The following is a 129,198-nucleotide window of genomic DNA, read 5'->3' as shown; positions in this document are numbered from 1 at the left end:
GCATGCGACTCTTGATCTTGGGGTCGTGACTTCAAGCCCCACGTTGTGCATAGTGCTTACTTAAAAGAAAAAGAAAATAGGAGGCGCTCCTGCCTGGCTTGGGAGACTGCAGGGGGCGGGGAACTTGAAGAGAAGGGTAGTAAGTTAACATTTTGCATTTTTTTGCACACTGGGCAGCAAAGACCTGCTCCTTCTAGTCTTGGTGCTAAAAATACCAAGCTTTCTTTGGACCGCTTGCTGAGATTTGTTACTAAGTTCTGTCCCGGGGAGATGGCTGAGAGCAGCCTTGAGGAAGGAGGCCGACTCCAGGGATGAATTACAGGGGGGTAGTACTAGAAAGGCTGCCCTCCATGGTCTCCTCCCACCTCTCTGAAATGAGGCACAGGCACGCTAGTGATTCTTAAAGTCATCCAAATGGAAGAGGGCTAGGTGGGCAACAGGAAAGTCACATCTCTCAAAACTGGGCCAGGGAACTAGGTAAACCACATTTTAGTACAAGCAAATCAACAGGTTGAGTCCTATTTAAGGAGGAGATCTTGCAAGGAGATGGTTCAGTCCATTCCAGGTTTTTTTTATCAAGGGGGAGACAAGCCTGCTTGTGACATCCCAGGCAGCTCAGGGACATCTTTGGGGAATCTGTCCATTCAGTCACCTTTAAGCAGATAGTGAGTGCCTAATCGAGTACCTGTGCAGGCCCTATTTTGATGCTGAGGATACAGCAGTAAAGAGACAGCTGAGGCCTCCTGCTCCATAAAGTTTACTTTTAGTGGGAAGGACAATTGCAAGTTGAGATAAATGCTGAAACAAAAGCAAGGAGCTGGGATAGAGAATAAGAGTAACTTTGTGTCCTTGAGGAAGAGTTGTTGAAGTCAAATGAGTGAGGGGACAGCCTGGGGAAAAGCCAGGCTGACACATTTCAGGTTGAGAGCAGTATGTACTGAGGCCCTGAAAAAGGTAAACTGTGGACAAAAGTAAGCTCTGGACATGTGAAGGAACTGAAAGAAAACCATGTGGCCAGAATAGCAAGCCTGGGAAGGAGGATTTCCTATTTGCTATTCTGGCCATATGGTTTTCTTTCTCCCCCAAGTCGGGAGGTGGGCAGGGCATGTGAGGCTGTGTCTAGGGATGGAGGCCTTTTATTAAACCATTGAAGGGTTTTATGCGGAAGACTAACACGGTCTGATTTACAGCTGCATGAAGAATACATTGGGTGGGTGGCAGGCAGAAATAAAAGTGCAGAGACAATGAGACTGTTGTGGCAGCCCAGGCCAAAGATAATGGTGGTTTGGACCGAATTGTGGCCACCCTAAGATGAGTAGTTGAGAGAAGCTATTTTGGACGTGGACTCAACAGGATACGTTGGTAGGACTGATGGGGGCCGGGGGCAGGGGAGGAAAGGGAGAAACCAAAGATGACTTTTAAGTTTATGGCTGGAGTAAGCCAGTGGACAGTGGACAGTGTCTCATTGATTGGAGGTAGCCTGAAGGAAAGGACTATGGCCCAGGGAGAAGCATCAAGAATTCTGTTTTAGCCGTGCTGGGTTTGAGATGCTGGTCAGAGATCAATTCACTGGTCAAGTCATTCGGAGGGAGGCCTGGGCCGGAGGTGGGGTTTGGGAGGCATCATCTTAAAGTCAATAAAGGCTGTGAGATCTGAGGAAGTCACCTAAAGTGAACAGGTAGTTGCAGAAGAGAGGGTTCAAGAGGCAGCCAGAAGAGTCGAAAGAGCCAGAGCAGGAAAGAAGACAAAGAGAGGCTGAGGAGGCCAGAGGAGAACCAGGAGACTGCTACAGCCCAGAGACGAAGAAAGGAAAGAGTTTCTAGAACAGACTGGTCAGCTATGTTAGACGCTACTTGGAACTCAGATAAGATGAGGACAGGGAAGGATCCGTTGACTCTGGCAACACAAAGGTTATTGGTAAATGTGATAAGGAGAGTGTTCATGGAAAGGTGGGATGGGAGCCAAACCACTGTCATGTTTGGGCAGCTTGTCTAACAGGGAACAAGAGACTTGGGAGGGGTCTTGAAACGGGTGTGGAATCACAGGAGGCTTTGGCAGAGATTGCTAGGTGACCCTAAGAGCCATTCTCCCCCTGGCTACCTGGCTCCCCAGAATAAAAGCAAGTTTCTCAGACTCCTTTGCAGCTAGGTATGGTCCCATGACTTAGTTCCGGCCCACGGTCAGTGAGTGGAGGCATCCCTATGCAACACCTGAGAACCGGCTTTAAAAGGAAGTCGTGCTCCCTCCTCAGCCCTTGTTCTTTCCTGCTCAGTGGAATATCTAAATATCCCACTGGAGCTCAAGGAACCATGCCAGACTTTGGAGTGGAAGGCACGTGTCAAGGATGTTAGTGCAACAAGATAGAATAAATCTGGGTTCCTCATGTTTATGGAGCCACCCTACTTTCTCTGGAATACCTGCCTCTTGACTTTGTCTATCAAAGAAAGAAATTTCTGTCCTGCTTAATCCTGTGTTTCCGGATGCTTGTAGCCATGTCTGGTTTTAACTTTCATTAGAATACAGAGGGTTTTGTTGAAATGTAGAAGTTACCAGAGCACATTTACAGAGGGATAGGAGTGATCCAGGACAGAAGGCAGGAGCAAGGATTCTGAAGGAAGGGAGATGGGATGTGGGCACTGATGGAGAGGACACCCCTGATGGAGGGATACCTCCCCCATTATTGAGTGGGGGCTGGAGGCAGAGATGTTTCCAGTAAAGTTGGCATTGGAAAGATAGTCATTCACACTGATGATACCTGCCGAGTTCTGGACGTGAAGGAGGCGTGAGCTTAGAACGAGGAGGAAGGGAAGGGCAAAGCTACCATTATGTACCACGGACTAAATGGTGGGGGTCCTGCCAGCCCAAGTAGCCTCCGGGAGACTGCTCTCTTGTGGACCAGTTGGCCACGCTGCAGCAGGGTATGAAGAGGGTGAAGGACATGTGCACAGAGCCACCGTGGCCTCCACCACCCCCCACTGGGCCTTGCTTGACAGTTATGTATGCCATTCCCAGCTGCCACGTGAGACCCACCAAGCTTTACCTGACCCATTTTTTTAGCAATATGGGTAGCTTCAGCGCATCAGGGATACTCAAAGCAGAGCAGGCCCATTTTATCGTCCTTTTTTAAAAAATAAAAAGAAGGGACACTTGGGTGGTTCAGTCGATTGAACATCTGACTTCAGCTCAGGTCTTGATCTCACGGTTCATGAGTTCAAGCCCCTCATCGGACTTTCTGCTGTCAGCACAGAGCCCGCTTCGGATCCTATGCCCCCTCTCTCTCTGCCCCTCCCCCACTTGCATTCTGCCGCTCAAAAATAAACATTTTTAAAAAGTCTTTTAAAAAACAAAACAAAATAAAAAATAAAGAGATGGACAGCCCCAACTCGTAAAAGGACTGGCTGTATTGTAGCCAGTGACTTCGTTTCCAGGCCAATCCCTGCAGCTGTAATTACCAAGTATACAGCTGAATTATAGTGCAGACTGCAAGCCTGGGGTATGGATTATGGGAACAAAAACCAGTATGGGGCGAAGGGGATGGTTAGAAAAAGAAGCTGAGAGTTTCTTCCCCTTTTCCTGGAGCTGTAGTTGGCTGTAAGTAAAATTTTCAATGGCAGAGCGTGGTCTCTATTGTCCTCTGATGTCTTCCTTACCCTTCTGTTTGGTCCAGTTCCGATTTCGATCCCAGTGCTGCGTTTGCTCATCCTGGGCTCCACGCTGCCATACCTCTGTGTACGGGCCAAAGGGTGGGTAATAGGGAGGAAGGAGCTCGAATAGAAGAGGGACTTGGTGGGGCATCTGGATGGCTCAGTTGGTTAAAGGTCTGGCTTTGGCTCAGGTGATGAGCCACGGTTTGTTGGTTTGAGCCCCATGTCAGGCTCTGAGCTGACAGCCTGGAGCCTGCTTCAGATTCTGTGTCTTCCTCTCTCTCTCTGCCCCTCCCCTACGTAAGCTCACTTTCACGCTCTCTCTCTCTCTCTCTCTCAAAAATAAATAAACATTTAAACATTTTTTTAAACCTTAAAAAAAGAAGGGCTTGGTGTTTGAGCTCTCCCTATTCTCAGCCTCTTGATGTTGAGCAAAATGCATCTCCAAACCTTAGATTTCTTTTTTGTAAAGTCAAGAGAATTGTAAAACCCACCTCATGAGCTTATAGTAAGAATCAAGTGAAATAATGTTTATAAAACATCTGTAGGCTGTAAGGAACTCTGTTAGCTGAAAATGATGTGTTATTAAGGCCAGACTACTGAGAATCTTCACGTTAGCATGTTTTTGATGGAAAGAAGAAAATCCCACTCGAACTAGCTTAGGCCTAAAGAGGAGAGATTACTGGAAGGATACTCAGGTCGCTCACAGAATCAAAAACAGAACTTGAAACCAGAGTGACTCTGGAAACTGGAGGCTGATCCTGTGGGTTGTGCAGACTGGGAGCCCCTCCAACCCAGTCTGTTTCTCCTAGTGCTCAGTTTACATATCTCCAACACGACTCTATACACCTAGAGGTTGGTATGAACTAATCCCAAGAAACTTTAACTAGTCCAGTTCTGGTCATATGCCCACTCCTGGACCCATCAGTGTAGTGAAGGAGGGAAGATTCCATACTTGGACCAGGTCTGGGTCAAATGCACACCCCTGTGGTCGGTGAAGCAACATCTACAGGCCAAAGAAAAGATGGTGTGTGTGAGACGTACCTCACACAATGCCTGATGGAGTTTTGTATGGCTGGTATTTCTTAGGCCATAAGCAGTCCCCCCAGGTTTTACGCAGAATAGTAACATTGTTATATCTGAGTTTTAGGAGGGTCCCTCCGAAGGTAGGTGTTGGAAGAATGCATTGGAGAGAGCAAGATTGGAGCAAAGAACAGACAGGAAGGACGCTGTTACAGTGGTTCAGGAAGTTGACGATGTGGTAATGGGAAGAGGTGACCAGGTTGAAAGTACATGCAGGAAGTAGAACTGAGGGGTGACTGGATGGGAAGATGAGAAACAGACATCGTCTTCTGGCTTCATAGATAGGCATGCTGTTCACGGAGAAGGAATCTGGGTGACCCTGCGTGTGTGTGGTGACAGGTGACGACCTGGACGTCTTCCCTTGAAGTGTCCCAGGACAGAGGCAAGAGGTCCAATTTGCTGTTTAGGGTTTAGGAGAGACATCTAAGCAGAAGCTATAAATGTGGGCACTGTTTTGGGGTGTTTTTTAACACTTTTTTAATCGTTTATTTATTTTGAGAGAGAGAGAGAGAGCACACAAGCAGGAGAGGGGCAGAGAGAGAGAATCCTAAGCAGGCTTTGTGCCGTTAGTACAGAGCCCGATGCAGGGCTTGAACTCACGAACCACGGCTGATCTTATGACATGGGTCATGAGATCACGACCTGAGCTAAAAACCAAGAGCAAGACGCTCAACTGACTGAGCCACCCAGGCACCCCTTGGGCACTGTTTTAATTAGAGCCTGTGTTCAGCTCCTATAGCAGCAACCCAATTACATTGCTTTAACTGAGTGGGTTTTGTCGATGTTTGGTGCTGTACTTGTTGAAAAACGTAATGAAAAGTCTAAAGGTAAGCAGGGCGAGGCCGTTCAGAGTTCCACAGTGCCTTCAGGTCCCAGGTCCTCTCTGTAGGTCTGCTCTAGCTCGCCTTCCTGAGGAAGCCATCATCCGCAGCTTGTGGTCACACATTGGCTGTTCCAGCTCTACTCCCCACATGCATTCCAGACAGGCAGAAGTTACAGCACCTTGTTAGAAAAGCAAAACTTTCCCAGAAATCCCCACAGACCCCTGCTGATGTGATGGCTCCTTGACCAAGTCTGGTCACGTGGCAAGCCTTAGCTCCAAGGGAGGCGGAGAAATGTAATTTTTAAAAACTAAGTTCCCAAGCCTGTTTGAAAGAAAGGAGAGGAGAATGGGTAGTGACAAAGCAGCACATGGATGGTGGCTAAAACCATGGCAGTAGAGGAAATTGTCCTGGGACTGGGAGATGAGAAGGGAAAAGACCAAGGCAGAATCCCCACGAACACAAACTTGGAAGAGATTAAGAGGAAGAGGACAGGGATCAAGGAGACTGAAAGAGCGGCCGGTGGGGTAAGAGCAGTGTCAGAAGGGTGGTGTGTGTATAGGGCGCCTGGGTGGCTCAGTCGGTTAAGTGCCAGACTTCAGCTCAGGTCATGATCTCACCATCCCAGAGTTTGAGCCCCGCATCCAGCTCTGTGCCGACAGCTCAGAGCCTGGAGCCTGCTTCGGGTTCTGTGTCTCCCTCTCTCTCTGCCCCTCCCCTGCTTGCACTCTGTCTGTCTGTTTCTCTCAAAAATAAATAAACATTAAAAAATTAAAAAAAAAAACAAGAAGGGGTGGTGTGTGGAAGTCAAGGGAAACGAATGTTTCAGGAAGGAAGAAGGGATCCCCAGTTTCGAGTGGTTGGCCTGTCACCCAATGCCTGCTGTGTTGGTTCCAGAACAATCTATTTTAAAGAATCTGCAAACTTCCAAGGGCCTCTTGCTTCTATTTGCATCTGCAGCCTCAGCCATGGGCCCCCTACCCTCTGATTGTGTCTCCTACAAGATTGTAGAGATTTGTGGTAGGAACTCACATGTGAACATGAGGGTCTGACTTGTGTGGTGGAGCACACTTTAATGATTGAGGCTGAGGCCATGTTATCTGTGCTGGTGATTGGCTTTCTCACCTCATTCATCCCATCCATAAACTGAGGGTAGGAGAGAGGGGAAGGTTGTTCAGTAGATGACCTCCCAGTGCCCTTACAGCCCTGCCTGTGTGCCACCCATACTGTAATTACTTCAGATGGGAGAAGATAATTTTGCCAAAGAGGAAGTCCCCAGATGTGGCCAGATGAGACATCGGTGGGGGGTGGGGGGTGGGGGAGGTGGGAACAGATCCGAGAGGTTAAGACAAGGACCCGTAAGTCTGCCTTGGCTCAACCCGCAGCTCTGTCCCTGAAAGCATGGAAATAAGGGATAGACACAAGTGAAAGTCACCTGACGGTGTAGAAGCGTTCCTTCTGGAATAATCTCACGTGAACTGGTCTTCATGAAGGTGCGCATTTATAAAACGAATGTGCAAAGTAGTCTCAGGGAGTCACTTCAGCCCGTGAGTGGTCGAACCAGAACCATTGGCTTTATGTCCAATCTTCCACCCAGGACTGTGCCCCTGGAGAGTCATAAACATGGGGATTTGGGGGGGGGGGGGCCTGTGCTCAGGCCCTGTCCACCCCGCTCCCCACAGAGGACAGGGAGAGAGAGGCACCCACACACACACACCTTCAGCAAAGCAGAGCATAGGTGGATGCAGCAGGCATCATGGGTGCCTCTCCTGGTCCGTCTCACAGCCCTGGTGGGTTTCTGCTGGTCCCATGGGATACCCTTGCTGTCCCTGGGGAGTTTTGCTGGGCAGCTCCTGCTATGTGCGTACACTGCCATCTAGGGGCAGCCAGCTGAACTCAGTTTACCAAGCCACCGCTGAGTGTGCATGTGTTGGGGGAGGAAAGGAGGGCTTTTCGGTCTGTGATGTCACCTTCCTCCCTGGAGCTTTCGTTCTCTTAGCTCTCCAATTTACCCACCCAGGAAAGACCATGAATTGCACTATTGCACACCCAACTCCTTGGAGTATCCTGATCTCCCCGCCCTGTAAGTGTTGCCGCTCTCCCCAGACTCTGCGCTAAGCTCCGCCCCCCCCCCCTTACCTCCCCAGGCTCTGTGAGGTCCTAGCCACTCCTGTGTCTTTAGACACCTTCTGTGCACTGGCCACACTTCATGTTTCTCATCAGTCTTGCTCTCTCTCCTGAGCTCCCACAGCAATCTAGAATGAAAATCTGATCCTGTCAGCTCTCTCCCCTAAACCATGAGCAAGGTTCTTTTCACTGAATGTTCTACAGAGGCTGGCCAGGTCTGGTCACTGACCAGACCACATCTCAGACCACAGGCCAACCTCACGCTCATTGACCAGCCTGCCACCTCTAGTATAATGGTGGCCACACAGGCCACCCTTCAGGATCAGGTGTTGAAATCTGAGAGCTCAGGAAGGAATTGCCCCTGGCACAAGGAAGCTGCCTCACGCAGGGATCTAGGACCCAAGGCTCTCCAAAGTCCCCTTGCCTCATTTCCGGACAACTGATGAGTGACTCCAGCCCCTGCCTCCCCATGGGGTCCGTTGAGGCCTCCCTTGTAATGGCCTCACAGTTCGTTTTCTCCCGGCACCCCATCCTGCTTCCCCTCACTTTCTGCACACAAATCTCTGAATCCACTTCTGTGTCCTGTGTGCTTGGCCTCCACACATGCCATCCCGTCAGCTCAGGAGATCTTCCGCCCATTCCCTTCACCCGTGTGAAGAACATGTGGGGGGGCGGGGGTGGGGGTGGGAGGAGGAGAAAACCACTCGGGCCAGTCCCCTAGCCAGGTTCTTCAGGACAGGCCTGCGGGTGTATCCACATCACCGACTCCCAGAGCATCATTCCCACTCTGACACTGCTGTCCCACCTTGTTTCTACTGCTGCAGCTGCTTCTGGCCAGCTGGTCCCCAACTTGCTCAGGGCTCCTGCCCGGCTTCTGCCCTCTGCCTCCTCTGTGAGTCTTTGGTGTTTGCCCCCACATTCGGGTGCCCCGGCGCGTTGCTGATCGCTTGGCTCAGATGCCACCACCCACAACCTTCCTTGGGCAGAACTTTTGTGCCAGTCTTGTAGATATGCCTGGCCGGCCCGTGAGGTCCTGACTTAGAGTCTGGGACCCACCCCAGGTCCAGTCAGTGTGCCCAGGATGGACGGTTTGTGGCACAGAGATGTGGCGAGGCGCCTCCCACGGGGGGGTAGCATGCCAGCTCTCTGAGATGCCCAGGAGAGGGCAGTGATGGGTGGCACACAGGATGTCTACTCCGTCTACTGCTGGGAGTGCTGACTACAGATAATAAAGTAAAACAAATTTAGATCTGTGCATTAGCATTTTGTAACCAGTCTTAGTATGAGTATGCAGATCCGGTTTTTGTGACTACTGACTGTATCCTTACTCGATATTTAAAGGCAGTTGAAACATTTATGAGACTCTGAATGGTTAGAATTAGGAAGGGTATATAATTGATTACATGCAATGTTTAAGTGTTCGGGGAAATCTATCTTGTTGAAGTGATAAAAATTCAGCTTATTAATTGTAGGGAGAATACAGGCATACCTCGGCTCGGGCTTTGCTCTGTGATGTTTTGTAGATGTCGCACTTTTTACAGACTGAAGGTCTGCATCAGCCCTGCACCGAGCAAGTCTGTCACTGCCATTTTCCGACAGCCTTTGTGCCCTCGGGTCTCTGTGTTACATTTGGTAATTCTCACAGTATTTCAGACTTTTCCATTATTATCCTATTTGTTATGCGGATCTGTGATCAGCGACCTTCAACATCCCAATGTAATTTGTGTGGGGCGCCACGAAGCAAGCCCATACACGACCACGAAATCAGTTGATACATGTTGTGTGGCTTCTAACTGCTCCACTGACTGGACGTCCCCCCACCTCTCTCCCTCTCCCCAGGTCTCCCTGTTCCCTGAGACACAACAATACTGAAATTAGGCCAATTAATTACCCTACAGTGGCCCCTACCTGTCCAAATGAAAGGAAGGGTTTGTCGATGCAACAAATTGCATTGTTGTCTTATTTTAAAAAATCGCCACAGGGGCACCTGGGTGGCTCAGTCAGTTAAGGGACTGACTTCGGCTCAGGTCATGATCTCACAGTTGGTGAGTTTGAGCCCTGCCTCGGGCTCTGTCCTGAGAGTTCAGAGTCTGGAGCCTGCTTCGGATTCTGTCTCTGGCTCTCTCCGCTCCTCCCCTACTCTCTCTCTCTCTTTCTCTCTCTCTCTCTCTCAAATATAAATAAACATTAAAAAAAAAAAAAGATTGGGGAAAAAAAAAAAAAAAAGAAATCGCCATCGCCCCAGGCTTCAGCAACCACCACCCTAATCAGCTGAGCCATTAACACAGAGGCGGCCCTCAACCAGCAAGAAGATTACAACTAGCTGAAAGCTCAAATGATAATGAAGTATTTTTTTAAACAATTGTTTTAATTCTCAATAAAATGAGGATCTTTTCAATTCCATGCATTTTTTGTTTTTATGTTTATTTATTTATTTTGAGAGAGAGAGAGAGAGAGAGAGAGACAGTGCAAGTCGAAGAGGGACAGAGAGAGAGGAGAGAGAGAGAATCCCAAGCAGACTCCACCCTGCCAGTGCAGAGCCCAACGTGGGGCTCAAACGCACAAAGCCGTGAGATCATGACCCGAACTGAAACGAAGAGTCAGAAGCTTAACTGACTGAGCCACCCAGGCATGCCATAAAGTATTTTTTGATTAAAGTACATACATTGTTTTTTTTAGACGTAATGTTATTACACCCTTAATAGACTTAAGTAATAGACTATAGTGTAAACGTAACTTTTATCTGGGAAACCAAAAAATTCTTTTCACTTGCTTTGTTGTGATGTTAGCTTTACTGCAGTAGTATGGAACCAAACCCACAGCATCTCCGAGCTGAGCCTACATGTGAGCATTTAGAGAAACGCTGTTGCAATTTTCCTACATTGCACATTAGACAGGTGTAGAGTTAGACATGTTTCTCTTTGTGCACAGAGCCCCTTGGGCATTAAAGAACGCCCCAGGGGGTGCTGGGACCCAGTCAAGGGAGCCAGACATGCACTGTCTGTGCACCAAGGGATGGGAGGGTGTCTGTCCTGTGCTGTGCCACCTGGTCCAGCTGGGGCCAGTGGGAGGGGGTGGCCCCACGCACTTGGTGGAGGGGTTGACCGCCCCTGCAGCCCTCACCCCATGCAAGCCTGAAGTTTGCTCCAATGTTCTCTTGAGTCATGAAGGCTGAGGGGGAGATGAGAGCCAGATAAAGGCAGCTGAGACCTGTGCCTGGCAGAAGGTTCAAAAGCTCCTTGCTTCAAAGGGCAAGTGGCCCCGCCTACCCTAGAAGCTGGCTGTGTCTCTGGGCCCAGCTCCCCAACCCCTCCAGTTCAAAGGGTGCTGGTCTCCTTCTCCTTCTGTGTAAGAGCAGCTCTCGGGAAGAGCTTGGCAGCAGAATTGGCCTTCTCTCCCCCAAGCAAGCCTAGCACCGTCATAAGGAAGGCTTGGTACCAACTGGGTCTACTGGTTCCAAAAGAGCAGCTCTCACACGTGTTTATCTGAATTTGCATTCCTCCCCAGGCCTCTGCCCATGCAAACCAATGGGCTTCCCCTGCTCCTCAAACCATACGAATTCTGTACAGTTTGATGTGGCCCGAGTTTCACACCACATCTAGAACCCTCTCTGAGTGGGTGAGGGTGAAAAAACTTCTGGTCACTGAACCAGCTGTTGAGATTTACTAAGTACATAGGGTAGTGCTGTTTTCAGTACTTTGTTTAAAATGTTTACGTGCATTTACATGGAACAAATCAGCGTTTAAAGGGGATATTTTCCTGCCATCTGTACCCCCAGCCACCAGTACCCTGTTCCTAGAGAAATACTCTTACCAGTTTTTCAAGTCTTTTCCTGTCAATATGTTATGGCAGACACTGCTAGTTGAACCCTCAAATCCATTACATTTTCTTTTTTTAGGGATAGAATCACCAATGTTTAACAGGGTATAAAGCCATCCATGAGAAAGGCTACATTTCCCAGCCACCCTTGTAGTTATGTGTGGCCCTAAGACCTGGCCAATGGGATGTAAGCAAAAGCGATGTGCACCTCTCTCAGGTTATATCTTTTTTTTTTAAGTTTTGTGTATTTAAGTAATCTCTGTACCCAACATGGGGCTCGAACTTATGACCCCAAGATCGAGATTTGCATGTTCCTCTGAATGAGCCAGCCAGGCGCCCCCTTCCAGATTATATCTTATTGGAAAGAAGTATGTTTAGCATTTGACAAAATTCAACATTCCTTCATGATAAAAACTCTCAACAAATTAGGTTTAGAAGGACTGTTCCTCAACGTAATAAAGGCCATATATGACAAGCTTACAGCTAACGTCATACTCAATGGTGTAAAGTTAAAGGCCTTTCCTCTAAGATCAGGAACAAGACAATGATGTCACTCCCACCATTTCTATTCAGCATAGTACTGGAAGCCCTAGCCATAGCAATTAGGTAAGAAAAAGAAATAAAACACATCCAAATCAGAAAGGAAGAAGTAAAATTATCTTTGCAGATGATGTGATATAAAAAAACATAAAGACTCCACCAAAAACTACAAGGACTAATAAATGAATTTAGTAACACCGCAGATACAATATCATACAGAAAAGGGAAAAAAACCACTCAGATTATTAGAATCATGAATAAAATAAGAGCCATTATTATAAACTTTTCAGACATAAAGGGATGATAATAGAAAAAAGAAAGCAATCCCATTTATAGTGGCATCAAAAAACAATAAAATATTTAAGAATAAATTTAACCAAGGAGGCAAAAGACCTGTACACTGAAAACTATAAGACACTGATGAAAGATTGAAGACACAAATAAATGGAAAGGTATCCCATGTTCTTATATTGGGAGAATAAATATTGTGAAAATGTCCGTGCTACCCAAAGCCATCTACAGGTTCATTGAAATCCCTACCAAAACTCCAATGATATTTTTCACAGATATAGATAAAACTATCTTAAAACATGTATGAAACCACAAAAGACCCTGAATAGCCAAAGCAATCCTCAGGAAAAAGAACAAAGCTGGAGGCATCACACTTCTTGATTTCAAGCTATATTACAAAGATATAGTGATCAAAATAGGACAGTACTGGCATGAAAAACAGGCATATAGACAAGTATAACAGAATGGAGAGCATGTGACATGCTGATCTATTTGGGAGTTTTTTTAATAGATTTTTTTTTTCTGTCAAATTGAGGAAGTTCCCTTCTATGACTATTTACTGAGGGTTTTTATCATGAGTGGGTTTTGGATTTTGTCGAGTGCCTTTTCTCTATCTATTGATATGATTATGTAACTTTTTTTCTTTAACCTGTTGTGATGGATTACATGAACTGATTTTTGAATGTTGAACCCCCTTATATACCCAGGATAAATCCCACTTGTCTGTGGTGTATACTTCTTTGTATACATTGTTGGATTGAATTTGCTCATTTTTAAGCATTTTTGCATTTATATTCATGAGGGATATTCATTTATCCTTTTCATTTATTTATTTATTTATTTATTTATTTAACGTTTATTTATTTTTGAGACAGAGAGAGACAGAGCATGAACAGGGGAGGGTCAGACAGAGAGGGAGACACAGAAACTGAAACAGGGTCCAGGCTCTGAGCAGTCAGCACAGAGCCCGACACGGGGCTCGAACTCACGGACCGACCGCGAGACCATGACCTGAGCCAAAGTCGGATGCTTAACCGACTGAGCCATCCAGGTGCCCCCATTTATCCTTTTCTTGTACTGTATTTATCTGGTTTTGGTATTAGGATAATGCTGGCCTCATAGAATGAGTTAGGAAGTATTCACTCTGTTTCTATCTTGTGAAAGAGATTTTAGAGTTAGTATATTTCTTCTTTAAATGTTTGGTAAAAATCACCAGTGGACCCATCTGAACCTTGTGTGTTTTAGAAGACTATTAATTATCAAATCAGTTTCTGTAATAGACATAGGCCTATTCAAATGGTCTATTTTTTTTTCTTGTGTGTCTCTTATGGAAATTGTTCATTTTGTGTAGGTTATCACATTTGCAGGTACAGAGTTGTTCACAGTATTCCCTTATTATCCTCTTCACGTCTAAGGGGCCAGTATTGATGTCCAGTCTTTCATTTCTGATGTTACTAATTTGTGTCCTCTCTCTTTTCTTCTTAGTTAGCCTGACTAGAAGCTTACCAGCTTTAGTGATCTTTTCAAAGAATCACCTTGTTGGTTTAGTTGATTTTCTCTATTCATTTTCTGTTTTCAATTTCCTGATTTACACTCTAATTTTCATTTCTTTTCTTCTGCTTACTTTGGATTTAATTTGTTCTTCTTTTTCTAGTTTCCTAAAATAGAAGCTTAGATTATTGATTTTAGATCTTTCTTCTTTTCTAATATATGCATTCAATGCTAGAAATTTCCTCTAATCACTGCTTTCACTGCATCCCGCTAATTTTGCTCAGTTTTGTTTTCACTTTCACTTAACTAAAAATATTTTCATATTTCTCTTGAGATTTCTTCGTTGACCCATATGTTAATTAGAAAAGCACTGTTTAATCTCCAAGCATTGTGGGATTTCCAGCTTTGTGTTGTTGATTTCTAGTTTAATTCCACTATGGTCTGAGGGCAGACATTGTATAATTTCTATTCTCTTAAATTTGTGAAGTTGTGTTTTATGCCCTTGGCTGTTTGTCTCTGTGGCTGCTCTGTGTGAGCTGGGGGGGAATGTGTATTTGCTGCTGTTGGATGAAGCAGTCTATAGATGTCCATTGTATCCAGTTCATTGATCTCTGATAACTTTCCTTGCTCTGAGGTTGGCTCTGTCTGAAAGTAACACAGCTACTTTTGTTTTCTTTGCATTCATGTTAGCCTGGTATAGCTTTCTCCACCTATTTACTTTTAATGTATACATGTCTTTATATTTAAAGTGGGTATCTTGTAGGTAACATATGGTTGGGTCTTGCCTTTTAATCCACTGTGACAATATCTGTTTAATTGTTTAATGTTTATTTATTTTTGAGAGAGACAGAGACAGAGAGCGAGCTGGGGAGGGGCAGAGAGAGAGGGAGACACAGAATCAGAAGCAGGTTCCAGGCTCTGAGCTGTCAGCACAGAACCCAACGTGGAGCTCAAACCCACAAACTGTGAGATCATGACCTGAGCCAAAGTTGGACGCCCAACCAACCGAGCCACCCAGGCGCCCCTGTGACAATATCTTTTCTTGGCGTATTTTGACCATTGTATTTAAAGTGGCTATTGATATGGTTGGATTAATATCTATTATATTTGTTGCCTTTTTTGTTATTGTTCCTATTTTTGTCTTCCACTTGTTTTTGTCTTTTGTGGTTTTAACTGAGCATTTTATGATTCCATTTTCTCTTTCTTAGTAGATGAGTTATCCTTCCTTTTTTACTTTTTTTAATGATTGTCTTAGAGTTTGAAGTATACATTTGCAACTAATACAAGTCCAGTTTCAAATAATTCTTTACTACTTCATGAGCAGCGTGAGTTACTTATAATAACAAAATAATCCTAATTCTTCCCTCCCATCTACTACATCATTGGGGTCATACATTTTACTTATACATAAGCATATACAACTGAATGTAATGTTACCATTTTTTTTGAACAAACCTATCTATTAGACCAATTAAGAATAATAAAAATGTTTTTATTTTAACTTCACTTATTCCTTTGATGTTCTTCCTTTCTTCATATAAATCTGGGTTTCTGATCTATATCATTTTCCTTCTCTCTAGAGCAGATATACTTGCGAAAAGTCCCTCAGTTTATGTTTGTCTTAGAAAATCTTAATTTCGCCTTCATTTTTGAAGGATAATTCACAGGATCCAGAATTTTATGCTGGTGGTGGTTTTCTCCCCCCCAACACTTGAAAAACTATACTCCACTCTCTTGTTGCATGGTTTCTGAGGAGAAGTCAGGTGTAATTCTTATCTTTGGTCTTTGATAGGTAAGGTATTTTTCCTGTGATGTACCAAGATTTTTTTCTTTACTTTTCCCTTTCTGCAATTTTAATATGATATACCTAGGTGTAGGGTTTTATTGTTGTTGTTTTGTTGTGTGTGGTTTTTGTTTGTTTTTGTTTTCCATTTATCCTGCACGTTGTTCCCTGGGTTTCCTAGTTCTGTGGTTTGGTGCCTGACATTAATCTGGGGGAAATTCTCAGTCATTAGAGTTTCAAATATTTAGCTTGTTTCTTTCTTCTCCTTGTATTCGCATTATGCCTATTTTATACCTCATTTTTTGCGGTCACGCAGTTCGTGGATCTTCTGTTCCATTATTTTCAGTCTCTTTTCTTTGCTTTTCAGTTTGGAAAGTTTTTCCTGAGGAATCTTCACGCTCAGAGGTTCTTTCCCCGGCTGTGTCCAGTCTCCCAGTGAGCTCATCAGAAGCAGTCTCCATTTCTATTACAATGTTTTTTCTCTCCAGTTTTCCTTTTTTATACTTTCCTAGACTTTCTATTTGTCTGCTTCCATTGTCTGTCTGTTCTTGCATGCAGTCTACTTTATCCATTAGGGTCCTTAGCATATTAATCGTCGTCGTTTTAAATTCCCAATCTGATAATCCTAACATCCCTAGCATATCTGAGTCTGATCCTGATGCTCATTTTGTCTCTTCAAACTTGGACTTTTCCCATTTAGCAGACCTTGTCATTTTTTCCTGATGGCTGGACATGATGTACTGGGTAAAAGGAATTGCTGTAACAGTCCTTTAGTAATATGGTGGTAGTAAAATTCAGTAATGTGTGTGTGTTGGCAGGGGACAGTGTTCTATAGTCCTATGATTAAGTATGATTCTTTTATTGAGCCTGTGCCTCTGGACTGTGGACTTCACAAGTGCTTCTTAGCACATCCCAACCCTCCCCGACCCCCGTAGGTGGCACAGGATGGCGACAGTGGGTCGCAGTGAGGCACTTCCCTTCTCCCACATGGAAACTTAGAGCCTGCTGGAGTTAGGTAAGGTAGTCCCTCCTTTTTGGCAGGAGATATGTTCCAAGGCCCCCGGTGGATACCTGAAACCATGGATGATACTGAACTCTATATATACTGTGTTTTTTCCAACACATACATACTTATGATAAAGTCTAATTTATAAATTAGGCACTGTAAGAGATGAACAATAATGACTAATAACAAAATAGGATGATTATAACACCATACTGTAATAAAAATGCTATGAATGTGGTCTCTTTCTTTCAAAATATCTTACTGCACTGTAGTCCCCCTTCTGCTTGTGATGACGTAGGATGATAAAATACCTATGATGGGATGAAGTGAGGTCAGTGACGTAGCGTGAGGTTTTCTCTTGACTATCTGATGACATTTCAGGAGGATCATCCGCTCCTGGATTGTGGTTGACCATTGGTAAATGAAACTGCAGAAAGCAAAACCACAGATAAGGGGGACTACTGTATTTCTCTTCTCCTGTGTAAGTTAGGCTCTGATAAAACTGCATCGGGTTAGGCTCTGGCTAAATGGTTTTTTCCCCAGTAGTTTGTTGGTCTTTTATTTTATTAAAAAAAAATTTTTTTTTAACGTTTATTTATTTTCGAGACAGAGAGAGACAGAGCATGAACGGGGGAGGGTCAGAGAGAGAGGGAGACACAGAATCTGAAACAGGCTCCAGGGTCTGAGCCATCAGCACAGAGCCCGACGCGGGGCTTGAACTCACGAACCACGAGATCATGACCTGAGCCGAAGTCGGACGCTTAACTGACTGAGCCACCCAGGCACCCCAGTTTGTTGGTCTTTTAGCGTTGCTTACAGTTGTCATGCCACCCAAGGTCTATTATTTTTTTTAAATTTTTTAAAAAATATTTATTTTTGAGAGAGAGAGACAGAGTGTGAAATGGGGAAGAACAGAGAGAGAGAGGGAGACACAGAAGCCGAAGCAGGCTCTGAGATGTCAGCACAGAGCCTGACATGGGGCTCGAACTCATGAACCATGAGTTCGTGACCTGAGCCGAAGTCAGAAGTTCAACCGACTGAGCCACCCAGGTGCCCCAAGGTCTATTATTTTTGAGTGCCAGGCATTGTCCTAGCTGCTGAGGAAACCAGAGTGAATGAGACCAACATTTCTCTGCTTTCCTGGAATGTGCAATTCATTGATCCGATGGAGGATGGAATAACAATACAGAGATCTGGGCAGTGGGTTTGGTCCTGATGATGGAGCTATAGGGCCTGTGGCTACCGAGTCTAGAATAGTCCCTACATGGTACAGTTGGAGAAACAGGCCCACAGAAGGAAGAGACCCGCCCAAGGTTTCGTGGCAAAGTAGTGGTCCAGCTCTGGAGGCTTACTTAGAGCTCTTTTCTGTAAGAAAGCTGCCCCTGACCAGTGTTGAGTCTTGTGTTACAATCTCCCCAGAACTCTGGTTTCCTCCTATAAAGTGAGGGGTAGGATCAAGAATTTAACTGATTTGATCTGTGCTAAGGAGCATTTGGAGTAGGAAGCAGAACCAGGACACCTTGCTGGATGAAGAGTGTGGGTAGAAGCATCGTGTGCTGGGGGCAAAGCTCTGCAGACAGCTGTCCTACAGACACATCCAGAGAGGCCTTTCCGGGGACTTGGTCTCTCCCACTCCCATTCTAATTAGGGCTGGACCAGCCCTGAGCAAGTACTTCCATAACGAGAAACGCTTCTCATCAAAACTTTGGTTACTTTTTTTTTTTTTTTTCTTAATGTTTATTTTGGAGAGAGAGAGAGAGAGAGAGAGAGAGAGTGTGTGTGTGTGTGTGTGTGAGTGGTGAAGAGGCAGAAAGAGAGGGAGACACGACACAGAATCCAAAGCAGGCCCCAGGCTCCCAGCTGTCAGGACACAGCCCAACGCAGGGCTCGAACTCACAAACTGTGAGGTCATGACCTGAGGTGACGTCAGATGCTCAACCGACTGAGCCACCCAGGCACTCCTAAACTTTTATAAATAAAATAAAATAAAATAAAATAAAATAAAATAAAATAAATAAAATAAATAAAACAGATACTCTGTCCAAGGCTTAGGCATAAAAAAAGAAATTCCTTGTGCTTCTCAGATTTCACAATTGTTGCTCAGTTTAAGGCAGTGGTTTTCCACCTTACCACCACAGCGGAATCCCCAGGGAGCTTAAAAAAAAAAAAAAAAAAAAAAAAAAAAGATGCCCTGGGTCCATCCCCAGAGATTCTGGTTTAACTGGCCGAGGATTGGTCCCGAGCAATAGGATTTTTTAAAGGGTAAAGCAACCAGATGGTGCTCAACCCTGACTGCACACTCTTTAATCATTCCAGGTGTGTTTTCACACTTTACTACATATGTATGGAGCTCTAAACAATACTGTCGTGGGGCGCCTGGGTGGCGCAGTCGGTTAAGCGTCCGACTTCAGCCAGGTCACGATCTCGCGGTCCGTGAGTTCGAGCCCCGCGTCAGGCTCTGGGCTGATGGCTCGGAGCCTGGAGCCTGTTTCCGATTCTGTGTGTCCCTCTCTCTGCCCCTCCCCCGTTCATGCTCTGTCTCTCTCTGTCCCAAAAATAAATAAAAAACGTTGAAAAAAAAATTAAAAAAAAAAACAACAATAGTGTTGAACATGTCTTAAAAATTTATGAAAACTGCATCCTTTTGAGTGTACCATTCGGAAGCCTGGTTTTCACCCTAGTGTTGTTTTGATGCATCCCGAGTTGATACTTATACCTCTGGTTCATGCACTGTAACTGTTGTAGCACATGAAAGCCTTTCCTCTACCCCATCATTTTCTGTCCCCTCTACTGCAAAATTCACATGCAGTTAGTTGTTCAGGCCCCACATCGTGGAGTCATCTTTGACTGTCTCTTTCATCCCACATCCAGTTGTTCCCGAAATCCTCTTAGCTCTGCCTTCAAATATATCTGATGTGTGGCAATTTCTCACCCCTCTACGGCTACCACCTGGCTCTACCCACCATTACCTCGCCTGGATTTTTGTGAATAGCATCCCAGTCTCCCCGGTGGAAACTTGGGTCTTCTGCAACCTATTGTCTCAAAGCAGTCAGGACAATATAAATCAGATCGTGTTACTCCACTTCTCAAAACCCTCCAATGGATTCCCATCTCTCTTGGTAGAATTCACGAATTCTCATCGTGACCTGCCAGAACGACGTGGCGTGCATTTCTATTATCTCTCCGCCTACCTCTCCGCACTTCCTCGTGTTGCTCTAGCCACACCTGCTTTCTTATTGTCCCTTGGACATAACAATCCCATCCCCACTGCTGGGCCTTTGTATGTAGTTGCTGTTTCCTCTGCCTGGAATGTCCTTCCTCCAATATTCATAAGACTGTGAAAATTAATAAAAGGAAACCTCACTAAGTAGAGTTAGCAGGCTAGAAGGAGGGGCGGACTGCTCAACATCAATTACAGGAAAAATGGTCAATTACAGACTCGCAACAGAATCCACAGGAGGAAAGAATCATCAATTTCAGTCCCCAACAGGAAAAGATGTATACTGCATCTCCTACAAGAAATTGACTACTTCTTGCAACTCAGCCAATGAGAAACATGGTCACTCTGAGCCCTTGCTTTTCTCCAAGGGACTTTACTTCAGAACAACCCCTCCTAACTTCCTCCTTCTTCTCCATAAAATAACATTCCTTTCTCTTGTTTGTTGGGCTTGCCTATGGCTTTGCCACAGCTTGTGTGTCATGAGTTGCAAGTCTCTACTATTCCCGAAAAAATCCATTTTTGCTGATAAAAACTTATTTTAAAGGTTAACAAGGCCTACTTTCTTACTTCTCCCAGGTGTCTGCCCAGATGTCACTTTATGAAAGAGGCCCTTCTGGCCAGCTGTCTCCAGTACTGCACCCACCCCACCACTCCTTGCGCTCATACTGAATTATGAGAAGAACTGAGTCATACTTCCAAGGAGTTTGTTGGGTTGCCCTGAACCATCATTACATAACCCAGGTATACCAGGGACAAAGCATGACCTTGAAAGGATTCCACCCCCGCCCCCCAACAAATCCAAGGATCCCTCCCACGATCATCCTTTATGGTCATTGCTTTAAATACAGACTAACCTCAAAAGAGACCCTTCTCATTTAAACCTAGAAAAGGATTTGAGGGATCAAACCAGAACAAGACAGGCGTGCCTGGGTGGCTCAGTCAGTTAAACATCCAACTTCAGCTCATGTCATGATCTCACAGTTCATAAATTTGAACCCTGCATCGGGCTCTGTGCTGATGGCTTAGACCCTGGAGCCTGCTTCGGATTCTGTGTCTCCTTCTCTCTCTCTACCTCTCCCCTGCTTCCACTCTGTCTCAAAAATAAACATTAAAAAAAAAAAAAAATCACACAGAACAAGACAACTTATCCTTCCCCTCCCCTCCCAAACATAAACTCACAAATATATACCTGCCTGCTTGCCCCATGGGACATAAGCAAATGAAAATGGAAGGAAGGTAGCCTGGGCTGAGGAGTGGTGTTCAGTCTAGACTTTCTGATTCAATCTACGCACTACACACGCAACCCCCTACAGCCTTTTCCTTGCAGCTCACCTTCCCTACCAGCCCCCCCGAGCCATCCATCACCCCAGTTATGCCTGGTTCTGGGAAAACAGGCACTGCTTTCCACGTGCCCCTCAACCCCCAGTGAAATAGTTTAATTTTAAAATAGTCATCCATGTAAAAAGAGCATCCATGTAAAAAGAGCAGTGAGAAATCAGTGTGTTGGGCAAGAAGACATTGAATCAGGTGAGCAAAACAGATCAGACACCTCCCTGTCCTCCCACACCTACTATGTTCACCTTTCCTCTGGTTACATCTTGGTTCAGGGACTTGATCCTCCCTGAAATGACGTCTTTATCCAAATTTCCACCTTGTGTGTGGGGGGCGCCAGAACCTCCCACATCCACGGCCAAAGAGTCCCTGATCCTTGCCACCTGAAGTCTACTTTCCGAACTCATCAGAGATTATCAAGAGCAGCCTAGTTCTGGGAAGTTCTCCTAAAGGTGTGAGTGCTGGTCTTTCAAACTTGACACTGAGCTCTTTGGGGATGGTTCTCAACCTTGACTACCGTTTGGAATTGTAGCCGGATTCTCACACAGAGAGTCGTGACACTGAGGCTTTTCTTTCCAGGAAGCAACTTTATTCCTGCTGGCACCACTCAGTTGGGTTCGTACCCAAAGAACTGAGCCCCAAAGAACTGAGCCCTGAACACCACGTGGCGTATAGTTTTTTTATATATATATTTTCGACTTTGTCTCCCATATATGGTAACACACAAACATGTAGTCTGATTAAGTGGTCTCACATTACAAGATCGTGAGGGATGTTGTCACTTATAGCCAGGTTGCCGTGAGTTTTTGTTTTCCTTTCCTTAGGGAGGGGACCCTACCACAGAATCATCCTGTACCTTTAAGAAATATTGTTGCCTGGGGGCGCCTGGGTGGCTCAGTCGGTTGGGCATCAGACTTCGGCTCAGGTCATGATCTCACAGCTTGTGAGGACGAGCCCCGCATCGGGCTCTATGCTGACAGCCTGGAGCCCGGAGCCTGGTGCCCGGAGCCTGCTTTGGATTCTGTCTCCCATTCTCTCTCTGCCCCTCCCTTGCTCACACTCTGTCCCCCTCCTTCAAAAATAAATAAACATTAAAAAAACAAAACAAAAAAGAAATATTGTTGCCTGGGTCCTAGCACAGAGATTCTGATGTAATGGACCTGGGGGGTGTGAACAGGCATCAGACTTTTTTTAAACCTCCCCAAGTGGCTTTACTGTGTATCCATATTGAGAACTATCAGCTTTCTAGCAAAGACTGTTTCTTGGATTCTCTTGGTAGTTTGATTATGGACTGTCAATTCCTTTTCAAATAATGGAAAGGGAACTTGCTAATTAACGCTTGCCAAAAGGCTGCTGAAGTTTCAAAGCCCAAAGCCCTGAGATATTAATAACCTTTGATTTGTAGGGATTTTTAGATTCTTGCTTCTCAGAGTGTGAGCCATGGACTCAGAGAACACCAAAACCATCAGGAGCTTGTTAGAAATGCAGAAACTCCAGGGGCACCTGGGTGGCGCACTCGGTTAAGCGTCCAATTCTTGATCTCAGCTCAGGCCATGATCTCATGGTTAGCAAGTTCAAGCCCCACATCAGGCTCTGCACCGATGTTGCTGTGCCTGCTCTGGATTCTGTCTCTCCTTCTCTCTGACCCTCCCCCACTTGTACGCTCATGCGCTCGCTCTGTCCCTCTCTCTCAAAATAAACTTTAAAAGAAAAAGAAAGAAATACAGGAACTCCAGCCTCAGCCCAGTCTTGAGAACTGTAAAACTTAGAGCACAAACGATTTTGTCCACCCGCCTCCCCCACTAGGAGACTTGAACAAACACTAGCGTAGTTTCTAGCAGCAGAAGACTGTTTCCCTGGGACAACCCAGCCCTCCCTTGAGTCCCTGCCTAGAAATGTTGAAGGCTGACAAAAGAAGATACCATTTGTTTCAGCCAAACACCTGACCATAGCCCTCTGCCCTCCCTTTTCTTAAAACCTTCACTTAAAAAAATTTACAACTGTAAATCCTTTCTCTGTCGCTTTGAGATGTCTGTGCATCTCCTGAAACCCAGGAGTGTCTGTTTCAAGGACCCGAGCGTCATCTCTTTGAAACATAACCATCAACACAGATAAGGCTCCGTCTCCCAGTCTCTGTGGGAGAGCAGAAGTCTAACTTGACGATAAGCTAGCCAGTCAGCAGACACAGATAGCCTAATCACATTGACCAATCCCCACCACCCACCTTCAGTAGCTTTCCACTTCTCTGACTCTGCTCAAGCCATTGTTTGTCTCCTGCCTCGCCCCCCCCCCACTACATCCCCCTTTAAAATTCCAGTCTCGGGGCGCCTGGGTGGCGCAGTCGGTTAAGCGTCCGACTTCAGCCAGGTCACGATCTCGCGGTCCGTGAGTTCGAGCCCCGCGTCAGGCTCTGGGCTGATGGCTCGGAGCCTGGAGCCTGTTTCCGATTCTGTGTCTCCCTCTCTCTCTGCCCCTCCCCCGTTCATGCTCTGTCTCTCTCTGTCCCAAAAAAAAAAAAAAAAAAAAAAAAAAATTCCAGTCTCGGGGTGCCTGGGTGGCTCAGTTGGTTAAGCATCTGACTGAGGCTCAGGTCACGATCTCGTGGATTGTGAGTTCGAGCCCCACGTCAGGCTCTGCACTGACAGCTCAGAGCCCAGAGCCTCCTTCAGATTCCGTGTCTCCCTCTCTCTTTGCCCCTCCCCTGCTTGTGCTCTCTCTCAAAAATAAACATTAAAAAAAATTTTTTTAATAATAAAATAAAATAAAATTCCAGTCTCTGCTCCACCTCTGCACAGAGCCCAGTGGAGCTCAGTCCTACATGGAGGCCTCTCCCCTACTGCAGTGGTCACTGAATAAACCCGTCTTTCCTGCCTTTAACTAGCATCCGGCTTTTATCTGTCTTCATTCTAACAAGACTCTTAGGTGATCTCCGTGTACATTAGAGTTAGAGAAGCATCGTTTTGCACACATCATCCCCTCAATGACTTCTAGAAACAGCCCTGAATGGCAAGCAGGAGACATGATGCCCACTGCACTAGTGAGGGGGCCAAAGGTCAGAGCTCTGCTCAGTCACCAGGGTCAAGCAGAACGGGAGCCGACTTCGTGACTCAGTCACAAAGCCGCGCCGGTTCGAGAGAAGAGCACACTGTACAGGAACACCCGGCAGCGAACAGTTGGGTGAAGGAGTAAGGTTTGTCCTCGTGCGCCCATCCCCGCCGTGTCCTTGCGGGTTCTACTCTTCTTTAGTTGCAAGAGAACTGTGTCAGAATCCTGTGTTTTCTAGACACCGGGGAATTCTCGTCTGAGTGACAGTCTGTGGCTGGGGTCCCAGGGAGCACAGCTTCCGGGGGCTGAGTCACTATGCGGACCCTGGTCAAATACTGAAGGTGTTATCTCGAAGTCTGCAGGAGCCCAGCCCTTCGCAGGCCGTGTGCACACCGTGCTGCCACTGCTGCGTAAAGTCGGACCCAGGCACGGCCTCGGTCTCGAACCCACTACCTACTCTGCACTCACTGCTGATGCCCTCCTACTTCCCAGCCGCATCTCTGACCCTGTCTCCGTTCTTGCTCTCCTGGGTAAACACTGACTCCCCTCCTCCTGGCCGGTCTGCTCCCTGGTCCCTTCTTCTCTGGATTCCCATCCCCACCTTCCTACTCCAGGGCAGACTTGGCGCCTTGAGCAGCCACCCAGGGCAGAGCCCCCCTCCAGGCTTTTGCTGACCTCATACTTACGTAACAAAGTAATGAATTAAATTATATTTCGGGGTGCCTGGGTGGCTCAGTCGGTTGAGTGTCCAACTTCAGCTCAGGTCATGATCTCACACTCCATGAGTTTGAGCCCCGCACCGGGCTCTGTGCTGACGGCTCGGAGCCTGGAGTCTGTTTCGGATTCTGTGTCTCCCTCTCTCTCTGCCCCTCCCCCGCTCATGCTCTGTCTCTCTCCGTCTCAAAAATAAATACAAACAGGGGCGCCTGGGTGGCGCAGTCGGTTAAGCGTCCGACTTCGGCCAGGTCACGATCTCGCGGTCCGTGAGTTCGAGCCCCGCGTCAGGCTCTGGGCTGATGGCTCAGAGCCTGGAGCCTGTTTCCGATTCTGTGTCTCCCTCTCTCTCTGCCCCTCCCCCGTTCATGCTATGTCTCTCTCTGTCCCAAAAATAAATAAAAAACGTTGAAAAAAAAAAAAAATTAATAAAAAAATAAATACAAACAGGGGCGCCTGGGTGGCGCAGTCGGTTAAGCGTCCGACTTCAGCCAGGTCACGATCTCGCGGTCCGTGAGTTCGAGCCCCGCGTCAGGCTCTGGGCTGATGGCTCGGAGCCTGGAGCCTGTTTCCGATTCTGTGTCTCCCTCTCTCTCTGCCCCTCCCCCGTTCATGCTCTGTCTCTCTCTGTCCCAAAAATAAATAAAAAAACGTTGAAAAAAAAAATTTAAAAAAAAAAAAAAAAATAAAATAAAAAAATAAATACAAACATTAAAAATAAAATAAAATAAATTAGATTTCATCCTCTCTGGCCCTTCTCTTCATTCACCAAATTAGGCTGAAAGACTATCAGTAGGAAAGCAGCTACCAATGTTAAATACCAAAGTCATTCCCTGAAGGACAGCAAAATCACTAACACAAAGGACAGAATGAATTTCTCTGGTGGTCTGCAAACCTCTTAAGAGCACCAGAACTAGAGGAGCTCCCCGCCGACCACCTTTACCCCCATATACATGGAGAATGCTGATTTTTCATGTTCCATGTTCCATTTGGCACCAATAATTTAAATTCAACCATCATGACAGTGAATAATTTTATTGTTAGGTTTATCAGAAAGACTTGTATTACAGGCAATTTCTGATAGGTAATTTTATTAGAGCCAGAGATGATCATTTCTTCTAGAAAAACAAACCTCTGAGGTTAGAACGGAAGACAATGAAAAACATAGATTTCACTTTATAATTTACTTTTATCAAGCCACCCAGAGCACTTCAATTCCTTTATATGAGTATTACTTTAATGGCGTATAACAGGTCATTAATGGAGAACACACAAGCCCGAAGCCTTTATATCCTGAATCTTTCAGTCAATCAACTTTTCTTAGAATTTTGAAGATGTGAAAATAAAAACCACTGTAAATAACAGCACTCACATGCCAGGTACATTTGTAAGGAGGGGCAGCAGTCAACAGTAAGCCTCATATTTTCCAGGTTTCAGCTGAAGTAACTCTCACTGGTTTCTTGGATTTTTATCAATCCTGTTTGGGGGCTGTTTTGCCTTATTGGGCCTAAACGGAGCACAATAGTAAAATACATTAATGATCTCTACTGAGAACATGGCATGAGTGGGTTTCTAACTCTCTAGGGACATGAGTAGAGCCATAACACATCCCATGACACAGGTGAGTGCCCCTAGTTATCCCTGAGCTGGGCAATTTCATACAATCACTTTGTCTCTGAGGCCGAAGTCTGTGGTTGGATCTTCCTAGCAGCTTCCAGAACAGAAACCAGGTTTACTTTGTCTCCAAATTCTTTTTCTCGGTGCTCAAGAAGAAGGCCCTGAAAAGAAACAAGAGGAAACATCAGTTCTCACTGTGAGTCACTCGTTCATGACACAGACAATGAGCGGCAGCTTGGGCGGCAGGGACTAGAGATCCAAATCAGGCCTGGCTCTGTTCTTGAAGGGTTCCATTTTGGGGGCGAGGACAGACCAGGGAAGGCTACCTCACAACGGCTGGACTGTACAAGCAGCACAGTCAGGAATGAAGGAGGGAGTCAGGAGTGATTAAACAGAATGGGGTTACCAGGGAAGGCTCTACAGATAGAAGTGAAGTAAACAAACATGCTGGGAAAAGAGAGTTTCCACAGGATGAGCTTCCAGAGAAACAAAAAGCCTCAAGGTGTGGAGGTGGAGCTCTGAGGTCAGGCTTTGGCAGGGGTTGAATGAGCATCTGAAAAGGGAGACAGACCCTCTTTTCAGTTTTCCTAAGAAACCAGAGGCCGCTCCTGATACTGTGAAGCAAAATGCTCTGAGACAGAGGATATACCAAGGTACCCTAAAGTGGTAAAAAACATAAAACAGTGTGTTTGAGATCAGTATCGAGGAATCCTTCTTAACAAGTTCTTTGACCCATGACATCAGGGAACTCAACCCAAACAATAAATAAATAAACAAACAAATATGTTTGCTGTACCATTATTCATACAGACTTTTTTATTTTATTAAAGTATTTTTTTTAACGTTTATTTATTTTTGAGAGAAAGAGACAGAGCATGAGGGGGAGAGGGACAGAGAGAGAGGGAGACACAGAGTTGGAAGCAGGCTCCGGGCTCCGAGCTGTCAGCACAGAGCCCAACGTGAGGCTCAAACTCACAAACCGTGAGATCGTGACCTGGGCTGAAGTCGGACGCTCAACCGACTGAGCCACTCAGGCGCCCTGGTACAGACTTTTTAATTTTTTTTTTTTTCAACATTTTTTATTTATTTTTGGGACAGAGAGAGACAGAGCATGAACGGGGGAGGGGCAGAGAGAGAGGGAGACACAGAATCGGAAACAGGCTCCAGGCTCCGAGCCATCAGCCCAGAGCCTGACGCGGGGCTCGAACTCACGGACCGTGAGATCGTGACCTGGCTGAAGTCGGACGCTTAACCGACTGCGCCACCCAGGCGCCCCTGGTACAGACTTTTTAAAAAAACAGAAAGTCCCACCACACTGTGGTGACCACAGGGAAACAGATCGGGAAGCTCTATTTACATGTTTAATAAAGCGGTATATGCAGACACTACAAATACTAAGAATATGTGATGACGTGGAAAATGTTCATGATACACCATTAAATGAAAAAAAGAGTACCTCGTTTAGTAAGACACCATTTTCTAAGCTAAACAGAATAAAAGGCTTCTCAGCTCAGCTCTGTGCTGTTCTAATGGGTTGTGCATGGTGGCTGGGCTGACAGAATGGCTCTCCTCACCTTCTGTGGGGTTTTCAAATTTGCTATGGTGAAAACACATTACTTCTTTAAAGTAAGTGTGCTTTAAAGATTATTATTCCAAAGGAAATCCCCACTGAGTGGCTGCTGGCTCAGTGGGACCGCAAAAACTCTGCCCTCAAGAAACACAGAGGTAGGGACGCCCGGGTGGCTTAGTCAGTTAAGTGTCTGACTCTTGATCTCAGCTCAGGTCTTGATCTCAGGGTCATGAGTTCAAGCCCCGCACTGGGCTCCACGCTGGGCGTGAAGCCTACTTGAACAAAAAAGAAAAAGAAGGAAGAAGAAAGAAACACGGAGGCAAGTCCTGAAGCTCCGCCCGCCCAGGCCACCTTCCACCAGGAAGGAAGAAGGCAGGGCCTCGGGAAGCACCAACAAAGTCAAACAACACACCTAGCAACACAGGGAATGTGCCGGCCAGGCTTGGGGAGCCTGTGAGCACCAGATGAGTCACTGACAGGCAAGAGAAGGCTTCCAGGTGACCTAAGCCCTGCCCTGGAGGCTGAGGGAAGGTAGCGCCAGAGCTGCAAGAAGCTGAGCGACTGAGCCTCTCAGCAAGTGGCCTGAGTGCAAGGGCATCTGGAAGGGGTCTTTGGAGCCACCTCTGAAGAGAGGCTATGGGCAGGGGACCAGTGGGGTCTCTGGAGCAGGACGTATCTGAGTTCCCGAGTTCCATTTCCATTGTACCACTAAGCAGCTGTGTAGCTCTCGGCTGAGTTATTTCAGATCATTCATATTTCACTTCCTTACGTGTAGATGGGAATAAAAATACCTAACATCCCAGATTGCTTGTGAGGAAGATATGAGATCATGTACACGAGGACCCAGAACTAGGAGGCACTTGCTGGCAGCCATGATCACTAAGACACTTTAATATATTTACCAGAAAGGAAGCAAATAGGTTCATGTTAAATCAGACATCAACCCATGCTAGATTCTAATACAGACAAGCAATAGCAGTTACCAAGGTTTAAAAGAAAGAGATTAGAAGTAAAGCTTAAAAATTAAGGATTTCTATTCCCACTAGCTTTCATTCCTCCCATATTGAGAAAAATAAGAAATTATTAAAAAAACATTTTTTTAATGTTTATTTGGGGGGGGGGAGCACGTGCAACTGGGAGAGGGACAGAGAGAGGGAGACACAGAATCTGAAGCAGGCTCCAGGCTCAGAGCCCGATGCAGGGCTCGAACTCACCAACTGTGAGGTCATGACCTGAGTCAAAGTCGGAAGTTCGACTGACTGAGCCACCCAGGTGCCCAGAAATTATTTCTTATTTTTCTTTAAGTTTATTTATTTATTTGAGAGGCACAGAGAGACAAAGAGGGAGAGAGAGACTCTCAAGCAGGCTCCACACCATCAGGGGAGACCCTGGCACGGGGCTCAAACTCTCAAACTGTGAGATCATGACCTGAGCTGAAACCAAGAGTTGGAGGCTAAACCAAATGAGCCACCCGGGTGCCCTGAAGGGTACGCAATTATTAATGTTAGGAGGGAGATTCACCAATGCAAACAATGCCATCTTTTTACAGATGAGGCCAAGTGTTAATGCCATGCCCAAAGTTGGCAGAGACAGGACTTGAGGTCGGGCCACCAGTCAGGGCCCTGAAGCTGCACGCACCTCACCCCACCCCTGCTCTGCATCTGGCAGGCACCTGCTGGCACTGCCTTCCAGCACAGGGGGTCACCAGAGCTCGAGGCTGCCCGTAGTCTCTGCGGAGCACCCAACCACCTGCCTCCTGGGCGCACAGGGTCCCCGTGCTGCCTCTGGATCCCCGGAGCCAGGGCCCAGAGCAGCCTGTCTGCAGAGAAGCCTGTTACGTCTCCGGGGCGGCGCCCCACAGGGAAAAGTGCTGTCGCCTCCCACATTTTGCTACTCCCCCTAATTAGGCCGGTTTCTATTCCTTCTCTTCTCTTACTTTTCTCTACTGTCCATCCCCGATGGCCTGGGAAAACTGCAAGCGAATACATTCTTGACAGAATAAAAACTCTGCTTCTGTTCAAGTGCAGACGATAGAACTTGACATCAGAAAAGCCGGGTGCAGGCCCTGGCAGTGCTGATGAGCTGTGCTCCTGCGGGTGCTCACCCGTCCCTCTCAGGCCAAGTTACTTGCCTGCGAAAGTTCCGGACCATCTCAAGAAATCACTGTGATGAGTGAGGAGATTCGAGGGTGAGGTGACTCAAGAACAGATGGGTGACAAATGCTAATTCCCCTCCCTTTCCCCTCCCATGCTCCCTGGTTTTCTGGACGGAAAACCACAAGATTCCAAGGACAGGAAGTCACCACCCCCATCAGGGTCTGGTTCCCACAGACACCCACAGATCCACACGTGAACACGAGGAATTTACCTGCTTTCCTGGCCCCACCACAAAAACTCCCCCAAGGATGAAGCCTTCGCCTTCCAGGTTTCCAGAGAAGCCTCCGTTCCAGGCCCGGAAGAAGTTGTACCAGACACCCAGACGGACAAATCCCATGAACACCATCTTCCGCTTTTGGGGACCGTAGAACTTTTTCTGCAAGAGCGAGAAAGACAGAGCTCCTGTGAGCAGCCCGTATGCCTGCCACCCCCCAGGAGAAAAGCTTCCCGACAGGACGTTCTCAAAGGCACAAAGTCTGCTGTTTCACGTCCCCTCCCCGACCCTAACACACACGCGGCTCCTGCCCGGCTGCCCAGGGAAAGACAACCCTGCCAGGGCCAGCTTCCAGCCTTGGGGTGGACCCACGCTCGACAAACTCGAGCCCGCTCTGACTCTGACCCCTTGCTAGACATGTGGAGGGCTCTTGTGTCCATAGGGTGGGAACAGTCCGACATCCTGCATGGGTGAGAGCAGAGGGGGGAAACGCGGCTGCAGTGAATTAAGGGGCTCGTGCCGGCCCTCACCTGCACGGTGCGAGAGCCCAGCAGGGCTGCGGCGATCTAGGCTTCCATGCCCAGGTCACAATTCAGGAAGGGTTCAAGTATCACCCGAGAGGACACCCGTCAAGTGTCCCATCATGCTCTGCCCAGAGGGCTGGGCGAGCCTCTCTGAGTTCAGGGCGGCCGGAAGAGAGGCCAGCCTCCAACTCCAGGCCAGACATACCCTGGGCCGATGAATTCCCCACACCTGAGCACAAGGCCCACCAGTCCGTGTCCACAGACCCACAGCACACAGACCTTTTCGTCCAGGAAGATTTCTCCTTTGAAGTAAGGCTGGAAGTCCTTCACTTCAGTCCTGATCTGCTCCTTCACCACTGCGTACAGGGGGACTCCCAGCTCGTCCAACTTGGGCTTCAGGGAGGACAGGTCTGCAGCCTCCTGCAGAAGACAGGGAACGTCAGGGGCACAAATTTGGGTGGCTCTGCAGCCAACCGACACCCACTTCCCTACAGGCCCAGAGCGTGGCTGGCACTGAATGCAGAACAAAAGCAACAATGCCCAAAACAATTGCGGCCTGTGTAGCCCAGCGTAAGCCTGTCCCAGCTGGGCATGAGGCCTCCGTTGTAGGGTGTTAGGTCCCCTCCTCAGCCCAGGCTTCTGGTTTTCTCCACGGTGGGAAGGAGAGGCAAGCCTCCTGTTACAGGCGTCCTAACCATGGCCTGGGGAGCAGCCGATAGCTAAGAGACTGCACCCAGACACGGTCCTCCGCTTGTAGCAGCAACGATGCTTCTCCCCCACCTCATCTCCCAGCCCCTCCCCTGCACTAGACCAAACTAGCGCAGGGGCCTGACAGAAACTCCCCTCCGTCCGGGGGAACAGCTGTCTCCGTACCGTCGCTCAACGGGCTCCCCCGACTGCAACACCCTTCCTTTCTCTCCTGCTCCAATCACCACCCCCAGAAAGCCGTCCCTGCACTGAAAGTTCTCCCTGGCTAGTGGAGCCTGGACTAGAGCCCCAGCTCTCTGTGGGTACCCAATCTCTCGTGCTTGTGGACTTCTTCAGAACTGAGTCTGTGTATATACCAAGTTGGCCACTGTCACTCAAGTTCCTCACTGTGTCTCATACTTAGAAACTACATCTTCCGTTTCTCGTAGCCCTCCGTGCCCAGCACATGGCTGAAGACGCGGAAGGTACTAGGAACCAGGTGGAAAGATCCGACAGGGAAGGCGGATAGTGGGAGAACACAGCTGAACTGGTAAGTACAGACATCCTGATTCTCACGAATTACATGCTGGATGAAGAAAGGAAACCACGTGCATCATGGAAAATCTTCACTGTTAACAACAAATCCTTCCCATTTGGTGTCAGAATTAAAGAACTAGCAGCCCACTTGCCTCCAATACAAATGCGGTGCCATATGGTGGCAACTACCTTTAATCTTTTGTTTTCTAGAACACACACACACACACACACACACACACACACACACACAAAGATAGCTAATGAAGCAGAATTCACCATGATTTATCAAGAACTTCAGTGAGTATTTTCTGCAAACCTTGCCCTACAGTAGAGAGGACTACAGGTCTGCTGTGGTCAAAGACCACCTGTGTGTGAGACGCAAGGGTTTACTCCTTCTTCCTGGGCCCTTTACTCCGGCGTGTCAGTGCATGGAGCCAGGATGTGGAAACTCAGTCACACACCTTCCACACCTCCGCTCTGGGCCACTCAAAAGAACCCAGGCTGCCACCCACCACATGTTTTCCACAAAGTGCTCTGCCAGGTGGAGACCAGGGGACAGGCAAGCAGGTGCTAATTAGGGAGGGCACTGGCTCTTGGCATCTTTTGGGTTTAACTTGCCTTGGGAAATCAAGTCACAACAGGTCTCCATGTTGGTATTTGAAGGCGTCACAGATATTGAACCAAAAGCCCTGACTTTGGGTTTCACTTCCCATGGTAGGAGGAATAATACCCTCTCAGGATGTCCACATCCTAATCTCAGGAAGCTGTAAATCTGTTTTGTGACATGGCCAGGGGGGTTAGGGCAGCAGATGGTTGCTAACCAGCTGATCTTAAAGGAGACGATCTCGTGTTTTCTGGGTGGCCCCAACCAGTCCTTAAACGTGTTAGAGGAAAAAAAAGATCAGTGCCACGGTGTCGCAATGCGAGAAAGCCTGGTTGAGTCATCACTGGCTATAAAACGGAGGAAGGGGCCGGGAGCCAAGGAATGTAGATGGCCACTAGAAGCTGGAAAAGGAAAGGAAATGACTTCTCCCCTAGAGCCTCCAGAAGGAATGCAGCCCTGCTGACACCTTCATTTTGGCCCAAGGAGACCAATTTCAGAATTCTGACCTCTAGAACGGTGAGCTAATAGATTTGTGTTGTTTAAAGCCACCAAGTCTGTGATAATTTGTTACAGCAGCAACAGGAAATGGACATGCCTCGCGCAGCAGCGTGGCTTTGTCACAACCTCTGTCCCTCACTTTCTTCCTCTGGGAAACAAGCTGTTATTTTCCAGGGATACCTGGAGGACACACTGAAGTGCCCCGAATGGGAGGAGATTCTCTGTCAGCCCAGCCACACAAGCAGGACAGAGATCGCAAGGCTGAAAGGAAAGCCTCAGGCTCGGGGAGAACAACTGGATGGAGGATGGCGATGTGGACAGGGCCACGGCCACCACGTGAGAAGCGATGCTGTCTCATTCCCAGTTCTCCCCCAGGCAGGGCCGGCCTCAGAACCTAGGTCTTCTATCACTGTGTGACCAGGACAGGTCACCAAAGCACTCTAGCCCTTGGTTTACCTACCTGTGAAGTGACAAAGCTGGGCCCTACCTCCCCACATCAAGCTTCCTCACTTACTGAGCGGGTTGACGATGGCCTCCCTGTGAAGGGCCAACCTGGAGACCACCCGCTCCGTGAGACCCAAATTTCACCAAACTCAGGCCAACTGCACCCACACCGTCGGCATCACCGAAATCCCGCTGGGCTCCCCATCCAGTGCCACGAGCACACGGTGAGGCGGCAGAGGAGCCATGGCTTTCAGCTGTCTACCGGGCACTCCACGTGGGCTTCCCAAGGAGAGGGGGATGGGTGGGTCCCTTCTAAAGGTGCGACCTTGTGCTTCCCACTGCAGGTGAGGGCTGACCGTGCCCGTACCAGTGACAGTCCAGACGCCGCATTTCAATAAGCAAGTCCTGCGCTGAGCACTGGGAACACACAGTTGGACCCGGTCCCCATCCCTGATTAAATGAGAAGATGGCCCCGGACACAGATTGTCCATAAAGGCTTGAGAGAGACAAAAGACACTCAAGTGTGTTTGCCAACCCCAAGATATGGTGAATTTTCAAATGAACACAAATAGGGAATAAGTCAAAAGAAATACCTAGAGCAAATAACAGTGCTGATCGAAGGTCAGAGTGGGCCTACTGGCCCTTGGTCCTGTCTGGGAATGTGCTGGTCCTGCTTGCTAGGGTGCTTTTCTCCGCACAGGGCCTCCGTGTACTCACCTCTCGACAGAGGAAGCAGCCTGGCCTGCGTACAGCCATAATCACCGCTCCGTTCTTTTCCCAGAGCTCCTTTGCTTTGAAAGTCCTTGGTTCTGAGGAGAAGAAAAGGCGCTTCAGCACCATCTCCTCCCAGCCCGGCCCCAACCGGAGGCCAGCTCATAAATGGTACCAGCCCAGCAGATGACTTGGAAATACCAAACAGGAAATGGAGGAAATGCTCACCCTTCAGAGGAAAATTAATACAGTGTAAGGGTCCTACTATACCCCCAAAAGGGCCCTCCCTCATAAGAATCTGTTTGCACACTTGAACATTCCAGACCGGAACATTTCTGGAAAACTGGCAAATTCCTTTGCTGGTATCAGTAGACGCTGTCATGATCCTTTAGGACAGACACATGACCAAAACCTGAAAGAAATCTTGCACTTTGATCAAAAAAAACCCTAACTCTTAAAAAAAAAAAAAAAAAAAAAAAAAAAAAAAGTATTCAAAGGGATTAAGTCAACAGAAATTCCTACAAAAAAAAAAATTTTTTTTTTTTAACGAAAAAACTGTTTGACCTAAATATGTTAACTGCAGTATTATTCACAGGACAGGGCAGAAGATGAACGATTCCAACGAGGAAACGCCCCAGGGCAGTACGGTTCTGCGGCTCTGGCTGGTCCGTGGTCAGACAGGGCCCGCATCTGGCCGTGTGGCCTCAGGCACACACCAGCTCCTCCCGAAACCCCGTCTCCTTATAAGTGTGGACACCTAGCGGCTCCACGGAGGCTGCAGGGGCATCAGAAGGTGGGTAGAAAAGTGCCCACCGTGGTGTCTGCTGACACAGTGTTAGTGAGGGCTCAGCGAGCAGGAGCCCCTGTTGCAGGGGCTCCGAGAAACCTCAGAGGAAATCACGTGCCTCTGGGATGCTATGTGAGGAAAAGGAGCGGGTGGGTCTGCAGTCAAGTGAGACTGGGAGGCCTCGAGTTGAACGCAGCAAACGCGTGTCCCTCTGCAGGGCTTCTCAGCCTTCCTCCAAGGCGATCCCTGTGGTCAGCTTACATTCACAGCTCCTGCCTCCCCGCGACAAGCTTCCTCACTTGCTGAGCGGGTTGACGATGGCCTCCCTGTGAAGGGCCAACCTGGAGACCACCCGCTCCGTGAGACCCAAATTTCACCAAACTCAGGCCAACTGCACCCACACTGTCGGCATCACCGAAATCCCGCTGGGCTCCCCATCCAGTGCCACGAGCACACGGTGAGGCGGCAGAGGAGCCATGGCTCAGCTGTCCACTGGGCACTCCACGTGGGCTTCCCAAGGAGAGGGGGTGGGTGGGTCCCTTCTAAAGGTGCGACCTTGTGCTTCCCACCCCTCCATGTACGTCTGCACCGCAGGTGAGGGCTGACCGTGCCCGTACCAGTGACAGTCCAGACGCCGCATTTCAATAAGCAAGTCCTGTGCTGAGCATCAGAACAAGGAACTGCATACACAGTGTTTTTCAAATGTGTTTGACCCAGGAACTCCTTTTTTTGTGAAGCTCCAAGAGACTACAAGAGAAAGCGAAAAACACTCTTGATAAGAAAAAGCTAAAATGTAAAATATCATGTCCAACAAGATCACAACGGCATACTGTGTACACAGGGGAAGGGATGTGCAAAAGTAAAAATGATTACTGTGTGGGGGCAATGGGATTATCGGTAAATTTTAAAATGCTTTAAAATGCTTTAGATTTTTCCTAATGTTGTTATAGTGCCTTTTCAATTAAAACAAACAAACAAAAAAAAAAGCGAGAGAGAGCCAGGGCCCTTTTATGAGAAAAAAATGAGGAAGACGGCATCCCAGCACCTTGGAAAAGTACTGAGGCCAGTGGGGTCAGGGCTCACCCTTCTCCAGCGTTTTCAGGTCTATGTCCTCCAGATACTCCAGCGTTGCTCTCCGGGACTTGGGCAGAAACACGTCCGTGTTGGCCAGGAACAGTGCCAAGGCAGCCGCCCCCAGGGCCCCGGCGCCAATGGACCACATCCCCATGGTGAAGAAGCTCGGATCCTGGAGGAAAGACATTTCTGGAGATTGAGAGGAAGGAGATGTTACTGCTCTCATGTCGAGAGAGAGCTGGAACCTGCTTTCCGGACAAGCCTCCCCCGGGCAGCCAACCAGGAGGCCTGAAGCAGGGGGAGGGGTGCGGCCGTGTCTGAGTCGGGACCAGACCAGGGCTGCGGAGCACCTGCTGGCGCAAGAGCTTGGGGATACAAGGGACACACGGAGGTCCCTGCCGCAGGGAGCTGGCTGGTGGGTCAGGCACGAGAACAGAGATACGACAGCCCTCTAAGATGCCTCTCTGGCTGTTCCTTCTCCCAGGCCCAAGGCTGCAGCCTCCCGACTGTGTGGAGTGCCCGTGCTGGGTCCCCTGGCGGCAGCCTCCTTCCTCATTCCCCTCTGTGTCGGTGCCTGCTTTTCCCTCACAGTCTGGGAATCTGGGCTCCTATCTCCCTGGGGAGGGGCAGCCTTCTCTTCCTTGATCTAAGGATACTCAGTACACCAATCACACTGTTTTGTTATCTTATCCTTCTTCCCCTTTGGTTTGTGACTCCCTCAGAAACAGAGACCATACTATTCCTCCAGCCGCCAGACAGTGCCCAGCAGGGCCTCACTCCTGGTAGACAGGCGATCTCAGTACATTTCTCTCAACGGCAAACAGCTTTATATTTCCTCCATTAAACAGATAAAACAGGCTCACGGTGAAAATAAAACAGAAATCAAAAAAGAATACATAAAACCATAGTCGGCAGCAAAGTAAATATCCTCTGAATATCTACCAGCTATGAAACGACACAGTTTAACGGAGAGGGCCACTACTGACCACCAGTGTCCAGCCTGACGTTCTCCACCCTGTGAACAGAGCTACACGGATGTCTGCTGAAAGAAGGGGAGTGGACCGAGAGAGCAGGCGTCGTGTAAGAAAGGGCATGGCGCTGGGTGTCTGCTTCAGGGGGGCTGCCAAAAGATGTCTGCGTGGGGCACTGGGCTCTGCAACTGAAATGGGAGTTCCACTCGGGTCCCGTAGAACCCAGCCTTGTTCCCAGCTCGGTCCCAGGTGCCTCCCTACAGCTTCCTCCGGTTGGGGAGCCCTGTGCTTCTGTGCGGGAGCCCCTGGAAGCAGCACACCCCTTGGGTAGCAGATACCCCAGCTGGCCTCCCTTCTCCTGACAACTGCTTAAAACACCTGTTCCCATGGTCCTCCTGCCAACCCAGGGTCTTCTACTGGGGCCTTCCTCCCAAAGTGCCCCCATGATGTGTGCCGAGATCACCGGGTATAGACCGGTGGTGTGCGTGCGGCCCACCTAACCAAAGACTTGCGTCTCCCCTGCAGTGCTTGGCTGGGGAGGAGATTTCTCCAAAGGACTGAGCGGAGTCCCAGAAATCCACATGCCACCGCCCAGGGGCAGGCTCTGAGGGGTCCACTGCCATGAGGTGGGGTTGGGAGTCATTTGGGGTGATGACTGGGAAGACAGGGTAGGCCAGGCTTGTGTTAGGCCAATGTGAAAAGTTCAGATTTGAGTTAAGAAACAAAAGGGAACTTCCAGGCAGGGGGTGGGGGTGGAGGGTGGCGAGGAGGAATGACCAAATGAAAACAGCATTTCCGAAAGAGGAATTTGGAAGGGGAAAAAGAAGGGGAGGCTGGTGTGTGTGCTGGCGGAGGGGGGCTGCTGAGGCACCTCTCTCACGAGGGACAGGAGCCCAGAGAGAGGAGTTTCTTCCCGCTTCACCACTCACTGTGGCCCCCTGGCTTGCAGCACTGGCGTCACACTGCAATGCAGACCTCACCCCTTAGTTCAGAACTAACGAGTCATCAAGCGCATTTTCATCAGACCAGGCAGTGTTCACATGCACACGAAAGTTTGAGGAGCACTGTCTCAGAGCAAAGAATTCATGGTTTTGCACTTGGTTGGCAGGAAGCCACGGAATAAAGAACGGTGACAAGGGCAGGCCGGCTTGGGAGAGCTGCGCCCTCCGGTCTCTCAGCTCACTGTGGGGGACAGAGGGGCTCATCGGTGAGCACAAGTCCACGCCTCTGCCTGGAATGTCCTCCCTCATCTGTTCTGCCCCTCAGGACTTGGACGCCTCCTCAAGAAGGCTTCCTGGATGCTCTGCCTACCCTGGCTGCCACCCGCAAGAGATGCTCGGTCCCCCTCACCTCGCCTCTGTGACACTTCCGATGTGCTCCACCCAAGATGTGGACCTATGTACCTTTGACTCTGTCCCTCAGCTTGTGTCTGAAATGCCATGCCCAGCACGGTGCCTGCTTGGTACACAGCGGGCTCTCCATAATTGTGCGCTCGGATGAACTCAACGGAACCGAATGATGACGACAGCGACTTATGGAAACCCCAAGTTCTTGGACCAAGCAGGAAAGAACCTTCCACAGGCTGGCTTCCAATTCTTTTATGAAGCAAAGTTACACATTACTCGATTATAATCCGCAGAACAATTGGGGGAATTCACGGAACAACCACAGCTCTCGCCTGCCTGCTGTAAACAGGAGACTCCCCAGAGACTGGAACAATTTCTGCACCTTGACGTGCGTCCCAAACATCCCTGGATTTCTGACATATGTGGATGACTCAGGAGCATATGGCATGGTTTCTGATCGCAGATCTGAAACCAGTTCTGAACAGTTCACAACCACCAGCTTACATCCCCCCTTCAAGGGACTCGCTTCAACTCTTGAAACACTTCAGTGCACTGCAGGAAGTCCAGGGATCCTTACATTCAGCTCTACCTCCCCCCAACACACCCCTGCTGCTCTTAGAGGCCAACAGGCTCCATCTTCCCACCCACAGCCAGTTAGCCTGTTTGCTTGCGACTGCAAGGGAACAGGACTCAATGAGACTCAACATCTATTTCCAAACATTTATTCAACACTGACCTGTTTGATAAATGGCAATTTGGGAGGACACACAACTAAAAGATACCCAGTCCTCGAGGACACACAGGCCTAGCACACAGATAACAGAAATTCAAGCGGCAAGGTGAGGCAGTTTGGGCAAGGTGTGAACATGAAGCGATGGGGAATGAAAGCCAGCTCCATCCGATCTGGGAAGCCAGAGAAGCACCCAGAAGGAAGTGGCTTTGGAGCTGGCGTAGGACTCGGGGAGGGGGGGGGGTGGGCAGGATGGAAGGGCTAGGCCCCGTCTGGGCTGAATAAGCCTGGGAGAGACCAGGCAGGCTAGTGGTGGATATCAGTGCTCAAGGCACACCAAGAAGGCAAACTTCCATGAACCAAAGGCCCCCGACCCCCCTACCTCCAGTTCAAGAGCTGGAATACAAGATGTGGGATTCAAAACCCCCAGGAGTATGGTTTACCATCCCACCCCCACCTCAGGTCCCCAACCAGGAAGTCTGAGCAGAGAACCGTCCCTTTGAGGAGCATGGACCTCACTCTCAGGCCTTCCAGCACTAAGATGTGAGAGCAGCAGTAACTCCAGAGGGGAGTTGGGCCTCTCCATGAACATCCGCCCCCAGTGGGCCTCTGGCAGCAGGCTCTTCTGCGAGCGAGGTGGGGGGAGGAGGGGTTGTGCTGGAGGAAAGGGTGAAAATTGGCTCCTGGAAACACCTAGAGAATGTGCAGGCCCAGCCCCTCGGCCAAGCCCCCTGAGCTATAAAGCAATCCCCATCCCGGCACGTCTTGGAGCAGGTAGCACTCCAACTCTCTGCTGTGCGAGACTGACTGGGAATCCTGAACCACAGCGATTCCCACGACAAAAAGAGGGGAGGGGGCGGGGGACCTTACTCTCCAAACAGAACAAAGCATTTTCACATGGGCCTCTAAGGCCAGTGCAAGAGATGGGAAAGCCCGTAAACCAGCCTTTATTTAGTGTCACTTGACACTCATGGCCTAATTCCACTCACTCAATAGTCTTATGATGCAGGCATTACCCTGTTTTATGGCTGACAACAATGAATTCAGAGAAGCTCAGGACACTCTGCAGTGTCACAGAGCCGGCAGGCAGCAGTACTGGGACCTGGACCCAGACCGCTGGGTCTCTTGAGCTGCGTACGCTGCCTCCCCACACATTCATCTGTGGGTTTCTGAGGGTCAAGGGGCAGGATCCCCTTTGTCTTAAAGAGCATTAAAAAAGATGGACTTTTTTGTTTCAGTCCTCAAATACAGCCAAACCATTAAAGGAAATTTACCACATGACAGATGTCCCTTCTCTGTCCTCCCCGTCCTATCCCCATCCATTAAGGGAAAGGTCAGTTTCCCTAAGAGGTAATAGCAAGGTTGTTTACAGAAGCCAGCCCCAACCTGCCCGGGCTTCAGTACTCCGCTCCCACTGCGGGACTTATCTCGTCCAGTCCTCTCCCAAAGAAGAAGGTGAAGAGTGATAAGCCCACAGACAAACAACAGCTGTGGCAGCCCAGAGCAGCAGCTCTGGTGAGGGAAAGAGCATGGTGGTCAGGGGACAAGACCCAGCTGGGCTCCCGAGGCCAAACTGGGGCGATCCCTCCCTCGGCCCCATTTTCCTTATTCCAAAATGAGGTGGGGGGTGGTTTGCCAAGGTGGGTGCTGAGGCTCCTTAAAGCACTCCAGTGGCATCATGTGGGTCTATCAAAAACAGCTCACTTTGGAGTCTGCACATATCTCGGGTCTGTATCGGAACTCTATCCCCTGCTCCCCCATTTCAGCTTCCAGAGTGTTTCTTCCCTGCAGCCCAGGACTCCACAAGCCACTCCCTGCCCATGGCCCCTTCTCCCCAGCCTCCGTAGTGCAAGCCTGGGAGCGGGGCACTCACCATCTGCAGCTTGCACACTCCAGGCTCCTGCCGACAAAGAGGCTGACCCAGCAGGAGCAGGCGGGAATCAGGCTGTAGGGGAGGGCCGGAGGCGGGGCCCTGGAGTCCCGCCTATGGCCCCAAGCTCGCTCACTCACACGACAGGCAGGACCAGGCCACCCAGAAACCCTGGGGCTCCTTCAGCTGTTAATACTCAATCTCCAGAAAACATCATGGAGAGCTGCCAAGGCCCCCAGCCCTTCAAATAGCTGAACAAACTTTGAGTCACCTGCAGTCATGCAGACCGTAACATTTACAAAGTGCCAGCAGACCCTCCCTGCTATCCGGTGCAGACTAAGGAGGTAAAGCCCTCAACGTGGCCCATGCCTCACACTAACTGAAATCCAAGGGAGACGTCCCCTTTTCCACTCGCCCCGTTCTTCACCCTACACCCAGGCGGTCAGCCGGCACCACTGAGGCCCCTCACTAGCTATCTGTCCTCTAGGCCTCCTAGACTTCCCTTCTTGTTCCTCTGCGTAGGTGACTCCTCTCACCCCCACCTGTTCCCGGACGACCTCACCTACTCCCAGCGCTTCACCCCCACCCCTTGTTATTGACTTCAAGGTTCCTATTGCTGTTCCCGACTTAAAGTTTGCACTTGGGGGTTCCGTAGGTCATCTCTGTTATACCACGTCCAAAACTGACATCCACTACAGTCCGTTTTTCTTCTGGAGTTCCCTAGCTCAGTGAATGACGGGCACCCAGCCGACTGCTCAAGCCAGAAGCTGAGAGCCACACTCATTCTCCCTTGTCACCCGCATCTAATCTGGCCTGTGCAACGTGTCTGACGCTCATCCTCTCCTCAGCCTCTCTGTGCTCAGGACCCTGTTACCCTGTGCTGGCCTCCCTCAGTAACCACAGCACAGAACAGGCTTGGCTTGAGCTAGGTCCCCTACCGCTTCCTCTCCATGCTGCAACCAGAGTGACTGTAAAACACTTTGACCCGCTTGCATCCCTGCCTTGCTTCTGGGCTCTCACAACTCCTCGGCACAGCTGACAGGACCCTTCACAGCTTAGCTGCGGTCCACCATGCTGACCACTCCCTGTGCAAGAACGAAAACATGTCTTGTTAGGCCTCCAAACTGTGGCTCGTGTTGTTTCCTTTGCCCAGAATGACCCTCCCCCGCCCCATGCCAACTATGTAAAGGCCCAGCACAAATAACACTCTGTCCGAAAGCGTCTTCCTGAATGCCCCAACAATCAACTGTTCCCTCACCTCTGACTATATAGCATGCATGCTCGTGGAGACATATACAGACCTTTGCACACTGCACAAGCAAACGGACTTAGTGTATTTTAGCTATTGGCATGTCTGTTTACACAATATGCTGGAGCAATCTGAGGGCAGGGCTGTTGTCTCATTCACTCCCACATCCCCGACATTTAACACAATTCCTGGTAATCAGTAGGTATTCAATGTCTAACGAAATTATCTGAACGCTATTTATTAAACTCCACGTTGGAACTGATTTGGAGTCACCCAATTTCAGCTCCGTACCAGAAAGTAATTTTGGACAGGGCTGGCTTGACCTTAAATAAAACACTCAAGCCTGGGGTTTAGGTGATCTTAGGTTGGGTCATAGCTCTGCCGCTCAACGGCAAGGCGATCTGACGTAAGCTATAAAGACTCTGTGTACAGACAGAGGAAGGAACTAGCAAATCTATGAGGTTGCCCCAGTTCAGATGTCCGAAGACTCTAAAGTAACCGCACAGTTGCAACTCCAGAGCTCTGATGTCCAGAAAGCCATGGAGGCACCTGCTGCTACCGCTCTCCTGCTGGGTGTGCACATTCTCAACTCTCTGCTTCCCCAGGCCTAATTCCTGCCTGTTCAAGGAGCCGCCTCTGGGCAGGAACTGATAAAGTCTTCATAAAACAAAGTATCAGCATTGGGTGGGATAATTCATGCCTGAAACAAGTAGAGACAACATATTCTATATGGAGAGGGTACACCTGCCCAGCCCAGCCCCACCCAGGGAATCCTTCCTCCCCAGAATGGTTCAGCCCCTCCTTCACTGAGCAAATGAGGAAACTAAGGCCCAGAGAAGAGGCTAGCTAGTCCGAGGTCACATGGGGGAGGGCTAGTCAGTGGCTGTGCTGGGTCTGGGTCTTCCAACTCCCAATCCATGATTATTTATCCTCCATTGGACACCCCTGCAAAGCTGGAACAGTGGAGTGTGGGGAGGGGGGTCAGGGTTCAGGAAGGCAGGGGAGCGGTAAGGTTCCTGAATCTGCCTGCTGGCCTGAAGAAGGCTGAAAGCAAAATTGCAACTGAACAGGGCCCGGGAAATCTGTGGCTAGAGAGTATACCTATCCTTCCCAGGCCCAGTGCTTTGCAAGCAGCTTATAATCCAAAGCCAAATGTTTCTGTAAGGGTCACATGGCTCATTCTCAGCTGAGTGGCCACTGTGCACCTCTCCTCCCCACAGTAACAAGGTCCTGTCAATTCTGGATGATACAGGCACAGGCTTGAAAATACCAGTTTAGCAGCCTGGTGACATGGGTACCGCAGGGCCCCATGAGCAGTAGGGGATGCGCTCCCACCCACCCTTGTCATCAAGGACCACGGACCTAGCCACCTACAGTGAGCTCTCGCCTACCTGCCTCAGTCTCCAACTTCCCGCTGGGCTCCTCGGGGTGACTGTCCGCCCAGCTGTGGCCCAGGCGTCCTTGCAGGTGTCAGAGTCAGGAAGTTCTGAATAGATGCTGAAAGCAGAAGAAGAGGATAAAATCAGTTACTGGGAAACTTTGAGACAAAGACAAATCCTCTAATCAGTGACTGAAGCTACAGAGGTGCCCCCAAACGTGTGGCCATTCTGCCCCTTGCTTGCACGGCCTCCTAACTGGGCTCAGGACACCAGCTCTATCAAGTCATATGGGGGTGGCTGGGAGGGCAAGGACGATACCACAAAAGACCCTGGGCTTTTGGACAAAAATCCTGGGTTTTCATTCTTTGAGAGGTCACCTTGTCCCTCAGCATCTCTTTCCTAAAAACAAGGGAACTTTTAAAGAGTTATCAGGAAGAATACACACACACACACACACACACACACACACACATATCTACACAATAAAGTACTGCAGAATTTAAGGTATTATCTTTCTCTTCTTTGCAAGGCTCAGATTCACTTGGGTCTGAGGGCAGATCATTTGAAGAACACAAAACACTGAAGGACTTCTCCAGCTGTGCTCCCCCAGCTGTGTCAGTACAGACCTGCCTCCGGGGCAAAGTTCTAGGTCTGGAGGGAAACCTGGTGTGTCTTAGGCCCCTTTGGCCTAACTGCCCACTCTACAGTGCTGTGCCCCTCCTGCAGCCTGTCTGCACTAACAGCACCAGAGAAGGCAAAGGGCACTGTCCATGTGTTACTGTCCTGTGCCAGAGGCCACTGAAATCAGAGATGAGGCTGGGTCCCTCAGCCTCTGGACAGTTATTGCCACACAAGCCTCAGCAGAGCGAGACCTGGAGTGTCTCAGCTCAACATTTCACAATGAGACAAGAACTCAGCTTGCAGTTTCAAGACCCAGAATTCTAGTCCTAACCAAATTTTCCGAGAACCAATTAAGGGACGCAAGCTGATAAGACAATCGTCAGAAATGTCTTCTGTACCCCTAGGGAACAATGCATAAGATCTCAATGAAAGGGCATACCCTTAAACAGGCAGGGGATATGGGAAGAGCCACACCAAGAGGAACTGAAATCTAAATCAAATTCCTACAGGTTGGAAAACCTGAACAAGGCATTGTTTTCGCAACAATAAAACAGGAATGATTCCTGAATTACCTTCTACAGGGTTGTAAGAATCCAAAGATTAAATGTCCGGATGGCGCTTTGTAAGCTACCTTACAAAGAGTGACGTACATATGATGTATAACTCTTACTCATTTCTTGATTAGTCAACCATTGCCCCAAAAATTCTGTTTGTACATGAATGAAATGGAGGGCTTCCGATGACTGGGTATGTTCCAAGGAGTCAGGGTTTGCACTCTACATCCCCATTCTCGGGCTCCAGGACTGGGCTGGAGCAGAAGCATGCAAACTAGCATCCAAGCTGGCTCCTGGACAATGCTTTTCAAAATAAATCCTAAGCGATTCTTTTCTTTCTTTTTTTTTTTAAATCATCTGCCAAGCTCAAAGGAAAATAGATGAAAATAAACAAAACTGAAGTCTAGGTAATTGAGCTGCAGGAACATCATTCATAAGGAAAAAAGGCCCAGAGTCCGCTGGGTCTGAACCCCAATCCAGCTTCTGGACTCCCGGGGGGTGGTCCCTCCCCAGAGCCCTTGTCAGGCTGGACCTTAACCATCTTTTCTCCATCTCCTTCACCTCTCCACCCTTGCAACAATCTCGAGACTGTCAGATCGGTGGATCTTAAATGTACACTTTGGACTCTTCCCAACTCTGTCAGGAGTGTGTAACCTTTAGGGGAAGGAGAGAGCAGGTGTCTCTGAGATTCCGAAGAAAACCGTGGCCCCATAAAACACACGACCCTATGAAAGCACACACCCTAAGGCAAGGGCAGAGCCGGGGTCGCTCACCTGCAGCTGTTCTGCCCCCTACCCCCGGACAGCCCCCAGGTCCGCCCCCCGCGGGGCAAGAGCGCCAGGGCAGAGTCCTTTTTTTCAGGTCTCTGTCCCAACAATTCAGGCGGGTCGGTGTCATCAGCCTTACTCCAAGCCAGGGGCTGGGAAGGGGGTGGGGGGGTCTGCCAGTCAGACCAGCGCCAGTCCTGGCCCCGGGTCTTCGGACCTCCAACACGCGGTTTTTCCGCTGACCGCTGCAAACCGGGCCGGGCGGGAACAGCATCCGTCGCGGGAGCGGGTGGGGGTGGGGGCTGCCTCGGCCCGGCAGGTGCGGCCGCGCTCGGGCGGCTCGGCGGGAGCTTCCCGCGGACTCTGGGGCCGCCCAAGGGGCAGGCCTAATACAGCCGGTGTCTGATCCACCCGCGCGCCGCCGACCAAGCCTCGCTTCCCCGGCCCTGCCTCAGTTTCCTCACCTGCGCCGTGGCGGGGCCTGCCCCCGCGGATGTCACGTGCGCGCGTGCACCTCGCACCACATTCCCCCGCCCACCTGCTCCCAGGCCCGACGCCTGGAGGCCGGCGGGCCAAGCCCTCCCCCGCCCAGGCGTCCGAGCGTTGGCCCCCGCGCCTGCGCTCCTCGGCGCCTGCGCCACCTCCCTCTCCCACGTGACCAGCCCTGCTCCTCTGGGAGGAGCACGGGCTCCGCCTCTCCTACGGAGCCCCGCCCCCTGTGGGCGGAGCCCCGGCAATGCTGTCGTCCCATCTCTTAAGGCTCTGGCGCTGCCCCCCCCCCCCACCTGCGCGAAGCTCACCTTTGACCCTGTGCGGCTTTCAGGCCGCTCCTTCTCGGTCCCTTGTTCTCACCGCTCTAACCTAGTTCAGTTCTTCGCGAGTGGTGACCCTTGACGCCCGACTCGTTAGGGGCACTGCCTGGAGCAAAGGGAGGCTCTGGACTGCCTTAGTTGGATCTGAAAGCACCTGCCCTGTAGCCGAGGACCGAGGACACCTTTCAGCTCAGCGAGTTTTTGAGCAGTTTTTTAGATGAACTTTTTGTTTTCCTTTTGGTATAGGGTTGAGCAATCTCTACGATTTACAGTGAGTGTCCCTTCAAGCTTTAGGACAAATTCAGCACTGCTAGCCTCTGACCCCGCGGGGCACACATTCTCTTTCACCTCACAATCCCAGCCATTGCACAGAGGATAGCGAGGAGTGGAGTGTGGCCTGCGCACTGGCTCCTGGGATGTTGCCCGGCTGCTCACGGAGTCTGAGTCACATGGTCTAGTTGGGCCCCCGCTTACTCATCCATTCATTCACTCATTCTTTTACTCATATATTGTGTCCACGCTGTTTTATGAAAGTGTGGTTGGGAGAACACCTTTTCAGAGACAGGAAGAACTGACTCACAATACACTTAAAATATCACTGGGACAAAGGGGTGATGGGTCACAGGGCAGTGTGCAATGGAGCCGCAAAGCAGGGCTGCCACGCCCACCTGTCAGAGGTGGCCATCTGCCTGCAGTAACCACCCCAGGTCACCTGGGAACCATCTATCGGGGTACAAAGTCCAAAGGCTTTCCTGATTTACCTCCCTGACCTCGCACTCAGTCTCCAGGTTCTTTGTAAACTTATGGACCTATAGAGTCTATTCAAGAGGTCTCTCCTTAACCAGACTGTGAGTTCTTTTACTCAACCATGGGACCCAGAGTCTGGCCCAGGGCTGGCACCAAGACATGCCTGGGAAGCATTTTGAAAAAGAGGATGTTTCTAGATTGGGGGTGAGAAGGATCAGTTTGTGTGATCATGCAGGCTTCTTGCAGGAGTAGGCAGGTATTTGATCTGATTTGAAGGCCCAGAAATACTTGGTATAATTTGTTACAATATGGGTAGAGTCATAAGAAGGCAGTTTACCCCCCACCCCACCCCCCCGCCCCAGAGGAACTTTCTCACTTCTGCCCCATTCCTCCTTACCCTATGGGGAGGGGAGGAGAAGGAGGCTCATTTTCTCCATCCTGAAATTGGATGTTTGATTAACAGGAAGGCTGCAAGGAAGAAGGGCCACTTAAACAAAACAGGAAGCCATTTCCTTTGGGTATGGGTCCCCAGAGACTGGCCATTAATGACAGAACCATCCAGGGGTCAGGGGTCACAGAATCCTGAGGTGGGAGGCTCCCTGAGGTCTCAGCTGAGATATAGTTACCAAATGCAAAAAAACCATGATTGTATTTACACTTCTGTAACATTCCAAAGCTCTGAACTTCAAAAGTCGGGCTAGATCTGATAGCTAATTAACACACTCCTCACACTCCCAATTTGTCCAAGAAAGCACAGGCTGAACTCATTAAAAAGCAGTCATCAGGCCAGAAGACTAAGCTATGGGCAAGTAGGCACAGGAAAGAAAAACTTATAAAGCTCAAGGATTAAAAACAAAAACATGAATCTGCCAAGTTTTAAGGAGAAAAGTAACTCTAGCTTTGTAAAGACCATGAAATAACCTAGATTTTGAATTGAAGGAGGTAGAAATTAAGGTTGACTAGGAGCTTTGTGATAACTTCTGTAACTTATGTATGTTATCCTCTTGACAGGGGCTAGGAAAGTGTCTTCTCCTTCCTGATCTCATAGGCCAGGCAGAAAACATTGCTAGCAGGAGGCAGATGTGGATAAAGACTTGGGATTCTTACAGCATCACAACTGCTTCTACATTCAGCTAGTTTCATCTGTTCTCTCAGCAGCGATCCATGCTTGCGGTATGACACAATTTTTAAAGTTGATTGGTCCTGCAGTGTGTCTGGGCTCAGTGAGAACGGTTTGCGAAGCAGGTAGCATTAAAGTGAAAATAAAGCAAAAAATGGGTGCTTGACTTCATTGACTTTCTCAGGCCTAAATTCCCATTCTGTGAATACATGAAAGTCTGATCAAGATCTGGAAATGTATGAACCACGTAAATGTGCACGTATCAGCTACAAATATCTTTTTACTTGCCAATATCCCTGAATTCCACTCTTCCTCATTTCGAAAAAGTATCTAAAGATGCCCTACTTCCCCAGTGTGCTGCACAGCAAAGCCTTTAGGATCTTCTACACGAAGTCCTCAAGAGACACAACCAATGGTTTAACAGGTGAATTGGTGACTGACTAGGGGCTGAATGGTGGGATCATTCCATTCCCAGGTTGGGGAAGTAAGACTGCCTCACACATCATCATTCGGTCTATCCTTTGACATTTAATGAGACTTCATTTGGCTAGGCAACTTTAGTTTGCAAGAAACAGAAAACTCAGGGGTGCCTGGGTGGCTCAATCGGTTACGCATCTGATTTCAGCTCGGGTCATGATCTCACGGTTCGTGAGTTCGAGCCCCATGTTGGGCTCTGTGCTGACAGCTTGGAGCCTGGAGCTTGCTTCACGTTCTGTGTCTCCCTCTCTCTCTGCCCCTACCCGGCTCTCTCTCTCTCTGTCTCCCCCCACTCAAAAGTAAATAAACATTAGAAAAAAAAAAAAGAAAATCCAACTCAAACTGACTTGAGGTGATCTTGGGTTCCATAATGACACCAATGATCCAGGTTCTTTTGCTTCTCTGCTTTATTATCCATGTGTTGGCTTCATGTTAAGGCTGGTTCCTCTTGTGGTCATAGGATGCCCACAAGATCCAGTACGGAGAGAGGGCAGTTAGACCCAGGAGTGAACAAAGCCCAGAGCCTAAATCTGGTTGGCCAATCACTGTGGCCAGGGTACTCCTGCACTCTGATTGGTCTAAGTCTGGGTTAGTTTCTGTCTCATAAATGATTGTGGGCACACTTAACAGGGAAAATAGAAGCGAAATAAAGGCATTAAGGTGTTCCTAAGACAGCATCATATACAAAGTCTTACTCTTCTCTATCATGTTTGGACTCAGAGTCACTGATGTTTGCGTTTATCCCACAATATTATCATTTGATGGGACGTTTCTAAAAGAGTGCTCCACTCTTGTCTTCTGCTCAAAGTCGGCAACAAGTTTTGATTAATAGATGTTTGACATCTTAATGATAGTCTTTCAAAACACATGAATTGATGACACCACCTCTCATTGCTTTGGAATTTATCTGTTTCAAAAGATTTGGCAAATTTTCCATTGCATTACAATCCTTTTGCACGTATCTTGGTAGCAAAACATAATAGATTTTTACTTGTGTGTGTGGGGGTGTGGGTGGGGACAGCTTTCTTTCTCAGTTTTATAAACCTCTTCATTGCTGCTTTGCAAGAAAATCGGAAATGAAGTCGTTTCTCTGATGACAAATTTCCTTTACTAATATCGAACTTATGTTCTACTGCTGTTCATATGAATTTCTGCATTCACAATAACTTTTTCATTTCAGTGCCAAATCATAATGTAATCTTTTAGAAGATTTTTATACAGCAATTAAATTCAACTCATGGGGCATACACAGTGTGCATTTGTAACTGAATGCAACTTTGCTAATACAGAATTCAAATTGTAAGGAAACATAAGTGTCTGAGAGCAGTTATGAAAGATAGAAAGAACAATGAGGCAAAATTTGCCTTACCAAATATCAAAATATACCATAAAGTCACTGTAATTCAAATTAATATGGTTTTGTCTAAAAACTCTGCTTTATCTATAGTTATAGCCAATTTCTCAATCCTGGTATGAATTTCCTTCTCCCTTTTTTTTTTTTTTTTTTAATTTTTTTTTTCAACGTTTTTTATTTATTTTTGGGACAGAGAGAGACAGAGCATGAACGGGGGAGGGTCAGAGAGAGAGGGAGACACAGAATCGGAAACAGGCTCCAGGCTCCGAGCCATCAGCCCAGAGCCTGATGCGGGGCTCGAACTCACGGACCGCGAGATCGTGACCTGGCTGAAGTCGGACGCTTAACCGACTGCGCCACCCAGGCGCCCCTCCTTCTCCCTTTTTTTGCTGGAATTTAAAAATTGGTAGAACCAGATAGTAACAATGGGATTTAGGGTAGGGAGACCGAGATTTGTCGCATGGGCAGCCAATCAAGTTCACATGATTGAGTCCCAACAAAGAGTCTGAACACCAACGCCGGGGGGAGCTGCTTCCGTTGCCAATACTCCGCGTATATTGTCACCCATCACCCAGGAGCACTGTTCATGACTCCATAGTGGGCATCTGGAAGGTCTGAGCCTGATACTTTCTTAAACTCTGCCCTCTGAATCTCTTTCTTAGGCTAATTTTACTGTGTATCCTTTCCCGGTTAAAGACTATAACCATGAACGTAAAAGCTTCCAATGAGTTCTGTGAGTTCCTCTAGTGAATTACCAAACCCAAGTGTGGTCTCAGGGGCTCTGAACTTGCAGTTGGTGTCAGAAGTCAAGGTCACTTGTGGATTGTGCTCTCTCAAACTCACCGTCCTTGATAGGTTTGGGGGCATCTGAGTTATGCTGGCATGGTAAAACCAGTCAAGAACTTTTCTACTGATTCTGTTTATTAAATTATATTTTTCTGAAACATTGCTCATTTCAACTAAGTGTTTTTTAAGTTTATTTATGTTGAGAGAGAGAGAGAGAGAGAGAGAGAGAGAGAGAGAGTGAGAGCAGGGGAGGGGCAGAGAAAGAGGGAGAATCTCAAGCAGGCTCCAGCATGTCAGCACAGAGCCCACATGGGGCTCGAACTCACAAACCCGTGAGATCATGACCTGAGCCAAAATCAGGAGTCGGACGTTCAACCGACTGAGTCACCCAGGCACCCCATCAACTAAGTTGTTTTTTTAAATTTTTTAAATGTTTATTCATTTATTTAAAAAAAATTTTTTTTAATGTTTATTTATTTTTGAGACAGAGAGAGACAGAGCATGAACGGGGGAGGGTCAGAGAGAGAGGGAGACACAGAATCGGAAACAGGCTCCAGGCTCTGAGCACTCAGCACAGAGCCTGACGCGGGGCTCGAACTCACGGACCGCGAGATCGTGACCTGAGCCGAAGTCGGACGCTCAACCGACTGAGCCACCCAGGCGCCCCAAATGTTTATTCATTTTTGAGAGGCAGAGCATGAGGGAAGGGCATGAGAGAGGGAGACACAGGATCTGAAGCAGGCTCCAGGCTCCGAGCTGTCAGCACAGAGCCCGATGCGGGCGGGGCTCAAACCCACAAACCATGAGATCATGACCTGAGTCGAAGTCAGACATTTAACTGACTGAGCCACCCAGGGGCCCCAACTAAATTTTAAGATATGCTTATTTAAAGTTTTCCCTAATAATTTTCTGAAAACTCTGCCTTGTATAGTTACATCCTGTTTCTCAATCCTGGTATCAGTTTTCTTATCGCTTTTTTTGTCTTGAATTAAAAAATTATTTTCAGCTTTAGTAAAACACAAATTTTTATCAAGCTATTTTGGAGGTAAACTGAGTTTTAAGTGTTCAATTTGAAGAGTTGTGACAAACATATACAGTCATGTACCATCAGCACCTCAGTCATCATAAAGAACATTTCTATCTCCCCCTATAGTTCTCTTATGTCCCTTGGTAGCCAATCCCCTTCCCCAGATCCACTATCTGCTTTCTACACTTCAGTTTTGCTTTTTGTAGAATCTCATATAAATGGAATCAGGCAGTATGCAGTATTTTGCATGTGGGTTCTTTCACTTAGAAAAATGTTGCTGAGATTCAGCTATGTTGCAGTGTGCCTCAGTACGTTGTTCTTTTTTGTCACTAAGAAGTATTCCGTTGCACAGATAGGCCAACATTTATTTATCTCTTCACCAGTTGATGGATATATTTGGGTTGTTTCAAGGGTTTTTGGCAGTTGTGAATAAAGCTGTTGTGAACATTTGTGTACAACCTTTGCTTGGACGTATGCTGTCATTTCCCTTAGATTGATATGTAGGAATGGTCAAATGCTAAATGTATGCTCGACTTTATAAGACACTCTCAAACCGTGTTCCAAAGTGGCTCTATGATTCTCATTCCCGCCAGAAACATGTAAGAGTTCCGTCTGCTTCACACCCTCCCCAATATTTGGTATTGTCAGTTGTCTGTGGTTTCCTCCACTGACAGCACACTTGACTTTAGACTCTTAAAGCCACTCTCAGTGCTTTAGTGCATAGGGTCCAGTCTCTATGAACATCCTGCAGGAATCCAGAGACTGAGAGAACTTAGAGCCTCCATCATGTTGGGTGTCTCTAATCCCATCTGTTCTGTTAGTCTTAGAAATTTCAACATCCCTGTGCATCGGGCTTCTCCAGCCTTTCGTACTGGCTTGTATCTTCTTCCCAAGGTGGTGCTCCAGTAGGTGAGTATGGTCCCCTCGGTTGTCTGGAAATGGAAAACTTTTACTCCTCACTCTCTGTTCTCAAGATCCTACGTCCTCAGATTCCCTGTCCAGGGTGAACAGGAAGGAATCACTGACATCAGAGAAGGGTTTCTATCCGTGTCTCTATCCCTGTGAGAAGGATCGTGCAGATAATATTTGAGCTGGGTATTGAAGGCCCAGCCGGGCCTACCTCTCTTTTAATTATTAGTTATTATTTTATTTTATTTAAAAATTTTTTTTCTTAACGCTTATTTACTTTTGAGACAGAGAGAGACAAAGCATGAACGGGGGAGGGTCAGAGAGAGAGGGAGACACAGAATCTGAAGCAGGCTCCAGGCTCTGAGCTGTCAGCACAGAGCCCGCCGACACGGGGCTCGAACTCACAGACCGGACCACGAGATCATGACCTGAGCTGAAGTCAGACGCTCCACTGACTGAGCCACCCAGGCGCCCCTAATTATTAGTTATTATTTTTAAAATCATCTCTATTTTCACTGTGGATGGGGAGGCACTCAGAGATCCCAGGCACAGAGAGACCGACCTATCTAGGGAGACAGGTGGCTCCATTCACTGGGGGGCTTCCCAAGACAGTCTCGGTTTCATTATAAAAATGTTTAGAGGGAAGAGCATCCCAGAGAGAGTCTAGGTTTGCCTAACACAGTCCAGATTTGTGTCTCTTTTCGTAGTGTCCTCTTCAGTATAGTATGTGTCTCAGACAGAAGAACTGTGTTTGGGACGAACAAAAGGCATTGTGTCCCAAACCACAGGTAACCCTCTTTGGACAATAAAATGGCGCCACTAGCCAGTCAGTCCTTCTGAGAGAAAATGAAAGTCTCCTCCCTGCCTCCAGTTACCTGGCCGTACGGACTCTTGCTAATCTCTCAAAGTATCAAGAGCATCCTCTCACTGGCACACTGTCAGGACACCCAGGGACCTATTTGGATGCTGTTTCCGCATCCCAGGGATGTTGGTGAGCTTCCAGTCAGTGGCAGGAATGACCATGGGTACTGCCTGAAGGAGCAAGGCAGGGGGCATTCTCCACACTCACCTCAGCCTCGCCCAAGGAAACATCAGCTCAAGGCTTTTGCCTCGCACTGGTAATTCAGTGCCTCCTGTCTGCAGACTGCCATCACAGTGGTGCCTGTGTCACCCTTGAGGCAATACCTATTCTCTGTCCTTGGCCCTAGGCACTCAGGCCCCCAGCGAAAGCCGTGGCTGCTCTCTGGTCAGACGCTTGGGCACCCGGGGGGCCAGGAACGGGACTGGCTCTGCACAGGGCTCCTGACAGGGGTCCCTGCGGGTACCGTGGCCCTGTTCTGGAGGCCCACACTTCATTAAGAGGACTTCACATGTCTTAACCTCACGTGCCGTGTGTTATTCAGCCATACTTCCATTCTTACATGTTTCCAAACGTGAGGAGATCTTTGCACCCATGCTGTGCCCCCAGCCTAGACTGCCCTTCCTCATGGTTTTCTGCTGCAATACTTCTCTTCATCCTTCAACGCCCTGCACAAATATTATCTGCACGATCCTTCTCACAGTCTGCCGGAGTTAGTTCCGCTCTTCTGGGCTCCCATGCTTGGTTCCTTCTTCTGCTAGCACAGTCCCCACCCCCCCTTCCACCCCCCCCCCCCCACCGACTCTGTCTGCCTTCCCCACTGGACCAGCATATGCTGATTATGGAAATGAACTCCGCGAGGAGAGATTCAGTGGATCAGCCGAGTTTCATTACAGTTTTCTCTAAAGAGGATTCTGTGATTAGTGATTGAAGTTACTTCTGCACCACTGCCAGCAGGCACACCTTTGCTAAAAAATTAATCATCTAACAAACACCCACCACCCCACTGAGTCATGGTGCTGGAGGGGCAGGTTCCAATATTTAGGAACATTCCTGCAAGCCTGATCCTTGGCCAGACCTTTCAACCAGGCTGCTCAGGAGAGAGAAGCAAACTTTTCTTTCAAAGGAAAATGTGTGGATTCGAAATGTTTTTCCCTGGGGGGTACGGTATACATGACTGAATTTGAAGGATGTTTTTTTCTGGCATAAAACCTTCCATATTTTCCAACAAGTCAGTGCATGGCTCATCCAACAAGTGATTTATATTAATAGATACCCATGATCTGCTGAAAGGGTTTCCTGGATAATGTTGTGACTGAAGTTCATATAATTATGCGACAGAATGCCAGGACTCTCTCTGCAAGGCCCACATTTAGCACTGTTCTGGCTCCTTCCAGTGGCCCAGCTTTAGGAATTTGTCGAATGTCAAAATATTAGTTTTGAGTGTCCAAATATCCTAAAATAAACATCGCTCTGCCGTATCTGAAGTGTTAATTTCCGTTTGTTTACTCTTCAAGAGGCTCCGTGTTTTTTGTTTTTGTTCTTTGGGTTTGTTTTGTTTGTTTGTTTGTTTTGTTTTTTAAATAAAGCAGTCATAAAACACGCAACCAAACTCATTGCATCTTAAACCTGTGAGTCAAGCAGGGTCTCAGAAAAGATATTTGCACAGCCACATTTATAGGAGCATTATTCGCAATAGCTTGGAGGAAGGAGCAACCCAAATGTCCACCAACGAGTGACCGGGTAAACAAAATGTATACCTACATTTTGTATACAATGTATACAAATGTATACAAAATGTATACATACATACACGGGAATGTTACTTGGTCTTAAAATGGAAGGGAATCCGGTCACAGGCTACAACATACGGATGAACCTTGGGGACCCTGTGCTAAGTGAAATAAGGCAGTCACAGAAAGACAAATATTGTACGATCCCACTTATATGAGGTATGCAAAGCAGTCAAACTCCTAGAAACCAAAAGTAAAATGGTGGTTACCAGTGGGGCAGGGGAGGGGTAGACATGGGGAGTTGTTTAATGGGTATGGAGTTTCGTTTCTGCAAGATGAAAAAGTTCTGGAGATCAGTTGTACAATGGTGTGAGTACACTTGATGTATTGAACGATACACTTGAATATGGTTAAGGTGGTAACATGTTTTGCAATTTTTTTTTTTTTTTACCGCAATAAAAAATGGAAGGACAACAACAACAAATCAATCTCTGAAGGCTCTTCAGGATCACCTGGTCTGTCCTACTGTTTTACAGATGGCACACACATTTGCCCAAGCTCTTCATCCATTTGTTCAAGGTGACCTGACTCACAGCTGGCTACTTCCCGTGCTCTAGCAGCCTGCTTTTCCAGCAGGTCTGTTGAGTTTCCTTCCTCCTCCATTGGGGCAAGGAGGAACCCAAAGCCCCGGGGTGCTCCCAGGGTAGTGAGGAGAGGGCCTGTGAGGCCCTAAATTCTCATCAGTACCACCCTATCTTTTCTCGTACCATCAGCCTCCCAGTGGCCCATTTTTATTGGGCCTACGTATACATAACTAAGGAAACCAGTCAAGTGCCCCTTTGGGTCCTGAAGATGACAGGGCCCAGAGTGTTGCCAAAGAATGGCAGAGGGAGCACGCCCAGTACCTGGGAAGCCTTTTCCCGTGCCCTGGATCTGGAGTCACAGGCCCAGCAGTCACCACCCTATCTCAAATCAGAGATTTTCTGGCCTTGCATCCTGGTTGTTCGTTGGCTTGAGTCTGCATGCACCTTCCTACTCAGGCTTAAGGAGACCACCAGAACCTCCCAGACCTCCAAAATGGTCTCACCACAGAGATTTTGCGTCAATGAACACGATACTCTGCTAGGTATTCGAGGCCATCTCTGACCTGACCTTAATGTACTTTTCCGGTCATATCTCACTGAAAGCTAACATTGCATAATGACTTTCGCTAGAAATCGGGGTCAGGGTCGCATTCCAGTTTTAACAGCCTTTCTCTCCGAAACCGTAGGCACTTATCTCCCTGAAACTGTCTTAACAAAGAACGGAGATGATAGCATCTAGTGTGTAAAATTATGACGAGATAAGGCATTCCAAACCTTCGCCCAGACTCCTGCACAATGTCAGCAGCCCTGGAAGCACCTGGAACTGGAGCCCTTGTCGGTGGCACAGGGGTCCTCTGCTCCGGCAGAACTGGCTCCTTTACCAGATCCAGACACGGTCCGTGCATTCCAACCTCTGCCTCTGTCTTCCTTTGCTCTTCGTTTCTAGAACTTCTTCCCCGGATCCCACCAAGGCCCAGGTCAATGTCACCCCCTTCTTGAATCCTTCCCTGACCTTCCCAGCAGGAGAGTACCTGTACTGGTGGTAGGCTTGTGTAGCTCTGGGCTATAATTAGCCATAAGGAAACTGGGTTGCCCTGTGTTACAGGGTCTTGCTAAATGTGTCCCCAGGGGTGGTGGAACGCAGGAGGCTCCAGTAACCTGAGATAAGTGCTTCATCTTTCTCCAGGCACTTTGGAAAGTTCTCTGAGCAAACACCACAGTTCCCCTCTTCCCAGGGAGGTACCTTTGTGACTCAGTTTGTCAGCTACGGCAAGCCTTAGAGAAGAAAGAGCCTTTTCGGGGGATGTTGCATGGACCTTTCTAGCGGGCTGCAGGCTGTGTTCTCATTTATCCAATAAACGGCACCCTGGGTGGTGGGCTTGGCTTCCCTCTGCACCACCTTGGGTACATGGGCTTGACTTCTGCCCCTCCATCCACTGCCTGTGTTTACATCCAAAAGTCTCGGTTAATTTCCCTTTCCTACCTCCTGGGCAACTTCAACTTCTCTTGCTTTGAATTCTCTCGAGACTTGTGGTTCCTCTCCTGATACGTGTTTCCAATCAGCTTTGAGTAATTATTATTTGCTGTATGATTTGCTCCGTGACTGGATCAGAAGTTCCCTGGAGACAAGGATGATGTTGGACCAATTTCTCTGTGTGTGCAGAGCCAAGCATGGTACGGACTCGTGCCTGGTATTGGATGGTTTTGTGTTACCTGTTACCACAGTGGCGACAGTGACTACCAATCGCCATACACTCATGACCTGTCTGGCCACGTGCCGCATTTTACACACACCATCTCAGGAATCCTCACCTCGGCTCTGTAGAGAAAGCTTTACAGGGGTGCCTGGGGGGGCTCAGTCAGTTAAGAGTTCGACTCTTGATTTTTGGCTCAGGTCTTTGTCTCAACGGTTTCCAGATCGGTCCCCTGGTGGGGGGCTTGCGCTGATAGCTCAGAGCCTGCTTGGGATTCTCTCTCCCTCTGTCCTCCCCGCCCCCCCCCCCCCCCCCCCCGCTTGCATGCTTACTCTCTCTTTCTCAAAATAAATAAACTTCAGGAAAAACAAAAGAAGGCATTACTATCCTCTTTATTTTAAAAGTTGTTTTTTTACATGTTTATTTATTTTTGAGAGAGAGAGAGACAGAACATGAGCAGGGGAGAGGCAGAAAGAGACAGACAGAGAATCTGAAGCAGGCTCCAGGCTCTGAGCTGTCAACACAGAGCCCGGCATGGGGCTTGAACTCGTGAACTGTGAGATTGTGACCTGAGCCGAGGTCAGATCTTAACCAACTGAGCCACCCAGGTGCCCCAAGCATTACTATCATCTTCGAGAGGTTATGTGATGTGGTTAAGGTCATAGTGCAAGGAAAACATAGAGATAGGGTTATAATTCCTCTGGAATTCATGGATAGGTGCACGGATGGTCAAATGAAACACACTCACAGACACATCATGGCTTTTGCAAAATTTCCATCTCATGCCTGAAACCAGCCACGCAGCCTGAGGACAACTGGCCTCTGCCAGACGACCTGGCCTAGCATCCTGACGTGGTCTGCCTGTGTGGGGGCTGCCATGGGTCCAGATCCAGGCTGGGGCTGCTAATTTCATAAGCTACTGCCCTGTACAAGACGATCTTCACAGTGGCTTCGGTGCCTTCTCCAGCTTCATCTTCATGGTTGGCCTCAGTTTACTCTGTAAACTCCAGGAGAGCAAGGGCTTTCCCTCCTAGGACAGTGCCTGCACCTGGGAGGTGTTCAATATATAGCCACTCTTATTTACAAGTTGACCCTTCTATAGTAAGGTCTACTCATAATTTCTTAAAAACATTTTGTTAATGTTTATTTATTCTTAAGAGAGAGAGAGAGAGAAAGCGTGAGCAGGGGAGGAGCAGAGAGAGAGGGAGACACAGAACTGAAGCAGACTCCAGGCTCTGAGCTGTCAGCACAGAGCCCGACGCGGGGCTCAAACTCATGAACTGAGAGACCATGACCTGAGCTGAAGTCGGACACTTAACTGACTGAGCCGCCCAGGTGCCCCTCTACTTATCACTTATTTTTTTTATTTTTTTAGCATTTATTTAGTTTTGAGAGAGAGAGACAGGGCACAAGTGGGGGAGGGCAGAGGAAAAGGGAGACACAGAATCCGAAGCAGGTTCCAGGCTCTGAGCTGTCAGCACAGAGCCCCACGCGGGGCTCGAACCCACGAACCGTGAGATCGTGACCTGAGCAGAAGTCGGACACACTTAACCGACTGAGACACCCAGGGGCACCTGCTTAATAATTTCTTAATGAGAAATACAGAGGCTAAAGCAGGGACATTTTACACAAAATTAAGTGGTAAAGAAACCTCCATGGAAATAAATACAAAAAGGAAACCGGTCTGCAATCCATCAAAGATCTGTTCATATAGGCCTGGTTCTTTGTATAAGCAGACGTGTGGGCCAGATCAGAATCCCCGCTGAAAGACCTTTCAGACGAAAGTTTGTGAAGTGCTTCTGACACCACATGGCTGTGGGAGGAAACACAGGCTGGGGCTTTTGTCAGCACAAAGGGGAGAATGGTGAGGGCGTGGCAGTGACAGTAGGTATCACAACTACGGGTTTATTCATTTATTATTTATTTATTTATTTATGATTTGTTTTTAGATTTTATTTTTGTAATGTTTATTAATTTTTTTAGAGAAAGCTCACATAAGCAGGGGAGGGGCAGAGAGAGAGAGAGAGAGAGGGAGAGAGAGAGAGACAGTGCATCTGAAGCGGGCTCTGTGCGGACAGCAGTGAGCCCGAGGGGGAGCTCGAACTCACAGAACCCTGAGATCATGACCTGAGCCAACGTCAGAAGCTCAACCACCCAGGCGCCCCACAACTACAGGTCTAAAGTTACCTGAGTTTAGCATAACAACAACGACAGTAAGGGCAACAGCAGCTGATATATTATGCAGGAGTTCTTATGTGCCAGGCACACTACTCTGTATGCTATATGTGAATTAACTCGTTTCAGTGTCACCGGGGCCAGTGGAAGCCAGAGGTGGATGTTCGCAGGTCGAATAACCAGAGACTGACTTCTTGACAATGAGACCTCTGAAGGGACTATGACTCATAGGAAAGAGAAGCTTTAGTTAATGGTGGTTACATTAGTGACCATAACGGTAGCCATAGGCAATGGATAATGGCCATTGCAAAGGCCGTTATAATAATTCAGATCTGAAGGGCAGCGTTATGACAAGAGAACAGTTTCAGTGGGTCCTCCCTGTATTTCAGTGGAGTAATGGTTCACTCCTGATTATGTTCAGAGGAATAGGTAACCAGCTAAACTGAAGAATGGGGTAATCTCCGTCCATAGAGACGGACGTTCCCCAAAGTTGCAGGTTGAGAAGCTGAAACAGAGAGGAGGAAGGCCTGCTGAGCCTCTGACACGTACCGACAGGTTCACAAGACCACGGGGGAGGACACCAAACAGTGTGACATTGGATGGATTCAGTCTCCCCAGGAGAGAAATGTGACACCACAACGAGCAGGCACATGAAAATCTCAATAACCAGAGAGGTCAGTTTTCCACCCAGAGAAAGAACTGGTAGAGAAAGTAGCCAGACAAATTACCGTCCCATTCTGGAGGTTGGTGCAGAAGAATCCTGTGGCAACACAAAGACTGGAGAATGGAGCATCCCATCAAACAGCCACGGAGAAGGCTAAGGTTATAAATGCATGTTTCAGGGATGCCTGGGTGGCTCAGTCAGTTAAGTGTCCGACTTCCGCTCAGGTCATGATCTCACAGTTCGTGAGTTCAAGCCCCACATCGGGTTCTGTGCTGACAGCTCAGAGCTTGGAGCCTGTTTGGGATTCTCTAATTCTCTGGCCTCCCCCAGCCTCTCCCCCTGCTCTCTCTCTCACTCTCTCTCTGTCTCTGTCTCTCTCTCACACACACACTCTCTCTCAAAAATAAAATAAAAACATTCAAAAAAATTACTGTATATTTCAGACCTCTAAAAGTAAAGAAATTGAACTGCTTAGATTCATATGGATAAATTTTACTTTTTAAAAAAAAATAAATTTTATTTTCCCAGTGGGAATATTGCTTTATTTCTTTTTAATTTTATAAAGCATTCATAAAGAAGTTTAAGTGATACAGAAAAGTACTCAAAACATAAAAATTCAGCAGCGATCCTATCGCTCAAATGAGCGTCTTTCTATATAGCTCTCCCTGCACAGACACATAAACATATGCCCTGAGATAATACATTTGCTATGTCATGACATATGTTTCTACACGATTGCTTTTAATGGCTGAATTAGAGTCATAGCAGAATGTTTTCGTGATGAATTCGGTAATGCGACTCGTTCTTTCTATCTACCTATTTGAAATACACACGATATTAAACACCAAATCAAAGCCCTCTTTTTGTGATCCTCTCTTAAAATTGTCAGTCTATGTTTCTATGTGTTCTCTTTTGTTCTGTGAAGTTATTCAGGAAACGTTCCTATCTTTGTTTTACGAAAAAGTTGCATGCTAAGCATAGTGGAACCTGGGACACAATACCGCGTTCTGCCAGTTACCTAAAACAAAACCCTTAGAGGGGAAAGGTGGGCAGGCAGGGCTTGGAAAAGTTCCCTAAACCTGGAGCCCCACCCCTGCACCTCTGTCCCGTCCCCATCCTCTGATACTGCCCCCTGGTGGTGGAGATGGGCAGTCAAACTTGTGCCTGGCAACGTCTAGCCTGTCTTTTCCTCCTTTTTCCCTTCACTTGGGTACTAGAAGGACACTAACCAGACAGGAGCAAGAAATACTAAAAGAGAGAGAAGCTTTATTTGTAGTTATGTGGATTCTCAGCCTTATTTCATGAGTTTTGGAAGAAGGTAGAAGAACCTGATCCTTTTATAGCATCTTTTCAAACCCCACATCTTTCTCTCCCCCCACCCCATCTCTGTCTCTCTCATGCTCACACACACACACACACACACACACACACACACACACACCCCATATGAGCATTTAACCGTGCTACCTCATTCCCCCTATTGGTGGGCATTCTAATTGCTTTAGGTTTTTCATTATTATAAACACGTTTTGCTGTACAGCTTTGTACCTACATCTTTACACATCTTGATAAATTAATAAGCTCTTTCTCATGCCTCACTTCCTTTGTAGGAGCAGAGGGACTGCCGGAGGCATAAAATGGCAAGAAGTTCTTTTCTCTACTGCTACCAGAGCTCCCCAAAGGCTCAGAGCTCTGCCTTGGGATTCTGGTGAAGTTTCAGCCCTTGGAGGTGGCCGTGGAGGTGGAAGGGAGGAATGGTTGGTGGCAGGTTCCTTCAAACCATTCTTTAGAGAGCAGAGGGAGCAAATTCACTGAGCAGGAGAGATACTACACGGCATCGTACGTGTGCTGACGTGACATATCACTAGGGATGACAAAAATAATCTAGGGAAGGGTCTGAACTAATCAGTGGAATAAGCGAGACCACTAAAATATGGGTAATCACTTTTAATTAGTAGTTTTTAGAGGCCATATTGAGCTGGAGAAACGTGGCCCATAGGTACTGTTTATTGAGCACTTATGTATGTTGCCTCATGGAAACCCCAAAAGGACTTTACATGGGAAAGCTTACGAGCATCCTAATTCCAGGGGAGTCAGGCATCTGGGGCACAGAGAGATTAAGTAACTTGTTCACGGCCATATAGCTAGTAAATGCATGCCAGGGCTTGGGTGTATACCCAAGTCTTGCTGAACCCAAAATTCTGACCCTTGATCATTATGTTATGCTTCTTTCCATTAAAAAAAAAATTACTTGAGGAGAAAATCAAGTAGAAATGGACCGATCTCATGATCAATTCTCTATTTGTTGTTGTTGTTGTTTCCAATCTTCATTGAGATAAGGGACTATACGCCTCTCATTTCCTTATTAGGTACCCATATAGTTATTACTTTTTCCTTAAAAAAATTTTTTTTTACCTTTTATTTAATTTTGAGAGACAGAGAGAGAGAGAGAGCACGAGCTGGGGAGGGGCAGAGAGAGACACACACAGGGAATCTGAAGCAGGCTCCAGGCTCTGAGCTGTCAGCACAGGGCCCGACACGGGGCTCGAACCCACAAACCATGAGATCATAACCCGAGCCAAAGTTGGAAGCTTAACCCCCTATCCAGGCAGGTGCCCAGTCATTTACTTTTTCTTCTGGAGTTTCTGAAGTATTTGATGCACCTTTAGAATTGATATTTTGTTACATTTTTTGTTGATAATCTAGGGAGAAACAGCTTCTTAGATGATTTCACCATCATTCTTCATGTCTAAGGAGTATCACTTAACCACAGTGGAAAAATGATGGTTGCCTATAAGATAACCACTTTTGAGAAGGAATTTGAATCAGAGTGGGGGGATATGACGAGCAGTCCAGTTTTCATGAACGGCCTCCAGGGAACGTAGCTCTCCTGATGGAACCTCCTGGCGAAGTGTGGCTGGATTTTTCTCTCTCTTCTCGCTGATGTCTGTTACCTCCAACACCCACCTCTCCTGAGAGGCAATTTGGTAACATCCCCTCTCAGCTCCCGACTTGTTTCTGAAGGCAGAAACATTTTGGGAACTTCATCTCTTTTTAAAGGGAAGTCTTTGTGAATCATTCTTTCAGTACTGCCTCCTGATCGACCTTGTTCTTTGACGCTGACTTTCATTTTTGTTGGCTGAGAAGTATCGTCTTGGTTGATCTTAGTCTGGAGTTGTCTCCTGTGAAAACCTTTTTTTAAAAGTTTTTATTTAAATTCCAGTTAGTTAACATATAGTATAATATTAGTTTTGGATGTACAATATAGTGATTCAACACGGCCGTGCAACACCCTGCACTCATCATGACCAGTGCGCTCCTTAATCCCCATCACCTCTTTCACCCCCGCCCCCCACCTCTCCTCTGGTAACCATCAGTTTGTTCTCCATAGGTGAGGGTGTTTCTTGGTTTGCCTCTTTTTTCCATCTTTGCCCATTTGTGTTGTTTCTTAAACTCCACATGTGAGTGAAATCACATGGTATTTGTCTTTCTCTGATTGACTTATTTCACATAGCACTCTACTCCCTAGCTCCATCCATGTCCTAGCAAACAGCAAGATTTCATTCTTTTTTATGGCTGAGTAATGTTCCACTGTGGGTATATCCCACATTTTCTTTATCCATTCACCAGTCGCTGGACCCTTGGACCGTTTCCATAATTTGGCTGTGGTAGATCTTGTGAGAACTTTCAAGAAGACTATTTTTGAAGTACTAAAGGTAAGCAGATTAACCTTGAAGTGGCGAAAGTTCTTCATGCCTTCATGGCTTTCTAGAAAAGGATCATAGAAAACTGAAGGAAGAGCTCCCTCTACAGCTTTAGCTTGGGTAACACTGTCTACAGAGTTTTCACTTCAAGATGACATCTGTGGGAATATGTGGCCTGGACTTCCTTTACCTTGGTTCCCTGATTTTCCTGAAAAAAGATTAATTGAGATCATGGAACTTTTTTTTTTATGTTTATTTATTTATTTTGAGAGAGACAGGGAGGGGCAGAGAGAGAGAAGGAGAGAGAGAGAGAGTATCCCAAGCAGGCTCTGCACTGTTAGCAAAGAGCCTGATGTGGGTCTCAAACTCACAAACCACCTGAGCCAAAATCAAGAGTTGGATGCCGAACTGACTGAGCCACCAAGCACCCGTCATGGAATTTTCGTAGGAGAGGCAATTTGCTGAGCACTTTCTCCTGAAGGGTTGCAGGCAGACAGCATTGTGAGCTCAGTGTCAGCTCAGACTTACTTCAAACTCTTCCCTATTCCTAAGACATTTGATCCTGGCTATCTTTCTCTACAGATTTTTTTCCTTTGGTTAATGTTTTCCAGGGAACTTCGCTGAGTTGGATCCTCTCCATAGATTTTCTGACAGCATATGCTGGGGAGAATTGTCCTGGCTCAAAATATTCATTACTTGTTCCTCTTCTAAAGAATTACTTGAAAGATTTTTATCCTGACTAATCTTATACTTGAAACTTTTAATCTCCAGATGGCATTATTTGACCAGACTTACCTACTAATATTTGTGGTGACATTTGCTGAAGAACTTGTTCTTTATTTAGGATTTTTTATTTAGTAGTTTGACCCATGACAATGATAATTCTTTTGATATTTTGTTCCAAAGGGATATAGAGATGAATAGTGACGTGTCTGAATTCATGTCAGGATATTGTGCTACAGAACCTGGAAACCTGTTACTCCTGAAGAGTAATCCCAAGACACTTTGCCCTTATACATTGGTTTAATTCCTCCTGATGTCCAGATTTGCTTAGTTTTATCATTTCTCAGTGATTCAACAAACCATCTTTCAAGCAAGCCTCTTTTGAGGTTTTGTTCTAAACATCTTGATCGTTGGGGGTTATTTTTCTGTATGAACTTTCTGAATATCTTCTTTTCTGGACAATCCTATGCCATTTTCTCTGTAATTACGTCCTGAATGGGACACTGGGAATGCTTCTTCCAGACCAGAATTTGGGGGAGGGAGGTGGATTTCTTCCTGGATTTCTATTAATTGGATTCAGCTGCTCCTGAATAGACTTGTAAGAGATCATGTCTTTGTCACGGCCTTTTCTACATGATTGCCTCCCTGAAGAAGCTGCTTGGGGAACTGGGTCTCAATCACATTTGCCCTCTGATGAGATGTCCACTGATGTCACTTGAAGAATGTGCCCCAATCATCTCTTTTTAAATTTTTTTTAATTTTTAAAAATGTTTTTGTTTATTTTTGAGACCGAGTGCGAGTAGGGGAGGGGAAGAGAGACAGGGGGAGAGAGGACTCAAAGTGGGCTCTGTGCTGACAGCAGCAAGCCCGATGCGGGGCTCGAATCCACGAACCATGAGATCGTGACCTGAGCTGAAGTCAGACACTCAGCCAACTGAGCCACCCAGGTGCCCTCAATCATCTCTTTTTTAAAAAATATGAACTACACACACACACACACACACACACACACACACACACACACACTCTACTTTTTTATTTTAAGTAGGCTCCACATCCAATATGGGGGTTGAACTCATTACCCGAGATCAAGAGTCACATGCTGTACCCACTGAGTCAGCCAGGTGCCTCCCCCCACTTAAACACTCCTTTTTTTTTTTTTTTTTTTTTCCAATGTTTTTTATTTATTTTTGGGACAGAGAGAGACAGAGCATGAACGGGGGAGGGGCAGAGAGAGAGGGAGACACAGAATCGGAAACAGGCTCCAGGCTCTGGGCCATCAGCCCAGAGCCTGACGCGGGGCTCGAACTCACGGACCGCGAGATCGTGACCTGGCTGAAGTCGGACGCTTAACCGACTGCGCCACCCAGGCGCCCCTAAACACTCCTTTTTGAAGAGGCTTGTCTTGAATATCTTTATCCAAGGATCTCAGGCCTCCAAGGGTCCCTCCTGGGCTACTTATTTGGTAGCTAATTTTATTCATGGAATCTCTTTATTCAGCAACTGATTTTTGAGGAGTCTCATAAACACTGATTTTATGCACTGATTGTGACAGTGATGAATATTGAGGAATTTTTCCCTGGCTAACTTTTCTCATAAAGTTGCTTTCTTTTGGTCATTATTCATGAAGGTTTTTTCCCTTGGTCAGGCTCATCTGTAGAATTTATCTCCCCTGGTGATAATTCTTGCAAAGTCACTTCTCAGCTATTTGCATCCATGTAGTTTCAATGATCTGAAGATATTTTATTCTGGCCCATTGTGGTTCTGGAATATGTCCCCAGCAGTGACTTTTTCAGAGAGGGGTGGAGAACGATTGTAGTCTGGCTGAAAATAGCCATGAGTTTTACCATTAGGGGCCATGATTTGTCATCAATTTCTCCCTTCTTGACATTATATGTGGATTTTTCTTTTCTGGTGCCTCTTATGGAGCAAATTTTGTGCCAACAACCCTTATCTCCGAACTGTACGCTCTTTGATTGTTCCAATTCACTTTGCCTAAACTTATCTGCAAGTGTGGTATTTCCGGACAATGATATCTTTGGATCCTGTTTTATTCCTGAAAGTTGCCTTTTTGGACAATGTCAACCAAAGAACTGTTTTCTTTTCTAACCATTTCTTTGGAAGGGGGTATCTTTTGACCATGACTCTAGAGAAGACTCAAGAAACCCCATCTGGTGCCAGCATGACTTTTGACCATGGCATCCAAAGGTCTAGTTTCTGGGAACATTAACTGAGATTCTCTTCTTTCGGTGACATTTGGACTTGCCTTTTGCTGAAAGGCCTCAGAAGTTTCTTCTTGACAAACAGAACTCAAACATGAAAGCAGAAAGACCTGGAGGACTTTCCCTCTACTCATATGACTCAGCTGTAAGCTATCCCTGAGGAGCGGTTGGCTCAAGTATTAAACTGTCTTCATACAAATAATAAATTTTAATCCTATTATGAAAATCACTCACCAGTGTTTCTTTGTTGACAAGCATCTTCTAGCTACATTGTTAGTTAAAACTTACATTAACTTATATTAATACTTATATTTTCATTTTCGTGTTCCAACAAATATCTAGTTGTGACATCATAGCTTTTGTGTTTGTTCTCCAAAAGTCATTCTTCTCATTCTCTTTCCAAAGAGAGAAGAGGGGTGTTTATTCCCCCATAGGATATTATTCCACCTTTTGAAAAATATTTACAATCTATGGAAAAATATAAGAATGATATCACTAAGTACGAGTTACTCAAAAGAATGTTTTCACTGGAAGATGTTACTCTGTCATTGGGAAAAGCTTTAACTTATGGACTTTATCACTTTCATGGTTATAAGTGGCTTTAAAGGATCTAGCATGAATTTTTGAAGTATCCTGTTTGGGATTGCAAATGCTTAGAGCGTTGGTTAATTTTGACTGATAATCAAGACAATAAAATACACATGAGTGAGCTTAAATGCTTCTGGATAACAATGATCATTTGAAAGCTTTTTGAAGGTCTCATTTCATCTACGAGGTAAGAAAAAGACTGTAATTGACTTGGAGCAAAATGTCCACGGACAGGGGATTAAACTTCCTTTATCAGTAGGTGTGAGGCAGCACAGCCTGGCAGTCAAGTGTGTGAGCTCCTGACAGACCCGAATGCCACCTTCTGGCTGTTTGACCTTGAGCCAACCACTAATCTCTGAGCCTTAGTTGTTTCCTCAGCCATAACATGGAGATTATTAAAGTGCCCAACTCAGGGAGGGGGTTGCTGAGAGCGTTGAATGAGATAATGTAATCAAGCCCTTAGCATACGGCCTGGCACATATTAAATATCCAGCATAAGTTAGATAGTATTCTTGAGAACCAAGATAATGCTTTTTATTTATTTTTTTTTTTAATTTTTTTTTTTTAACCTTTATTTATTTTTGAGACAGAGAGAGACAGAGCATGAACGGGGGAGGGTCAGAGAGAGGGAGACATAGAATCGGAAACAGGCTCCAGGCTCCAAGCTGTCAGCACAGAGCCCGACGCGGTGCTCGAACTCACGGACCGTGAGATCACGACCTGAGCCGAAGTCGGCCGCTTAACCGACTGAGCCACCCAGGTGCCCCAAGATAATGCTTTTTAAAGTATGTTTCTTTCTTTAAACACAGGTGAAGGAATAAACTTAAGGGGTAAGTGGAAATTCGCATATTCCCTTTAGAAAGTATAGAAAGTCTGAGTGAGATCATATGGCATTTGTCTTTATTTTTGCTTAACATTTTCTTCTGGCTCCATCCATGTTGCAAGTGGCCAGATTTCATTCTTTTTTATAGCTGAATAACATTCCATTGCATATATATATACACCCCATCTTCTTTATCCATTCATCTCCTCATATATGGAATTTAAGAAACAAAAGAGATGAGCAAAGGGAAAATATAGGAGAGAAAGAGAGAGAGAGAGAGACAGAGAGAGAGAGAGAGAAACCAAGAAACAGACTGTTAACTATAGAGAACAAACTGATGGTTACCAGAGGGGAGGTGGGCAGAGGTTTGGGTTAAATAGGTGGGGATTAAGGAGGGCACTTGTGATGATGAGCACAGGGTGATGTATGGAATTGTTGAATCACTATCACACTGTATGTGAGCTACACTAGAATTAAAATAAAACCTTAAACTTAAAAAAAAAAAGCAAGTATAGAAAGTCTGACTGAATACGTATCCTTTGGGGGAAGAAGTACTCCATCCTAAACCTTTACTCTTTGAAAATGGTTCTGATTTAAAAAAATTTTTTAATGTTTATTTATTTTTGAAAGAGAGAGACAGAGTGTGAGTGGGGGAGGAGCAGAGAGAGAGGGACACAGAATCCAAAGCAGGGTCCAGGCACAGAGCCCAACACGGGGCTCAAACCCACAAACCCTAAGATCATGACCTGAGCGAAGTCAGATGCTTAACCAACTGAGCCACCCAGGCTCCCTGGGAATGGTTCTGATTTCAAAGTCACTTCAAAATCAAACATTACGGGGTGCTTGGGTGGTTTAGTCAGGTAAGCAACTGACTTGGGCTCAGGTCATGATCTCGCGGTTCGAGAGTTCGAGCCCCGTGTCAGGCTCGCTGTTGTCAGCACAGAGCCCACTTCGGATCCTCTGTCTCTCTCTCTCTGCCCTTCCCCCACTTGTGTGCCCTCCCCCCCCCCCCATATCTCAAAAATAAATAAACATAAAAAAATTTTTTTTTAATCAAGCGTTGTTTTGGAGCAAATTTACTCAGCCCCTTAATTTCTTAATTTCTCCCTAAGCAAATAAAAGCTGGGTCCATTCTAGACTTCTTCCTGCTCACTGTGGATACCTCCTCCCCAGCATCTCTCAAAGCCAGCCCTTTTCCTGCACCCTGAGCCCCTCCGGCAGTTCCTCCACACACACTCTGCTGACACTCTAGTGAGTAGTCACTCCTGCCCCTGTGCCTTTGCACGTGCCCTTCTCCCAATCTCCATGTCTTTCACCTACTGTCGTTTCTGCCACCATCTCTCCATGCACTGGGCTTACTGTGGTCATTGAACGCCTCCTCTGCCTGAATTACTGCTGCTGCCGGCCATAGCTGCCCTAAGAGGGCGACAGGACAGGTGAAGAAAGCTGCCAACCACAAGAACTAGGAGGCAAGGAAGGCATGGCTGCCTTTCTTCAGGTTAGTCTTCAGTTGCTCCCTAAAAGCAAAGCCAGCTTGGTCAGAGGTGGGATGCATAATGTCACCTTAGTGAGAGAGGCGAGAAAGACTATACACCCAGTGAAGGCATTGAGCTTCCTCTGGAGAATGTGTCCTTCAGAAAGAGGCAGCACAAGCGTTGGCAGTGACCTCCAGGCACTGCCCTGGGGAGAGGGAAGGGACTTGGCCATTTTATTTTGCCACTCAGTCCCTGGGCAAAACAAGCTTTTGGTAAAGCCTGTGAGACTCTGGTCACCCGTCTTGACTTTGTCCTGGGCTGTAGACTAGGGCCATCTCTGTTGGGAGAGGGATAAGTCAGGTTGCAAGCCCGTTCCCTTAACCAGTTGATTTCCAAGGCTGCTTTTTTTTTTTTTTTTTTAATGCCATGTTTATTTATTTTTGAGACAGAGAGATAGTGGGGAAGCAGCAGAGAAAGAGAGAGAGAGAATCCCAAAGAGGATCCATGTTGTGAGCACAGAGCCCGACACAGGACTCAAACCTGTGAACCATGAGATCACGACCTGAGCCAAGATCAAGAGTTAGACACTTAACCGACTGAGCCACTGAGGGGCCGCTCTGAGGCTACTCTTCTGAGGGCGGTGTTGATGAGTGAGGTCAGGCCCTCACTCTGGAACCAAACCGTTGGGGGGGTTTGAACACTGACTCTCCCACTTCTAGCCACACGGACTCAGGCAGGCTACCTGTCTCTCTGCTTCCGTTTCTTTGTTGGTAAAATGGGGATAATAATGGTGTGTATTTGCAAAACACGTATCTGATTAGGGGTCAGTATCTGGAATATCTATACAGAACTCTACTGTTTTTCACATATCAGATGGACAGAAAATAAAACTAAAATAACCAGCTCAGTGTGGCAAGAGTATGAAGAAATGGCCACTTTGAAAAAAAAATTTTTAATATTTATTTATTTTTGGGAAAGAAAGACAGACAGAGCATGAGTAGTGGAGGGGCAGAGAGAGGGGGACACAGAACCTGAAGCAGGCTCCAGGCTCTGAGCTGCCAGCACAGAGCCCGACGCGGGCCTCGAACTCATGAACTGCGAGATCATGACCTGAGCCAAACAAAGTCAGCCCCTTAACCGACCAAGTACCCAGGTGCCCCAAGAAATGGCCACTTTGAAATGGGAGTGTACGTTAGTCTAGCTTTCTAGGTGGCAATTAGGCAAAACTGATTGCAATTCAACATAAAAGATAAAGTTTTCTTTTTAAAATAAATAAAAACCAAAGTACATTATTGGGATAATTTGGGATATTTGAAAATGGAGCGTAGGTGAGAATTGTATGGACTATTAAAAAATTAAACGGTTTATTTTGAGATATTACAGATGTGCATGCAGTTCTATGAAATAACATAGAGATCCATGGATTCCTTACCTAGTTTCCCCAAATAGTAACATCTTGCAAAACTGTTGAGCCATGATATTGACACTGATACAACCAACCAATCAGATTCAAGATTTCTCCAGTTGACTTGTACTTGCCCGTAGGTGTGTTTATTCCAAGCGATTTTTTTTCAGATGTGCAGGTTTGCGGATCTACTACCGCAATCAAAATACAAAACAGCTCCATCAGCACAAAAACCCCTCTTGTTGTTTTCCAAAACGACATCATCCCTCCCAAACCCCTGCCCTAAGCCATGGCAACTGCTAATCTAGCCTCCACCTTTGTGGGGTTATTTATAAATGAACCATAGAGTCTGCTGCCTTTTGGGATTAGACATAATTTCCTACAAGCTTTTGTGTCCGGCATGATTTCTCTTCAGATTTGTCCAAGTTGTTCGGGTATCACTCGTTCACTCCTTTTTAATTTTTTTTTTTTTAAGGTTTATTTTTGAGAGAGACATAGACAGAATGAGAGTGGGTTGGGGCAGAGAGAGAGGGAGGCACAGAATCCGAAGCAGGCTCCAGGCTCTGAGCTGTCAGCACAGAACCCGACGCGGGGCTTCAACCCACGAACCTCGAGATCTTGACTTGAGCCGAGGCCGGACACTGAACCGACTGAGCCACCCAGGCGCCCCAGATCATTCCTTTTTATTGCTGAGTAGCATTCTGAGATACGGATGGACTACAGTTTAACTGTTGACCCATTGAAGAACATCTGGGTTATTTCCAGGTTTTGTCTACCGTGAATAAAGCTTTTATAAACATTCACATACAGGTTTCTCTATGAATCTAAGTTTTTGTTCCTCTGGGACAAGTGTCCAAGAGTACAAATGCTGGCTTATGTAGCAACTGCATGTTGAGTTTTATTAAAGACTGCTACACTGTCTTCCAGAGTAATTGTACCACGTTACATTTCCACCAGCAAAGTATGAGTGAGTTGGGTTTTCCTCATCCTCACTAGTATTCAGTGTTGTCACTATTTTTTAGCTCTAGGTATCCTGACAAATGTGAGGTGGTGCATCATTGATTTTTTTATTTATTTATTTGAGAGAGAGAGAGAGAGAGAGAGCAAGTGGGGGAGGGGCAGAGAGAGAGGGAGACAGAATCTGAAGCAGGCTCCAGGCTCTGTCAGCACGAAGCCCGATGAGGGGCTCGAATTCACTAACAGTGAGATCATGACCTGAGCCAAAGTTGGACGTTTAACCGACTGAGCCACCCAGGTGCCCCCAAATATCTTTCAGTTTAGCAATCTATAAATCTGTCAGCAGAGATGTTCTAAGATATGTGTACAGGAAAGTTCATTGTAACAACTTTCTGGTAACAAAATAATAACAACAACAACAAAAAGCCAAACTTGGAAACAGTGCAAAAAAAGATTAGTAGGGATTGATCACACTTTCATGGGCCAGGAACGTGATCACATACTGGGGCTAAATAACGGTCAAAGGCAAAAGTATGGGATCCCTTAAAGCAGACAAAAGTTACAACTCACCTCACATGGGTTGTGATGTCCAAGGGACAACCGCTCCCAGGCAGAGGACTTCACCTTCCCGCTGGGGAGCTGCAGATACCATCCCATCCACCGAGGATTCCACTGCGTCCTCTACGAAGCTCTCTTTGCTTCTGTGTGAGGGTTTTTGGATCCTCTGGCTTCTTCCCAGCTACTCTGGAAAGCGTGGCTGTATGTCTACCCACCAGGTGCAAAATTGAAGTAATGACCTCACCACCTGCTTTACTCAAAGACCGAGTGGGTCAAGGCCACTCCCAAGTTTCCCAGGTCTGCCCTCTATGATAAAGTCTGACTCCACTTTTTGGCGTCTGACTGCCGACAGCTTTTAGGTTTCAACTCTTCCCCTTCCCCACTGTGCCCCACATCTGGGCAAACTGATAAACTCAGGTGCTCCCAACTTTGGCACAGCGGGAGTTTCAAGCCACGCAAGCCTCTCCCCGAGGGCGGAACTCCTACTTGGGTCCACCCCTAACTACACTATAAACCCCAAGCCAGTCTCCCCTTGTTATCTCAAGCCATTTTCAAGTGAGCATGGGAAGCCTGTCCTCTTCTTCCCCAAAAGCGTCATCGTGGAAGTAATAACTATTCTATACTCTCTAGGTGTATGGGCACACCGAGCTCTACTGTCATTGGAGCTGTTTTAAAATACCTGTCGTCAGTGACATGGGTATGCTCTAGGACACGTGTAAACACTCGGGGACCTGACTGCAAAAATTCATCTAAAGTCAAGACACGGGGCTCCTGCATGGCGCAGTTGGTTAAGTGTCCAACTTTGGCTCAGGTCATGATCTCACGGCTCGTTGGTTCAGGCCCCATATCGGGCTCTGTGGGTTGAAGCCCCGCGTCGGGTTCTGTGCTGACAGCTCAGAGCCTGGAGCCTGCTTTGGATTCTGTGCTCCCTCTCTCTCTGCCCCTACCCTGCTCGTACTCTCTTTCTCTCAAAAATAAAATAAACATTAAAAAAAAATTTTAAGTCAAGACATGAACACATGAAATGGATGTTTTTACTGTCTAATCTAAAAAAAAAAAAAAGATAAATCAAGAGAAAAAAGTCTTTTGGTTACTTATTTGAAATCTTCATGAGTTTATTTTATCCTATCAGTAGTTGAAATGTTTACATGATTAAGGGGTTTTCATGGCTATCAGAACAGAACTTTGGCTGGAGAGTCCCTGCAGACACCCCCCTCCACAGTCCCTCACATTTTGGTTTAATTCACACAGTTACCATCTTCAGGTCAGAGCCCTAGCTGGCCCCTCTCTGAGCTTGTAGCTTTGAGAGAAGCATCGTGAGAATGAGCCACCTTTTGATAACTGAAGGAGATTTGGAGCCAGGATGCATTCTGGGAGCAATTTTATGCCGAAAAGCCTAGGAATTTATTTCTTGTGGAGTTTCAACACTGCAGTCAGCCTGGCCAGACGTCTTTCAAGAAGGAATCTATTGAGGCATTCCGGGAACCATATTGGAAGTACCTGGCAAAGATTCTTGCCTCAAGCCATCCTTCTCAACGGGTTTTGTGTTCTCTTGTATGAATACAGTCTTCATTGTGGAGCTAGCTACAGATAGCAGTGGCTAAACAAAACAAAAAAGGAAAAGAGTTCATTAGCAGAGATTAAAACACACTCAATATGCCAAGAACACAACACTGCCATTTTCACGCCCAAGACTAATAAGAAAATTAAACAGATCTGCTCTCACAAAGTATAAAACAAATCAGATAGGATCAGGATGATTCACCAATAATTTTACTGCCTGCCAGAACAAAACTCAACACCATTTAAAGGAAAACTACATAATCTAGGCTCCCTACTAAGTATCATCTACAATGTTCAGCACATAAGGAATAATTACTAGACATACAGATCATAATCTAGGGAAAAAGTATGTAATAGAAAGAGACCTTAAAATGACAAAGGGCTTAAAACACTTACCACAAATATTGTCAAGATTGAAAAAATAAATTCAGTCTCAGTGACCTATGACACAGTATCAGTCTGGCATCTATGTGACTGCAGTCCCATGAGATCGAAAAGAACCTTCCAACTTCAAAGTGCTATGCGTCTACACAGCAAATCTATGTTTTTTTGTTTTTTGTCTTTAAAGACAGAAAACATGGAGTGGGGAGAGGAGCAGAGGGAGAGAGAGAAAGAATCTTTTTTTTTTTTTTTTTTAATGTTTATTTACTTTGAGAGAGAGAGGGGCACGAGCAGGGGAGGGGCAGAGAGAGAGGGAAAAAGGATTCCAAGCAGCGCAGAGCCCAATATCGGGCTCCATCCCGCAAACCCTGAGATCATGACCTGAGCCGAAATCAAGAATCAGGCTCAACCGACTGAGGCACCCAGGCGCCCTGCAAATCTATGTATTGATTCCATAAAAATATAATTATAAAACATTTGTATGGCCACATCTTTATATAAAAGGGATCGTTTTCCAACATAGAAACAGAATTATGGTTTACTTACTTAAAACTACCTCAGCTTAATAAAGAGAAATACAAGGGCAACTTTTGCTAGCTTTCCTTTAGGCCTGACTCAAATACCACCTTCTCTTGCCACCTCTTCTTGATGGCTATAATTGGCTATGATCTCTACCACATGCAGTGCTGTCTGTACTCCTCTTTTTGACGTATCGACTGGACCAGGAGTATTCAATCTGGGGCACTCAAAGGCTTTCTAAGGTATATGCAAGCGATCATGGTTTTAAGATAGTAAGGTAAGTTTAGCAAAGCTTTGAGTAGGTGCACAAAAGCCCATCGGCAGGCCTGCTGAAATCTTTTTTTTTTTTTTTTTAAGTTTATTTATTATTTTTGAGACAGAGAGAGACAGAGCATGAACGGGGGAGGGTCAGAGAGAGAGAGGGAGACACAGAATCGGAAGCAGGCTCCAGGCTCTGAGCCATCAGCCCAGAGCCCGACGTGGGGCTCAAAATCACGGACCGCGAGATCGTGACCTGAGCTGAAGTCGGACGCTTAACCGACTGAGCCACCCAGGCGCCCCTGAAATCTTATTCCACTCCTCCTGGGCCTATTTGAGACCAGATTTCAGAGTAGTAGTGACTCAAAATCTGAAAATGACCAGTAGCCAGGAATAGTCTGCCATTTGCCTTGAGCCAGTGAGAAACAAGAACTTAGAATTTCATCTTATTTGAGGTATCTCCACTTCTTTGCCCTCCCTACCCAGCTCCTTCAATTCATACTCTGAGAGCAACTTGCTTGTGGATGATGTGGCTCTTCAAGGGAAGCGTTGTTTCCCAATCATCGTTGGGTCTCTCTACTTCCTTCTAACAAAGGGCATCACTTTCCATGATCACGATTTGCACACGCATTCTTCCTTGAAACTGACAACTTGGCACTTAGTCCTGGCATCATGCTGGCTCCCCCACCCATCTTCCCTCACCATCGCCTTTGTCTCACACTTGGCAAAAGAACAGCATACCTTTTACTCATCTAAATCTTGCAAAGGAATATTGCTACAGGGTGTCATAGCTCCTGCACGCAACACAATGGGATGCTTCAAAATATTCACGTGAGCAAAGTTTTCTTTAATAAAGGCATCCTAAAACCAGGGTGGAGTTTTGGAAGTCTTTCCCTGCCTTATATATTCATATTTCTATTAACAGGGAAGTGTGATGTTGGAAATGGATGAGGGGGCAGTAAGGGGATGACAGCTTCGGCTTCACAACCTCCGCACGACCATCTCCCAGCAACTGCTCAAAGAATGAAATGTTCCCCGGGGCATCTGGGTGGCTCAGTCAGTCAAGTGTCGGCTCTTGACCTGGGCTCAGATCATGATCTCACGGTTTGTGAGTTCGAGCCCCATATCGGGCTCTGTGCTGACTGCACGCAAAGCCTGCTTGGGGATTCTCTCTCTCTTTCTCTGCTCCTACCCCACTCGTGTGCTCTGTTCTCTGTCAAAATAAATAAATAAGCTTTAAAAAGTTTAAAAAAAAAAAAAAAGAGAAGAAAAAGAAAAAGAATGAAATGTTCCTGAGTGAGAGTTCCTTTGGACTATTGACAAACAGGAGTATGAACCTACCTTTCTTTTGACTTGATTTACCTTTAAAACATCCAGACTTAAAAGAATACATCTATTAATGATGAGGAGAGCTGAGCATATTAGCCTAAGTGTATGTAAGCTAAATAGTTTCATGTCTCTTCATCAAAGGTGGCTTTGGAAACCAGCAAAAGCTAGTGGATTGTACAAAACTGCACTAAAGAGTTTAACACACAGGATATGGTGACAGGTGGAAAGACGTCAGATATCAAGCCCAGTAAGTCAATTTCCTATCCAGATATCACGCACTTTGAAGAAAGCGCAAAATAGGCACAAGATGTTTTTCCGAAGATTATGGCAAAAATCTCGGGAGATAAAAGATAAGCTTGGCAGACTAACGAACATACAGCTGTTTCCAACTACAAGAAGGTAACAATTTATGACCAGTATTAAAGCATCACAGAGAAGGCATCTGTGGTTTGATACATAAATAAGTAGTGCAGAGGAAATAAAATACTTAATAGTATATACTGAATACAATAATGTACTTGAAGTATATACTGATAACCATATTTGGTTTCTGGAATGCTGAATAATACTTGAAAAGGGTTCAAAGGATCTTGTAAGGAAACATATTTGTTCTAAGTGAGAGCAGATTTGTTTTTAAATCTGATTTTTTAAAACCAGTAACATCTAAGGTATTTCCTGAAATCTAAAATGGAATTGGCTTTAAACATTTTCTTTTTTCGTTGACAAGGATTGCCAATAAGACGGGTTTATACATAAACATATGAATAAGGAGGGAAAGGTAGGCTTACAGGAGCCGTGATGCACTTTGCACTGGGGCCTAGAGGACTTACAGATTTCCAGATATCCATCACTGGGATGCGTACACCCCCACTGCTGAGTTCCTTCTCCCTACCTGGTGACACTAATCATACTTCTGTTGAATCTGACACTCTTCTTGCTTCAGCATTTCTGTCATCTCGGTTTCTTTGAGACTATTATCATATTCTTCCTTCTGCCGGATCTTCTCTCGGCTATCCTGGGGTGATACGAGAGCTGAATCAGGTCAGTCCCTGGGAAGCCTGTACGAATAGGCCTGCCCTCGCTGGGATAGACCACAGACTCGGGTCCTGTAGGCCTCTGAAACTTGCTCCTGTAACTAGCTTTTGTCTGCTGGTACCTCCAAATCTACCAATTCCACAACTCCTCTGAGTTGGATTCCTTCTTCAGCCCCCAGACGCCCCAGACTTCAAGAATATCTGGGCCCAAGCGATCTCCCAGGTTGAATAAACCAAGAAACCTTTTGGGCTAGCTCTGGGATCCTGCTTTGGATTTCAAATTTCTGTGAGGAAGCTGAGAAGCCGTCCCCAAGACGACTCCGTGCACACACACACCTCTTCTTTTGCTCTAGAGGTATTCCTGTAATGATAAAGCCAGTGAGCCAGGTACTCTACGGGGTCACTGGGCCGAACCTTCGCCACCTCTGCCAGTGCCTGGCCCAGGCAGTTTCCAAAGCACCTCTTCAGGTAGTCCGTTTCCATCCTTGTGGGCCTGGGAAACATCAAAGCAGAGTCACGCTACTTTGTGAATTTGATCTGATTTTAAAGATAGACACGTTCTAATCAATTCAGATTCATTTCAAGATAACTATGAGATTCTTTGGGACGCCACCCCTCCCAAAAGAGCCAATAAATACATATTTGCCTATCATTCTTATATTCAAATGGACTTTTTAAAAAGCTCTCCAGCTGTCTTAAGTCAGATAATAATAGATCTTGGGGGTCATCAGGCCGGAGAGGAGCTTGCTTTATTGGTGATTAGGGGAGGCTAAGGTCTCCATTTACCCCCAAGTCTCTACCCTTGAGTAGGGAGGAAATAACTGAGCAGGCAGGAGGCCCCAAGAGCGGCTCTAAGGACCCAGCAAGCTGTGCTATTGTGAGGTTGGAAGCTACAGTCATCTGTGACATAGATAAGACAGACTTATTTATTTCATAAGAGACCACTGAGAAGCCCTGGGGACGAGAGGAAGGGAAAATGGCAGGTGCCACAGCTACCCATAGTCAGGGCCCTGCCGGCACTTAATACAATATTCTGCTGTCTAGTGCTCAAGCAAGAAACTGCATGAGCTTGAGTTAATGCCCCGGTATTTGCTATTAGTCAGATTTCAAGAGCTGGGGGCCGTGTAGGCTGAGTCAGATCATAAGTTAGGGATGGCAGTGTAGTGTAGCAGTCTGAACACAGGCTTCGGGAACAGACAGACCAAGTTCCGGTCCTGGTGCCACTGTTTATTAGCTGTGTGATCTTCAACAATTCACCCGGTCTCTCTGAGCCTCAATTTTCTCATCTGTAGAACAGAATAATAAATGTATGTGCCTCATAATTGTGAGGATTAAAAGAGATAATAAATACATGTAAAGCACTTAGCTTGGCACACAGGAAGTGTTTAATAAGTATTAGCTATTACAGTGGAAGACTATAACATAAAAGAAGATAGACTGACACCTGGGCTATTTCGGACCAACTCTGTATTCCTGAAGTTTACATATCTTATGTCCCAAAGAGCAAATAATAAAGTAAGTAATATTTTTATCTTATTTTTTTAATGTCTTATTTATTTTTGAGAGAGAGAGAGACAGAGTACGAGCAGGGGAGGGGCAGAGAGAGGGAGACACAGAATCCGAAGCAGGCTCCAGGCTCTGAGCTGGCAGCACAGAGCCTGATATAGGGCTTGAACTCGTGAACCACGAGACATGACCTGAGCCAAAGTTGGATACTTAACCAACTGAGCCACCCAGGTGCCCTGAGATAGGGCAAGTTCTAAAAGTAGAATGTCAACTAATAAACATAGAAGGAATAATGGAGTATTTAAAAAATCAACATTTTGGGGGCACCTGGGTGACTCAGTCGGTTAAGCGTCCGACTTCGCCTCAGGTCATGATCTCATGGTTTGTGGGGTCGAACCCTGAGTCGGGCTCTGTGTTGACAGCTCAGAGCGTAGAGCCTGCTTCGGATTCTGTGTCTCCCTCTCTCTCTGACCCTCCTCCACTTGCACTCTGTCTCTCAAAAACAAATAAACGTTAAAAAAAAATCAACATTTTGTACCCATCACAGTATAACTTCATCAAGCCGAAACATCAGTGAGTGCTAAAACTCAGTGAATATTTGATAAACAGAATATTCATATAGTCTCAAAGTTTTTCCTCACAATTTGTGTATTAATTCCAAAAGGAAATACAAGAACTTTACAGTGATGAGACCTGCCCAATACAACTTTAATCAAGCGATCTAAGTAAACATCCCTAATAAAGGGATAAAGTGACATCATGTGTCTCCTGATGTGATGCACTTCTTAGTGGGATAAAATACATTTCTGTGGATCCTGCCCAAAATGGAAACCTCAAATCTAATTGAGGAAATAACAAACAAAGCCAAGTTGAGAGACAGTCTTGCAACTGGCCTTTACTCTTATAAATGTCAAGATCTTGAAAGACAAAGAAAAGAGGAGGGACCATTCCAGAGCAAAGAGGCCTAAACAGACCTAACAACTGCACCGAACACACGATTCTATCTGAACCAAAAAAAAAAAAAAAAAAAAATTTCATAATTCTTTTGAATTATGTTGTTGGGGAAACTAAATAGGAATTGGACATTGCATAATAGAAGTGTATCAAGGTTAAATTTCCCGGTTTTGGCCATTGAAATATGAGTAAGAAAATGCGCTTTTTCTTAGTAGTAGGTCTGAATAATGGCTCCCCAAAGTGTCTAAGTCCTAATACCAGAACCTATGGAAGAGGTTACCTTCTGTGGCAAAAGGGGCTTTGCGGGTGTGATGAAGTTAAAGATTTTGATTTGGGAAGACGATACTGGATTATCCCGATAGGCACACTGTAATCCCAAGGGTCTTTATAACAGGAACACACTAAGGTCAGACAGGGAACAAGGTGTGATGGCAGAAGTTGAGGGCAAAAATATGATGTCATTCAGGAGCCAAGGAGTGTGGGTAGCCTGTGAAGCTGGAAAAGGCAAGGAAACGGATTCTCCCCTGGGGCGAAGGAGCCAGCCCTGCGGATGTGTGGGTTTTAGCCCTCTTAAGACTCATTTTGGATTCTGGCTTCAAAAACTCTAAGAGAATAAATGTGTGTCTAAAGCTATTAAGTTTGAGGGGCGCCTGGGTGGCTCAGTCGGTTAAGCGTCCAACTTCAGCTCAGGTCACGATCTCGCGGTCCGCGAGTTCGAGCCCCGCGTTGGGCTCTGGGCTGATGGCTCAGAGCCTGGAGCTTGCTTCTGATTCTGTGTCTCCCTCTCTCTCTGCCCCTCCCCCGTTCATGCTGTGTCTCTCTCTGTCTCAAAAATAAATAAACGTTAAAAAAATTAAAAAAAAAAAAAAGCTACTAAGTTTGGGATAACAGTGGAAGGTGGGGGTGGGGGTACGAGGTGTTCTACTTCTGTTAATGTGCGGCCCACCTGAACCAATGCACCTGGATAAGCTATCTTCTACACCCCTTTTACTCAAAATTCGGTCCGTGATCTGCAGGACTGCATCACCTGGAGGCTTGTCGAAACGCAGATTCTCAGGTCCCACCCCCTACCTCCATATTCAGAGTCTGCATTTTAGCAAAATCCCCAGGTGATTCTGTTACAGCCCTACTTGGCTTTCACCACTGGAGAGCTGCCAGAATCACCAACTCTGCATTCCGGGACCACTCTCTCCGCAGGAAAGGAGGGGCAAACCCTTTCTGGAGTGAGCATCTGCTGGACACTGCACCTTTTCAACAATGGTCTCAATGAAACAGGAGACCTGACAGTTACAAGGCCTTGCTGCAAAGGCAGTAGAGCCAGAAAAACAGAACCACCGTGTGAGGCCTCGGGAGGGAGAGGCCAAAGGGACGCCTTTCGCAGCCCTCTGTCCACAAACTCAGGGCACACTTACCAAGGGGGAGGGGGCTCTTTTTCCCAGAGCTCCTCTGAGGGTCTGCTTACACTGCGCCTCCTTGCCCACGGCCTTGCAACTCAGTCGGCATAGAGATGGTCTTTGTTGACACTCTTCCCAGTGCTAAGCACACAGTAGGTGTTCAGGAAATATTTCTTGACTTAATCAGTGAGGGCCCTGGCGCGTGCTAGCTCAGGCAAGAGCCCAAGCTCCCGTCCATAGGTCGGTGCCCAGTCTGGTACTTACTGCCTCAACCAACGTTTGGTGAGGCTTCCCCTGCCCAGCACTGCCCAACATAAATTAAAACAGAACCTGGGAGACGCTAGCAGAGCTCTGGGCCCAAACCACTAGGCCTGGGAAGACTGCAATGGCTCCGCAATGGCGTAGGTCGGAAGGCTTCCGGGAGGTGGGAGCGCCTGAGCTGGTTCTGATAGGAACCAAGCAGAGGTCACCGGCACTCGCAAAGGTGCGAAGTTTCAAAACATCGGGGCCGTCGAACTATGGCGATTGTCTCCTCTGGCTGGGGGCTGTAGGGGTTTCCCGCCCTCGGGGGACAGGTCTCTCCCAGTGACCGCGGGCCTGTCCGCCGCTCCACTCCTCCTCTCGGCCTCCCGCTCCTCCCAGCCTGCAGGTTGCAAAATCTAGGCTCACCTACGGCGGCGCTCCCCTCTCTGCGTGGCGCCCCCGCCACACCCCGCGCGCGCCTTCTGCGCCCCAGTCTCGCGCACGCTCCTCTCCGCCGCGAGCTCGCTCCCCCGCCCACCAGCCCACTGGCGCCCGGACTCACCCATCCCGGGAGCCCCCGCTCACTGCCGCGCGTGCCCCGCGCCCCGCGCCCGGCGCCGGGGTCCCTTCCCCGCGGCTGCGCGCCTTCTCGCGTCCCGAGGCGCTCGCTCGTTGCCTAGCGACGGGAGATGCCTAGCGACTTTGAGCGCTCGGGCGCCGCCCAGACCTGTTGCTGGCGCTTGGCTGGGGTCCCGCGCGCGCGGTGGTTCGGGCCGTTGGACCTTGACGCCTGGGCTCCCCGAGCAGAGCGAGGTTAGTGCAGCGCCTGGGGGCGGCCGCCGTTGCTACCGCCTCCTCCTCCTCCTCTTACTTTCCCTCCCCTCCCCCTCAACCCCGCTGGCGGCACTGCGCCGCCGGGTGGAGAGGACTGGTAACTGTACCCGGGCCCCTCCTTTCTCACTAGGCCGGCCGGCTTTCTCCTAAGCATGGGCAAAAGGACTTCTTTGTACTTCTTGTGACAACTTCTCCGGGCTTGAGGTAGCTGTTTCTGTGGGAAAGAGCTTTCTTCTATATGCGCCGATGCGCCCGTTGGTGTATATGATAAGTAACATTCCTTGCAAGAACACAAATATCCTTTGTGTATGGATATTGTCATTTCATGGACAGGAAACATGCCAAGCGAGGTAGCAGATGTTACCTGGGTTCTGCTAAGCCATGCCCATAGATCCGAGACTGACCCTCCATTGGGAGCCGCTCTTAGGCCAGAGGTTTCTTCTTTGGGGACATGGTCCCTTTCCCATTTATTTTCAGGAATCTGTTGCCTGTTTTGTGTTACTCCACTTCAGATGACATTGACCTGTCAATGTAGTTATTTTTGTCCTTAGAGTATATCCCACGGAAGAAGCACAGTGAAGATACCGTGTCTCAAACTATCTGTAATACTGTCATTCTCTCTGTATGGTTAAGACACCCATGCCAGCTCGATAGGGAATTAGGCTCATTTGTGCCAGTTTTTAGAGTTTAAGTTTTTATGGCTGCACTTATGTACGCATATACACATTCCTTTCTCCACTGCTGTTGTTAATACAAAACATACTATATACAATTTTTGCACCTTGCTTTTTTTTTTTTTCTCCCAGTGTCCTGGAGGTCACTCCAGGTCTCTAAAATAGGGAGACCTTCCTCCTGTCTTTTATATGCACAGTAATTCATTGTGTTGCTGTATTTCGTCAGTCCCTTAATGAAGAAGTTTTGGATGCAGTTCCAGTTTGACTATTCTAAATAACGGTGCAAAATAACTATGTGTATGTATCATCACTCCATATTTTTGCAAGATAGGATCCCCAGAAGTGAGACTGATAGTTCAAAGGGTAAATATCTGTTTAATTCTCTAGATATTGCTAAATTCCTCTCCATGGGGACTATACCATTTTGTACCCTCATCACCATCAAATGAGAGAGAAGAGGTGGGGCTTATGGATGAACCTCAGGAGGTTGTTGTTTCTGAAATTTTATGCGGAATATTAGGTGCATCTGTCCAGGGACAGGACCAGACATGCTGGCATTCTCTGCTCTATAATTGCTCATGTCTGACATATAGGCACACAGTATATATTTGTTGAACAACGATTATATCTCGTTAGATTCTCAGAAGAGACTGGACGCTGTGAGGGTAATTTGAGGGTGATTAGTTTTTTCAAAGCACCTGAGATGCAGTTGTTGCTACATTTCTTTCCTTCCCTTGTTCCTTCCTTCCTTCCTTCCTTCCTTCCTTCCTTCCTTCCTTCCTTCCTTCCTTCCTTCCTCCTTCGTTCCTTCTCTCTCTTTCTCTCTCTCTCTTCTCTCTTTTAAATCTGGTCTAAGATTGGGGCACCTGGGTGGCTCAGTTGGTTATGCATCTGACTTCGGCTCAGGTCATGATCTCACGGTTCGTGGGTTCAAGCCCCGCGTCGGGCTCTGTACTTATAACTCAGAGCCTGGAGCCTGCTTCCAATTCGGTGTCTCCCTCTCTCCCTCCCCTGCTCATGCTCTGTCTCTCTCTCAAAAAAAATTAAATCTGGTCTAAGATTATTCCTGTCCCATCTTCATAACTGAATAGACTGGGACATTATTGGGAGAATGGAGAAACTCGTTCACTTGCTCCATGGGGAACCAGCGTGTCTGCCCTGTGATTAAAACACACTCCTTGAGGAGCTGGAGGAGTTTGTCTTCTAGAGGGAGGACGGACATGCGCGTACACAGATGATTCTCAGGTTGTATGACAGGTGCTGTGTGAGTTGCTTGGAGAAGGAAGAATTTCTTTATGGTGCTTGGGAAGGCTCAGGGAATGAGAGATGACCTACATCTTGCGGGTGAGGAAAGACATTTCCCAGGCTGGGAGATGGTGAGGAATCATTATGCACAACAGTCTTGGAGACTGAAGTGTGCAAGGGGTGACTGGCAGCATGGCAGAATGTTCAGTATAGTTAGAGCCCAGGATGTGCTGGTGGCGGAGGAGATGTCTGGAGGTGAGCGGGCGAAGAAATTGGGGCCAAAGCATGAGGAGCCTCTTATGCTATCCTTTGAAGGTTGAATTCTTTTTATTCTTTGTCCTTAGAGATTCATGGACTTCTGTGATCTCTTGAGGTGGAGTATTGTGATGTTTTCTAAAACGGACCCCCATGGCTTGGGAGGAACATCTTAGTCATGAAGGTAATGGCTCTGGAATGAAGATTTGGGTATGAATCCCATCTCCACCATATGGACTTACACTCCTTGTGTCTGGGCTTCCTCATCCACACAGTGGGGATAAATAATACCGATTTTTTACCCATGTTGTGAGGATTAAGTGACACATGCATTGCTTGGCATATAGTCAGCTCCCAACGACAGTGTCCCTTTTTCTTTTTTTGTCGTTGTTTTGTTGTTGTTGTTGTTTAGTTTCTGTATCATTTATTTCTGCTTTGATCTTTATTATTTCCTTCCTTTTGCTGGTTGGGGGTTTTGTTTGTTGCTCTTCTCTGACTCCTGGACTCGAAAGCCCTTCAGGATTTTGAAAGTGCATCTTAGTGTTAGTTGTAGTGACATCTGTGGAGGCCTTTTGGAAACTGTGAGAAGTTTCCCAGAGCCAGCTTTTTTGTGTCATCCCTGACCGGGTGGGGGGGGGGGCGCCCACGACTGGTGACAGGATGTAACGCTTTGTTGGCCTTGCCGGACTCTACTTTTATTGTGCCTTACTGAACGTTTCCTGCACTAATGCAAAAACATTTACCTTTTAGAGGTTAGGGGTGAGAAATGGAGTCGACATATCTTCAAAAGTGCCTTGGGACGTGTCTAACTCAAGGTCTTGCAGAAGTGGCGAGAATTCGCCCAGTGGATCCAGTAGAATATTTAGCATTGTGGATTTACAAATATAAGGAAAATGTGACCATGGAGCAGCTGGTAAGTGGGGACCTTCTTGTAGAAAATTAGAAGAGTGAGGGAGGCCCCAGTTGGTTGAGCATCCGACTAGGTCACGATCTCATGATTCCTGAGACCTAGCCCTGTGTCTGGCGGGCTCTGAGCTGACAGCGTGGAGCCTGCTTGGGATTCTCTCTCTCCCTCTCTCTCTCTGCCCCTCTCCTGCTCCTGCTCACATGCACACTTGCATGTGCTGTCTCTCCAAATAAATAAATAAGCATTAAAAAAAAGTAGAAGAGTCAAATAATTGGTCCGATTTGCTTTTTTAAGAAGTTCAAGTGTTATTTCTTTCTTTTTATAAAAATAGCATGTTTACTATAGAAAAACTTGGACAATATCAAAAACATAAAAAAATACCCAGAGAAGACCTCTTTCTTCTAGTCTTTTTTCTATACATTTTCTATACATTTGTAGTTTTTCTTTTTACATAATCGTGAACATACCCACTGTATAATTTTAATTTTATGCTCTTTGTTCAAATAAAACACACATTTCCCCAAATTATTACACATTTTCCACACGGGTGAAGTAAAATTTGCTTACCCTTTCCCCATTGTTGGTGATTAACATGCTTTCAAGATTGTTTTCACAAATTGTTTTATCTTCACTTAGTCACTTGATACTATTTTTGAACACTGCTAGAGACAGAAGGAAATGGCCAACCTGGAGTGTGAGAGAGAACTGGCTTTGATAGAGCAGGAAATGATGGAGAGGCTCAAAGCAGAGGAGCTCCTGATTCAGCAGGTGAGACAAGCGTGGGGGTTCAGGGGTGACTGGAATTAGCGGGGTCAGCCTCAGTGTGGTGCGACCCAAATGGCGAAAAACTCTCCATCGCTAGTCAGTTAGGAATGGCTTTCTTCTGTCTTCATGTTTCTGTGTTTCTGTATCTACGCCTTCTTTGCTAGAGAAGCAGCAGCAGCTGGGGTAGGAGGAAACCCAGGGAGTGTGTTCTCATGAAAGCCAAGGGGAGAGAGCGTCTCAGTGAGACCCGAGGAGTCAGTTGCTGGTTGAGTGAGAGCAAGACTGTGAAGTGCTCATTCAAGGCCACTGGTGACCTTGATAGGAGCAGTGTGTTGGGGAGGGGGGAGGATAATGGGGGAGACAGTGAGCGGAGGTAATGCTTTCAAGGGGATTTTCAAGGAGGGAGGTTGGGGTTTTTTTAGGAGCAGAGGGGAAGGGAGTGGTTGACGTTAAGAAATGGGGAGAGGATAGTCTGGGTACATGTGGGTGTATAGGTTTTGTGGCACAAAGTTGAAAGCAGTTTCTGAATGACTCTTTCTTCTTTATGAGGTAGAGACCATGACCGTCTTCCAAGAATGGGGCGATGAAGTGGGAGGTATGGGAAGAGCAGTGAGGGTTTGAAATGGTGGCTTTGGAGGATGTTAGAGTTGACCAGGAAACTTAGCATTGCTTGGTGGCATGGAGTACCCTGTTAGAGTTAGAGACCAGGCGTTTATAATGTTGCCAGTTGGTTTGGTTTTATGATTATGGGTTTTCTCCACTTAGGCCAGATATTTGAGTGAAGATGTGGAAGGGGCAGACCCCTTGACCGAAGTAGGTTTGGGGTAACGGGATTGGAGAGCTGAAGATGTTGGTAAGGGAACGGTTTACGGGATGAGTCCTGGAGTGTAAACAAGATAGGGAAAGTTCCAGAGTGGCTTCTGGACCGATTTAATTTATGCAGAGCCTCCGAACTAAGTTTAGGTTATCCTTACCATTCTACCACGTAGTACTTAACTCTAGAGTCTCGAGTCACAGCTACACATATGTGAAAGGGAAAGAAGCCCGTGATTTGGGTGTGTGGATAAGAAGGAGAGTATAGACATGGCAAATAGTTTCTCTGCCTAAACTCTCATACCTGATACTTGGGTAGAACATTCTAGGCACCTTAGATATGGCTATTGAAAACTTGACTGCTTCCGAATCTTCTTTTTATCTAATCATTTGGCTAATTCCTATCAGGAGGTGGCAAAGCATTGAGTTGGATGTCAAACGATCATCCAAATGGGTGAGTGTCTGCTGTAGTTGCCCCAACTTTTGAGAGGCTGCCCTTGTTCTTTAGCTTCTACAGCCAGTGTCTGCCCCCTTCTATCAGAATAAGGAGAACCTCTCAGCAGTTCTCCTTCCCCAAGGCAGTTATGTCACAAATGTAGAGGCACTTAACGTTCTTTGACTCATCCACTTTGTCTTACTTAGATCCAAGTTGGCCATACTAGAAATCAAGCACTCCTCTCGCGGTATCTTGTTGACCAGCGTGAAGTGATCCGCTGTGCATCGAACCCTGAGCATTGTATGGGGAATGGAAGATAACAGTAATAGTCTCCAGAAGATTTTATGACCAGTTAAAGAAATAGCTTGGTGGGCAGAAATAGATGAGATGAGGAAAAGGGGCACGTGGGTCGGGAGGAGGGAGCACCAGAGAAGAGCTTGGGAGAGAGTGAGACTGAGATGCAAAGAAACATAGAGGCGCTCGATATCCATTGGATCAAGGTGAGCTTGGGCTTCAGGACTCTGGTCACTTCCCTGCTCTCACAATTAGTGCTACTGATTTTTAAGCACTCTCCAGTAAACCCCGGGCCCTTGTGAACTGGGAAGTATTTTTACTGCCATTTTCTACTTAAGAGCTTACTGAGGAGGTATAAAAGCTGGTCTGTCTGTTTGTTTGTTTTGTTTTTTGAATACCTTTTCTAATGGTTTTACTCATGTGTGAAGAAGGGAATTAGGTTTTGAAATTTTCCCGAAAATGTTACACTGGTTCTGATGACCAATGTGGTTGGTATTTACCAAGTACATTTTGCGTTGTTGTTGAGAGATTAGTTATCTCACTTCCTCTGCGAACGTCTGCAAGTGGATTGAGTGATGTGTTCTTGCACTTCGGCTACCTACCCCATCACTTTTATCCTAGTGTGCATGATACAAAATTACCAAGAAATTCCCTTCAACGACCTTTCGTAAATAAATATTAACTCCTGTTTATTATCTCTTTATTTGTCAAAATGTATTATTTTTAAAAGATGTGTTTTAAAAGCATAGCTTTAAAGTGCTCTTGGGGCGCCTGGGTGGTTCTGTCGGTTAGGCGTCCGACTTCGGCTCAAGTCATGATCTCGCAGTCCGTGAGTTCGAGCCCCGCATCGGGCTCTGTGCTGACAGCTCAGGGCCTGGAGCCTGTTTCAGATTCTGTGACTCCCTGTCTCTCTGACCCTCTCCCGTTCATGCTCTGTCTCTGTCTCAAAAATAAATAAATGTTAAAAAAAATTTTAAAGTGCTCTTAATGGGATATGTATGTATTATGGAGTATTATGTAGACATAGCAAGAGAGAACAAATTTCCACAAATGTTTTGTCAATGAAATAAAATAAAAAAAAATAAAATTGAATGCAAAATATAACTTTCTTTTTGGAATCCGGCTTACTACTTGGAAGACTTAAATTTTTTTTTAAAGATAATATTTCACTTAGTTGGAGTTCAGAGTTAATGTTCCTTATCATCAAAATTGATTGAAAATATTTATCTGTTAATGCTGATCTGTAATGAGATTTTAGTATTCCATCTTTGAAAATAGCTTAGAGATGCTTCCTGCCAAATACTGATTATCAGTCCATGTGCATATAATTTTGACCATATTTATCTCCTGGAATGCATTTGTAGAATTCTGTTAGATTTTTATCTTGTTTTGCCTTTTGGCATGTCATTACCTTGTAGATTAATCACTTCCAATTGAAGGTTGGTAAAAGCTTCTCAATCACACAGTTAAATGGATTTGGGGATATGGAAATTTAATTTGCACTTAAATCAAGGCCAAAAAAAAAAAAAAACAACAACAAAACTCTGGATCTATAGTTTGAGATTGGGAAATATACCTGCTGCAGATTTGTGTGGGAATGGGGGTCTAGTTTCTTGTTTTAGATTTTGCCTGCATGGGAAGTGAATGAGGCAGCTTGACATGGTGATTCAAACATTAGGTGTTGTTGAAATGTCTGTCCTGCAGGGCTAAATTTTTACATGTTAGTGCTGTTTCACCTTGTATGTTTAGTTTGAATCGATTTAAAAACATTATTAGGTCTGTAGCAAAAGCTTATTTGCAAAGCCATTTACGGTTTGATAATAGTGACTGAACATGATTCTTCTCATTCAGAAAAATTTCAATCTTGGTCCTGAGCCCCAAAATTCACACTAAACTGTTACCGTGTTTTCATTTCATGATACATGGCCAGTATAGAAAATTCAAATTTCGGCTTCACGGTGAAGCCGTGGAACTGCTGTGTGGTAGGGCAAGCCTAGATTTATTCGGTTTCCGTTCCTGACAGAAATTCACAGAACTGATGATGGGCACGCTCGTAAGGGTGAAGGAAAGGTGCTGCTGGTCCCGCTGGCTCAAGAGCACGTGACGCTTCCTGCAGAGGACCTGTTGGTAGGCAATACGGCCACGACTCATAGGCTCTCCACGCTGTGTTTTCACAAGCTTGGTAAACGTGTCCAACTAAGCCTCTTTCCGTTCACCATTGGTTGTAACACATATTAGCAGGTTTCGCTGCTGCTTTTACTGAATTAGTGTTTCTCCACTTCTTTGAAAATATTCTTGCCTGTAGTTGTCCCATGAAGACTGTTCATAGAGGCTGACCTTTCAGTCACTTCAGACTCAGCCCTGGGGCGCCTGGGTGGCTCAGTCGGTTGAGCGTCTTACTCTTGGTTTCAGCTCGGGTCGTGACCCAGGGTCGTGGGATCAAGCCCGAGTCAGGCTCTGCGCTGAGCATGGAGCCTGCTGAAGATTCTCTCTCTCTCCCTCTCCCCTGTCTCTCTCTCCAAAAAACAAAACAAAACAAAAACCCTCAGCCTTGATTCCAGTATACAGTAACCCCTGAGCAGCGTTGGGAACATTAGTCTACCCATCAGGAGCCAAGGAAAATCGCTCAAAATAATTCGCCTTGTTTTTTTTTTTTTTAATTTTTTTAATGTTTTATTTATTTTTGAGACAGAGAGAGAGACAGAGCATGAGCAGGGGAGGGGCAGAGAGAGAGGGAGGCACAGAATCAGAAGCAGGCTCCAGGCTCTGAGCTGTCAGCACAGAGCCCAACGCGGGGCTCAAACTCACGAACTGTGAGATCATGACCTGAGCCGAAGTCGGATGCTCAACCAACTGAGCCACCCAGGCGCCCCTAATTCACCTTGTTTTTAATTGCCTGTTGATGTTGCTCCCAAAGCCATCAACTCTTTGAGCAACTGTTTCACCAAAATCTTAATGTAAGTCTCCCCCTACCCCCACGCCACCCTCTGCCCCAGGACACTGAAATCAAAACACGTCATTAAATCATCATTGGTAAGTGAGCGTCTTTGCTTCGCTAACAAAGGAACCACTTGGGAACTTGCTTCCATTGCAGTCTCATTTCTATTTTAAATTTTTGTGAAGAAATCCTGTGATGAAGTAATTCTGCTTAAATTTTCTAATACTTCTGACCTTTGTTTTCATGTGGGCTGAGAATATTGTGATGACACGTGCTTAGTCTGGTAGTATTGCGTTCTTTTTTTTTTTTTTTTTACAAAATGTGCCCTTTTATTTTACTTTTTAAAATTTACATCCAAATTAGTTAGCATATAGTGCAACTTCAGGAGTAGATTCCTTAGTACCCCTTACCCATTTAGCCCATCCCCCCTCCCACACACCTTCCAGTAACCCTCTGTTTGTTCTCCATATTTATGAGTCTCTTATGCTTTGTCCCCTCCCTGCTTTTATATTATTTTTAATTAATTTTTTTTTTCAACGTTTTTTATTTATTTTTGGGACAGAGAGAGACAGAGCATGAACGGGGGAGGGGCAGAGAGAGAGAGGGAGACACAGAATCGGAAACAGGCTCCAGGCTCCGAGCCATCAGCCCAGAGCCTGACGCGGGGCTCGAACTCACGGACCGCAAGATCGTGACCTGGCTGAAGTCGGACGCTTAACCGACTGCGCCACCCAGGCGCCCCTGCTTTTATATTATTTTTGCTTCCCTTCCCTTATGTTCATCTGTTCTGTCTCTTAAAGTCCTCACATGAGTGAAGTCACATGATATTTGTCTTTCTCTGACTGACTAATTTCACTTAGCATGATACCCTCCAGTTCCATCCATGTAGTCGCAAATGGCAAGATTTCATTCTTTTTGATTGCCGAGTAATACTCCATTGTATATATATACCACATCTTCTTTATCCATTTATCCATCGATGGACATTTGGGCTCTTTCCATACTTTGGCTGTTGTTGATAGTGCTGCTATAAACATGGGGGTGCATGTGTCCCTTCGAAACAGCACACCTGTATTCCTTGGATAAATGCCTAGTAGTGTAATTGCTGGGTCATAGGGTAGTTCTATTTTTAGTTTTTTGAGGAACCGCCATACTGTTTTCCAGAGTGGCTGCACCAGCTTGCATTCCCAGTATTGCATTCTTTTAATAAAGTATCATTGCTTCGTAAGCACCATACTTTGCCATTTAATTTGATAATAAAAGAATCCACTCTCCACTGTATCTTCAAAGAGCAACATTCCAAATCCACATCTTTTCTTGTTTTGACATGATGGGTGTGCACTGTTATAAAAAATGTCATGGTGTGGTGATACCATGCCACTCCAAGAACTGTTGAGATAAAATGGCATGACTGTGATTTGTAGTGTGCTGAGCAGAGCTCAAAATGATGAGAGTACCACCTATGGTCCCTGTTGCAACTACCCAACCGCCGTTCTGCAAAACCAGTCACAGACAATAAGTAAGCAAATGAACCTGGCAGTGTTTCAACAAAACTTTTGTTTATAGGCACCGAAATTTGAATTTTCTGTAATTTCCATGTGTTGCGAAATATTATTCTTTCAGTATTTTTCAGTATTTTCACTTAAAACTGTAAAACCTTTCTTAGCTCATGGACTGTACAATACAGGACTGGGTTCAGGTGTGGCCCACAGAATTTAGTTTGCTGACCCCTATTCTAGTGTGGCATGTCTGTTGAGTTGGAACCAAATATGCTGTTGATTATCTGTGGTTTCAGATAATATACTTAAGGTTTTCTCATCCACTCTTCTGTAACCAAGGTTTGGCTATTTGAAGACCTATCTATGGATGAAGAGATTTTATCTGAAAAAAAGTACGACAATCTCATTTGTTGCTCTAAGAAGAACAGAGAAAATAACATGATTTTGCGCAAATTGTTCTTTTCTGCAAATTAGCAATTAAGGAAGCTTCCTTTTTTATGTTAGACTTCAGGAAATATTTGTAAAAGCTAAAGTATTAGGCGGCTGTGATCATTTATTCTCGTAAGCGTCTGAAATTTACGTAGGTATAAACTTAATTATCCTGGGACATTTCAGAGTGATTAGAGTTAATTCCTGGCAATTGATCTGACTTTAACATGACTTATTTATTTCTGAATATTCAGCAACAGCTGGCATTCCAGCTGGAGTTGGAAATGCAAGAAAAAGAGAGACAAAGAGTAGAAGAACTACACAGAGCTCAAGAACAATTAGAGAAGGTAATTTGAAGTTTTATACCTGCCCGCTTTATTTAAAACCTCTTAGAACCCTCAAACTGTTTCTTCCAGCTGTTATAACGTGGGATTCATAGACGTGCTACACATTAGCTGTGTGACTGACACAAGTCTTATAACCTTGTTAGTCTCCTTTTGCCTTTTTGAAAAATAAGAATAACAAGATATCACTAGCACTGTCTTACTGGTTTTTCATGAGGATCAGTCAAGACCGTATATGTGAAACTGCTTTGTGAGCAGTAGAGTTCTCTCTTGGGGATGTTAGCAACATTTTAGTCAAGGCACAGTTATCCTTGACTATGGTAGCTGATGTTGAAGGTTAAGTTCTTTGTAACGTTGAGGGCGTTCTGATCTCTGAGACAGTCACATATTTCTTCCTCATGTTAGATGTGTTATCAACAATATTTTTATGTTTCAAAGTATTTTTATATGGCTGTTTCATGTCTTTCATTCAATTACGCAGGGACTTATGTTAAAAAGTCTGTTTCGGGGTGCCTGGGTGACTCAGTTGGTTGGGCGTCTGACTTCAGCTCAGGTCATGATCTCACAGTTCGTGAGTTCCAGCCCCGCGTCGGGCTCTGTGCTTACAGCTCGGAGCCTGGAGCCTGCTTGAGATTCTGTGTCTCCCTCTCTCTCTGCCCCTCCCCTGCTCATGCTCTGTCTCTGTCTCAAAAATAAATAAAAAACATTAAAAAAATAATTAAAAAAAAAAAGTCTGTTTCCATTGACTGTCTGTATAACGTCAGACCTCTAGTTTGGCCAATGTTCCCTGGGATCCAAAATGTATGTGTCACATAGACCAAACTTCTGAAGGACTGAGTTATACCTTTCAACTGGATATTTTATATTCTATGTTTATAACCAGCCTCGATTTATTCCACAATTAAAATTAAAAATAGAAGTAGGTTTCATTGAATATGTCTATTCATGGCTTAGAATAGAGCATCATTATTTAGAGCACTTTTTTGAAACGTGGAAGAATGGATTGAAATAAAAAATGAGATTCTTAAAAAGATAAATTAAGGGGACCTGGTGGCTTAGTTAAGTGTCAGGCACTTGATCTCAGTTCTCAGGGCTGTGAGTTCAAGCTCCTCATTGGGCTACGTGTTGGGCATGGAGCCTACTTTAAAAAATAAAATACTAAGATAAAACACAAACAAAAAAGATAAATTCAAAACCCTATACATAGTCTGAAAACACACGTAGTTAACAAAAACACAGATGCTGATGTTATCTCAGTCTGAATGTTGGAGGGCACGTGGATATACATGCATGTGCACACACACACATAAATACATGGGGACGTTGGGGCGCCTGGGTGGCTCAGTCGGTTGAGCGGCCGACTTTGGCTCAGGTCATGATCTCATGGTCCATGAGTTCAAGCCCCGCATCGGGCTCTGTGCTGACAGCTCAGAGCCTGGAGCCTGTCCCCCCCCCCCCCACCCACCCCGTTCATGCTCTGTCTCTCTCTGTCTCAAAAATAAATAAACGTTAAAAAAAATTTTTTTAAATACTTGGGAATGTATATCCCCTTTCTCTCTGGTGAGGATTCAGTGATGTCAAATGGAAGGAAAGTTTTTGTTTTGTCACTTGTCACCCTGACTAATAATTTGGCTTTCGGTTTAATGTCTCAGATCATTTCATTTTTTAAAGAGTCGTGTTCGATTATAAATAAAACATGGTTTTCTATTAGTGTCAAGTGTTAAATGAGACTGTGAGCTGCAGTTTTGTACTAAATGTATTCAGGTCACCCTTTTAAAAGTGATGACATGTTTGCTGTTAAACTGATCATAGCACTATGTAAAAATAAACCTTCTTGAACATTAAACATGGAATCAAAATGGAAAGTATATTCAAATATTTTTCTTCATTTTTATATATTGTAGGAGATGGGAATGAATATAGAAAACATACCTACGAGTGAAGATAGTTCACATTCAGAGGTGAGAAGGAAACATTATTCTGTGTCACGTGAAATGAATGAGTGTCCTGGGGGGCAAAGCTTAACTTTGATGCATTAGGAGCTAAACTTTTTAATTAGGAAATTATCAAACTTGATAGTCCAAGTATGTGTTCTAGTAACAACAGTTCACAAGTACAGTGTTCTTTAGAGCAAAATCTCAAAATGGATAAAAATTGGACTTTTGGTTTGCGTTTGTATTTTTTATTTTTTTTAAATCTAATTTATTGTCAAATTGGCTAACATACAGTGTGTGCAGTGTGCTCTTGGTTTTGGGGGTAGATTCCCATGATTTATGTCTTACATACAACACCCAGTGCTCATCCCAACAAGTGCCCTCCTCAATGCCCATCACCCATTTTTAAAAACCAGAATGTCGTGAGATATTTATTGACCATATGTTTACTTCCAATGATACATGTTAATTTTCTGTATTAAATTAAATTTCTTAAATTTAAGTAAGTTTTAGCATTTATCTCTAGAATTCTCTCTCCGTTAACAGGTGTTGGTTCATTCCATTAATTAATGACGCTGAATTTTGATGTTGTAATTCAGAAATCTCCTACCAAAATCAGAGAAAATTAACATATTCATTTTGAACTCATCTAATATTAGAAATGAATTTTAATGATTGTAGGATATAACACCAGACTCAGGCAAAACGCTAGCTGAAATTAGCGATCGATACGGGGCACCTAACCTGAGCAGAGTGGAAGAACTTGATGAGCCAATGCTGTCTGATGTAAGTATCCTTAAGAAGTGTTTTGTGAAAAACAGATTTGTTTGTTTTGTTTTACTCTGGGAAAGCCTAGTGCCTATGAGGCCTGGGTTGGATGGCAAATGGGCCCTTACTGTCATATAGAAAGAAACCAGTTCCCCGAGTGCTGACCATATTCCCAATCGGCCTTCTGCCCTTTTGTGGACCTGTGCTGCTGGCCACCAGGGGCAGGCTGGGCGCAGGTCTGGCTCCTTGCAAATGTGTCAGCACTGATGGGAAAGTAGCTGGAAGCTGGAGCTGAGGTCATGGTGTGCCATATGCAGAGGGTGATGTATATATATTTTGGAGTTAGGCTTTGAAAATCTCAAAATCTCTTCAAGATATATATTTAAAATCATTTGGTGAAATACATAATCTTTAAGTTAAATGTCGGGTGCCAGCTTATTGTTTCTCAGGAGCAAACACTAGAATGAAATAAATATCCTAATGAAAGTGCATGCTTTTACAGTATATAAGTACACATGCTTGTTTAATAAACACATGGTGTTTTCTAGGTACCAGGCATTGTGCCTGATGTTGTTGTGAATAAAACGGTTTTTTCTTCTTTTTTTTACCTTGTCTAGGGGGGAAACAGGCGATTGGACAAGCAATTAATAGTCATAGTTAGAGGGAACAAGTGGTTTATTGCCCAGAGCAGTAGGCTTTGAGAATGAACAAGGGAGCTATTAATCTAAGCCGGACCTGCGGGTATAGACCAGGACTGTCCTGGCAGAGGATGTATTTAGTGACCTAACCATGCGCACTGACAAAATGGGACAGCCAGCCCAGCGGAGGAGCCCTGTCAGGGAAGGCTTCCTGAAGGAAGTTGGTGACTGATTGCTGGGGGTGCGAGGGGGAGGATGTGAGAGTACAAGTCAGCTAGAGACCTGACAGGGGAGAGTTGGGGGTGTGAGGCAGGGAGGAGGAGAGACCACGCAGGGGAGGGAACAGGAACCAGGCTGTGAAAGGCCTGGTAATTTGTGCCCAGATGCCGTAGATTTTATCCTAAAGGCAATGGAGGCTGATGCTATCAGTACTGCATTTTAGAAAAGCTCTCTGGCAGCAGCACGGAGGGGAGGATGGAGACAGAGAGGTGAGGACACCCATTAGGAGGCTAATGCAGTAATTGAGAGAGAGATGGCACTGGTGGCCTATTCACAAGGGGGAACTGGAAGGGCTTGGTGCTAATCAGTTAGTAGAGATGTTCCATTAAATGTCTGCTGTGTTTTGGGACCACGCAGGGAGGTAGCGAAGACAAATGCACAGAACAGATGGGGCTCCTGCCCTCGGAGCGGGGGGGGGGGGGGGGGGGGGCGCGGCGTGGGCCAAGGGCAGGTGCTCTAAGAGGACAGACCTAGCCTGGATGAGTCTTCCTGAGGAAATGAAACTTAAGGGGTTAGTCTGAGCTCAGCCCAGCAGACAGGGAGAGCAAGACACTCCCACAGAACGGAATGGCCCAGCTCTGACGCTGGCTGGGTTGTGCGGAGCTTGGAGATGGTGCAACTCCAAGCTGGAGAAGTGGCTAATGGCCACATCACATTGTGCTCTGTATGGCAAGTGCAGTGGGATTCACTGAAAGGGTTTATGTGAGGACTGGAGATGTGGCTTTAGAGGGGAGACAGAGGATTTGAGTGGGCACGCGTGGAAAAGAGAGACCACTTAGGAGGTTTTATAATTGTCCAGATGCAGGATGACCAGGGCTAGGATCAAGGTGTAGACAGCAGAGATGGGGAGAACCCAGTGGATTTGATATTGGCTGGGGGGATAAGGGACAGAAGAAAGTCAAGGTGATGCCCAGGTTTCTGCCATGGGCAACCAACTGGACTCAGAGCTTGCCATTTGTTGAGGTGAGGAACGTAAGAAGAGGAAGTAGGTTTTGTGAAAATGATGGCTTCCATTGTGGACATGCTGAGTCTCAGGTGACCCTGAGATACGCAGATGTAAGTGGCCAAAGACCAGTTGATGTGCGGCACAGGTTCAGAGGACAAGAGAGCTGTCCAGGCAGGAGATAGGAACGTAGCAGTCGTCGGCATATGAGCTAGGTGAAGCTAGGAGAGGCAGTCGGGTACCTAGGAGAATGTGCAGAATGTTCAGGACGGGGCTCAGGCACATCCATTACACATTCCATCATTTAAGAGGTGGACACAGGAGGAGGACCCCTACAAGAATGATAGGGATAACAGTAAGAAAGGGGGGAGGGGAGCAAGAGAAGGAGAAGAAAGGATGGGTTGATAAACACTGTGCTTGAGAACACCGTTGTTATCATGCTGAGTTTGGATCTTACTTGAACTAATTCGAAAACTATCGAAAAGCTTCATTTACATAGTCACATAGAATTGACCCCAACTCTGATTTCTTTGGCTTGTACCTTTTCACAATTCTGATTGTATTAAAGTATATTTACTTTTTATTCTGCTTTTAGGTTGCATTAAACATTGATCAAGATTTGTAAAATCAACCACCCAAGAGCAATACATTTTTCTGCTTGTTTCAAGTTTCAAAACATGAGGTTCCCGACTGTATTTTTTTCCTCCAAACCTGAACTCTGCTTTTTTTTTTTTTTTTTTTTCTCTAAAGACAGCTTTATAAATGGGCTTTCAAGGGTAGCCTTAACATGTTGTTTTGGATTCTCCCATGCAACTGGTTGTTTGTAGGATTCCTCAGAGAGCAAGAGCGAGAGTTTGCCCAAGCAACCGGAAGGCGCAAATGGGAGATGAGCTGAAAAGACTGTGTGCGTGTGTGTGTGTGTGCGCGCGCGTGAGAACAAGATTGCCCAAGGTGAAGGTTACGGTCTGTGAAGAGTGAAAGGGGCTGCCACTGTGCAGGACTTGGGAGTGTTCGACATGCCTTAGATCTGAGCTCCCCCCTGGAAGTGGACTGTGAGGATTTCTCCAGTTTGCTCGGCAGTGATACTTTGTAGGACCATTAATTCACGCTTACTGATAGGGCTGGATGGGGAAGGATGCCAAGTTCTGGGGTACCAAGACCCAGCATTTCTTCTGGATCAACCAGTGTGAGCAGACATCCTGGTAATACTGTTGGAGAGACGCTCTCGCTGGACACAGGCCATGCAGGGGGCTTCCTCGGGTGGGCGCTGGGTGGTCCATGGGCCCTGACTGCTCTCCTGGCCCCTTGGAAGTTTCACACCCAACCTTGAACTTTAGGGAGAACTTTGCTTCCTTTTTAAAATTCTTCCAAATCTAAGTCTTTATTCTGAATCCTTTCTGTTATTTAAGGAAGGGTATAGGCATGGAAACATAAATGCCAGGAAGAGGATTCTTAAATAAAATTTTAGGGGCTCCCTGGTGGCTCAGTAAGTTAAGCATCTGACTTTGGCTCAGGTCATGATCTCATGGTTTGTGAGTTCAAGCCCCAGTGTCGGACTCTGTGCAGACAGCTCAGAGCCTGGAGCCTGCTTCAGCCTCTCTCTGTCCGCCCCCCCCCCCCCCCCCGCACTCTGTCTCTCTCTCTCAAATATAAATAAACATTAAAACAATTATATAAAAAATAAATTAATTAAAAAAATTTAAAAGATCTGCTTTTGGTCATCATATATCTTTCCTGAGGCAATGAGAACAGAACAGCCTAGTTGCTTAAATGGGAAAAGAGAAAGGGGGAAAAATAATGGGGAAAGCACTGGGTTCATTAAAAAGAAATGTTATCTCGTCGTATCAGTTCTGTATATTCTTTAGAAAGAAGTCCCAGGTGCCCTGGAGAGATGGTTTCCGGGTCAGTTGGGCCACCAGGCACTGTGTCCCCAGCATGGATGACCTGTCTCAGTCTGCCAGGCAGGTGTCTAAGGCAGCCAGAGAGCATGTGTCCCCCCGCCCCCCAGCCTGGGCCTGTGAGGGCACCCTCGTGGAGGGCTGGGGGTAGAAGGGCGGGCTCAGGGGGCCCTTGGGCTCAGCGCAGCCCAGGCAGTCTGGTGCTGGGGCTTGACAGCAAGAGTCTGTGAGTGCCGGCTAGTCGCGGGGTGAATCACTGTGGCTCTGGGACACAGGGTAGCCCTCTTGGAAGCATCCCCAGCCAGATCTGAGCATAAGAGGGAGGAGGTAGAACGGGGTGAAAAAGGAGATGACGCTTTTTCTCTCAACCTTCTTCTATGCCGAGTAATTTTGGATGAGATGTGAATTCTGTCTTCTTGGGTGTTGGATATTTTTATCCCTGTAAATATTTGTGAGCTTTGTTTCTGGATGCCGTTAAGGTACTCGGGAATAATTTGATCTTTTCTGGTCTTGCTTTCAAGAAGCTTTGTTAGGTGGGACCAGAGAAGAATTGAGTCTAGGGCAAGTTTTGTCCCACCATTAAGGACACACACTCTAGGGACGCTGTCCCATGTTGAGTGAATTATGAGAACTGTCACTTTGGCTGTGGAAAGAGACACTATCTTCATTGTATTTTTAGACCACTTTACTGAGGTATGGTTGACAGAAAGGTAACTTATTCCCAGCTCTCTTTGAGAGAGCTCGTGTGCCCTCCAGTCATCCGAGAGTTTCTTTCCTTGGCTTTTTACCACTTCTTCCTCCCCATGCATTTATTACTCAGCTGAAGACTCAGGGGGACCCTCTGGAGGTACCCCTGGACTCCGGGCTCTGAGACCACTGGGCTTCACCCACAAGGCAGAGCGCTGATGCGTTTGCAGGGAACACTGTTTCCCGTTCCTCAGAGGTCTTTGTCCTCTGTTGCCTCAGGTTCACTGTCCCAACAGCTGTTGTTTCGCACCAAACGGTGCTGGTTTTTCGTCGTTTCACAGGTGAGGGCAAGGCCTGTCTCTGTCGGTCCACCTTCGCCTGAAACCAGAGTTCAGATGCCACAGACTTTTTCTCATGAAAATCCCTGTTCCTTCGCTTCTTCAACTTGCCTAATTTGGCGAAATTTAATATGGTTACTTTCTGAGAAGAATTTAGGGGGTTTGGGAAGTATCGAATGACTTGTGTCTCTTAACCTGCTTGGAACCAGGCCGAAAGGGCCAAGCGGGAATCAAGGAATCAACTTTACAGATGCTAAAAGGCCACCAGAGAGTGCAGGACACCAGGCCAAAGCTGAGTATCCTGTTCCTCTTGGCTAGTTTGAAGAGAAGCCGCTGGAGAATGATAGTTCTCTCTGTGTCAGCTGAAGAGCCCGCCTGATCTGCTTCTCACGTGGAGGACCGAAGCACGGCGGGGCTGTGGCCGGTCCTGATCCCCGAGGCTTTCAGGAGCAAGAGCTCGAGAGGCCAGGTTGAGCCTGGGGCCTTTACCCCAGACCCATTCACCCATCTCCTGAAAGAAGGAAGAGAAGAGGGTGCAGAAATTGCCTGGCTCCCTGTTCTGCCACACGCTTCTCTCCTGGGAAATGACACTTCTCAGTATTATTTTGCCTGACGTAAGTGACCAAAACCCCTGACTTGGAAACTGGCTGACACCCTTGATGCAAGTGGCTTAATGGATCAAATGATCTCTTGTCTCCCACGAGAAGTCCAGAGAATGGGCAGGCCGCAGACGCGATGGGTCAGGGCTCCGGCACCCTCTCTCTTGGCTCTGCCTTTCTGGTCTCCACCGGTCTCATCCTTGGGCTCTTCCCAGTGTGGCTGCCGTCAGTAATTCCAGGTGCTATATTCAGCCATGACAGCATCTCATGGAAGAAGAGGGGAGAGTCCTCCTGGTGTTTTTATTTATATTCCTAGAAACTCCCCGGCAGACTTGCCTTTCTGTCTCACTGATTATGATTGCATTCTACATTTACTCTCTCCAATTTCATTCACAAGGAAGATAAGGAATCATTACACTGTCGTCTTACTGATTCATTGGTTTATAGATTCATTTATTTTCAATCTATGTCAAAGGGTCATAAGTAGTCACCAGGGTGGCATAAGTGTGGCCCCTAGAGAACCAAATCTAAGTGCCATCTCTGCAGTTAACATGAACCTGAGAATGAGCGCCTCTAAAATTTTGCTATGGGGGAACTCTGATTGCCCTGCCCTCCTCCTGGCCCTGCCATTTACTATGGGGAATAAGAGTAGGGCATGACCTTTGCCCTACAGCACTTTTGGGTCAAGTACAGCTTATGTGCACATATAATAGGAACTAAGTACCTGGTGCAAATAGAAGCTAAGAATTTAGGGGAATAAGATTGGAGCAAGCTTCATGAAAGCGAGGACATTTCAAAAGGAACCTTAAAGGAGAGGTAAGTTTTCAGTGGGTGAAATTCATGGAAATGCGAAGGAAACTGGGCCAAAGACAGACGGGTAGGAACCTGACTGGGGAGGGTCTGAACACCAGCCACCAAAGTCTACACTTGACCCCAGGGAGGGATGTGTGGGAAGACCCAGGATGGCCTTTGAGGACTTTTCACAGTTTCCTTTCAGGATGTGCAAGTGAAATTCAGATCATGTGGCTAAGGGCACGGATTTTGGTAAGGAAAGGAAAAAGACTGAGGTGATCTTTTGGAGAAGTTTGGTGACGAAGAGAGAGCGACTAGAGAATGTAGCAGGATTGAGCAGGGATGCCCTCCTTGGAAATGAGGCTTTGCTTGTACTCTGGCAATAGGAAATAGAAAAGTTGGTGAGCCCAGAAGTAGAGACTGAAGGTGTGGCTCAGGAGGGTTCGAGCAGGGATCCAGGAGTACTAAATGTGGGTCAAAACTGACAAGAGGGAGGAGAGCACTTCTGAAATTATGTTTTCCCCCCAGGAGGGGGAAAATGTAGAGAGAGAGACATTTTAAATGAAGGGGATGAATATTTGAGGGTAGTGGAGCGGCACACACAGTCTAGGATTCTCTACTTCTGATCCTTTTGGTAAAGAAGGAGAGAAGGGCAGAGGCTGGTCAGGTACATGAGTGAGGATGCATTTAAAACGTGCTGGGCGGGGGGCGCCTGGGTGGCGCAGTCGGTTAAGCGTCCGACTTCAGCCAGGTCACGATCTCGCGGTCCGTGAGTTCGAGCCCCGCGTCAGGCTCTGGGCTGATGGCTCGGAGCCTGGAGCCTGTTTCCGATTCTGTGTCTCCCTCTTTCTCTGCCCCTCCCCCGTTCATGCTCTGTCTCTCTCTGTCCCAAAAATAAATAAAAAAACGTTGAAAAAAAAAAATTAAAAAAAAATAAAACGTGCTGGGCGGGGGGGGGGGGGGGGCACCTGGGTGGCTCAGTCGGTTAAGTGTCCGACTTCGGCTCAGGTCATGATCTCGCGGTCCGTGGGTTCGAGCCCTGCGTCGGGCTCTGTGCTGACAGCTCAGAGCCTGGAGCCTGTTTCAGATTCTGTGTCTCCCTCTTTCACTGACCCTCCCCTGTTCATGCTCTCTGTCTCAAAAATAAATAAATGTTAAAAAAAATAAAAAAACAAAAAACATGTGCTGGGGACTACTGACAATAGCCAAATTGTGGAAAGAGCCCAAATGTCCATCAACTGATGAATGGACAAAGATGTGGTGTGTGTGTATATATATAAAGGAATATTACTCAGCTATCAAAAAGAGTGACATCTTGCCATTTGCAACAACATGGATGGAACTAGAGTGTATTTAATGCTAAGCAAAATAAGTCAGAGAAATATAAATATCGTATGATTTCATTCATGTGGGGAATTAAGAAACAAAGCAGATGAACATAGGGGAAGGGAAGCAAAAATAAGATAAAAACAGAGAGGGAGACAAACCATAAGAGACTTAAATACAGAGAACGAACTGAGGGTTGCTGGTGGGGTGTTGGGTGGAGAGATGGGCTAAATGGATGATGGGCATTGAGGAGGGCACTTGGGGGATGAGCACTGGATGTTATATGTAAGTGATGAATCGCTACATTGTATTCCTGAAATCATTATAACCCTGTATGTTAACTAACTTGGATTTCAATTTAAGTAAAAAGGAAGAAAGAGAAATGAATAAACAGCATGAAGTGAGGAAGTGGGTACAGATTTATGAAAAAGATGCTCTAATGCGCGTTAAAATCATTTGGATGGAGTGGTGAAGCTATTAAAATATAAACATTTCTGGGTCTCAGTCTTAGAAGTTCTAACTTAGTTTTAGCAAAAACCAGAAATGTGCATTTTAAAGAGCATCCCAGTTTTAATAAAGGCTGGACTATATTTAAAAAATTGGCAATGAAAAAGAGAAAAGGTAATGGAGGAGAAGCCTTTTGGCTGGGGGGTGGGGAGCAAACACCTTGTAATTTTAAACTTGCTTCCCTTAGAAAGCTTCTTCCCTGTGGCAATAACGTGTCACCCAGCCAATACGAAGACCAGCCTACTTAATAGTTGTTCTTTTCATTGTAAATTGTATAATTGCCTTTTGGTATCATTGCCTTTTGGGCATCTTGACCTAATATATCCTAGGGCCTGATGACCCTTGGATAAACTCAACTTTGATATTTTAGCCTTTAATGAATATCTATTGTTTAATGCTTAAAAAAAATAAATTAAAAAAAAATAAATAAAACATCTGCCGGGGGAATGGACCACAGAATGATTGTTGGACAACTCTTTGGGCCCAACGGAAGTTCATGCAGTCACAAAACACTTGATAGGGGCGCCTGGGTGGCTCAGTCAGCTAAACGTCTGACTTTGGCTCAACTCATGATCTCGCGGTCCATGTGTTCGAGCCCCGTGTCGGCCTCTGTGCCGAGAGCTCAGAGCCTGGAGCCTGCTTTGGATTCTGTGTCTCCCAATCTCTCTCTGCCCCTCCGCCCCTCTCAAAAATAAACATTAAAAAAATAAATTAAAAAGCACTTAATAGATGCTTACTCTCTGCCTCAGTTTCCTCATCTGGATAATAAGTAATAGTGCCTGCCTCTTAGTATTGCTCTGAAGATGAAGTGACTCAATTCATGTGAAGTTTTCATAGGGGTGCCTAGCCCTTAGTAAGCACTCAACAGGTAGTGAAGTTGTCTTACCTGCCAGGTACTGTGCCAGGTAAGTGGAGTCTGCATTAGAGCTCTTCAGTCCTATTCCCCAGTGCCCATAACAAACTCAACGGTAGAACAGCATCCATGGGTAATGGAGGCACGCTAGAATTGAGGATTGGCAGACTGTCACAAGACCGGCGGGATCTGAAGTCAAGTGTGAGCAGCAGTGGAGTGTGTGGCTACCATGTTCACCATTAGCTGGGTGTCGGCGCTTGGCTCTAGGCCAGGAGGTAAGTGGCATTGTTCAAAGCAGATTCCCAGCCAGGGAAAGGTGGTGATGGGGGGCGGCGGTGCTCAAGGTAGGCGAGGAGACAAGAAGGCATAATTCATGGGAGGCACTGCAAGAGTTTGGCCCAGCCAAGCAGTCGGTGTTTAGGAAGGCTGTGGCCCTTACAAAGAACTTGACCATAAATTAGGAACAGGGTCAATGCCCATTGTCCAGCTTTGATCCCAACTGGAAGGGCTGGGGCAAGACAGAAGGGGGCTTGTGACTGGGTGGGAAGGCTTGAAAATGGTGGAGAGGGGAGAGGACTAACAGGGAGCACTTCTTGGTGCCAGAGGCTCTATCAGGAGTTCGTGGGACTGTGGGTATAAGCTTGCGTTTGAATGTCTGGAGGAATGAAATTTCAGAAAGTAACTACGCAGAGTTGTTCACTAATGAGCCTTGGAGCTGGCCTTGCTGCCCCATGCGGTTTGACAGAACTACTGAATGTGTGTGGGATACTAAGAGCGTTAGAAAATAGCTTTGTCTAAAATAGAGTTGACTCTAGTTTCTTAGTAGCTTTTTCCCTTCCTCATTTCTTCAGCACGATAGGTAGCTTTGTTACTAACCAAGTGCCCAATCTAGAAGGTGGGAGTCATCCTTGACCCTCCGTGCTGCTTATACTTCGAGCCCAATACAGGGAGCCTGATACCGGCTCCTTTTTCTCTCATGTTCCACAGCCACAGGTGATCGGTTTCTTAGCCAAAATATAAGAGATCAGCTTGTATAACACATTGTTCAGAGTCCTGTGCCAGCTACCTCCAGATTAAAGATTGTAAGGGCTTATCCCAATTGCAATCAATGGCCATTCACCCTTTATCTAATTCTTCTCATTTCCACAGACCCCTCTGAGCTGGCTTCCCTCTGAGGACTGTGCTAGTTTCCGAGAACACAAACCAGTGTGAGAGGCGGTCAGTGCCGTTGAAACGCACTCTTCCAGATGGCGGGCAAAGGCACAAGCAAGCAGATAAATCAGGACACAAGCTCCAAAGGGCCAGTTTGGTAGGTAGTGCCATTAACTTTTTACATGGAGAGACGCCACCTAGAGCTGCATGGAAGTGAAAGACTCCGAGCAAACGACACCCACACAAGAACAAAGGTGCAGAATTGATGGTGGCTGGGCAGGAGGAACATGTGAGCAGAGCAGTGTAGATGGGAACGCCCTCAGGAAGTTTGAAGAATAGTAGGTCTGGGCAGGGGTCTGGGGGAGGGAGGTTGAGCAACGTCAGGTCTGGACCAGGTTGTGAAGCACATTACATCCCAAGCTAAGAAGTTTAAACCGTGTCTGCTGACAACGGGAGTGGAAATGAGATCTGCACGTGGACAAACTTCACTGGGAATGAGGGATGAGGATGTGTCCCTCTGTCACAGGGAGAAGTTTTAAGAGGTTTTAAAGGATGGTATTTAGGCTGCTGTTGTCCTAGTCTAGGCCTGAGGTAATGAGGGTCTGAGCCTGGGTCGTGGCAGTGGAAATGTACTCCATGAACATTTGTCTTGGGTTGACCACGCACGCGCCAAGAACTGAACTAGGTTCTTATGGGGAACATGAATGTGAGCGATTGATGGTCCTGCCTCCCCCGTCCCTCACAGGGAGAAAGTGAGTGATGGGTCTGACACATTCCAGAGGTGGACTTGGAAGCTGATTGAATGGACGTGGAGGGCACAGGAAAAACCTGGACCTGGAACCTTGACAGGGCCATTGAGGGCTTGGGGAGATGAGGCGGGGGCACTGGTGTGAGGTAGGGATGGACACCTGGCCAGCTGGGTGTGTAGCTCGGAGCTCCTCTCTGCTGCTCTCACTGACCCAGGGAGTGTGGGGTGGCAGGGCCGGGTGGGGGCGGGGGCGGGGCTTGTGTGGGAGACAGCGGAAGTGACATAATTGATGTTTTTTTAGGAGACCAGAGTCTGAGCCCCATGACTGATGTATACAAGACAATACCATATTCCAAAGTGTCATTAAAGATATTCAGGGGCGCCTGGGTGGCTCAGTCGGTTAAGCGTCTGACTTTGGCTCAGGTCATGATCTCGCAGTTGGTGAGTTTGAGCCCCGTGTTGGGCTCTGTGCTGACAGCTCAAGAGTCTGGAGCCTGCTTCGGATTCTGTGTCTCCCTTTCTCTCTGTTGCTCGCTCGCTCGCTCTCTCTCAAAAATAAAGATTACAAATTTTTTTTTTAATATTCAAATGTGGTCCACTAAGAACACAAATCAAAACAAACAGCACAAGCTTTAAAAATTTTGTGAAAGGTTAATTAAACCAAGAATTCAGGTATCTGTGGTATGTTGAATCCAGTTTGTTTCTAAACGTGTATTAGATTGTAACCTTCTGCTGCCACTAGGTGTCACAAAGATTCAGTTTTTAAAAGCTCTACCTCTTGAGGCTGAGGCTTTACAAGATTTCTTTTTGTACAGATAAGGTTTTCCAGTATTCACAAATACAACGAACTTCAAATCTTAAAATCAGTATGATGAAATACTTAGAATATGCACAAGAGCACACACATTAATATAAGCCATATGTTTTACCCCAACTCATGTTTAACAAATATTAACCCTTTACCCTATTTGACAGCTTAAAAAAAAATCTTACAGTTGATGTTCTGTTTGTACTCCTGTATCCCATCCCTCTCGTATCTTGCCCGCAGATAACCATTATCGTAATAAGATCAGCAGGCGTACTTTCCAGACATACATCCCTGATGTCTTCATACAAGGGTTTGTGTATTTCTCAAAAGACAATGTAGATTTTTGGGTGAGATTTTAACTTAATGTTATGTGGTGTCCTGCTGTAGGTGCCATTCTGCAACTTGTTTTTTCTCGTTCAGCATTATATTTTCTTTTTTTTTTCTTTAATTTTTTTTTTAACGTTTATTTATTTTTGAGACAGAGAGAGACAGAGCATGAAGGGGGGAGGGGCAGAGAGAGAAGGAGACACAGAATCGGAAGCAGGCTCCAGGCTCTGAGCCATCAGCCCAGAGCCTGACGCGGGGCTCGAACTCACGGACCGCGAGATCGTGACCTGAGCCGAAGTCGGACACTCAACCGACTGAGCCACCCAGGCGCCCCGAGAATTCCATTTCTAACCAGCTCCCCAGCAGTGCTGCTGCCAGCAATCATACATCGGAAAACACGCGCTGACGTAGCCACGGCCAGCCTGTGCTCTGCCCAGCGCCCACTTTCCAGCCACTAGACAAAGCTAGATTGCTTTCCAAACGGGTCACGTGGGTTTCCTAGGTCCTCCTATTGGCAGGGCACAAGCGTTCCTAGTGTGCCATTTCCTTTCCAGTAGTGGGTAATGTCGCACTGGATATTTTTGCCCATCACAGATGTCTAATGCGGTGGCTTCTTGGAGGGTTAATTTGCATTTCCCCTGATTAGTAGCGAAGTTACAAATCTTTTTGTGTGCCTTGGACAATGGGTTTGCTCTTCTGGGAATTGTGTGTTTGTATTATTTGCTTACATTTGCTATCGATTTGCTTGTCTCCTTTCTTATTGACTTTCTTTGTCCATTATATGTGTTGGGAAATCTCCCAGGTGGTGGGTTGTCTTTTAACTTGGTTTATGGTGTTTATTGTTGGGCAAAAATGTTAAGTTTTGTTTCAGTTAAATGTACCCTTTTTTCCCCCATTTACGCCTTGTGCTTTTTAAAACTATCTTAACAAATTCATGAAACGTTATTTGTTGAGAGTCTGATTTAAAGATTATCTTTATAACAATGATTTCACGTATTTTAGAGTTCTCAAATTAATTGCTTTCAAGTATAGTCAATAATCAAACTGACAATTTAAACATCAGGTAAAGCATGGGGTCCCTGGCTGGTCCAGTCAGTGGAGTGTGTGACTCAGTCTCAGGATTGTGTGTTGGAGCCCCACCTCAGGTGTGTAGAGATTAGCTAAAAATAAAATCTTAAAAAAAAACCCAGGGGGCGCCTGGGTGGCTTAGTCGGTTAAAAGCCCAACTTTGGCTCCAGGTTATGATCTCGGGGTTTGTGGGTTTGAGCCCTGCTGTGCTGACAGCTCAGAGCCTGGAGCCTGCTTTGGTTTCTGTCTCCCTCTCTCTGCCCCTCCCCAACTCATGCCTCTGTCTCTGTCTCTGTCTCTGTCTGTCTGTCTCTCTCAAAAGTAAACCAACATTTGGGGTGCCTGGGTGGCTCAGTCAGTTAAGCGCCCGGTTATGATCTCACGGTTTGTGGGTTCGAGCCCTGGGTCGGGCTCTGTGCTGACAGTTTAGAGCCTGGAGCCTGCTTTGGATTCTGTGTCTCCCTCTCTCTGCCCCTCCCCTGCTCACGCTCTGTCTCTCTCTGTCTCTCAAAAATAAATAAAAATGTTCTAAAAAATTAAAAAAACCCAAACATTTAAAAAATCAGGTAAAGCATAATTAATCAGTTAGAATAATAAAAACAATTCTAGTTCATTGCTTGCACATCAGCGATAATGCCGGAATGATTTTTTAAGTGCTAAAAATGAATCTATTGCAGTCTAAACATCACAACCTATTTTTCCCCCCAGTTAATATTTTTGGCCTTTTAATTGAATGATTAACACTTTCTTCAAGGACACAGGAAGAAGAGCTTTTGGTCAGAAGTCTCCAAAGTCTAAGTTAGTGCAGGAGAAGTAAAAGAGGGAAAGGTACACAGGGAGTGACTTCCAGCGTAGCTAGGCTGATGGTGGTCCGCAGATGCGATTTTATGAGTCACGAGAAATGCTGACCCGTTTCAGGTTATCTCCCTGTGCTCACCCTGGCTGGGGCAACACCAGCTAGACATTTATTTGCATCAACACTATTTTGGAATTCAGTTAACTGTGACGTTATGGTTTATTTGTTCAAAAGGAAGAGACAGCACTTACCATGTGCCCTGCGTGGTATGCAAAAAATGCTTTGCACTACCTCTAATCCCTTTGTAAGGTAGATATTATCCCCATTTTACAGAAGCAGAAATGGAAGTTCAGAGAGCTATTTAAGCTTCTGAGATTCTCCAAACTGATCATTGAGAAAGCTGATATGCAAACACAGATTTTTCTGGCTTTAAAATTTTCTTGTTACCGCTGTGTTCTCTCAGGAACATTTCTCCAGAGCCTACTCTTTGTAGGTATTATTAGTTACTCGTATTTTAGTGTAAAGTAGCCTAAGCTGTTTTGATAAACCATAAAACTAGTTGAATTGGATGTACGAGGGGAATAGCTGAGCAGGTGGGCTGGTGCTGGAGGGTTTGAACTTGGCCTTAACACCTTCTGAGAGCCTAAAGAACTGGTACCTGCAGACGGCACAGGGGGAGGAGGTGGGCAACCAGACAAGAGGAAGTTCACTTGCTTTGCCCTTTTTCCTAGGGTGGTGCTTCCAAATTTTAGTTTCCCATAAGTTACTGGGGACTTTTGTTAAAGTATAGATTCTAATTCTCAGGTCTAGGGTGGACCCCCAATTCCCGGGTCTAGGGTGGACCTCCAGATTCTGCATTTCTAACAAGCAGGCAGGTGAGGCTGAGGCTGCTAGTTAGGGGACCACACTGAATACCAAGGGCCCGGGTCGTACTTGGCCGTGTATGGTGGAGAATGTGCTGGACAGGGGATGGGGGGGAAGGAAAAGTGTTTAGACCCTTGGGTGGCTGGAGGAGTTTGAGGACAGAGCAGCTGTGCAGCAGTTCTAAGGAAGGTGGCTCCCATCTAAGGATGGGAGGGTCTGTTTGGCCCCTGGGTGGTGGGGGTGGGTGGGTGGTGGGCACAGTGCTGGCAGTGCCTTTGGCTCACGCTGTAGATTCCGAGCACAGGCAAAAAAGTGAGCAGCGTCACTTTCTCCTTTATGGCATCTGATGATTCACTGGGCGCAGAGCTGCAGGAGACAATCCCTCATGGCTCCAGAGCCAGCGGAAGCAGATCGCACCGAACAGTGGAATTAGGGATGTGTTTGCCTCACCCTCTAAGGACCCTTTGGGTATAGTTCTGGAGCACTCAATAGCAAGCTTTCTGCAAATGAAGCTAGGAAAAGCTTCTTCTAAGCTCTGGTAGCAGGAAGCATTAGAGCGGCTGGCAGCAGATAAATAAGTAACCACAATTGTTGGTAATTTTTGTTATTTTGAATTAGGAAAACATTGAAGCAGATTTAATAGGCATCTTAGTGTGGGAAAAGGAGAGGATCCTTGGAAGAGCCAAGTTTGAGTGTGGTGTCACTTAGCACTTATGACCCAAAATAAATCATTGAATCTCTCTGGGCCTCAGCTTCCTCCTCTGTTAAATGGGGACAGTACCCTGCCTGAGTCATCGTGAGAGCTGAATGACATTTGTAGAGGAGTGCTTTGTAAATGGCGACATTGTCTATACGTGTTTATCAACATGGAAAATTGGTATCGGAGACAGAGTAGGGATGGAAGGCAGCCCCTACATAGGTTTTTATTTAATGTTTAAAAATCTTTTTTTATTTTTTAATAGAGAGTACAAGCAGGGGAGAGGCAGAGAGAGGAAGACAGAAGATCCAATGTGGGCTCTGTGCTGACTGACAGCAGTGAGCCTGATGCGGGTCTCAAACTAACGAATCAGGAGATCATGACCTCAACCAAAGTCAGACGTTCACCCGACTGAGCCACCCAGGTGCCCCCATGTAGGCTCCAGCCCCCAAATGAGACAATGTTATAGACACTTCCAAACGTGAAACACTTCTGGTTAAATTTTATTTTTGAATGGGAGGGTCTGTTTGGCCCAAATGACCTAAATAATTATTTTAGTTTCTTATTTCACTTAAAATATTTAGACCCCACTAACATCATTCGTGTGAAAATATTTTTCTAGGGCCAATAAGGGAAGGCAAAATATCAAGAGAAAACTAAAGCCAGCTTATTTTATGACTCTAGTTTTCTTTCTCTATGATTTTTGCCTCTAAAATGTTCTGCCTCCAGTTTACTTGTTTGGGACAGAGATTTGTTTAGTGAAGAAATTGTATTCTGGGGAAAAGACAACCTGACTTCTGTCTCTACCATAGCCTTTGTCTGTATTGTGAAACCTCAGGTCCGTGATTTAACCCCACTAAGTAAAGTGTGGACTGACGTCACATGGCTCTCTGTCAATCCCAAATCCCAGATTTCCTGCCTGTGCTGTTGAATTGATGACGATGTTGAATTGATGTGAATTTAACAAAGTCGACTGAGACCACCTTCAGTTTTTAAAATAAAACGGATTCACACGGACTGGCTAAGGCCATTATGATTTCATTTCACAGTGGAAAGTGTGTGCATACATGTAGTCTTTAGGGGGGCTGACAAATGTCAAAGTGCATCCTAACCATGGTCTAAGTTTAGAGTTGAGGGGTGATGGATTCCTTGAAGCCCTGTACGCTATATTTGACATTCGTGTTGTTGGCTACGAGTTGCCTCATATATTTGATTCAGTATCTTTCTACTTTAAAAATACTAAAAGTCATTATACAGCAAAGCTCTTACCAGCCAAGTAGAGGATTCTGTAGTACTCACAGGTGGTGATTTCCCACCTAAGGACAACTGGGTTTGTGTAATCCACCCCTGCCTTCCCTGCCACCGGGGTTATCCTGCGTTGGGAGACCAACTGGCCAATCACACGCTGCCCTCCCATCCCACCCAACTTCCTGCTTTGTCCTCTGAGATTACTGGCTAATTTGAAACACACCCGTGTTGGCTCCATTTTTACTTCAGTTGGATATTTACCTTGGTGAGCGTGTTTGCTTATGTAAAATAAGTCCTGTTTACTTAGTGACGACAACCGTCAGAGTATTGCATATATAACAGAGAATCCCGTATGTATAGAAACCCTTACAGAAATCGCCGTATTTATCAGGGCACGGGATCCTTTTCATGTTTCTATATCTATAGGAATGTTTACTTTAAACTTCTTGGATGCTCATTGAATCCATCCTGACCTGTTGAGCAAGACATTTACTTGGAAGAAGGCCTGGGGGTGCACGTAAAAGGCAGCACTAGTATTTGCTGGGTGGGGGACCAGAGTTCTCCCGAGGGCGCTGACACCCACTCAGTTAGACTCAGCGTCTAACACACCCTGGGAACACACAGTGTTTGTGTTCCTTGTCATCATTACTCTACCCTGGCATCTCGAGTATTCACCTGGGGCCAGAAATATAGACGTCACCTGGGAGTCCTCCCACTGCTCTCTTCCTACATCCAGTGAGGTCTCAGGTCCTGCCTCCACCTTCTGACTGTGTCATGTACTCTGGGACTCCAGGGTGGATCTATCTAGTCCGGTCTCCACACGACAGCAGTACCTTGCAAAATGGTTTCGGTAAAAGCCTACATCTGATCACATGTCCCATCTGTGCACATCATTTGCTTTTGAAACTCTTCCTTGGCTTCCCTTTGCCATTAGCAAAAAGTCTAAACTCCTTGCAGGACCCTCTGAGCCCTTCATGATCTGGCCTCGGCCACCACCTCCAGTCTTCCCTCTTGCTGTCCTTCCACCCAGGCTCCATGCCCCAGCTTCACTAACAACTTAAAGTGTCATGAAGCGGGCCCCTGGGTGGCTCAGTCGATTAAGTGTCTGACTTCAGCTCAGGTCACGATCTCACTGTTCGTGGGTTCAAGCCCTGTGTCGGGCTCTGTGCTATCCGCTCAGAGCCCAGAGTCTGCTTCAGATTCTGTGTCTCCTTCTCTCTCTACCCTTCCCCTGCTTGCGCTCTGTCTCTCTTTCAAAAATACATAAACATTATAAAAAATTAAAGTGTCATGAAGGCTTCATGCCCTTGCTAGCTCGTGGGCCTCGGTAAATGTTCTTCCGGTTGCCTGGAACATTTTCTCCCTGTATCGTCTGGCATATTTGTTTTTGTCAACACTGCAGAAGGCCTTCCCTGTTCTCGGCCTACAGTAGGTGTTTAATTCGTGTCCAGAGAATGAATGAGTGGAATGTGAGGATGGGAGGGTGGGTGGATGTGTGGAGCCCTGTGTGAGTGGGGCACAGCCTGTCCTACCTGTGCAGCTACCGCTGAGATAGCACCCAGCAGGGCACGGTGCTTTCTAGTCACATCTCTCTCCCGGCACTGCTCTGCCTTCCGGGGAGCCGACAGGTAACCTGGCTCTGTGGCATAAGCCTAGACTCAGGGTAGATATTCTTGCTCCTGCCAGGAAGCCGGGTCTCCTGCTAGGGATTGGCCTTATTTGGCTCCAGAGCCAAGCCTTTTGCCCCTCCTTGGATACCCTGCTCCTTGGTTGTCGAATTGCCAGACTGTATAGTCTTCAGCTCAGGTTTTTAACTTCTCAAAGATTGTTCTTCTATAATGATTCGAGAAGATAATTTTTAACTTTGAAAGTAGAGACTTCTTCCTTCAACCCCTTAATGTTGTTTGTTTCATTTTCCACTGCACTGTAAGCTCCTTGATGGCAAGAAGCCTGGTAGGTTTTGTTTGCTGTTTGTATTTCCAGAGACTAGAGCAGTGCCTGGGACATGGTAGGTGCTCAGTCCATAGTTCAGTGAGTTACATGAATGAATACAGGAATGAATGAGCCAAGGCAAATATTTCGTTTTTTAAAAGAAAAAATTTAGGGGTGCCTGGGTGGCTCAGCCGGTTGAGTGTCCGACTTCAACTAAGGTCATGATCTCATGGGTCGTGGGTTCAAGCCTCGTGTTGGGATCTGTGTTGACAGCTCAGAGCCTGGAGCCTGCTTCGGATTCTGTGTCTCCCTCTCTCTCTGCCCCTCCCCTGTTCACTCTCTCTCTCTCTCTCAAAATAAACATTAAAAATTTTTTTTTCAAATACAAGAAAAAATTTAGAACAGTTTTAAATATGCAGAATTATTACAATGATAGCACAGAGTTTCTGTATACCCTGGACCCAGTTTCCCTTATTATTAACATCTTATGTTAGTATGGTATAACTATAGTTATGAGATCCTTTTCCTGAGCTCTATCTCTCTGTGGGCTTCCCACCTTTTTCCCACTCTGGGCCTCCCCTTTTTGGTCCTTTGTCCAGAGGCTGGGTTTCAGTTACTCTCCTCTGCTGCGCACCTTCCACGACCATGCCTGCATCCGTGGCCAAGTGGCAGGAGACGCATGGAGAAGAGCAGTAGGGATTGTCACCACTTTCTTGAGAATCACAGCTCCTCTGATGAGAGAATTCCCCCTCCCTCAGAATTTTAGTTGCTTGCAGACCCCCACTGCCAATTTTGTCACCAAGGAATTGTCTGGGAGCTGGGGCTCAAGAGAATAGAAGAAAGAAAAAGAAATACAGAGGATTTCCCTCCACTCGCTGCGGTCAGAGAAAGGGAGCCTCTCCTGCAACTTTCTTTGTGTGGTCAGATGCCCACTTCTGGGGTGGCATGCCCTTGGATCCAGGATATGGGAGGAAAACAGTGGGACCCTCACTGCCTTTTCAGTGTCCCTTTGCATTTTTGGTCACCCCCCCTATTTGCTTATGACTGCTTACTTTTCAGAGTCTGCAAAGAGTTACTCCATGCATTCTGTCCAGGTTTTATGGCTGTATTCAGTGGCAGAGTAGAGGTGGAATATGTTGTGCTCATTCTATCCCACCTGGAACTGGAACTCTAAATGTTTAATTAACTTTAAAATTTTTATCTAAATAATACACACAGGGCCTATCCCTATATAAACATATGAATCCGTTTCCTTCAAGAGAAAAATACACCATGTTAATTATGCTTACCAATCTATGAATGGAAGGACCATAGTATTTTTTTTCTTCCATTTTCCAAATTTTTCCACACTTACCATAGATTACACCAGCATTAGACCCAATAAATGTTGTTTTTTAAAAGAAGCCCAATACAATTGAATGTTGTAGTTAGAAGCTCTCAGCACCAGTTAACACAAAACATTTTACTTTCATATTTATTTTAGAAACCAGCCTCAGGAAGCCCAGAGGTTTCGGGATGTTTAATTGCTTTCCCATTTGGATAACATTTTGCTTATGCCAGTATCCTACAGAGGTTTGTAGTAAGTTTTGAAGTTGGAAAATGTGAGTCCTCCAACTTTATTTTTCCTTTTCAAGATTGTTCTGGCTATTTGAGATCCTTTATAATTCCATATTAATTTTAGGATAAACTTCTACATATTTGGAAAAGAGGCCACTGAGATCTTCATAGAGATTGCACTGAATCTGTGGATCACTTTCAGTAATATGTAATTTTAGCAATATTGTCTTCTAATCCATGAATATGGAATGTCTTTTCATTTACTTTGGTTTTATTCATTTCAGCAGTGTTTTGTGGGGTCCAGTGTACAAGTCTTGAACCTCCTTAGTTAATTTTTTCCTAAGTATTTTACTCTTTCTGATACTATTATAAATGGAATTTTCCTAATTTCCTTCTCGAATTGTTCATTGATAGTGTATGGACATCAACTTATTTTTTTGTGTGTAAATTATGTACCCTGAAACTTTGCTGGATTAGTTTATAAGCTCTAATAGTTTATTTTGTGTGGATTCCTTAGGATTTTCTTTATACAAGATTATGTTACCTGCAAATAAATAGTTTTACTTCTTCTTTTCGAATTTCAGTGCTTTTTTTTTTTCTTTTCTTGCTGATTTGCTCTGGCTAGAATTTCCAGTACAGTATTGAATAAAAGTCATGAAAGTAGGCATACTTGTTTTGTTCCTGATCTTAGAGGGAAAGCTTTCCATTATTTACCATCGAGTATGATGTTAACTGTACATTTTTCATAAATGTCCTTTATCATGTTGAGCAAGTTTCCTTCTAGCCCAAGTTTGTTGAATATTTTTACCATATAAGAGAATCAGATTTTTCAAATGCTTTTTCAGCCTCAAATGAGAGGTGTGTTTTTCCCCCTTCATTTTATCACTATGGCATATTACATTGATTTTCTTATTTTTAACCAGCCTTGCATTCTTGGGATAAATCCTCTTTGGTCATGATGCATAATCCTTTTAATATATTCCTGAAATTTGTTTGCCAGCATTTCATGGAGGATTATTTCATCTATATTCATAAGGGATATGGGTCTATAGTTTTCTTCTGATATCTTTGTCTGACTTTGGTATCATTATAATGTTGGCCAAGTAGAATGAATTAGGAAATGTTGCCTCCTCTTATTTTTTGGAAGAGTTTGATAAGACTGGTGTTAATTCTTCTTTAATTAAGTGTTTGGGAGAATGAATTGGTGAAGCCATCTGGTCCTGAGCTTTTTGTTAGAACGTATTTTAATTGCTGATTCCATCTCTTGACCTGTTATAGTTACATTTAGATTTTCTATTGCCACTTGAGTCAGTTGTAGTTCGTGTTCTTCTAGAAATTCATTCCATCTAGGTTATCTAATTGGCATGCAGTTATTCATCGTATAATCCTTTTTATTTCTGTAAGGTCTGTAGTAATGCCATCACCTCTATTTCTGGTTTTAATAATTTAATCTTCTTTCTTAATTCCCTGGTATCCATGGTAGCTTAAAAGAAAATCCTGTACTTTCCCCATGTATCTCTTTTCCAACCTCTTTCTTTCCAGGCTTTTTGGTCTTTTTATTACTTGTCCATGTATTATCCATTGCCTCAGTTGCTTGTGGCCAACACTTTTGCCTTGAAATGCTTTCTGCAGATGACAGCTGGGAAGCTGCCCCTCACTTGGGAATGTTCTGGGTTGGAACAAAACAAAAGCCAGCCCTTATACCAGTCCTTTAGGGAGCTGCTAGACAGGTAAAAAGGCAAACAAACAGAAAACACAACCTCAGTTATTTGAGAATAAGGTTTGTTTTGCTCCCTTTGTACTAGCAACCTGCATTGGGGGTATGGGTTACCATCTTCATGGATACCATCAATCTGGGGAGTGAGGGACAAGGTGGGAAATTTAAAATATAACAGCATTCTCTTAACTACAGTGTGACAATACAAAGTATCACAGTAAGTGTGACAACCTCTTTCTTTAGTAAGCTTCCTATAAATTCTTGACTGGATTCCAGAATTTTGCAAAAGTTGATTCAACCAGTTTTTCCCCCACGTTGTTAGTTGATCTTTGTGGCAGGATGGAAGCTTTGGGTTCTCTTCTCCACCATTTTCAGTGATATCACTTCCTGCTTTTCCTTTTTGAATCCTTTATTGAACCTTTACCTATTCCTAAAAAGTAAATGTTTTTAATTTTTAAATTTTAAAATTAAAAATATAAATTAAAAATATAACTTAAGGGGCGCCTGGGTGGCGCAGTCGGTTAAGCGTCCGACTTCAGCCAGGTCACGATCTCGCGGTCCGTGAGTTCGAGCCCCGCGTCGGGCTCTGGGCTGATGGCTCGGAGCCTGGAGCCTGTTTCTGATTCTGTGTCTCCCTCTCTCTCTGCCCCTCCCCCGTTCATGCTCTGTTTCTCTCTGTCCTCAAAAATAAATAAAAAACGTTGAAAAAAAAATATAACTTAAATAAAAAATAAAACTTTGTTTTATTTTTATTAAAAGGGATATTGTATATTCTCTTTTGGCCCCTGCTTCACTGAATATTATTTCAATTCATCCATATTTTTGCAGGTGACATCGTGGTTAATGTTTTGACAGCTGAGTGGTATCCTAGCATAGGAGTATTTCTGGGAGATTGTCTAGCTCTTCTTGTGTAAATATTTTGTTTGCACAGCTTAACTGAGGTGAGGTAGTGTATGAGACTGCTCATTTTTTCTAGGTACCAATTGGCAGGCTGCTTTAAGGCCCCTACTATGTGTAGCATGGTACCACCACTGAAGGGTATGTTAGTACGGGAGGGTGGGTCCAGCTGGTGCCTAACTCAAATGTGAGATGTCAACAATGGGCGTAGAGGTGACTGTTTGTGGACATGAAAATGGAAGGGGAGAATTCCAAAAACACCACTGAGAAAGAATCGTTGGCAAGCTTTGTGGGAAATTGGATACAGATGATAAACGATCGGAAATTGAAATAAGCTGTCAGGATCACAAGTCTCAGAAGCTGGGGTGTATGTGTTTGGGGGAAGGGATGATTCCAGTTAGAAAAGCAACAGGGTTTTGAACAATGACAATGCATAGCAAGATTCACATTATATGAATATCTGAGCATTTGTTCCTCTTTAGTTTACTCCTGGATCCAGGCAGGAGTTTTACCTCTTCTCTCTGATCTTGGAATCCTTTTCCTCTATAATCTAGCTTTCATTCCTGTCAGATAGAAACTCCCGTTCTCTTGCCTCTCTGCATGGCTACTTCCTGCCCTGAACCCCAGCTCCTGGCTTTCCCGGCCCTCCCCTTCCCTGCCCAGTTACCCCACACCCCCCAGGTAAAGTTGGGGCAATGCCCCGCTGCACCAGCTCTAACCCACTCTGTGGCTTCTTGGCTGGTAAAGCCCCCAGGTCCTTACTGCCTCCCTGCTGCCTTGGGGTCCAGCTCAAGTTCTGCTTTTTCCATGAAACCTTTCTCCATTTCTTTCTTCCTTTTCAGAAGAGCTGTTGTATACGGAGTGCATATGTGGATTTTTTACTGAACCAAAGTCGTATAGTGTTGAAATTACCTAAAATTAAAAAAAATATATACAGTCTGAATCTATTTATCTCTCTTTCGTAAATAAGTTATTCACGTTCCGGATGATGTATGTGGGAAGACTTTGTGTTTAAATTAATGAGGGCAAAAGTAGTAAATCCTTTGAAAATATCCCATGTGGTTATTATGTCATTGATGTTTAAGGGAGTTTCTCACCAAAGGTCAGAAATGTTTGCACTTGGGTGGTTCAGTCGGTTAAATGTCCGAGTCTTGATTTTGGCTCAGGTCATGATCGCACAGTTCGTGGAATCGAGCCCTGCATCAGGCTCCGCACTGTGGCATAGCCATCAGGCATGACAGTGTAGGAGCTGGCCAAAGGCACTATCAGACCAGGTGCTCTCCGCTAGTTATCCGGGGGTCGGGTGCCCTCCAAGCCCCTTCATGAAACTGGTCAGTGTGGCTTACACAGACTGCTCATTGGAAACACAGCCGTTTGCTTGGTATTTTATATTCATTTGGTATTTTATATTTTAGTATCAGGGGTAAATCTGACCAAAATGTTATTTGTTTTCAAAGCCAAGTTTCTTCATAGGCTTGTCAGCAAAGCTTCAGAGTTGAAGGTTGCTGCATAGAGGTGAAATCAACTGTGGGCCTTTGACACCTTGAATTGGACTTAGGTAATCAGTGGGGGTGGGGGGACATTAGGACAACTCATGCGTAAGGGAGAGCGGGACAGCCTGTGCGTCAGGGAGGTTTTAATTTGAGTTTATGACGGCAAATTAGGGATACAAAGTCCCCATAGATTCAGTTTTCTAAGTAATTAGATCTTGGCCAAGGTCTGCCAGTTCTCTCTAAAGGGAGCAGATTGAAACCACTATTTTAACTCTGGGTTCAAGTGCTATTTCTTTTAGTACATTTAGTACAAAATCAGGTAACATTTAGTACAAAAGGGATATCTTTCGACTGATTCAGCACTATTAGGGCCTTGCATTTTATCTTTTTACATAGGAAGATCATACATTGGGTCGCCTGGGTGGCTCAGTCAGTTAAGCGTCCGACTTTGGCTCAGGTCATGATCTCACGGTTTGTGGGTTTGAGCCCCACGTTGGGCTGTGTGCTGACGATTCAGAGCCTAAAGCCTGCTTCGGATTCTGTGTCTCCATCTCTCTCTCTCTGCCCCTCCCCCATTCACCCTCTGTCTCTGTCTCTCTCAAAATAATAAATAAACATTAAAAAAAAAAAAAAAAAAAAGAAGAGCACGTATTACATACATGGAAGGTGCTTAAGGAATATTTTATCGAAGTCTTATCGTGCACCAGCTCTGTGCTCAATACTCATCCTACCGCAATGGCCACATCTGTTTCTCACAATGATGCTTACTTAACCTGCTTTACAGATGAGGGAGGTTAGGAAGCCTGCCCCACGGTGGACAGTGGGTTAGAGTCACACAGGTCTCCAGCCCTGAAGCCCACACTCTCATCCACGGTGTTCTGTGTGCTGCTTGTTAACTAACCTCTGTCTGCTGAAAGAATATAAGGTGGCCTAGATTTCGTGGGGATGTCATATGAGACTCACACATAAGATGGGGACTGAACTCCGTGCTTCCAGATCCTTCCCTCACTCTGAATTTGTGTCCAGGCTACAGAAGCCTCCTGTATATGTTTCTGGAAACACCACTTCTCTGTGTAGGACATGCCCCTCCACTCCATGCTTTTAGTCATTCTGGAATTCAGAGGGCAGTTGGGCTTTGCTCTCTGACTTACTGCCAGCTCTAGGACCCTGTTGAGTACTTGCTACTTAAACCCCATCTTGCTCTTAAAGCAGAGTTAGAACGTAATGGCTATAGTTCTAGCTGCTAGGCTAACCTAGGTCTACAGTTCACATTAAACATTAGCTCATATTGCCTCCAGGTTTGAAACCAGTGTACCCAGAAGAAATTTACAAAGGGACAGCGATGTTGAAATATTTTAAGTGCAAACAGGAGGACGCCTGTGTGCTGACAAGGACAAGGCTATGTTGTCTAAAGTCCTTGTTTGATCCTCATTTTTCCATCCCTTCCCAGTGGCTTTTTCTCTTCGAACCTTCAGCAGTCTTGTGCCTGAGCGGTCCAGCTCGCTGTTTGTTAAATGATGAAATATGTGTATGTGAAACCTCTTACTTTATCCCGTGAGGAGGTCACTTTAATATAGTTTGAATTCCCTGGATAGTTGGTGCTGCTGCTACTGACCAGGTGGCAAAACTCAAAGTTTAGAGCACCAGGAAGAGAACTGTAATGCTCACATTCTAAGTAGAGAGGGGATTTGGGGCCACCGCATCCTACCTTTTGCTTCCCACGGTCCAATATTTTTGATGCATGAGCTTTTGGCTGCTTACATTTTATTGCTTTCTAGTGGGAACTGGTTTCTCCACCCATTCTCACTGTCTGTGATCTCAGTTCCTCACTCTTCCTGCAGCCTGAGGTCTGAGAGTGGGAGGGAAGGAAGAGAGAGGCGCTGTCATGTAGAGCATGAATTTGGCTACAGATGTAACCCAGTTCACTTCTTTTCTTGGTCAAAGCAAAAAAAAAAAAAAAAAAAAAAAGTGCGGGAATCATGTGATCAGAATGTTGATCAAGTGTATAGGACTGAATAGGTCGAAGTTTAATGTATCTTATGGAAGCTGGACTCGGATAATTTCCCTGTAATGAATCCATCTCTCAAGAGTCTTTTTCCAAAAACAAAAAAATAAAAATAAAAAAGCATTGTCTTCTGTAACCTGTCCAGATACTTTTTAATGTGACCGCTGGTGTCTTAGAGAAGCCGACAGCTTAGGTGCTTTCTATCAGCAGAGAAATGTGGGCTCGAAAGCTTTTCCCCTAAACGAACGTGTTGTGTAACGTCCACGCTGACTCAGAATACAGGTGCGTGCTCTAGCTCTGAGAAGGTAGAAGAAGGGGGAGAGCCCAGCCCAGACAAGGTGTGGGGGAGGAAAGGCAGCACCCAGTAGCAAAGGCCACCCTGTGCCGCAGCCTTAGCCGAAACCGCATCTCTGGGAAAGGGCTTCTTGCTGCCTGTTTGTATCCCTGAGTCACCACAGACCCCCACCCTCCAACGTGGGATGTTAACCTCGGCCCAATATGGAGATTAGCTGCAGAGCCGAAGCAGAGTCCCAAAGGAGCTTCGGTTCTGCAGAATCTGTACAGCCTTCTTCACCGTGCACTGACCAGACGTTGGGGCTCGGGAAATCCGAGCTGAGGACCGGAATTCCTCAAGGTAAGAAGACACCCCTCCCCCCCCCCCCCCCCCCCCCCAGGAAATGGACTCCTCCAATTTTCTCACATGATTATTCAGGCCCTTTCACTTTTCCATATATAGGAGTCACTCAGGAGCGAGCCGTGACCAGCCGGAGAGAGTGACACGTCGGTACTCAGGCCCGCCTTCCTCACCATCCTCACCTTCCCCACCTTCCCCTCACGTGCGCACAGGCAGTTCCCCAGAAGCGAGCCCTGTAGCTCTGCCAAAGACAAGCCTGTTGGGTTCCCGGGGGAGAAAAAAAAAAAAAAAAAGGCAACCACACAAAACCACTTCAGGCAAAGTCAACAGCGTTGAAATCGTTACCTTGAAGAAACCCAGTGGAGAAGCGTGCAAAGATGAATGGCCCGGTGGACGGCTTGTGTGACCACTCTCTAAGTGAAGAAGGAGCCTTCATGTTCACCTCGGAGTCTGTAGGAGAGGGACACCCGGGTAAGTAGGTGGCTGTGGACCGAGGACAGCCTGTGCCGGGGGAGCCATTTTCCCCGGGGCCTTAAAACCAATCCGTGTTCGTTACCGTGAGGGGTCTCTGGAGGCACCATAGGAGGCGTCTTTTAATTCTATTAATTTACTAATTTACTAGTTTTGGAAAACAGTCACTGATTAGGAAATGAGAAGTTGTCAGTTAATGAAGCCAAGCGTTCATGCTGCCACCCACAGCCAGCATCTCTGCACGATGAGGCCGCTACAGGGAACACGCGTTGGGTTGACTAAACATATTACACGTCTAACACATATCGGATATCAGCTTTATATATTGGGGGGCAAGACAAAGCTTTATCATTGAGCGACTTAAATCAACAGAGAATGTTCCAGTGTTCCCTCCAACAAGACTGTGGTCGCTAAGTTTTGCACGTAAAGCGTGTATAGTCTAGGAACGAACAGCACATTCCAGTAGTCGCTGAGACAGATCTCCAGGTCCTGAAAGCCTCAGGTATATTATCTATGAGCAGTACAGATGACCTCCTGAAGAGGAAGAACATTTGAGTATTTTCTGGTGCTGTGGGGAAATGGGAGAGTCTCGTGTGCCAATGTGAGGACCATGATCAGCCTCAGGCCGCAGGTCAGTGGTTCTCAGACATCAGGGAGCGTCAGCATCACCCAGTAGGCTTGTTGAGGCAGAGTGCCGGACCCTACCCCCAGACTTTTCTGATTTCGTAGATCTTGGGTGAGGCTCAAGGTTTGCATTTTTACTAAGTTCTCAGGAGATGCTTTTGCTGCTGCTGCTGTGGGAACCACACTTTGTGAACCACTGCTCAAGAAGAATCTTGGGGGCTGGGCATACTGACTTATTCTTTATGCACTTTTTCAAAATTCATCTGAGAAATTAAAGTTTTGGTAACTTATCACCAAGGCTACCTTCTTTTCATCTGCCTCATCCATGTTATTTCAGAGCTTGTAACTCAGCTGTAGACATCTCCTTCCATATGCTTTAGCTGGTGGTTCTCAACTGGGGGCAGTTTTGCCCCCTTTCTCCCAAGAACATTTTGTAATGTCTGAAAACATTTTTGGTTGTCTGTCATAACTCTGCTGTGAGGGGTTGGGGGTGCCACTGGCATTTAGTGGATAGAGGCCACGTGTGCTTCTAAACATCCTGAATGCACAAGACCATCCCCCCTGCAGCAAAGAATTTTCTGGCCCCCAATGTCAGTAACAGTTTCTTACCGCTGTTAAGAAACCTTGGTTTAAACTCAGTTTTGTATGTGACTTAGCTCAGTTCGAAACAAATAGCCCCTTTCATTGTGTGTAACTTTATAAAGTCTCCGGGTGCTTGGGCACGCGGTGGCCAGAGGTCCCATAGTACACACCGCGGTGTGCTCAGTGGACAGAGGAAAAATTCTAGCCAATCAAATGGCCGTGTTGTCTATTTAATGATAGCCTTTCAGTCTGTCTGACTCTCCTTTCAGTTGCCACAATCAATTCACTGTCCACGTAAGTCAGCTTCCTCTAAGCTTGAGGACTTGTTGCTTGTCATTCCAGTGCTGAATTCTTCCACCAGCAGGATAAAATGAATGCTTTTTCAACTTCCAAGAAAACCACCTATGAGCTATCTTACAGCCACTGAGTGATACTGATAGAAATTCTGAAAGCCTAAAGAAACAGTTCAGAAAGAGCCTCCTTACACGTTATTTCAGTCTGCGGAGCTGTCTCAACACCCTTGCTCATCTCGGCTTTATCCCTAATACCCCTTATCCCAGTCCCCCGTGTGGACTGGGGACATGTGACCTGCGTCCTTGAAACAAGCAGAGTCATCCGTGGTCAGCATGTGAGTAACCCTAGGAGTCCTGATGGAGATAGGCTTTCATTAGTAGGGGTGTGCAGAGGCCGTGGCATCAGACAAACCTGGATTTACAGCAGGGATCTGCCACTGCAGTGGGGTGCCTAGAAAGCCCGAAAGTTTAGTGGCAGTTTCTCAAGGAAAGGTTAGAGAATTCACCTTTAATGGCAGATTAACATTTTAAGTTACATTGACGTGAATGTTTTAAATGATGCGCTTAGGACAGCAGAGCGCTTGATTCTGGATCTAGATTCTTCATATAAAAACCAAAAAACAAAAACAAAATAGAAGGACACAAGGAAACTTTTGGAGGTGACAGATATGTTTCTTACCTTGTTTATGGTGATGATAACGTGAGAGTACTCACATGTCCAAACTCCTCAAATTATATACTTTAATTTTATGCAGATAAGTTTTGTACACCAATTTTACCTCAATAAAACTGGGAAAAACTGTATTAATTTATTAACAGCCAACTCTGGAGACGCCTGGGTGGCTCAGTTGGTTGAGTGTCTAACTTTGGCTCAGGTCATGATCTCATGGTTTTTGGGTTTGAGCCCCGTGCACTCTGTCAGTGCAGAGCCTGCTTGGGATTCTCTCTCTCCCTCTCTCTCTCTCAGCCCCTAGCTTGCTCACTCTCTCAAAAATAAGTAAATAAACATTAAAAAAAAGTCAACTCTGCGGGTATTTTGAACTTTAAATGAGATGTAATATGTATAAATAGGTGTCGCTTTTATTTCTGAATCTGTAAACATTGACTGTTTGCACAACCCCAAAGCAAGAGCGGACTTTTCCAGAGTGCCACTGAGAGGTCTGCATGCTCAGCCATGTGGAATTCTTAAGGCAAGTAGTGGAAAAATAAGGTCAAATCCCTGCTTCTGTTGAGTTGTGGTCAGCCCCCACCTTGACTGAGGTCAAACCCAGCTAGAATATCTAACCTTCAGGGGGCTGAGCGGCAGTGGGGATGATCTGAGAGCTGCCTGTGGAAATGTTCAGTAGAACAGCAATGATGTGTAGAGGTTCTCTTATGGAATTTCTACAGCTGGGGTGGTGGATTCAGGCTTGGTGTTGTGTACACAGTATATTTCAGCTCATGGAATCTGCAGAGAAATGTATCTGTTTGTCCCATCTGATTTTACGTGTTGGCACCTAATCTTACTGACATCATTAGCTATTTTAACTTCTTTTTTTTTTATAATTATACATTTTAATGATCATATCCACTTGTTAAATATTTTGATATCTATCTATCTATATATGTATATATGTACATATTAATGTTTATTTATTTTTGAGAGAGAGAGAGAGAGAGTGTGCGAGTCAGGGGTGGGGCAGAGAGAGAGGGAGACAGAGGATCTGAAGCAGGCTCCTCACTGACAGCAGAGAGCCCGATGTGGGGCTAGAACTCAGGAACCACGGGATCATGACCTGAGCTGAAGTCAGACACTCAACCACTGAGCCACCCAGTCCCCCCAGCTATTTTAACTTCTATTTCTAGGAGCTTTCTAGATTTTAGACTTAAAGGGAATATCTTAAAGAATGAGAGACTTTTTAGTAGGAGAATGTGTGTGTGTGTGTGTGTGTGTGTGTGTGTGTGTGTGTGTATCTGTGTGTGTCTGTGTAAATTGCTATAGTCTTTTAGAACTGATTTTGGAACGTATGTCTTTTTTGGGGGAATGCTACAACTTCATGTAATATACATCATCCAAAATTAGGCAGAAATGGGATGAAATAAAAATTTCAAAATTTCCTAATTATGGATATTTAAAGAAGTATCCTCTTTGGTAGATAGATTTCATATGTCAGCTTACCAAATACCTGATTATTTTGATACTTCAGTCTGTTAGACCCACTATCTCTGTGATTCTTATACATGTTCCTTCTCCTCCAGACAAGATCTGCGACCAGATCAGTGATGCCGTGCTGGATGCCCATCTGAGGCAGGACCCCAATGCCAAGGTGGCCTGTGGTAAGAGATGTCTACTCCCTGCTAAAGACCTCAGTGGGCTGGGCTCGAGGTCTTTGCCTGTGCTGAGGCCCTCGGAACAACAGAGAGCCAGGGGCTCCAGTGCCTGGAGGACCCCCGAGGTGATCACGGTTGCAGCCGAATCAGGGCCTTGGCCAAGGTCATGGGGCAGGGGTTCCCAGAAGGGAGACCAGAGCCCCTCTGTCCTCACTGTGTGCTGCACAGATGGCTCCTTCCCTCTCCAGTGCCTCCCTAGCCCCTGCGTTGAGCACCACTGGGACCTGTGCCTTCTGAGGGTACACTTCACCCTGAGATATATCTTTGTGAATGGCCAGTGAGGAGGTTGGCCCGCCCTGATCTCAGGACCTCAGCCTGCGGTGGAATATTAGCAACAAGGGGCGGGAGAGGCCTCCCGGAGGCATGTTGACAGCATTCTTTATGACAACCACCTGCCACCGTTGTCTCACTTTGAGCCACGCGGCAGTCGTAACGTTGTCTTCATGTACAGTTGGGGAAGCCGAATTAGGCTAAATAAGTGGTCCAACACCACGTGAGAAGGACGGGGTCACTGTGAAAGCGAGGTGGGACCGGGTCTGTCCAAAGCGTAGTTCTCCGGGCAGCATTCACACACGGTCAGCACTTCTGCCGGGATTTACTCTGCTTGTTAGCATTGTTCCCACATTTCCGGCACCCATGCCTCGTAAGACTCTTCGTGAGCCCCTTTATCAGCGCTGTGCGGGGGTCCAGGAGTGGCGCTCCCCTCGGCTGGCCCGTGGCCGCTGACCTTGCCCCCTCTCTCGCAGAGACGGTGTGTAAGACAGGCATGGTGCTACTCTGCGGAGAGATCACCTCCACGGCCACAGTGGACTACCAGCGGGTGGTGAGAAGCACCATCAGGCACATCGGCTACGACGACTCCGCCAAGGGTGAGGCGGGCCCCCGGGTCTGAAATGTGTGGGCGCCCCCGCCGCCGTGTCAGATCTGAGGCTCTCTGTCCTCTGCCAGTGCAGATACCAACTGGGAGAAAAGAACATTCCTTGGCCCGCCTGGCAGGTCAGGAGTCACGGTCTCTGGCAATAGCATGGCGGCCCACGGGATGGCGTCCGGTTGAACTAGCCCGTGTCCATCTGTTGTCGCCTCTGGTCTTGGTGCTGGCAAAGGCTTTGGAAGAGAGAAGCACCGAGTAAAGGGAGCCGCCCTCCGCTGGGGAGATGTTCTCTGCCGGGCGTGGGCGCTGGTCTTTGTATTTGTCCTCTTCATCGTTTGAGGCCCTCTGCCGTACTCCTGCAGACGAGGCAACTGAGGCTTGGAGTCATAAATAATTTGCACGAGGTGACAGCCAGTAGTAGGCGGCCCTTTGGAGACTCCTGCGCTTGCTGCTTCAAGATGCCGCTTCTCGTTCTAGACCAGGAGAAACAAAGTGACTCAGTCCAGAACTGGTACTCATGGCAGGTGGAAGGAGACAGGCTGGCCGAGGTTGGCCCCAGTGGCAGGCAGTGTGGGAGCTTGTATCCCAGGGAAGGGACCCAGGCCCTGGCAGGAATCGAGGAGGAGCGCCGTGATCAGGCCGGGGT

At 46.3% G+C, this 129,198-nt stretch overlaps 4 protein-coding genes across 15 annotated transcripts in view; 2 read left to right on the top strand and 2 right to left on the bottom strand.

Annotated features, from left to right (window-relative positions):
• Positions 1-25,935: 25,935 nt before the first annotated feature.
• Positions 25,936-73,361, bottom strand: PRXL2A (peroxiredoxin like 2A). Of its 6 annotated transcripts, none has more exons than XM_058696849.1 (7): positions 73,235-73,361; positions 43,897-44,002; positions 36,349-36,528; positions 34,485-34,576; positions 31,277-31,417; positions 30,471-30,635; positions 25,936-26,694 (listed from the first exon to the last, which is right to left on the bottom strand). In XM_058696849.1, the coding sequence occupies exons 3-7, from the start codon at positions 36,524-36,526 to the stop codon at positions 26,581-26,583; spliced, it is 690 nt and encodes a 229-aa protein (XP_058552832.1). In that variant the 5' UTR covers positions 36,527-36,528; positions 43,897-44,002; positions 73,235-73,361; the 3' UTR covers positions 25,936-26,580. The 6 variants fall into 6 exon arrangements, with proteins under 6 accessions (XP_058552832.1, XP_058552835.1, XP_058552831.1 ...); XM_058696852.1 differs by having other exon boundaries at positions 36,349-36,511; positions 73,235-73,360; XM_058696848.1 differs by lacking the exon at positions 73,235-73,361 and adding an exon at positions 46,291-46,429.
• Positions 73,362-74,306: 945 nt separating this feature from the next.
• On the bottom strand, positions 74,307-82,959 carry DYDC2 (DPY30 domain containing 2). Its single transcript, XM_058696833.1, is given in 4 exon segments — positions 74,307-74,822; positions 78,165-78,287; positions 78,643-78,799; positions 82,830-82,959. Coding segments are annotated over 3 exon segments (597 nt in total). The 5' UTR covers positions 78,790-78,799; positions 82,830-82,959; the 3' UTR covers positions 74,307-74,495.
• Positions 82,960-83,188: 229 nt separating this feature from the next.
• DYDC1 (DPY30 domain containing 1) lies at positions 83,189-107,471 on the top strand. Of its 6 annotated transcripts, none has more exons than XM_058696836.1 (8): positions 83,189-83,216; positions 85,501-85,595; positions 86,162-86,324; positions 86,985-87,086; positions 93,747-93,839; positions 95,741-95,797; positions 96,452-96,556; positions 106,548-106,862. In XM_058696836.1, the coding sequence occupies exons 3-8, from the start codon at positions 86,178-86,180 to the stop codon at positions 106,608-106,610; spliced, it is 567 nt and encodes a 188-aa protein (XP_058552819.1). In that variant the 5' UTR covers positions 83,189-83,216; positions 85,501-85,595; positions 86,162-86,177; the 3' UTR covers positions 106,611-106,862. The 6 variants fall into 6 exon arrangements, with proteins under 6 accessions (XP_058552819.1, XP_058552821.1, XP_058552823.1 ...); XM_058696834.1 differs by lacking the exon at positions 83,189-83,216 and adding an exon at positions 83,235-83,441; XM_058696839.1 differs by lacking the exons at positions 83,189-83,216; positions 106,548-106,862 and adding exons at positions 83,239-83,441; positions 98,994-99,140.
• Positions 107,472-123,012: 15,541 nt separating this feature from the next.
• Positions 123,013-129,198, top strand: part of MAT1A (methionine adenosyltransferase 1A) — an 18,519-nt gene continuing 12,333 nt past the window's right edge. The window contains exons 1-5 of one of the 2 annotated variants that reach the window (XM_058696832.1): positions 123,013-123,341; positions 123,444-123,812; positions 125,361-125,646; positions 127,550-127,627; positions 128,428-128,550. In XM_058696832.1, coding sequence (XP_058552815.1) covers positions 128,448-128,550 — 103 coding nt within the window. In that variant the 5' untranslated portion in view covers positions 123,013-123,341; positions 123,444-123,812; positions 125,361-125,646; positions 127,550-127,627; positions 128,428-128,447. The remainder of the gene's footprint in view (positions 123,342-123,443; positions 123,813-125,360; positions 125,647-127,549; positions 127,628-128,427; positions 128,551-129,198) is intronic. The other variant, XM_058696831.1, reaches the window with a different exon arrangement.

The sequence above is a fragment of the Neofelis nebulosa genome, chromosome 13 (assembly GCF_028018385.1).
Source record: "Neofelis nebulosa isolate mNeoNeb1 chromosome 13, mNeoNeb1.pri, whole genome shotgun sequence".
Taxonomy (NCBI): domain Eukaryota; kingdom Metazoa; phylum Chordata; class Mammalia; order Carnivora; family Felidae; genus Neofelis; species Neofelis nebulosa.
The sequence above is the reverse complement of the archived record's forward strand: the minus strand, read 5'-3'. Positions and strand labels throughout refer to the sequence as shown.

What these genes read in the sequence shown, in the direction of transcription:
- DYDC1 (XM_058696837.1), top strand. Translation starts at nt 86,178, where the DNA reads ATGGAGTCGACATATCTTCAAAAGTGCCTTGGGACGTGTCTAACTCAA. An exon ending in AGGAGCTCCTGATTCAGCAG is followed by an intron (nt 87,087 to 93,746) that starts GTGAGACAAGCG and finishes CTGAATATTCAG; the next exon opens with CAACAGCTGGCATTCCAGCT. An exon ending in ATGAGCCAATGCTGTCTGAT is followed by an intron (nt 96,557 to 106,547) that starts GTAAGTATCCTT and finishes TCATTTCCACAG; the next exon opens with ACCCCTCTGAGCTGGCTTCC.
- PRXL2A (XM_058696849.1), bottom strand. Translation starts at nt 36,526, where the DNA reads ATGTCTTTCCTCCAGGATCCGAGCTTCTTCACCATGGGGATGTGGTCC. An exon ending in AAATCTTCCTGGACGAAAAG is followed by an intron (nt 30,636 to 31,276) that starts GTCTGTGTGCTG and finishes TCGCTCTTGCAG; the next exon opens with AAAAAGTTCTACGGTCCCCA. An exon ending in TGGTGGGGCCAGGAAAGCAG is followed by an intron (nt 26,695 to 30,470) that starts GTAAATTCCTCG and finishes GTTTCTTTTCAG; the next exon opens with GGCCTTCTTCTTGAGCACCG.